Consider the following 144,179-nt stretch of genomic DNA (forward strand, 5'->3'; position numbering starts at 1 on the left):
ATGAGTTGGACTTCATGGTCTTTGTGGGTCCCTTCCAACTTAGTATAGCCTGCGATTCTGTGATTCTCAGAAGCTGATGCTCCGTCCCGCTCACCTCACGCCAGCCCCACCACAGCGCTCACGGTGTGAGCAGGGTGCGCAGGCCGTGAGGGGCCACGCGCGCCGTGCGCCAACGCTCGTGTCCCAGGGCGGGGGGGCCACGCTCGCCTCCGCCCGCCGCCCCCGCAGCCCGAGGGGCCGCTCCGGAGCGCGGGGTGGCGCCGCGAGGCGGTGCGGGGGCGGCGGCGGCGGCTTCGGCTGCCGGCACCAACCGGAAGCGCGGGGGACGGAGCGGGAGACGCGGTCGCGCCGGTTGTAGCCTACTTCGCCGGCTCCGGGATCGGCGCCGCTCGGGTCCCGCCAGCCCGGAGCCCCTCGGGAAAGGTGAGGACGCGAAGCGCCCCCGCGGAGGCAGCGCTTGGGGCGGCGGCGCGGTGGGTGCGCATTCGGCTGGTCGGAGGGAGGCGGCGGGTAGCGGGCCGGGTCGGGCCGTGGGTGTCCCCTCCGGGTTTGACGTTCCCCGTGCAGAAGCAACTTCAGAAACCCTGTGAAGGGAGGCGGCCGGCCGGGCACACGGCCTGACCTTGTGTCGTCTCGGTCCCGCCGCGCTGGCCAAACGCCCCCATGGTCAGCGGCGCCCACGCTTGGCCGCGCAGTGGGACGGGGGTCGGGAGACGAGCCGTGCCCCGCCGGGAGAGCAGGACAGGGCAGGGTAGGGCAGAGCAGAGCGGTGTCGCCGAGCGACACCCGGGCAGGACGGCCCGGCGCGCCAAAGGTGCTGCCGGCGGCGGCCGCCCGTGAGGACGGGCAGCGGGCCACGGGCAGCCGGCGACCGGCCGGGGGCTGCTGCGCTTGGCCATCCCTTGCTCCTTTGAATGTCTTTCAAACGCAGCGCACCTGATGCATTTTGCTGTTGTTTTGGGCATAAAATCCATCCGGTTCGGATTTGAGATGGGACTTTCATTCCCTGCGGTTTTTTCCTTTTTTTTAAGTAAGCTGTCGTTCTTTGGTTTTGCTGTGTTTGTTCAAGTTAGCTCGTTTCCAGCAGTATGATCTTTTATTAAGCTCGCGTTTGTGAGCTATGTATTACCTTGTATCCAGCATGCTCTGCTGGGAGTTTAAGCGACAGAGCCGTCGGGAAAGCCATGGATCATTACTTTTTCCAAGTTCCAGAAGCAGAAATAATTTGAAAGCACTGGATTAACTGGGTCACTGCCCGAAAACATCATAGCTTTCTGCAGGAGGCATGTGGTTAGATGTTTTCAGGACTTTGTCCTGGAATTGTAAATCCTCTGAAACCTACTTATTTTATCTATCTGTAATGTGCTTCGCATACCGGTAGCATTGTGTTAATGATGGTAATCCTGGAGAACCTGGCTCACTGTGAGGGGAAGAGAGAAACATGGACAAAACTGAGGCCCAGGTCCTGCAGTCTGGCCTGTGGCAGACCAAGCTGCGCTGTGGGCCTGGGGGCAGGCTCAGCTGCCTCGTCTTTCTTGCGAGCTGTTGTGTGTGTACTACTGGCAGGCATCACTTACAAGGTATAATGTAAGTGAAATGACCAGTTTAGGGGTTTTCAGAGATAAAATGTTTTTTTATTTAATGTGAAGTCTTTAAAGCCTTCAGTCTCTGCCATTGACCCAGCTTGGCTTAAAAATTATTCTTTTCTTCAGTACTCAAACTGTTTAGGTGGAGTTGAGCCCTTTTTTCTGTAGCAATGGTTATATAAATTAAAATAAAATTAGAGATGTTACTAATGGAAGTAATGCAGAATTCTTAGGTTCTGACAAAGGACAGGCTCAAATGTTGTTGAGTCTGTAACTAAGGTAGGCAGAGTCATGCCTCCAGTCTCACCATCTGCAGGACTGCTACTCAGTCTGATTAAGAAAGTTTAGGAGCTATAGGGGTTGTTGGCTTTATTTTAAGTTGTTGGGAAATTAGAAGATTATGCTATATTTAATTTGGATTTGTGCTTGGAGTTTGTTTGCATCTTATCAATCAACAGCTCATGATATGATTAAGGGTTTTTTTAAATTTTATAAAAACTTTTTTCTGCAGCATCTTTTGTAGCTCAATGTCACTAACTACTTTTCTGTTTTCTGTTTGGACAAGATAATGGTTAACCATGTTTTGGTGTTTGAGGGTGGGGTTTTTTGTTGGACATTTTTATCTGGTTTTTTTTTTTTTAATTTCTATTTTTTTAAACTCTGTATAAATATACTGCTGAAAAAATCCAGGTTGGTATGCTCAAGGACTGCAGGCCCTGTTGGATACAAAGGATGATTTGGGTCTAAAAATGGATGGTCAAAGATCCTGAAAGCAAATGGGCTGTTTTGCCAAATAAGGAAACTTGGCACATTCAGCTGTGTATTTTAAGATAGCACAAGTGTGGTGTGCTACTACTTTATTGGCAATATGTTGGCAGTGTGCCTTCTTGCAAGAAGCACTGAATCCTACTTTGTGGAAGCACACAGTAAAGTGAGGGGCAGGGAGTTGCATGGTTGTTTCCCATAATAAATTACAAAGGCTGTTCCTGCAGTAATTGAATACTTGAGCAGCATCAGGTGCACGTGCAAGATGAGAGATGCAATTTTCGGTTTTGCAGGCATGCACTAAACTAAGTATGAGTTGCAGTTACTGTGCAATTTGTAAATTATTTCCTCCCTCCTGTCTCTTAAGTTCCTCAAGTGGAAGCTGTCTGTACTCTGGGAGCAGTAGCTGAATGACAAACAGAAGTGTCTTCTGTTTTGTATGTGGAATAAAGCAGAGTGTTGAGCATGGGAGCACTTCCCCTACATTGCAGTTTGTAGGGAGGTGGGAGGTAGAAGTGAATGTGTTGAGTTCTTCCAGTGTTGGCTGTGCTAAGATGCAGGGTAGCCTGCAGCAGGGTCCTGCGTGCCTGGGGGTTCCCTCACCTTGGGGGGGTCTAGAGGAAACAGCAAATGTGGGACCTTTGCAGGGGCTGGACCCTCACGTGGGTTAATCCCCTTGAGAGCTGTAATCACAAGAAGGTATTGATGCTGGGTGTTTTCCTACACGTGCATCACTGGTGTACTGAACTGAGCTTGTGGTGACATAATGTGGTGACTTCGCTTGCTGCAAAATGACTCTGTGTAATAGTCCTGACATGTTGCATGCTATTGTTAGATAATAATTTCAGATGTTAAACACTGCCAAATGCAACTCAGATCTCTTACTTTTTGGAATGAAATAAACAGCTTCCAACAGCACGCTCAAATATAAATGACTGTGGAAATGACTGTGGAAGACAAAGAGCCAGGAGAAGATGCAGATGTTGCTGCAAGATTACAAGCTCATGCTAAATATTAGAAATAAAACAGAAAAAGGAGAAAATTATTTTACCCCCCGGAAGATCCCATAGGAATAATTGAAATAACCAGCAGATTAATTATTTCCTGAAATACCTGTCATTCACCATTTCTGAACTGTCATGTTTTCATTTAACTGAGAGCAAGCAACAAAGTCAGTCAATGCAGTGTTTCCCTGCTACACAGTGATGGTACTTCAAACCCGAAACTGAGTGGGGAAGGAGGGTGCGGGTGCCAAACGCTCCTGAGCTGTGTGCAGGGAGTTGCTGTATGGCCCCAGGCCTGGAGGCCGTGTTGCAGCAGGCTGCTCTCCTGTCTGCAGAAGTGTAAGCTGCAAAAAAGTGCCACACATTGTTGGAATGCTGTGCTTGTTTCAGATGCAAGTGGAAGATTATAAAGTTTAATGATGTATTTTTTTTTCTCCTAACCAGTTTTATAAACTCAGATTGTTAAATATCTTTAAAACAGGATGACAAGTTAATAACTGTGTGTGGATTTGTCACTTGCAATTTTTAATCTAAACAGTTGTTTTCTCAAACATAATGCAGAGATTGATCTTTCTAATTGAGGATTACCTACCCTGAATCCAAAATTGGATTGGAGTAATGTTTAAACAGGTCTGTTGTTTCATCTAGAAAAAGAAAACTAATGCAGCCTGGTTTTAATTACAGATCTCTAAATAAAGAGTGTCTCTTGTAAATCTCCTCTACTTTCTCTGGAAAAAAAAAGCATCTGGAACAACCTGATGCCAACCAATGAATCATTCTTTAAATAACATTAACTTACTGTATGCTGGTGCCTTGTGGTGTCTCTACAGCTACCTAAAAAGAGGTTGTGGTCAGGCAGGGGTGAGCCTCTTCTCCCTGACAACCAGTGACAGGACAAGAGGACACGGTCTTAAGATGTATCAAGGCAGGTTTAGGCTGGACATGAGGAGAAATTTCTTCACAGAAAGGCTGATTAAATATTGGAATGGACTGCCCAGGGAGGTGGTGGAGTCACAGTCCCTGAAGGTGTTAAAGGAAAGACTGGATGTGGCACTCAGTGCCATGGTCTAGTTGACATGGTTCTATTCAGTCATAGATTGGACTCAGTATCTCAAAGGTCTTGCCACCTGATTCACTGTGTGATCCTGTGATCTGCAGCTGGTTGACTGCTGTAGGTAAATTTCAAACTGAGAAGGTGTTTAAAGAATGAATGGTAGCTTCTGCAAGTGCTTGTGTGCCAGGCACTGCATTATGAGTGCATGGAAATTGAGATAAAGTTTAAAGCAGTAAGGAGGACCCATCAGAAAAGTACTCATTTTTATTTGTCAAGTGTCTGGTGTGCATGTTATTCTCTGCTAGAGTAATTTCCAGAAATCAAATAATTTACTAGTTTTTACGGTTGATTTGGTAGTTCTGGGTGAACAATAATGTTAAATAGTTTGACAGCTCTTCAAAGCTATTGAATTCAGATAGTGAAGCCCAGAAATTTCTTTCCTCGGATGTGTTTTTCTTTTCACTTTGTTTCCTTTTCCTTCTGCCATCCCAAATGCAATGATCTGTTTTCAGCTATTCCCACCTTCCTGTTAAATGTATGGTCTAATCGGTGCATATGCTTTTGCCTGTGAGTAACATCACTCTTCTAGCTAATTCTGTTGTTAGTAAGGAAATTGTTCACTTGAGTGTGATTACCTGTGTGCACAAAAATGTGCAGGGCTGTGGCCTTAAATTGTGAGGTTTTTGAGCTGGGAAGTCAATCTGTTTTATTTGTATGTAAAGTGTCCCATATGCTTGAGACACCATGTACAGAGCATGAACTTGGAGTAACTGCTGGAGTAAACGATGCAAATGAACTTTTGTTTCTGAAGATCTGCTAATTAAGCAGCAATAGCAAGGGGCAAAACATTAAAACATCACTTTGTTTGTAGGATTGACCAATTTCCTTCGAGCTTTCTCTACAGAAAACATGTGCAGGTTGTGCAAAAGATGATTATGGGATGGCAGGAAATTACAACAGCAACAAGGTTAAAACAAGAACAGAAGGTCAGCAGGACAGTTCAGGCGCTTGTATTAGGGAAGAGGCTTCAGAGCATTGGAAGCACTGGACTTTATTTCTGGTAACCCCTGCTCTGACTTGTAGCTCTGGGGAGAGAGCATTCATGTTCCCTCTTCGGGAGCTCTGCAGGCTGGCTGTCAGTGAAAGGCTTGAAGTCTGCTCCTTGCTAAAAAGCCTTCAGTACACATAGTAAAGTTGTCATGGTCTGGTCAGCATTTATCTTTATGGGTGGTCAAGAGGTATAAAATGAAGCAGGCAGTTTCACAGGAGGCTCTGTTATGTTGTGTGTAGAAAAGTGTTGATATCATCATCTCTCATTTGGAGAATAGCTGCAATCAAATAGTGCCAGAAATTCCTGATCAAATGATATCTCAAAATTTTAATCCGAGTAGCTACACAATCAGGAGAGACAGGGGGCAAATAATGCCTTTGTGTTTGTTACAGAAGGGATGGGCATAAAGAGATTCTGGCAGCCAGCAGTACGAAGAGTTAACACAGGTGTGTTTTGTAGCTCTGGACAACACATAACATTTTATGTCAAAAAGCCCTATGGAACAGAAGTTCCCAGAAGACATAGTATATTTTGGTACTGTAATTTACCAGTGAAATTGGATGTGTAGTTTTCACCATCAACCCAAAATCTCTGGTTTTTTCTTTGCTTGTTTCATTAAAACTAATCTCTCATTTTATGCTGATAAACTTACTGTAATTAATTGCAATTACATTAATTGTAACTTTTGCTGGTAATTAAAACTACTTTGTCTAGGCTGGTGCATCTGAACTGAACCCGCAGCAGACTTGCTGATGGTTCTGGAGTAAGCCGTGTCCTGCAGTCCCACTAAAGACCTGAGCTTTCTGATCTTATTTCTTAAAAAAAGAAACCTAAAATTAGTCATTGTTCATGCATTTAGGTGATAATGTTTCTTGAAATTCGCTACAGCCATAAGCTTTATCACCGTGAAATCTCGGGGAAGGACATTCTGTTCCCCTGTCAGCAGATTTGGGATCATCTCTTGAAACTGCCGACACCAGTCTTGGCACAGGCTGCAGAATTTCACATAATGTAACCCAGATGAATTACCCTGTACTTGCGCTTTGTTACAACGTGCAAACAGAACTGAGTCACTCAGGAAGAGAGATTTACCACGGCCAGGTTTTTCCACATCCTTGCATGAAGCGCTCCGACCTCGCCCGGAGCGCGGTGGGTGTCGCTGGGCACCGCTGCTGCCCGGCCGGGCGGGCCGGTGCCTCCGTGCGTGCCCACCGCGCCGGGGGACGGCGTGCCGGGCGTGCCTGAGCGGGCAGGCCGCCCGGAGCCGAGAGCGAGCTTCCTGTCTGTCCGCGGAGGAGGCAGCCAGTGCCTGCCTTTTGCAGGGCTGCTTCCAAGGTGTTCGGGAAACGTCGGGATTGCTCTGAGGAATACTGTTAGTTGTTTTCTGTCCCCCAGCTCCTCCTAATAGATTGTGCAAGTTATGCAAACTTTAGCACTCCCTGTTGGAATGCACATTCTGAGTCTCTTTTCCTCCTGTGGCCTGTGGATTTTACTGTAGTGTGCTTATGATTCTGATTTTGGGGTGACTGAGCATGGGTTAGAAAGTCCATAAATCCTTGGAGCATGTGCATTAATAAAAACTTTTCTCTTCACAGGTTTTGCTGTGGTATATTTTGTCATTATGAGATGTCGTCTACCAGTGCTTCATTTGTGCAAATTAAATTTGATGACTTGCAGTTTTTTGAGAACTGCGGTGGAGGGAGTTTTGGGAGTGTCTACCGAGCCCGATGGATTTCTCAGGACAAGGAGGTGGCAGTAAAGAAGCTGCTCAAAATAGAAAAAGAGGTAAAAGTTTACTTTTCATTCACTTTGTCTGCTGTGGTAACAACAGAAATTCTTTTCTAGTGTTTTCTATCCTCTAGGTGATATAGGCAAACTGCCTTGGGATTTTTGTTTGTTTAATTACAAAACTCCGTAAGCGATGATGTTACAGTAAGGACATAACGAGCAGTCCAAGCCAAGGGGGTCTGTTTCAAAGCACTGTTGTTTAACCTTTCACTGTTGTTGCCTACTTTTTTTGTTTTGCAATTCTCCTCTACCTGGCCCTGAGGAGAGCTTGCTGCACCTGTCGAGCTACTAATTTCCTGTTGATACCACCAGCATGTTACTAGATAGGAAGAGGTAGTGTCCCTGTCATTACCTGATTCCATTTTGTCCTCTTGACGTCCGCTCTGTGGTCCACATCTCTATATTCACTACAGGCTTGGAGTTGTCTCTTCCCTGCCTGATGAAGATTTTGATCTAGGGCTCCACTAGCTTCTAGTTAGTCATAGCCACATAGTCATAGCGTGGTTTTGCAATGAGGTAGTTTTAACCCTAACTGTTCTGCCAGTCACCTTCCCTTGGGGCATCTTGTGACCTGGAAAGGCGGATGGCAAAACTGGGGGAAAAGGCAGAATTAGCTAAGTGCACCTTTACCAGCTAAGGTTGGTTTGTTGTTTGGTTTTTTTTTAAAGCTTTTTAAATTTGCCTAAAAGTCCATTTGACAGCTCAGCTTTGTACATTTTCAGCAGAGATGTGGTGTACATGGTCCTCACAGTGTTCCAGTCTGCCTGCTGGTCAGCACCACCAATGCAGCAGTGAGCACAGCCCAGTGTAGTGATGGACAGCACAGTCACTGGACTGTTGTTCCATCATGACTATATGTAACTTGTATACAATCTCCTCGGGCTGTTGTAGGAAGACAGTTACAAGCTGGAGGACAGCAGAGCAGTGCAAGGCATAATAGACTTAGTAAATAATCAGACACCAAAGTTCATCCACTGCCGAGCTGCCATGATTGTGTCATGCTTAGTGATGTAATAAGCATGTTTGATCATGATTAAGCATGTTGCTGTCTAAAATAATGTAAAAAGATCTCAAGATTTTTGTAGGACAATGGAAGATTTATACATTCTGTCCAATGTCAGTTTGTGTTGTTCTCTTTCTTTCTACTATTTGTTAATATCAAAAGATATATGAAAAGTCAAATTTGTGCTATGCAGTATCAGGAATGTGCTCCTTAAAAATAACCTGTATGTGTGCTAGACCTGATGTTATGTACTTAAAACATTTTTTGAAAGTAAATTTAAAAACAATATTACTATGTCTTGTGATGGCATAAAACTTAATGAAATGGGAAAGGATGGAGGAAGGAAAATCCTGTGTATTACTTGACACAGTTGGACCATTCAACAAAAATACATTTTTTTTAAGACAGTGCAACACAAAGTTCAGCTTGGAGTAGCAAGGAATGCAGGTTGTATAGTAGGAAAAGGAAACCATATGCCAGAAAGAGCTTATTATAATGTAAGGATTTATTTAGGGATTAATGAAGACTTGCAGCTCAGTAAGAGCTCATATCATGGTGCAGTTAGGCAAGTTCAGTTAATTGTTTGGCATATGCAAATCAGGATAAAGTAATTTGTAACAACCAGGTGTGCTTTATCTTGGTATGTAGCACTGGGAAAATTGTTGTTAGGCATATTTGGGTCTGTTCTGTTTAAAAGAGTGTAAATGACCTGTAAGAGCAGCCCAAGGGAATCTGCAAAACACCAAGTGGAAAGTTAGTGAGAGTGGGGGTGTCAAGAGGGGGTGATGAATATCACCCATCAGGATGAGTTGACAGAAGGAGAGCAAGTGCCTTCCATCACAAATTTGTTTATTTTTCTTTGGACTGGTTATAATTTGCAACTTAAACTAAACAGACAGGTTATGGGAACAGCTTGGTATGGGCACTTTCTCTTGAAAGTTTTCTGGAAAGGCAGTGGAGAGGCAAGTGGTGATGCCTTAAATGAGTCTGACAAGCTTTGGCTGAACTTTCTGCCAACAACCTTAGAGAATTAAAAAGTAAGAGTTTATATACAAAAATTGCATTTTCATATGGAGAAAATGATGGGATAGTTTAATCTAGTGCATAAAGTCATTGCAAGAACTAGTGCTTGGAATCTGTAGACAGAAAAATTAGAATGGAAAGAAAAGCACAAATTATCAGGAGTGAGGATGAGTAACACTTGGTACAGACTACAAATGAAAGGAGTGAAGATAGAGGGTCCTTTTCATCTGTCTTCTCATTGAGATGTCTTTTAGACAATTGTTTTTGTCACGTTGTTGAGCTCAACACAGGAGCATTTTGCTGAAGCCTGTGCTGTACCAGAGGCCAACTTGGTGACCAAAAGGTCTTCTGACCCTAATGGCTCTCACATGTTTACATATGCAGCATCTTCATCTGTAGTGATGACAATAATGAATGTCTGTGACTGAACTGCACTGAGGTAATGATGAATTAATGACTCTTCTGATATCAGTATGAAAATAACTTGCTGTAACTCTTCTGTATCTGTGTTTAGTAGGTACTTAGATGCATTTAGTCCAGAAAACTAATTATTCTGTGCATTTGGACAGTGCTCTCAGGCACTCTTGGGGATGGTCTTGAGTGGGGCTGAGAGTTGGATTTGATGGTGTTTGTGGGTCCCTTCCAGCTTGGCATAATCTGAGATTTTACTCTTTCTAGTTTATTTGGAAGGAAGTGTCCTTTTTATCTCCATGACAGCATGTCTTGTATTTCTGTTAACTGCTGCCAATAATCCATAACAACTGATTAGAGGGAAAACATAGGAGAGTTGTGAAAAACTTGCTCAGAGGCATTTCATGCTAGCCAAGTCCGAGGAAGCAAGCCAAGTCAATAGAGCTATGGTATCATTCTGCAAATATGTTGTATCTATGTGTCATTTTATTAAACAAGCCAATCACAACCAGCAAAGATCGTGAAGGTTTTATATTAGCCAAAGGGCTAACAAGTTCTAACATGTGAAACAAACCAATTTTTGTTCCAGCACAGCATACTAGAATATGTGCTTAGAAAAACTTAAAAATACTTGGAAGAGTGTTGCTTAGACAGACTGCTTTGAACCTCTTGGAAATCTGAGAAATACCTCTGCAAGGCATTAATTGTTTTAGACAGGCAGTAAAACACAACTTTATGGGAAGAGATGTGTGTATATCTGAAAAAAATACCCCTGAACAGGTCTGCTAGGAAAAAAAATACATACATGCTACAAGGTCTTGGTTAGAATATCAGATGTGAAATTGGACAAGAATTGTGCTGATTAAGTAAATCGTAGGAATGCGGCCTGAGTGATTAAATATCAGCAAAAAAAAAAATTAAGTTGCCATTTTACTATCTAGTACAACCACTATAGTGGTTTTAGGTTTAAAGTTGCAGACAGGAGTTCCTAGTGAATTGTTTTATAGAAAATTAAGCTGTCAGCATGATGTTTATGATGCATGTGGCAGAGTAAAAATGCCTCCTCTAGCAGGATCTGTCCTTTTGCCCTGAGTGATAATTGTGTCCTCTCATTGAAGAAAATTGTCCATCTACTACTCTGGAAGTTATTTGGTATTTTTGCGAGGGATTTATATGAATTATTAGATAAACCTGCAATTTGGCTCCCACTGAAATGAATGGGAGAGACCGGGGCCAGGGGCCTTATTGTGCAAATTGTTAGCAGTCCTTTTGACTCCATTATCCCGAGCAGATAACTGCTGAAGTGTTACAAATGTTGTTTTATGCCTTGCCATGATTGCTTTTCATTGAAGAGCACTCACCTCCTTTGATTGCCCGTCTCTGAAGTTTACCTGTTATTTGTCATTGCTTTTGAGGGCTGTGCTTCTGTTGGCAATTTGTTGGCAGCTGGTGTGTGGAGTGTGGTTCTTCACCAGGAGGTTTATTACTGCTGGAATTTCACCTGAAATTTTAATTTAATTTTAATACCACAGGTCTTTGAAAGTACTCCATGGTCCATGCTGTCTCCATGCTATTGATGGGCAGCAGTATTGCTTCAGCTACTACAACCACTTTACTTGGATAAGATTACTTCATTTCATGCAGTACATATGTTCAAATGTACTCGTTCAAAATGCTGGCAGTGGTCTGTGCAAACTGCAGGAGAGTGGTGAAAAAAACCCCACTAAAATATAATCTTACTGGGAAATACTTAAAATATTTCTGGTGAACTAACAGAACTAACTTGTGGATAGAAGAAGTTAAATTGAGCAGCATTAACTATGCATGCTTTGTTCAGTCATGTCTGTAGGGCATTTGAGTTTTATGAGACTCAAAAATAAAGACATGCTTTCTCTGGTTTTGATGCTGTATTGCCTGGAGTCTGACTACCATGGAAGTTAATTTTATGTCAGTGTTTCTTGTATGTAATACGTGTGTTGTAAGCTTTAAGGGATATTTTAATGCTTCATAAAAATTTTCATATGGCATATAATGCAGCTTGTTCACTTTTTTGATTATTATGATCCACTTCTGGAAAGGACTGCCCAGAAGGCATAGACTGGGCTTGTACCTTCTGAAGGGGATGAGTTAAGTATAATCACATGCATGTCACTGGGCTTACCTCATTCACGTTTGTAGTGCTAAAAGAGAGCATGTGATGATTTTTATGTGGGTCATGAGAATAAGGACTGGCAATGATTTGCAACAAGAGAAAAACAACAGAGTAAAAACAAAACAAACTGAAATTGATACTTTAGCCCTGACAGGATTAAAAATAGTAGATGTTCTTTTTCTTCGTAGTTTGTAGCTGGTATGGGTGCTCTGGTGCCAGCCTAGAATGACTCCCTCTCACACTGGGTCCTGGCTGTAATGAAGGGCAATTTTGATACTCCATTAATATTTATTAGCTCTTTCTAGGAGCTTCTACTCCCTTACCTCTCTATGGTCTGATTCAGTGAGTATTGAGAGTGATGAACACTGAGAGAGGACTTAAGAGTGTGTGCTGTATGAAGTTATGCAGGGTGTAGGAATCGAATATATTAACTTTCCAGGGATATCTGCACCTATACTGAGAAATTACAAAGTTCACAGTAAGTGATCTCATGGGAACCCATCCACCCCATATTCATTGAAAGAAAAACAGAGTCACAGAATCAACTAGATTGGATTATTTAAATCATTGAGTCCAATCTGTGACCTAACATCACCTTGTCAACTAGACCGTGGCATTGACCGCCACACCTGGTCTTTCCTGAAATACCTCCAAGGGTGGTGACTCCACCACCTCCACGGGCAGCCCATTACAATACATAGTCACCCTTTCTGTGAAAAACTTCTTCCTGATGTCCAGTTTAAACCTTCCCTGGTGCAGTTTAAGTCTCTGTCCTCTTGTCCTGTTACTAATTGCTGGGAGAAGAGACTGACCTTCACCTGGCTACAACCTCTTTTCAGGTTTTACTCCTATGTGTTGTTAGCTGCTAAAAGGAGATAAAACTGTATTTATTATACCACAGGAGTGTCTTAAAATGTCTTAGTTTCTGTTTTACAGAGTGGTTATTTTGCAAAGTTTTCAGTTTGGGTTTTTTTATGTATTTTGGTAAAGGAATTGGCTTAGAGCGCTCCTCTTGGTGCTGACTAGGGTATTCTCAAAAGGTATCAAGAGGATACTTAGAACCCTCTATAGACTGGAAGTTGTCAAAATTGCTTCAGATGCTCCAGCTGTTGTGTATACTGTATCTTGCAGAATAAATAATTTTGGATAGGACAGACTTCTGCAATGAATCTGACTGATTCTTTGTTTGCCCTATTCTTGGCTTTCAAGTGGTAATTTTCTGGAGGTCTTTATTTCCTAAACTAATTTTATATTTCCAGGAATCAAGAAAGTCACTGCATGAGATTTTGTTAGTGGATGTTAGTGGATGCTTTGGATAAGACTGTGTTGTGTCATGGCATATGTGTTGCAACCAAAATATTGACCAAATCCCATATTTGGGAAACACCAGTATAATGAAAGATGCCAGAATACAATTATACTTGCCTAGAGCAGGCTTTAGTTTCATTTTGTCTGTTTTAAGGAACTTCATTCTTGTTTCTCTCCCTCCTAAAACAATCTTGGGAACACAGGAATAAGACATAGAAAAGAATTTGTCTATATTTTGCTACATTTGATTGTAGTGGATCTTTTACTAATGTATTTAAACATTTTTATACCAAGTTTTTCATTAAATGAGTAGCAACTTCAGAGTTGCCTCATATAAATAGTGAGTATTTGTAGTACAAGTGGTGTGGTTTACTGGTTTTTTTGACCAACTTAATTTGCGATTCTTACACTGGCTTTTATATACACGTTTTTTTAAAGCAAGCCAACTTTGGGGTTAATTTGGTATGGACATCAGCTTCAGTGAAACTGGTGTATCAGGGCCCAAACTGGCAGTATGTGGCTTTAAAAGTTATTTTGAATCAGTTGAGACATAGTAACTCTCAATGGTGTAGACCACTAGATTTTGTGCTAAAATTGTAAAGGGAAAAGTGCACATGTCCTCTTGATGTGGCCAGTGTTGAGCCATTGATACATAAACAAATTCGATTTACAGATAAATTATTAAGCTAAGATGCACCAGGTATGTCTGTTGCTTCCTTTTGCTTGTCTTTTGAACTGCCTTAAACTTCATAAGTGAGAAGTGAAATTACCTTGCATGTGCTGCTCATTAGGAATGGAGGTACAGCTTCCTTAGCTTGGTTGAGTCGCAGGAAATTACTGTGTGCCTGATCCCTGGGTTAGGAATATCTTTAGGATATCTCTTGGATCCTTTTATCTCAGTTGTCTCCAATTATTCTTCAATTTCAGTGGTTTTTTGGTTTTTTTGGTTTTTTTTTCAGAAGGTGCAACATCTGCAAGTGAACAAATTTTTGTGCTGGTTTCCTATAAATTATGAATAAATGTTGTTTAGAATAGGGAGAAAATGTCTGATTGTTTAGAAAACACTCTTTCTTACCCTCTTTGCTGTCCACAACATGCAGCCTGTTTAGATATTATTAAATATTCTTTACTTTTGTAATTAGTTTAATTCCATTGCATATTGTCTTAAAAATTATTCTGTCAATTGCAAGTTTTTGTTTGACAGTGGACTGTTCATGTTTCCAGTAGATATTTAGTTGCAATTAAGGGCATTTTTCCTAGGGTGATTTATTTTGTTTGTTTCTTTATTTTGGGCTTTTTCTGTGGGGGTTTTTTGCCTGTTTTTTTAAATTTTATTTTTAATTTTTTTCTAGATATGTGTCTTCTGTTTCAGTCTTCTTTTTGCATGCACTCAGTTGTTACTTATAATTTGGAGGAGAGGTTGTGTTGCTTCTTTTTTTATGCCAGCAACCCTTGACATCAAATGGCAGCTCTTTTGTTTCCCCTCCCACGACATTTTCTGACCCTGAGCTTCTGTTGAAGTGATTAAATGCAAAATGGCATTTTTGGATATTTAAGCTGTCCTGAAGCTTTGCTGTGGAAATCTCACGGTTACAGAAGAAATCCTCTTTTCTCAAAGTGCTGTTTTAGGCTGTTGCAGGCTCAAGCAGTTGAGTATTGCTTCAAGTTAGACTTACATAAACATTTATTTATGGTTTTCTTAAAACAGTGCTACAAGTAGAAAATCACAATGACAGGTGAGTGGTAACTTGAGAGATGATAAGCGACTGCTTGTTTGAGTCTTACGTGCTTTGAGGGACAGCTGACAATTTACATGTCTGTGACCCACAAGGAAACTTGTTGGTGTTGCAATTCCTGGAGATGCTGATTAAATAACTTGCACTGACTGCAGCATACAGAGTGACAGATTGTTTCTGATGGTGCCAGAGTAGCTCTTGAGTGGAAGTATTGTTTGAATCTGGCAGTTTCTAGGTTGTTGCACGCCTGTGTGATGGTTCAGATGAAGTCAGAGACCTGTGCTGGAGTTGATGTGATCTGAATCTGGGACCATTTATCTCCTGGAGGCCATTTTCCACAGGAGTATTCAAAGCTGAGCATGGGGGCTGCACTCTCTGGCTGGGTGCCCAAACTACCTGCCACACTCATGATGGTAATGGAATTTTGAACAACATGTTTTGTGCTTTTAAGAGGGCAAGAAAATGCTCTATAGAAGTAGATAGGCCCTACTTTACTTCCTTCTTTTTTTGTTTTTTAGTCCTTAATTTTAAACTGGATGCATGTGAGTTGTGTAAGGGTCTGGAGCACAAGATTTCACTGAAAACAGACTTGAATAAAAGAGAAAAGATATCTTAACTTGGATGCAAGCATCAAAATCAGTCTTTTTAATTGTAATGACACAAATAAGACTGTAAAAGTTATTTTATATTTACCTATTTCCAATTACTAAGGTGCTTATAGAGAAAGTCTCCTTATTAAGAGAACAATATAAACAGTCACAGGGAAACATTCAGATGTGTTTATGTTAGCTGGAGGCTGCAGAGGAGCCCAGAGAACAGCTTCAACATTAACTCTTTCTCTTATACTCAGTTAATTGTACTCACACATCAGGGAGACAAACCAAGCAGGGCAAATACAGAGCTGTGCTTCTGATCTAACTGCTTCCAAACTGCCCTGTTTCTCTTTAAAAAGTTTCATCTGTGGCAATTCAGCCACTGGGGAAGAATCCTAGTTGCAAATACATGTTTGTTTATTAGACAAATATTTAGAGAATCTGCATTCTGCATAATTTCTATTTAAGAAAGTCGGCTCCACAGGGAAACTGCGTGTCTTGCACACAGGATGGGCCCCCATGGGTGTACCTCCTTGGCAAAATAGGGCCTGGCCCTTGGGTGTCATTGAAGGGGAACAATGCCACACACCTTCCCACTTGTCTTCTGCCTCTGGTTGCTTATTTTTTTACTCCAAAACTCCTGAAAACAGAGGTTCCTTGTGGCTAAATGGTGGAGGAAAGGGAGAAAAAAATTGCATTATGATACACATGACTGATCAAATAGCTGTAGGTTTTGTGTGTTGGGCACCTGATTTACCAGTAGCCACATCAAAAATAAGCGTAGCTTGTAAAATGCCTTGAGCTTTTTGTAGGAGAAGTGAGGAAGCTCTTGGTAGACACCAGAAGATGAGAAGCAGTTGCTTGTACCAAGTTGCTCTTGGAAGGTGGGAAAACCAAAAGACAGGCATGCAGGCTGGGCGGGTGGCAGCCTTTCAGTGGAAGCTGAGGCACTCTGCAAATTATTATCTGGCAGAGGTAGAATAGGAGAGATGAGTAGGTTGCTCTGGAAACTTGTTAAAATCAAGTAGTTGTTGCACCCTTGAGCAAATGAGTGATATTTACTGAGAGGTTATCTTTTCCTCTTGGAAGAATTGTACAGCTGAGAAAGTGTCATGCATACCTGTGTGAAATTAGAGAGGGGAAAGGTGTAGAAATCACTTCTTGTCTAATCTCTTAGCAACTTTAATTGTAGTAATGTTAGATGCATTTGAGGCAAACCTTTGAAACATGAAGGCTTATAAGTAGTGATTGGTGGGTTTCCATTTTTGTGAACTGTGTACGTTTAATCTCCTAAACCAAGGAAAAGGCTTTTTGACTTTTCTGTGATATGTCTCTGTATGCTGAGGGTGCTGTGTGTGATATGGAGCAACAAATAGCTACAATTTGGAGCTGTTGAATTCCTCTTCTTTTGGATGTTGCCTTGCTAATACCCCTGTAAGAGTTTGTGAGAGCACTAAAGGCAAATGCAAGATCCAGACCCCACTCCAAAGGACCACACATTTTGGAGTTCTGCTCTGAACTTTTGGGTTCTCGGCTGTTTTTGTATTTGTACCAAAGTCTTTATTGTAAAGTCATCTCTCTAAGCCAGTGTCTCATCTGCCCTGTGCAGAAGTGCAGAAGTTGGCACTAATGTGATTTCTGGCACTGTGTTCTGAGTGGTTTACTCTGTTCCCCTTGCAGACCGATTCCCTCTAAGTGCTATAATTCTGAAAGTAGTCCTGCAATTTTTCACTGACTGGGAATAAAGTTCAGTCCTCCTAGGATCAACAGGCATTCTGTTTTCACTTAAATTTGAAACCTGCAGTAAGAAATCTCCTGCCTTTTCACTGGTATGATACTGTGCTGTACTCTGAGAAGCAGGATATTCACTGCCTGTTTCAGCTGTTAGTGAGATGAATGTGAAGTAACAGCACTAACAGGGTGCCTGACTCAAGAAATTCAGGGCGAGTGACACTTGATTCTGTAGCAACATTGGCATCAGCTGTTAGCTCTGGTGACATGGTCATTGCCTTGAAACTGTGACCCGAGCTCCCTTTTTGAGAAATGAAGAACCTGCAAACCCACTTCAAAGACCAGGGCAGCTGCTTTGTTTGTCTTCTAAAAATCTGTATTTCTGCCTTTTTGCTTGGTCAATGTTTAGAACCATTTAAAAAGGAAATGTGACATGGGGACTGAGATCCTGCAGCTAGAGCTCCTTTATAATTACATATTCAACCACAGTCGAACAAAGGAAAATGAGAGTCCCTTTTCCTTTATGTACCATATTTCAGCTTTCCCTTAGGTTTAAATTGGCATTTTGGGCTATACTCGCTTGAGCCACTGAAGAGCTTATCAGAAAAGGAAGGAAACAGGGGGAGGGAAAGAAAGATAGATTTCCAAATGACAAGCGTTTGAATAGTCAGAGTTCAATCCATAAAACAAAAAGTGGAATCTTTTTTTTTTCTAAATAATGTGCTTTACAGTCTCACCTCTCATCTTGAGAAACATAAAAGAGCAAGTAAAAGAGATGACCCAAATCACAGAGTCCTTTGAAAGGAGAAATTCAGCTGTTTTGAACACTTACAATCAAAGGAAGTGGTTTCCCTAATTACATGAACTATGTGAAAGCTCTCAGAATAGCTCTTCCACCCCAGGATTCCTTGCACTTTAGAAGTTTGCATAAAAGCTCACATGGAGAATCAGATGCAAAGTGTTTGATTCAAATTTTATTAGGCAGAAGTGAGCATACATTCCTATCTCTGGGTTTGACAGCTGCTTGGGTTTGGACCACAAGCCTGGGTTTGATGGATTTCAGTCCTATACTTAAATCTTTCACTCTTCAGGTTCTCTGGTGAGACACCCCTATCGAGAAAAGTAGAATTGAAAAAATGGAGAAAGGATAGAGGGATTTCTTTGTGAGCTTTCAGTTGAGGATTCTTCACCCTGATTAGGCTGTTCATTGTTGTGAAAACCCCTCCGTGTACACAGCTTTTATGAGGAATTTTGCTTCCTCGCATTTTAAAGTAACTGTGTATCTTAAAATATACATTTGGAAGAATTGCAATCTGAATTCTAAAACTTTAGTATTATTCTAGCACCACCATTTACTTCAATCCATCAAAATTCTGAATTCAGTAGAGACTTTGAACAAAAAAGCAGTATTTTCAAAAGACTGTTACACCTTGTGGTTTCTTTTTGTACATACACAATAATAAAGGTATGCTAGTCTAAACTAAACAGTGAGGACACATGAAAAGATGCAGGACACTTCAAAAGGCTTAAGATCTCTGGTGCTGTCCCTGAGGATACAATATGGACTAATTAATGGTTTAAATATTTAAAAATAATATTTGCAAGGTTTGCAGTAATATGCAAGACCATCACACTTGCTCTGCACAATAGTGACCTCAAAATGGTCACATTCTCCCCTCAGAGCTAACTACAGTAATTATATCCAGATTCGGTAAAGACAGAGATAATTGATAAAATTGACCTTGAGGAGAGATCTAAAAACTCTTCAAAGTGCAACAATTCAAACTCAAGAAGGAAAAAAGGCAGGAGGATTATGACAGCGTTCTGCATATATGGAATCGGCCAAACCCTCTTTATAGTAACGCTCTGTGCCAATCGTGAGACATGGCTAACTCTTCTTGAAGAGAAAGAGGAATGTTTCTCTAGGTCCTTTTTTTCCTGCCACTACTGGGTTGTTTGTTTTCTTTTTTTTTCTCCCTCTCTTCCCAGCCAGAAGGAAGGACTTTACCTGGAATAAGGGAATTGTCTCCTAGAAGTAAACATCTTCAGGAGGCCAGTGGTGTTGCAAGTAAAGTGCACAGCACAGTAGCTGCATGTGTAGAAAGGGAAGGAAAATGTTGCATAGCTGTATAGCTGTGACAGGATGGAAAAGAGTTCTTGCTATGTCTTCTAGAGAGTTGTGTCTCAGGCAGCAAAGCCTTACTAGAGGATGATTTTGCTTGGTTGATAAGAGTCAGTTTCTTAGGCAAGGGTTTGGGTATGTCTGGCACTGGAAAATGGGAAGCTGTGGTATGTGTGATGCTGTTATTCTTCCACACTAAAGGACCTGTTGCAGATTTGAATGTACTTTGTGCCACCAAAATATCATGGAGCTCCTGGGCCCTGGATCCAGCTTGTGAGCGCAGTTCCTTGTACTGAACTTTGCTAATCTAATCCTTGCCATGCTTGGAGCATAAATCCAAGCATGGATTTATGCTCCAAGTTAGTAGTTATGCAAAGACTATGGGCATTGCTGGAATAGGAAGAGATGCAAATTCTCTCTGCTGCACTCAGATTCAGATTGGAATTGTCATTAGCTGCAGCATGATGCCTTCTTTTCAGCTCTTCAGGTACAGCCCAGGAGAGAGGTTTTGTTGGACTCTGCATGTGACCCTGGTCCTGAAAGTTCCTGTGGTCCCATAGATATACAGTTCCTACTTCCTCTTTACTTCATTTACTGCGGTCTTCAGCAAGCACAGTGCAATGCGATGGAGGAAGTAGTGCTGGTCAGTGGTTTTGTAACCACAGAATAGATGATCTTCATTTTGTAACTGGCCTTTTAAATGCTATCCGTTCCCCATTAAGTATGTGTGATGTTCCTCTCATATTAGTAAGTACAGACATGGGTGGTGGTTACAGTACCTCTGGATGTTCTTCTATAATTTGGGGAAGGAACTGACTAGAGATATTGTTGTTTCAATGGAGAAGAGCAATGAGAAAAGAGACTTTTGACTTAGTTTGATATCCTGTAGTGGTACAAGACCCCTGTGAGTTCTCTGCTCTTTGTAGGTCTGCCAGACTCAAAGCAACTGCCTTTGTAGGTCAGTCTGTAGTCTCAGTCTTCTAGATAAGTTCTTCTGGATTTCCACTTTCTACAGAGTTCAGAGATACTGGTATCCAAGTTATTAACTTTTTTAAATTGTATTTTGAGGCTGCCCATTTGTATTCCTATATAACAAGGATCAGAAATGAAATAGTTGTTATTGCCATCTGTGTAAGCTGAGAGCTATAAAGACACCTAGATAAGATAGGGAGTTCTGTGTACAAGAAATTCATCACAGAAAAGTAAGGGAAAAGCTGAAGTTACATGTCAGAAGTATGTAGTAGAGCAATACTAATAAATGTTGATGTATGACACTAAAAGCATTTTAAAAATATTGCTGGGTTTTCTCCAAGTTTTTTTATCTTGACCATTGTTTTGCTTGAAATTTTTTAGTTCTAATGGCAAAAAGATTGAGCTACCATAAAGGCAGCATGAAGAATCCCAAGAAAAAATAAACACTGGGTCCATGTTTCATAAAAATGAAAGCTTAAAATTTGATGAGTTTTGTCTGGTTTTTTTTCTCTTTTTTTTTTTTTTTTTGACCATGACTACCCAATAGAAGTAGCATTTGAACCAAGTTTCTAAGTAAAATACAATTTTCAGTCCTTGACAAAGAAGAGTGACTTTTCTGAAAAGCAGCTAGAATTCACCATGATTCATGCTGGATGTTTTGGACAGTTTCACATAAAACTGTGATGTGTATCATTCAGATAATGGTGACAGCTCATTTTCCTGAAAACCTCAGATTTGTGAGGTTGTGCTTTGGGGTAGGTAAAAGTCACAGAAAAATACCTCTCATTTGTGGAGGACTCTCATTCACTTCAGCAGAGTGCCAACATCTGTAGTTGGCAACTACTTTGCTTTCTTTGTATGGCTGCTGGTCACAGCTATAATTTCTGTTTTGAAAGCTTTTGTAAGTTAGGTGGACTCCAGGTAACCTTTTCTGCAGGGGCAGCTCAGTTTTGAGTGACAGCTGGGGAGAGCATTGTGCAGAGCTCTAGCAGCCCATGTGGAAAACAACACCTTGTGGTATGCTGTTAGCATGCAACAGGTAACACACGTTGTGAAGTGTTTTTTTTTCATAAGGGTGAGCTCAAGCTGCCTGGTTGAGTTACATTTTCTGGAACTATAACATTCAGTAGGATTCCAATAAGAGGGATTCCCATCAAGTGTTGTCCCTGTCATTAGCTATAGTAGGTTTGATTTATCCATTCTAAGGCAGGCTTTAAGTGAGTGTTCATCAAGAACATGGTGTTTTTTTCCCCCTGTGGTTAAATTGCAGTTTTCATGATTAAGATAGAAAAATACTTCATTGTAAAGATCATAGCTGCTTTAGAGGAGTGGATCAGGATGCATAAGTACTGTTGCTGTCTCTGTTGCAGTCTATGCTAATTGTTCAGCAAAAGCCTGTACAATGAGATTTGATTTGTTCTAGGTTATCTTATTGAGATTCCTTACAAATACCCTGCAGAGCTCAGAAAAATCACTGCTCTAGTTATATACATATGGCCATGGCTCCTTGAGGTGGATTAGTTTTGGCCATCACTTTTATACCAAAATGCCTTTCCAACAAGGTGCTCATGAAACCTGCAGTGACTTTGATCTCAGAAATAATTTCCTTGGCTGTTTTTCCATTTGCTGGATCTGGAATGATCCCTGTGTTGCATGTTAGCCATATCTTCTCACCTGGGGAGTATGCCAGGAGTCAAAGTTTCAAGTTTTATTATTCTCTTGTATTTTGGGAATGTTGAGGATTTTGTTACTGTTCTCCATAGTCAAAGCCTGTTTGTCTTCAAAGTGATTGTGAGTAACTTGGAAAATTTTCCAACATTGAAAAGAGAAATGATGATTGCTGAAAATAAAGAGCTGAATGGGAGCTCAGGTATTTCAGTCCTGCTGTTTAGTTCACTTATCCATTGTTTCTACTCAATTGCTGGTGTTGCTTTGCTGCTGGAGGCAGCTCAGTACTCCAGATCTGCCTGAATTAAAAATTGCAAATATTGCGGACATTGCTCATTTCTAAACTCTTATACCAGTACAAATACATAGTTCATGCATGCTTTGAATGCTTTTGCTTTATGCGAATAACAGTAGTGAAATCCAAACTAAGCTTCTTCTTGACAGATCTGCCTTTATCAGATACCTTTTTATTAAATGCTCATGCAATCTCACGTTGTATGCTGCAAAATGTAACAATCTGTGGGTATATTTCTACTTGAAATCTGTCTGAAAAATGAGTTGTTTTTCCATAACCTTTGTTTGTTTTTTGTTTGTTTGGATTTTTTTGTAAATGGCGGTGTAAATGTAACATAGAATTTTTTCAAGCTTACTAACCATTCTGTAAGTATTTTCTGCAGAAAGTGCCTCTGCTTAGTTCTGTCAGTCTGTTAGCAGCCTCTTCTCTCACAGATAGCAGATTTTAAACCCTCCTCATGAGGAAAACACCATGATCCTGCAATTTCTTAGTTAGTGCTGTGTGGGCTCCACGTGGTCATTGTACTGATGGAGGTCAGAGGGAGGATTGAGCCAGTTAGCTTGATCTCATTCCCTCCTACTGCACAAGGCAGAGGGTCTGCTGCCACATCACAAGGATAAAGCCCCTGTGATTTTTAGAGGGACCAGCCTGATTTTCATGGGCTGAGCAAGCCTTTGCAGTGTTTTGACAGGCACATTCTGAATTTGCTAGCTAGTACTTTTAATCCCGTAGCCTTCAAATTATCCATAACATACCAAGTTCTGTGCAAAGGTTGCTATAAAGAACTATACTAGAGTATAAAACTCAGTTTTCTTTTCAAATGGTCAATATCCAATACATTTTACTACTAACACATCCTGTGGTATTGCATGATGCAAATTAATTATTTTAAAGTGAATTTCATAAGATGTGGTGAGTCTAGAACAGAATACAATAAATTTATGTCCATATTCCTTATCCGTGGTACATTATGATAGTTTAACACGAATGAGCTGTCTTGGTAGTGTGCATTTTCGTTCTTCAAGATTGTAACCTTAGAATCAATACAATGTATTTAAAGTGTATGTTTCTATCACAGTATCTGGTGATATACACCAGTGGATTTAAAATAATGGTAAAATGATTATACAGCAATAAGAATTTATTAGTTTCCTGTACATTTCCACTTTTAGTCTCTGGGATTTGTAACAGCGTAGGACATAATTTTGGATGCAGATTTGATGCTTTGAAAGATTTGCTCAATCAAAATGCTTCAAAGTACAAATTTTGTACGTCATTGTAGATGTACTTATGAGAATTTAATTCTGTTATTTACAGAAATGCTAGTGACATCAATCTGAGAATGTAATTTAACTCTTTTCTCTGTGGTTTAAGAAACAAGATACTGTTTCCTAATACAGCCTGAATATAGAGGCTGTGTTGTAAGGCATAAGTGCTGACAGTTTTAACATGTAAATGGCCTATAGAAACCAGCTTTTTCTGGATAAGTTATCATCTAAATGAATCCTAGAAAAGAAGCCCAAGCTCATACAGCTTTAAGTGCCATGCCAACCATAGTTTTAAAACTGTGATTGCCTATGGGAAGAGATGGTAGCACATATATGCTGGGAGTGTGCCCATTGAAGCACTTGGTAACTGCTTATTTGCAGGTAAAAAATCTCATTGAGGATTCTTTGGCTTTGCCATGTCCATGTGATTTCCCTCTCACATTGTTAGTATTAAAGACGGTTTAATAGATTTAACAAAAATTCTCTGAACTGGACAATCAGTATCCTTTGCCTGTTATTTGGGCTCCCAAAGCACAAAATTCTTGTTCATATATTTTTCTGTAGAAAACTTCATGGGAACAGACAAATCAGTAGGCAAAGTCCTAAATTTTTATTTTGTATTTGCACAGTCTTCTTTTCTGTGTTCAAAACTACAATAATTACTTAACATCACTGCTATATAATTCTTGGTAATAATTTTATATTTCTGTAATTCTCTAAGTATCCCTTTATTGCATATTGAGAAGATAATTTGTTAGCAATGACATATGCTGTGTTTTTATTTCATCTGCAAAATGATATTTTGAGCTTGTTCACCTAGAGAAACACAAGAGGTGTCATCCTTTATTAGATATCAGTAAATTCACAGGAAAGGACTCATGAGACACTGGAAATGAACATGGACTGGATATATTTCTGAGCAGGAGTCTAGAAATGAAGGTGTGGGATTTATATGTGTTGACATTCTGTATCTTTTTTGTATGTAATTTTCACTAATAGAACTGAAGCATCAGCTGGCCTCTTCCAGCTGCCCTTGTATTAGACTGTAAAACCCCCTGAGAGTAGCTAAGTTGCAACTCTCCCAAGAGCATGACAAAGGTCAAAGCCTTTAAAATGCTACAAGACTTAGGAAAAAAAAGCATTTCCAAAGGTGCCTTAAGTGTGTCTAAATATCTCCTTAATAAACATGGCAAACAGTTCTCTGGAAAACTAAATAGCCAAACTTTTGCACAATGTAATAAAATATATTACAAGGCAGTTAAGGAGGTTGTATTAATCAGATTAAATAGCTAACATGTATAGCTCTGTAATTTTGCATGGAGTGAAGGTGCCACTTGCTGTGTGGTTCCCTGATTTACTAACAGGTGACGCAATGGTCTCACAAGGGGCTGCATCCATTTCCTGTGTTAATCCTAAACCGGTGTGCTCAGACCAGGGTGGAAAGATACTTTACTCTTTCCAGTCAGCTGTTGCAAAGGTGCCTGGAAGAAGTGGTGGTTGAGTTGCTTTGGGCTCAGTTTGTCTGGACCCATGCAAAAAAAGCCTTTTGGTACTGAAAAACTCTGTGAACAGATGTCCTTTTACAGTTCCAGCTGTGCTGCTGGAGCAGACTGCCCAAACCCTTGATCACTTCTCTTGACTACAAGTGTGAGCGTAACAAATTTCTAATATATTTCCACAGAGAACCAGAGTAACTAAAATATGCTGAGTTGTTTGGTCTTTGCTAACTTTAACTGCCTTGGGATAGGGAGCTCTAACAAGAGCAGCTGCAGCTGCTATGAGTAGCTGGCAAGCAACAACACAGCTGTATGCAAAGTGCCTCCGTCCACATCCTTACTGTCTTTGCGGCTGCAATTAAAGATCTGACGATATGGCCTTGTCTGATTCCCAAGTAATGCCAGCTCAGCATCAGGTGGCCACTGCCCACATCTGCAGTCAGCACTGACCTTGAAGACCTCGTTAGAGCTGAACTGCACTTGCTGCTTTTGCTGCGCTGGTACAAGGCAGAGCAAAAATAAGTGAGGGCTTGGGTCATCCTGGTGAGCTCAGACTTGTGCTGCTCATAATGAGACCACGCTGTCCAGGCAGCTTGCTTTGTCCTCTCATCTACTGCTGGCTGTGCTTAGAGTTTGTGTTGTGATTTCTGTCCAGCTATTGCTGAACACAGACAGGAGCTGGAGGAGGACCTTGTTTTTACCTGCTGAAGCACCTGAAGATATGGTTATTCACGCATGGTTGTTTGTACTAGAAGGTTAAGAGCAGTACTAATGGGTCTACAAGCAGCTCTGGGGTGATGTTAGTCTTAGATGATGTAACTGTCATTTTCACATATGTCAGTAAGTAGAGATTAAACAGGCATAAAACCAAATTACCTGTTAAACACTGTGATCCATACCATGGTTCAGAGGACACAATTACACTGTTTGTACACTTGGGGATTACCTGAATTCCAAACTCTTACACTGTGATTGTTTTATGAATTGGCTTGATTTACAGTAAGCCAGTAAGTGAGAATTAAATGAAAAAGTTTTCAATGTAATTTGTTCTGACCTTGGATTTTGCAGTATTTGAATTATGTAAACAGTGGATTAGGTTTGTTTAGAAATCTGAATCCCTTTGCCTTCAAGAAATGGTGTGCAGTCTGTAATCCCTTCAGCAGGAGTCAAGAGAGGGGCATAATTTAATCCATACCTGTGATGTAAGTGCAGTATGAACAATTTTAGTATAGTTTGGTCAGTAACAGGCTGTTACTAAGCTTATCAAGGCACTAAGCATAATATTCAACTCTGTTGCAGTTACCTTGTCTGTCTGTATGTCTGTGTTATGTCCAGGGAGTTTGTATTTATGTGTTTAGATGTCTTTCATTCAGCTGAACTCCACTAGTTCTGCTTCAATCCAACCTTCAAAAAAAATTTCTGTCTTTGTCATAAAAATCTAATGTAATGAAGTAGTTGAATACTTGTTGCTTGTCTTCACTATTTAGGAAGTGGTGCTCATTTAGCTTGCATAAGATAGATAGCAGCTTTACTGAGGGAAGAGTGTCATGCCCAAGCCAGCAAGGGCTGACTTCTTCAACAGCTTGTAGACAGGTAGATGCATGACAGGATTTTCTTCCAAGCATTTAGGAATTTTGGATTAAAGTACAGTTTTGATGCTTAAAGGTTATTCTAAATATGCTTGTTAGTGTCTAAGAGACCTTTGAAATACCAGTCTTTAACCACTGCTTTGTAATTTGCTATCTGAAAGTAATTTTCATTGAAAAATTACAGCACCTTCTTGTCAAAGATAGTACAAAAGCTTCAAAGATATGGACTGGCTTGCATCTGGTTCTCACTGTAAGGAATAAGAGTCTTTAAATTGGCTAATACATTTCACAGCTGATCACAGCAACAGAAGAGAACAAAACATGAAAGGAATAGTCTAGAATCACTAGTGCTAACAACAGTATAGTGATTAAAAGTATTTAGAGAGGATTTCTTTGTGATATAATGGTCCTTAGGAAAAGCTGGAATTTTTTTTACTCCACAAGTCTTCATTGTCATATTTGTGGGCAATTAGAAGGTGCTTCTCTGGATTTCTTAGATGGAAGCTTGCTTTGGTATCTGTTAAATCCCAGGTTAGAGTATGAACATCAATGTGAAGGTGATGGTATTAGCTGTGGTCGACACAGTATTTTTCCATAGTTCTGTAATGTGATCTGAGTGTATATAACATAAATAAGATAATCTTTAAAATATTTTTTTGCATTTCCAAGTGATAAAAGTGCTGTGTGTCTGTGCCTGTGGCAGTGAAGTACTCATCTTCTTGGTCTGATCCTCATATTTTGATTGCAGTCCCTGTCATGGTAGCACTGGGTGATTGGTTGGTCTGGGGTTTGCTGCAGGGCAGCCTCTCTTGTTGTCTGCTGACTCTGATGGGCTTTCACTGGATCCAGCAGCATCTTGTGTGAGCTGGAGAACAACCACTGGGTTCTGCACATAGTTGTGGTGGGATAGGGAGCTATGGAACTTGGATTTGTTAATCATGGGGCATTTTTAATCATTCTCTGAAAAGATTCATCAAGTACTTGTTTTATAGCCAGGATCTAAATATATTATGCTACTGGAAAATCAAATATGAGACCCATCAATTTAATTCTAATGACCTGTAAGTACTTGTGTTTTAAACACCACAGCAGATGGCTTGCTCACAGCTTTGGTATATTTTAAATATTTCACAAGAAGATAGTTTTATTCCATTCCTCTTACCAAGGTGTTAATGAAAAAGTGGTTTAGATAGGTTTTCTAACTGTTTGTGTTATTCCTATCTCTCATCAGAATATTCAGATAGCCAGTCAAGGAGAGTGAGGTCTCCCGGTAATCTGGCAGTAATGCTGGTAGGAATTAGAGAATTGAATGCCCAATTGAATATTTCCTAAGGAACATACAAACATAATACAGAAGTTTCTGAGATGGAGATTTGACTCAGTGGTCACCTGCATCCTCCAGCCTAGGGAAGGAGGTTGGAGGTATAACTCATGGCTTGTGCTGCCGCAAGAGTTCCTTGTCTTGGGAGGATGGTGGGGCTGCAGTTGTAGGGCAGAGCTCCTTCTGCTGGCAGATCCCCTGACTGGCTGAGTCTTGAGTGTTGCTGTTTACCTGCAGGTGAATCTTCCCACATTTGCTTAGATAGCTGCCTTTTAAATTATTTTGTGGCTTTTTAGATTCACTGCAAACAGGAAGGCTATAGCAGTTTTTATGCAGAAACCCATAGTACATCAGCTACTGCTATTCTAATAAATTTAGAGCTATAGCAAACCAGTATTTGTTTGGCCTGTGTTTTATAGGTGGTACCATGATACATGTGCTTATGTGCATAATTACTGATGAAGGCATTAGATGACTCAATTTTTTGCTGTTGTTGCTTAAAGACTTTTTTGAATAACTTCAACACAGTTTTGAAGACTTTAGCTAATGCTCAGACATTTACACATATGCAATTAAATCTTAACTATAGCTTTGAGCTTAACTTAGGTTACACTAACTCTTCATGCTGCTTAGCCTGCTCAACAAGAAAAACAGTATTACCATCAAGTGAGTAATCTTTTTTTCACAATACCAGAAAATTACCTTTTAAAATGTGTGCTGTTTTCAGCAAATCATACTGCAGACTGACTTACCTACAAGTCCACAAAATAAATTAATTGGCAGTTATCTGAGAACATGTGTGAAGACTCACCTGTGGGCAAAAAGCAACACTCCCACTGCAAGTCAAAGGATCTGTGAAGGGGTCTGTCAGATACTTGTGATAAGTTCTGAGGAGTTAATTGTGATCTTGTTTTTGTTAGATGCTCTTGCCTGGTATAGAGTTAACATAATCTTAAAGTCTTAAAGCATTACTGTGAAGAAAAATATAAAGTAATACATATCTGAATTTGCATAATATGTATATTTGTATAAAAACATGTGTCTAAAATCTGTTAAATATTTGTTTTGATACACTGCAGAGGTGAAACTGTTGAGACACCTTCCTGGAAATACCTGACCTTTTTTCTCAGAAACTGCAGGGCTTATATGTGTTAATTTCTGTGGATACAGTCTCATTGTCTTGCAGTCTCTTGCTCAAACCCAGCAGCATTGTTCAAGTTGAATTTGAAGGTTTTGTATATTTATCCAGGATTGCCAAACATCTGTAGTCTGCTTTGAGTAGCAATTTCAACTGCACTGCTGGGTATTTGGCAATCTCAAGCATGCTTGCTCTGTGTGTTTAATCAGACTCCACAGCGCATGCCTGGAAATTCCACATTTCCAGTAAACATTGGATAGAGCTCTGTGTGCATGGTATGCTGTAACAGCCTGGAGTGCTGGACTCGCTGAACCCATGGTACTTTGTGCATAAACACAAACTCTGGATCGGACTGCTGCTGCTCTGCCAAAAATCCCACATCTTTCTTGGAACAAAGTTTTCCAAGATCTTCAGTTTTTCCAAAGACTTAACTTCCTACATCAGTGCCTTGGCCATGAAAGAATAGTCTCACATTTGTTTTTCCCACCCCCCCAAACATAAAAAGCATTAATCTGCCAAACTCTCTCACTAGGTTTTCAAATGCCAAGCATTTGTGAACAGTCTTTCCTAGATATGTGTGTGCTTATATATATATATACACATAATATGCTGTATATGTGTATACGCAGTGGGGTATGAAATAAGCTATCACAGTAAATGACCCATTCTGAATTGTCTAACTTGTTTGTTTATTTGTTTGTTTTCAACAGGCAGAAATACTCAGTGTGCTCAGTCACAAAAACATCATTCAGTTCTATGGAGCTGTCATTGAACCTCCAAATTATGGCATAGTTACAGGTAAGGATTTTTGTCTGACCTTTTTCTTGACTGTAAAGCTACAATGTTACAAAGTTATCTTCAATGTTACTCAATTACAGTGTTTTGCTAATTGTTCCGGTCTTCTTTAAATGTTAAGACTGCTTGGCACTACCTGCTGCAATGTAATTGGGAGTGCAGGAGGTGGGAACCTGGCTGGGAGCATAGCTGGAGGCAGCATGGAGGCAGGTGAGGCCTAGGGTGTTCTTAGTGCACAAATGCAGGACTCCTTTAAACAGGACCTTTCACTGTGTTCTCTTACCCTGTTTGGAGAATTGCTTTCTCATTCTAATTGGTGTGTCACAAAAGTAGAGGTTTTCATGATGCGAAGCTCTGGCTGGTTCTGTGAGGAAGGTGGGCTGGGTGTCTGCTCCATGGGGAGCAAAGCTGCCCCATGAGTTCTGCCTGCACTAAAATAGGAGAATTTGCATTGTGAGGTTCCCAATGGGAAGAGCTTGAAATAGAGTCAAGGGTTAATGAGGCATTGTAAGACAGCTCCCTTTATACATAGGAAACTAGGTTTTGTTTGTTTTGATATTCCTAGAATTATGTGGAAGTTGCTTTCTGTGTTATTGTTGGGGTATTTTGTTGGTGGGGTTTTATTTTTACTGTCACCGTTTTAAGCTTCCTGCTCTTATCTTGGGAGATGGTCCAGATATAGAATTTTCTCCCTTTCCTGTATGGGACAAACTACGTAAGATAGGAGTAGAAAGTAAACCCAAAGCAAAGACATTTCCCAACTGCTCAAACAAATGTTTGGAGAGATAAAACCCATGAAAGCGTGGATTAGGAGGCATGTTTTGGCATGTCTCTAACTTTCAAAGCTCAGTGTGAAGGGTAGTCTTTTGCATGTGGCACAATCTAACACCAATTTGAGTCACTGCCTGTCAGGTTTTTGTTGGTTGGTGGTCAGAACTTGTGAAAATTCAATTATTTCTACCTGCTTCTTAGACTTCTGCTTATCACAGCAGATAGCAGTGTAATCTGAAATGCAGCACATTTCAGGGCATGGGGAGCTTTGCTTACTCCAGGAGTATCAGCCTACTGGAGGTCATGGTGTGGCAGACAGCATTCCAGAGGTGCATGGGTGACCACAGTCTGCACCACTTAGAAATGAACTGATGATGGCGTATAGACAGGAATTTGAATTCCTTCTGAAAGCAATAAAATTAATAGAAAGCTAATAAGCAGTGTAATTTTACTATCCTTTTTAATATAAGTGTAAACGAGCAAGCAGAGTAGCAAAGGAGAGGTGTAATCAGTGACCTGGGATGATGTCTAGATCAGAAGACCTCAGCTTGGTCTCCCAAAAGGTCAGTGTTTGGAGGACATTATGACCTGCTTACCAGTCCCAGGACAGACAGCAACTGAAGTAATTCACTGTGCTGTTGAGAATGGGCATTCTTTAGCTGCCTGTGAGGAAGAGACTATGGTGTGTAGATCAACAGCTTTGTTCCACAGGGAACTCCGATCACACCTGGCTAAAGAAGAAAGAGGTTTGGGGATTTCTTAGCAAACTGTTGATTCTCCCTGCAACTTCTAAGGAGACTGGAGTCCTGTGGATTGGAATGGAGGCAAGGCTCCATTTCCCCACACCATTTTCAAATGAGAGAATGGCTACTGATAGAAGAAATGTTAATTACACTTCAAATGTCTTCTAGAGGGATTTTCACTTCGTGATCTTCTGGATGGCCTTCAGTGTTGCAGACAATCCTGTGTTAAGTCAGAGATTTGTTTCTTGAGAGAGAAAATCCCAAAGAAGAAGAAGTCTTGAGAAATTAGTGTTACTTCAGAATGATGGAAATGAGAGCATTCAGCCAAGTACTAGCATGTACTGAGCATTAGCTGCATGTAATGTCTCATGTAGGATTAAAAATATGTTTTCCTCCTAGGATGTATGTCAGTGTTCCAGCTCATCCTGCTGCCTTGTGAGCTGCTGTCATGGATCCCATCGTTCTAGATGTTACTGGCCATCTCTGTCAGCAGCAGTCTCAATATGTAGCTTTCAGATATGTCTTTTGGTCACAGCTCCCTCATCCCAAAAGGTTCTCAGAGCTTGTGCCTCCAATGCACAGAACCTTATGTATGCCACAGCATCACAGGGTGGGTCCAGTAAGGCAATCAGAGCTTTTCTTTCTAAAGAAAATGTTTCTTTTCCATTATTTGCAAAACATTGTCCTTGCAATATGCTTTCCAAATCCACAAGCTCCTAATAAATATCTGTGGCACAATACATATATTTAGAAATATATTTTTAGAAATATATATTTATAAATATATAAAGAAATACTAACAGTGGGGCATTGTTGATTGAAGCTTATTTGCCTCTGTTCACACAAAGTGGCAAAGGGGTGAAGGAGCTGAGTTGTCCCCTGACCCTGATGGATCGAATTATGCATTGTAAAGACATGCAAAGCATGCAGCCAACCTGTTCCTGAAGAATCCATTTATAAGACAGATAGTGACATCATGGGTAAAAAAAGCTTCTGTTTTAATTGTGGAAATGTGCAGGTCAGCAGCTTACTCCTCTCTCGGTGACATCAGAAGCAACACGTCTGTCCTTGCAGTGGGAGGTTGTGCAGCAGTGATCCAAAGCTGACTTGCACTTGAGTGTTTACTTTCAAAGGACTTGCTATTTTCTCTCTCTTTCATTTAGCACTGGAGTCTTCCCATCTGACCTGCCACATTCTAGGCTGCAGATTCAGTTTGGTCTCAGTTTCCTTCCCCACACCATGATCTCCCAGTGCTTTTTATTTCTTTGGTTAGGAACAATTGAAAATTTTGTATGCATTTACACTATCATGTAGCAATCATTGATTAATATTATTATTAACAAAATTCAGACACATTTTATATAGTCTTAAAGGCAATGATTTTGTAGCTGCTTTGAAATAATATGAAGATTTTGAGAGTCTTCTAGGTAGGTTCTAAATTCTGCCTGAGAAGCACATTGAATAGCCTTGGGAGAGAGGGACAAAAGTCTTAAGTTGCTCCTTGTATCCCCCTGGTCTTTGTGCTACTTTTGCTGCACTGGGTGGCATCTGTCTGCCCTGTCATTGCAAACAGATAAAAGAAAATGTATCAGCTGTTTCATCTTACAAACCTGTTTTTGGTGAAACATGAATGAATTCTAAATAAAATAAAACTTATTTCTATTAATATTTCATATTAATAAATACTGAGCAGAAGAGTTACAGGCTTTAAACTGCTGCAGGTGACCTGCAGCACAAGAAAATCTGTCCTGCTTATCTCAGGGTTAGACTTCTGGTTTCATCCTTCTGTTTTTTCATGAACAAATTATTTGATCTGCTGTTCTGTGTCTCCATGGGGAAATAGGAAACTTTCTACTTGCAAACTCTTTGTTTGTAACAGAACATTATATATTTTTCATAAGGCTTTACTTAAAAAAAAAAACAAAAAAAACCAAACAAACAACTAAAAATTCTGTGTTTTATATGGGGCATAATTTATACACAGTACTGCTTACCAGTGGGGAGTATCCTCTGATTTTGGAAACATTAAGATAAGATGCATCTGATACCACCAAACTCATCTGTTAATTGTTCTTCTGATCAAGAGTGGCTAATTCACTGTTTAAAAAAGTAAGAATTTTAGGTAATATGAAAGTAGTACTGTAGAGACTTGAGTGTCTCCAGTTTCACTCCTAAATATGTGTAGGGCTAACTAGCTTGTTAATCTTGCTTTAAGCCCCACAACTCTGACAGTCAGACTGGATTCCATCTGCCACAGTTCCAAACACCAGTGGGCCCCAAATGCCCTTGTTTTTACCCCAGACTCCTGCTGTGGGATTCTGTATGGGAAATTAAGAGAAGCATCTGCTTGTCCTGACCAAGGAACATGCACAACCTTTTACTCTGGAATTTGAACTGCTTTGCCTGATCTTTCTTGATGCCAGACCTTTCTAATGCCTTTTCATTGTAATGCCTGTTTTTCTATATGATTACACCTTTTTGTTCGTTTTTTCATTTTTTGTTAGTAGCAGCTTATGTCTGCATTGGGATAATCAGATAAACTCTCCTACTATACTGGTAATAATATTAAGCTGTTGAACCCAAAAGCTAGAGGACTGCTTTCTGGAACTGGCAGTGTTTCTATTATGTCTTTCATGTTAGGTGCTGTGTTTTTAACTGTCTTGTTTGTTGCCTTTTTTTTTTTTTAACAGAGTATGCTTCTGCTGGCTCACTGTTTGATTACATTAATAGTAACAAAAGTGAAGAGATGGATATGGATCATATCATGACCTGGGCCACTGACATAGCTAAAGGTAAGCAACAAGAGTGGCATATACTGCCCTACACAGCCAGCAAATGTACAGCTTCCTTAGTCAGGAAAACCTTCCTAGTCTTCCTTATTGAGATGGTAACAAAACCAATCAAACATATATAAATAAAAAAAGCGAAACCCATTCGCTGTTCTTTTTAGTATGTTCCTTGTTTATTATGAATCCAAAAATATTCTGGAGTGAAAATAGTTTCTGTGAGGCAGTTCTGGTGGATCCCTAAGTCCCATGAGGATAATTTTGTTGATGTTGTGTAATTATGAGATAAAGTGCATAATTTGATTTGATTTGGAGCATTTAAGGAAGCTAAGGACTTATTCTCAGCAAACATACTGAAACTCTTCATATAATAATGTAGAATAAGCTGTTCCATCCTTTGTGGTCTCTGTGACTGACCACACAAGAATTAGTGTAAACTAATGAAGAAAAAGTAAATTCGTATCTGGCTTAATCATGTAGAGACATCTCCTTAACTATATATTTAGCGAAAATAACTACATATGATGTTAAAAACCATTAGCATATCCAAATAGATGCTCTGAGAGATACATGAGCTTTGGTTAGTGCTTTTTACTCAGAGATGATGGGAAGCTTTGGTTCTCCTTCAGCACGTCAATATGGCACACAGGTATGGCAACTTGTAATGAGTACAACTAGTGGGAACCAGGAATCATGACTGCAGAAACGTGATGGCCCTGCTCAGCCTGTCTAACTAGATTGTTCCTTTCTTTTGTGTAGGAATGCACTACTTACACATGGAAGCTCCAGTGAAAGTTATCCACAGGGACCTGAAGTCCAGGAATGGTAAAGTAGCAAAACTCTTGAAACACTCTGCATTTACTGTTACCTGCTAATGTGGCATTTAAATCTGTGCTTAAGCTTTTTGAACAAGCAGAACTAACTAATACCTTGGTTGTCATCAAAGCTGCACTTGTTGAGGCACGGAAAAGCTGGTTCCCTCCTCCCCATCCTGAGCCTGTCTGAAGTTCATTACAGACCTGGCATCATCTAGAGCACTGTGGAGGAGGGCTCTTCCAGCTTGTGTCTTGCTGGCCACGATTGGCCATGAAAGCTGATGAAGCTTTCAGATACTGCCTGGGCACTCCTTGCTTCTTTTTTCTGTCTGGAAAGGTTGAATGCCAGGAAAGGCTGGCAGACACCAGACACAATAGACTGGATAAGGCCTATTATTTCTTATCAGAAAATCTTGTCTTTATTGTGGCTTTTTTATGAGGTTTGACAGATATTCAGGCTTTTGAGTCATACATATTCAGTGTGGAGTCCGTACTTAGCAGTTGACAGTAGTTTTTGAAATTTGCTGAACATTGCCTTTTAGATGAAACTTCTACTACTAGTGGTGGGATAGGAGAGGCACAGATTTTAATAATGCACAGATTTCAATAATGCATGATAGTCAAGAAACATCCAGGTCTCACCTCGGTTGAAGCTTTTCTTCTTTTAGTAATGACTCTTCCAGAGAGCCTCTTGTTAAACCTACCTGTTCTGGGGAAAATGAGGTTCATCTGTGTTGCTGTCTTTTAACTCAGTAATGCCTGAAAGGTTTTGCATTTGTTCAGTGGCTTGTAGATATTCAGCAGATGTTCTGTCAGCTTCTCAATGAAACCAGGACAGGTGTGCACATTCAGATGCTGGCTCACCTTAGGGTCATTTGTCTTATTGAAAAATGAAGTATTTTGCTGTAAAAATGTATTGGACTTGCTTTTTGCATTCTTGTAATCTTTTGTTTTTTCATTTTCAGTTGTTATAGCTGCTGATGGTGTGTTAAAGGTATGAACACTTTAATTATTTGTAGACAGATGCTGCTGCTTGACTGAATGTTTCCATGTCTGATGAATGAGGTCAATATTCATTATACCAGTTTAATATTTTATTTATTTTTGCCAGATCTGTGATTTTGGTGCCTCAAGATTCCACTCCCATACAACACACATGTCATTAGTGGGCACTTTCCCATGGATGGCCCCAGAAGTTATTCAGAGTCTTCCAGTGTCTGAAACATGTGACACATACTCGTACGGAGTGGTGAGTGCCTCATCTCACTATGCATTGTGGCAGTTTGTCTGTGTGACAGAATTCACATGCTGCAACTACAGCAATTCTAAATAAGAGCAACAGGAAACACCGCAGTTCCTTCTAAGACTCACGCATCATTTATAATTACATGCTTGAAAATGATAGGAAGAATATAGTATCTTGCACGTTTAGTAGAATCTGATTAGATTAGCAGCATGCCAGTGTAGAAGTGCCACAATTATTCAGAATATGTCCAAAGGCTTTCAGGAGCTACTGAAAGCATCATGAATCTCTGCTTGTGGTTTTTTTCTGTGGAACCAGAGAGAAAAAGTTTGTCTTGTAATAGTGGGGTAACATTAGCATTTCACTTTCCCCAAAATAGAGTGTCACTGATTTTTATTAAAAAGCACCTGCTCTTTTGCTCAATTGTTTAAAAGACACTGCTATCACTATCTGTGAGAATAGACCCCATCTGAAAATACAGAAGCCCAGCACTGCTTTACTGAAAGGTGGGGAATCAGGTATAGTTCATAAGAATGTCAGGTGTTCATATTCAGTAATGTGAATTACTTTACTCTGTCCACAGTTAAATACTAGTTTAGTTTTGCTCTGCGATACAAAGTAGGCTAGAAATAGTCCTACTGTTCACATCAGTTGTGTGCCTAACCCCATAGCCTTTCTCTGGCAGAGGACAGTAAAGACTATTTCCTTTGGTGGGCAAAGGAAAGGAAGTGGGGCTGTAGTTTCCATGCATATTGGTGCATTAACTGTTCTTCTGTTTGGATTCAACAGTGGGTGGCAGAATGAGAAATTCTTCACTAGCTGCCAAGTATTGTCTCTTTCTCTTTGAGGAATGGGAGGACACAGATGGGGGAGGTACTGTGGTTTTAAACTAGCACCTATGGCTGTACATAGCTAAGCTGCTGTCTCAGTGGAGGGTGACTTAAACTTTTTGCCAAACAGTTGTTTATAGTGAGAAAAATTTTTGAGACATGATGTGACATCACTTATCAGTGAAAGTTTGCAAGGAGCCTATATTGCCACATTCAAAATCCTTGCTTGCTTAACTGAACTGGGTCACAAAGAGTAAGAGAACATCAGCTAACAAATGTAAATATTAATGTAAACTGTTACTGGAAGCAATCACATATTGTCCACTGAAGGGAAACGTTCCAGTTTAAAACAGAACAACAATGTTAGAGGAAAAATTCCAAACATGGTTTTATAGTTCAAACTTCTCACATAGTCATCCTAGTTTGAATTGACTTAAGGTAATGTTTTCAAAGTGGGAGAAAGTAGGAAATTGTTTAATATCTTATCATGTCAAGTATTAACAGTGCCTTGGGAACAGTATGTTGTGAAAACTTTATTTTACCTCGTTGAAAAATTCAGGTTCTTTGACAGTTCTGTGCTTGGAGGTAAAACTGAGCTATCCTCCTTATGAAAACGGTTCAGTGTTACCAGAGTGCTTTTACATTGTTATGGGTATGTAGTGCTACTTTAGAATGTTTAGTAATGACCCATGATTTTTTATATATTGTTTTTAAATTAATGTGTTGTACTGTGGGTAGAAGCTTATGAATTCATAAGCACTTAGGAGTAATTATTCTTTTTATAACTCTAGTCTTGGAACACCATCATTTTCAGAGGAGATAGGTAGACATGAAGAATGGCAGTAGCCCAAGTTCTCTGTTTCTGAAATAACTAATATTAGGGGGTTATACCAGCATGAAATGGCCTGACTATAACACTGAAAGTTGGAATCTCCCTATAATAAGTGTTATAACTACCAGACAAGTAGCTAGGGGTCTGAAAACAAGGAATCTGAGAAAGGGTATTTTTGTCTCTTTAAGTTATCATCTATAAAAACAAAATGTAAAGAATCCCTTTTTGAAGCATAACACTTGCCAGCAGCTTTTGTGCTAGAGAGACAAATCTGCTTTACTTCAGTTAAAGTCCTCTTAACAAAGAACAGAATCCTTTCAAATGTAAACTAGTAAGATGCTAGGGATAGATATTTCATTTGCAATGTTTGTCATATTTCCCATGGTTTTCTTTAATTTCCTTTCTTCTATTTTTTTATCTGACAGTCTTTTCTTTCTACACACCCATCTGTCATTTTAGATACTCTGCTTAAGCTGCACAAGAGCTTTTTTCCATGAAGTGTTGAAGTCTTTCTGCAGCCTCTTAGGTCTGAGCTGCTTCTCAGCTGAAATGAATTTTCCTTTTTGTGAACAGTTGTATACATGTTTATGGCTAATGTTTGGATTAGCTTGTCCTGCCCTTCATGGATGGTTAAACAGGCCTATGTATTCTCTGAGATACATAGTCAATAATTTATAATACTGTCATGAAATGCTAAAGCTAAATTTTCAAGGAGAACTTATTACCACACAAAGACAGATCTTACACTTTCCTTCAGCCATGCTGTAGTTCCCCTTTCTGATTCATTTCCAAGTCTGTAATCTAAACAACTAAAACCAAGTGTAACAAGTGATCAACCCTGAAACTGACTTGTATGTCACTGTGTGTTGCTCAAAAATTATTCCTTGCCATCTCTGTCATTCCTTGCTATCTCTGCCAGATACGAAAGTGTACGTGGAATGACAGTGTCACTCTAAAAGCTGTTTGAAATCATGAAGACATATGCTCAGAATATATTATCCTGGCAGAACTGTTTGTAGTGCACCACAGTGTCTGTTTGTGTATCAGTATAAATGTATTTAATCACAGAAAGCTCATCTGATGTAGTTGAATTATTTTATCACTTACAAGAACAAGTAAGTAAAACCATTAATTGGCTATTGGTGGCCTAGAGACTGCCATTAAATGTAGCAGCTGTTCAAACACTGCTTTAGTTATGAGAACATATGTTATTTATAGAGGGAATGTTGGCCAGCTCCAGGGGTTATCCCTTACTCTTTTTGAAAAGAATGATGCGATCTCTAACTGCAGTTGGATCAATGCAGGGAAGACAGACCTAATTTTCATGCCTAAGGGCAGTACCTCTGTGAGTGCAGTGCTAATGCTTGTGCTGCACCTCTGCTAAACGTGGCTCCTGACCATCGTCTGTGAACAGTTTCCTGCCAGACAAAGCTTTTTTTTTTTTTCAGCGAAGGTGTTCAGCGTGTTTTGTTTTCCTCAGATTACTTAATCGGATGTTCCCCTATCCAAATGGCACTTTGAATCTTTGTTGGCTTTGCACCAGTGTGGAGACAGGGGATGGGGTAGAGGCAATGTGGGTTTAGTTTTTCCTTTGGGTTGTTGTCATATAATTGAGAGGATAGGAATTGAAATGCACAGCTGAGCTGACAGAAGTAAATGTGTGAGCTTTTTCTGAAGACCACATATTTCTAAATGTCAGGTTTGTGTACAGGGTGAACATTAATACATTTATCTCCCCTTTCTCTTCCTCCATATGCTAAACTGAGTCCAGCATCTTCAGAGGCTGCAGCGTACTGCACTATATTAAATGGCCTTACTTTGTTTTTCATCATTGTTTCTAGCTTGGCTGTTTTCTCTGTGAGCACCTGCTGTCCGTCATCACAGAGATGTGATGTGATTGGGAAAGCAGGTGATCCTCACCATCACAGGTGGGAGGGGAAGTGAACCATCAATTAGATTATATACCAGAATGGAAAGATAAAATAATTTCCATATGAAGTGAGCTGGGAAAGCCAGTTCTGAAAATAAACAGAGTGTACCTCACAAAGAGGCTGGGGTAAGTTAGGCTGAGGTCCTTGTCTGCTGCTGAATCACCCTGGGGATGGGAAGAGGCAAGTGAGAATGCAGATGATACTCATTTGCTGCTTTTTAAAAGACTGCTGATGCAGTCATTAACTTCAGCTGATGATTCAGGGTAGCTAGTCCATGAGAAGGGGTTGAAACTCTTGTAAAGCTGAACATAGAGACATGTCACCGTTGGAAGGAAAGGCTTTCTCTGTACATTTGGCCTGAATATGAAAATTGCATTGTTGTTAAAATATTTTCTAAACCTGTGTAAGTAAATGCAAAGGTTTCCAACATCCCACTTTTGTATCTTTTACTTTCATTTATTAGTAAAATGAAGGCATCAAGAAAAATCCTTCATATTGTGTCAAATTGCTGTTTTCCTCTTCAACTCTGTGCAGTCTTGGAAGAGTTTTTAGCTAGCACTGTTGTTTTAGGGAGGCAGTGATCTGTTTGGGCAGTGGAAATAAACACTAAAGGTGTCATGATAAAGGAATTCGGTGCAAAATGTTCTGCACAAACATATGTGCATGAATGAAACAAGACAGCTCTTAAAATTTACAGTCTTCTGAAAGAAAGATAGCACAGCAGTAGTTTTCCAGCTCAAGGCTCTTGAAGACATTTAAAATGTATTTCATTATGTTCTTTACTTGGAAGGTTATTTAGATACTGCTCTATGTGATGTGCAAACTTGAGTTTTTTCTGCTGTAGTTTCATGGTATAGTCCCAACAGATGAAGTTGTTCTGCAAGGCTGCTCAGCCACATGTTAGATTTGATCCAGGAACCTTTGTTTTAAACTGTTTTATACACTGCTTTTTTTGTCTTAAGTACATGGGAGTGTTATTTTTTTTTCCTTCCCTCACAATTACATTTCCTTCTCTACCAGTAGAGAGGAGATAGTTTGAGTTACAATTGAGGTGCCTTTTTTCCTTCTGAAAGGATTGAAGTGAGGCTAACAGGGTAATTGAATAGGTCTGTGATAGTTCTCCCCATATATTTCTTATTCTCAGAAAAACTGTTCTTATTTTTCCAAAATATCCTACCTTTACTAATCAGTCTTCTGACTCAAGCAGTATTATTCAAATAGGTCTATTGTTGGAGTACCCTGTTCGCTTGATTAAAGGCCCAACTCTGCTTCAGTGCATTTTTTTGCTTGCCCTCCATCTGTCAATATTGTTCCATTTGCTTTTTCATTATCTTCATAGCTGTCCACAATCCAGTCAGAATGATGCAGCTGAAATAAACCTGGGCACTAACCCAAACAGTGAGGATACAGAGACTTGTATAAGGGTCTTAATGCATTTTGGCAAATCCTGCATTAAAGATTCTTTGTTGTCGTTGTTGTTATACTTGATATATGAGCAGAAGAAAAAGTTTGTAGATATTTGCAACAAGATGTGTGTATGAAAGTTTTGCTTTAAAAAAAAAAAATGGGACATATACAAGTGGAGGTACAAAGTGCTATTAATTTGGTTGAATACTAATATATTGTCCCAATGGCATAAAAACAAGTTGGATTCATTGACTTGAAGCCTTTTTTGATGGTGCCAAGCTCTTTTCTACAGAGTAGCTTAGATTCTTGGATACTCTGTTACCAAAAGGCTAACAGCATGCAAAACTAGATCTTTCTCTATCTAAGGACAGTATGTCTATAAAAACTCAAGGAGAAGAGAGTAATTTTTTATATGCTGTATATTGCTTAGTTTAATACGATCACAACTTGGAGATAAACAATTACAGTTTTGATTGCAAAATTGTATTTTTATAGGCATATCAAAGGAGCTAAATACCTTTTGGATCATATTCACTATTGCAATCGCAGAGAAATATTTTTAAATGAAAAATTACTGCAAAGCAAAGATATGTCTAGTTGGAGCTGAGAAGGAGAGGAAGAGCATTGTCTTCCCAAGTCCCAGTTGCCAATTGTGAACTTCATAGTGTACAAAGATAGTAAAAAAGCAACCTAGTTTTTTCATCTTGGCTTTTCTGTAGAGGAAAAAGCAGAAACATTCAAATTAATTTTGTGAGAGGATCTTGCACACAAACACTGGTCCAAGTTCCTGCAAATGAAAACTGGTTGCCTGGTAATTGGATACAGAATAGTGCTGTATCAAGGTTTAATAATGTATTTAAAATACAAAGTACAGAAATAAAAATTCTTTTCTTTTTTTCTCTTCCAGGTTCTCTGGGAGATGCTAACAAGGGAGGTCCCCTTTAAAGGCTTGGAAGGATTACAAGTAGCTTGGCTTGTAGTGGAAAAAAACGAGGTAAGACTACGTTTCTACATTCAGGTACATAGATCAGAAAACAGTATTGGGGTTTTGCAAAAGACTTTTTCATCTTCTTCAAATTGAAAGTAAGTTCACGCGTATGGAAAGATTAGCAGTAGGAGCTAACACAAAGGGTCAAAGTGATGTTATTCCTCATGAATGGACCCTTTACATCTAATTGTTGCAGCTTCACGTCGTGATGCTGTAGATCAAAAATTGTACAAGTACTGTACTAGTTTCTCAGTCTCAATTGTAAAACCTAGGGGTTTGTTCTTAGTGATGAAAGAAGCCATTGCGTCCAAGGTAGGGGAACAGTTTAACTCCATCTCCTGCGTTTAGGACATCTTTTTACTGGCCGGGAGTTGATATATCTGTAAGAGACCTTCAGCTACTTCAACTTAACTCTCCCAGCAGGAGTCACTATAGTACAAGAAACTGCCGCTTAGATGAAAATTTCAAAAATAAAAGAAGAAAAAATAGTTTTAAAAAAAGAGAGAAATTACAGTTTTGCCACCTACGTTCAACACTACATTGAAGATGAGCTCCTCACTGGTATCGGCAAGGCTGTGGCATAGCTGCAAGCCTCCTCATGCAGAGTCTTTCCATTTCAAAAGCACTTCAGTGGTGTAAACACCGTTTGTACAGTGTCCCCAGCCTCGCTTTTCTTCTTCTCACAAATTGAGGCTTTCAGTTAGTTGGACATGTGAGCCTATATCTGAACACATAGTCCCTTGATATCAAAGACAGTAACTACATTTAAAAAACATTTAAAGTTGTGACTGTACCACACACAGACAAGCATGGAAATCCTCCACAAAGATGAAACCTCCTCTATCTAGACACAGCGGAAGCTTGGGAAACATTACAATGGCGAGGCACCGGCTGTACAATACAGATTTCTATTATTCTACATAAACTGTTTCTCAAAATGCTTCAGAGTTAAACAGAGGAGTTAGGTTTCCTCCTCTTAGTTTAATGTTTTTTGTTGGTGTTTTTTTCCCTCTCTCTTTTTTTCTTCTTTTTGAGGACTGGATTAATTCCAGTGAGTGTCACTGTGATATACCAATTAGTTGGAAATGCTACACTAACAGTGTGAAGATTGTGAATGTGGTCTTCTACTGCATTTATCAGAGCAGGGGGCACAAAGACACTCTTTCTCCTAGTCCAGGAAAAGCCTCACACATAATTTTGAAGGAGGAACCATAAAGCCTTCCATCAACAGTATTTGGCTCTTGTGCCCACCACATGCAGTTTTATGTAAGGGGTACAGAGTGGCATTGGGAGTGTTGTAAAGAGATGCAGTCACATGCTGAAACATGTCCATGAGTACAACACACATTTCTCTACAGTTTTCCAGAGCAAGGAATTGCATAAAACACGGTGTGAACAAAATGTAGACGTAACTATTTTACTAATGGCTGAAGAAACCTAAGGGGTGGCATTCTCAGAGCTAGCTCTTTGTCTGTCAGGTACCACTAGCCTGTTGCTACCATTTTCCTTAAAGGGCTGTGAGGGAGCTTAGAGGACATTGCATACTTTTAATTTTTTCTGGCCATGACATGGGTAACATGTGCAGCATAAGCCTTGCAAAAGTCAGCTTGTGCTACTTTTCTTAGTTTTCTGTGTCCCAAAACAAGTGTAAGGGTCAGGTTCTGCTCTCAGTTCAGTCTGTTGATATCCGTGGGATTGCATGGTTCTGGTCCACAACAGGATTGGATCACTGTTGAGCCACTCCTCCATTTTTTGGATTGCAAGTCTTTTGTTACAATCAGTGAGGGATTGAGGCCAAAGCATAATTGCATAAGGTGAAAAATCCCCTTTGTAAAGCTTGAGGCCAGCAAATGGAGTAGATTCTAATGTCTCTGTATGGATCTCCTTTGACACTATGCATAATTTCACAGTGTTATTTTTATTCTGGTAGAGATTTTTTAAGCCATTTTTTAAAGAAAAGCAAAGCATGAGAGTTCAGGTTATGCTAGACATGATTTCATAATAAATTGCCACTGAGAAATGTGTTCTTTATTATAATATGACATTTGGATCCTGCTACCTGTATATTACATATTATATAGGTGACATTCTTCACAAGTGAGACAAGTGGTGATGGCTACTGATTGTCCACCTCCTGGAACACTGAGGGTTACAGACAATTCTGTAGCAAGACTAGCCAGTGTATTTTTAGGCCAATGACTCAATTAGAGATCAGGCACCAGTGCAACTTATTTATGCATTGTACAAATTTCTGTGTATTTCTTCCACAGAAACCCTTGCACATTAAGTTATGACATTAATAATCAGACTTCTGCAGTGCCCTGCCTCTGTGTCTCATGTTTCCAGTTCTTAGAGGGTTCAAATGCTTTTTGGAGCAGAATTTAACTCTTACTTTTGGTTGCTGTGTCTTGTAAGGCTTTGCAGGTCACACTGCAGTAATGTAATGGTACAGAGTCCCATAACTTGCTCTGCTTTGCTTCTGATATGGCAATAGTAGGGCAGATGAAAGGGTCTTCCTGAGAGGATAGTCTGAACAGGAATGTAATACCTGGTTCTCGCCTCTTAGAGGACAAGAACCCTTTTTCCAGCTTGACCCCTCTTCTTACATTTGGACTCACTTTCTCTGAGGTTTTCTATCTAACTTTAAAAAATGTATTTATATAATATGAAACATCTAAGTCAGGTAACAGCTTTAGTGAGAGCAGAGGGATCTCCTTCAGTGTGTAATGTTGGAAGCATGTGCAGTCAGCTGGAGAGGCTTCAGTATCTGTGTATGTGTATGTGAGAAAGGATTTGCTTTTAGGCTTTCCAGTCTGCAGGCAGGCTGTTAATGTAAAAATCTTCTAATTTAAAACTCTCAGCAAATGGAACCAAACTAGCTGCAAACTAATTCTCTGTAGTCAGTGGTCCTGGCTATAACTACCAACTCCTTGTCTTCAGTCATTAGGAAATATTTATGAGTTCACTGTGCTCTGTGAGTACTTTCTGAGATCTGCATGTCCTCATTAATCCTTCTGACCACAGGCTCATGAAACGTCTCTTGTGCCATGTAGAGTTTCACTTAACTCTTTTTAACTCACTTAATGTAATCTATATTTCAGCTATTTGTGTGTCAAAAGTGATTATAGTATTGTCCAACTAGATCATTTATGTGGGAGAAAGGAATTAAGGCAGGCTGTACATTATGCCTAAATGACAAGCAACTTAAAATACTATGCAGTAACCTCCACAAATTATTGTTTTAGTATTAAAAGCTGTTTGTCTTGATTTTGCTTCTTCTCTCTGAACTTTCTTAAGGAACCCCATTTGTGCATTTGACACTTTCTTATAGTTCTATTAAAAATTATTTGTGTTTCTTGCTAGTGTTAGTAATTTTGATTTTTCTTTCTAATATGTCTCCACATTTTTTATATTGTGGTTAAAAGAGAGTGTGCTTTAGTTCTTTGAAGTCTGTTGGTCTCATAGGAAATTGTTTAGTAGCAGCTTAAAGGGAAATGCTTCCAGTAACTGGTACATTTTCTTTCCATTAGAGATTAACCATTCCAAGCAGTTGTCCCAGAAGTTTTGCAGAACTGATGCACCAATGTTGGGATGCTGATTCAAAGGTAATTAAATGTGTGTTTGATTTTTGCACCACCACCCCAGTCTTGTTTTGCAAAGTGCATTAGCATTTTTTTGGCAGACAAGTCTGAGCTGACACTGTTGACACATTTCTTGACAAAGATACCCAGGACTCTCTTTTTTTAATTTTTTAGTGTGTTTATATATTTATACCTGAAAAACGCTCTCTCTCCCTTTTAATCAAGAGTTACTCTGCTGCTAACTTTGTAACTACTAAAGACAATGACAGGGAATATGGTAAGATGGCAAAAATGTAGCCATTTTGGAGCAAGTGGAAAAATTGTGGGTTTTATATTTTCTTTCAAAGGTTAATCCTCTTGGATATATGTGAGCATCATGTTATGAAATACAAATCTCAAGGTCCAGTTCTGTGCCCTAGTGGTGTTAAAAACACAAGTATAAGTAAAGAATAAATTAATCCAAAAAACATGGGTAGGAACAGCAGCAACACATTGTAAATTAACATTAAACCTTTCCTAATCTGTTCCCTTAGGGCTTGAATGGTGAGCTTTATAACGATTGTACTGTAATAATATGATAATAGCAGTGCTGTTTAACCATGAAAACAGAATAAAAAGTTAAAAGAGCTGCACCATTGTTACTATTAATCTGCTGCTACAAGGCAAGGATTTAATAATTATTTAGACAGTAAAATCTTTTGTAGATTATGAGAGTTACCTGCCTTAAATGGACTTTGTGACCATCCTATTGTACATAAAACTGGCTGAAAAGAGCCTGTGGGCATACAAGCTTTAGTACCAAGGATTAACATCTATTTCCTTTGTCTATGAAAATATTTGAGACATTAAAGAATAGTTAAGCAAAGGAAATTGTGCTCTTTTTCTCAAGACAAGGCACCAGGAAGAACTTAATTTCTTTAATCTCAGGAAAAAGTTAGCTACTACTTCACAGAGACCAATATTAATTCCAAGACATATATGTGCTCTAAACTAGAATTTATCACCAAAGAGTAGCCATAGAAGACTAATATGAGAAAGGAAATATGCATTTTTGGTCTCTCTTTTAAAAGTAGGGGGTTGCTTTCCTACAGAATGGATCTGGAAGACTGAGATCCGTCAACATGTGATTTCCACACAAAGACATTGCCATTCTCTTAATAATTCCTTGTATCCTCCCCACAGAATAGAGGAGAGAAAAATGCTTCAAGTTTTTGAATCTACAAGTAGGCTGCTTAAGTTCTAGGTCAGTAATTACTGAAGAGGACTTTCAGTGCCGACTGCTTATCTTTACTAACTGCTCCCAAGTGTCAGCATCACTACCAAAGGCCTCAGAATAAGAATTATTGGAACTTCTTTTCTGTAATTGTCACATACTAGATCAGCTCACTCTGCCTTGTTCGAGCCTCATCCATAAGTGTCCAAAAGACTGTTGCTGTTTCTCGAGGAGAGGGAGGGATTTGCATGTTGTAAAAGAATGATGCTTAACTATCAGGCTGAGTTCTGTCTGATAGAGTAATTTATCTGGGTGTGGGCTGGTTCCTGGAGACATTATTCCCAGAAGTCATGCAACTGTGAATCTCATGTGAGATGGAGTTTTTCTGACAGTCTGCTTTTTGCTAGTTTTTCTCATGCAGCTCTTCTTCTGTTAGGCAATTACAGCTTTGTTCACATGACTGAAATGGAGTAATCTGTGGTCACAATTTGGACATGTGACTGACTTATTCAGTCACGTGCTGGGAAAGGTTTGCTACTTACAGCTCTCAGAATGCTTTGATAAAGGGCTGTGTGGCCTGCATGAGCCAAAAGATGGAGCACGCTCCTCTGAAATACGGCTCTGTGTAGCATTCCCTTTTTGCCAGGATTAGCTTTAGAAAATCAGATCGTTGATGCATGAACAAGTTACTGAAGGTCAAGCAGGGGTGAGCTTGAGTATGTCAGCTGCTCAAAAGCAGTTGCTAAGGTGCATCTTCTAGTCCACAGAAAGCATGAGGTAACTTTTGGTGGCTTACTCCTGCGAAATGAGGGATATGCATTTATGGCAGAGCTAAGGAATATACTTGGAGAGCTGCTGCAGAGCAGCTGGAGTGTCAGACACTGCTCACACCATAATTTCTTCATGGGAACAGACAGAGTTATTAATGTTGCTTTGAATTCTTAAGAATTTCTTCATACATGGAGAAAAATATCTGTAGTGCTCCACGTGATACTTGGAATGGTAGTCTTTATGCAGTTTAAACTGCTAGTTGAAGCAAACAGGTCACACCTTAAAATTTTCACCAAGCTTTTGCTTGGGTATTAGGTAATTGTAGAAACAAGACTGCTCATCACTGATGTCTTTGTTTACTGGGGTTACTTGCTTTTGAGTTGCAGGTGAATAATTCTTTCTCATTTAATCTGTTCCTTCAGTTTCTCTCCACATCAAAGATGTTTATAAATTATAAAGTATTTTAATGGAAAGCAGAAATCTGGGAACAAAGAAGAAACAAAAAATGAAAGACAAATGGATTAAATATCCTGGTTTTATGGAGACCTATTCAGTAAGAACTACTGAGTGGAAGAAAACAATGAAAACATTAGCCAGAATTCTTTCTAGAGAGGCATATATTTAAAGATTTCAGTATGAGACATCACAGATATAAAGGGAAACAGTTTTCAAAGGCGACTCACGCCTTGATATTTTAAGAATCCCTTATAAGGGGCTTTCTAGAAAGTGCTAAGCAGTTACCAACTGAAAAGAAGATTTTTTTTTCTTTTTTTTTCTTTTTTTTTTTTTTTTTTTTTTTTTTTTTTTTTTTTTTTTGAAGTTTCTCAGCTCGGGCTCCTAATTTCCCAAATCACTTCTTGCCAGTTTTAGCCAAGGTACCACTCTGCATTTAGAATGCATTTATTAAATCTGAAATTATTCTTTCCTAGGGGCAAGAAACCAACAAAACCCATGTGACAGTGTAGGCTTGTGCCTTCGTGTCAGGTTTGTCTCCATGCAAAGCTGCTGCCTGTAAATCTGGCAGCTGCAAAGCTGGCAGGGTAACTGCTGGCTGTTTATAGAATTTGCACAGCCAGAGATGTACAGTACTTTGACATTACTGTGTGACTCTGCATTTGTTCCAGCTCCAGTTGCACCAACTCTGCAGCCCCTTTGCCTGTAGCGCAGGACCCACCACGTGATTGTTGCTGCTTCTCCCAAATCAGTTGGTTGATCCTTTTGCCTGCCCTTAGTAAAAGCCCTGTTCTCTGTCATTGTTTCCACTCTGGTTACTCCAGGCAAGCCTGATAGTGGAGTGGGCTGTGCCCGCTTAGTGTCAGCCCTGCCCTATACTTCCCAGTATACACCTAAGAAAAAAGGAGCAAGCAAAACTCATAGATGTGTTTTGTGAATTATCCTGAATAGCCCATAAAATATTGTAGATAATGCAGCATGGGAATGTTTGCCCTTGGTGTCTTCGTGAAAATAGAATTTGTTTTGTAGAGGCACATTATGTACTTGCCAGTCTGTTGGACAATGCATAGCATTTGCAGCACCCTGGTGAATTTCAGGGAGCCACTATCTCCTGTCTGGCAGCTTCCTCACCATTTGGGAGGCCCTTGAATCCCTTCAACAGTTCACATCCACTGGTGTGGTTACAAGAGATGCAGCCGTAGCAACAAAAAGGCTGTGAAGGCCGGTCAAAGGTTCTCTGCCCCAAAACTGTACTGGAGTCGGTGGTGGTGGTACCACAGATGGATTTTGTGCAGTCCACTCCTGACTGGGGAAGTTTGGGCTCTTCCCAGGGTGTGTTCGTAGGATCTGCTCAGCTGTGGCAGGTCCAGCGCCCATGCACGTGGAGGGGAGGACAGCTGCCTCCCCTGGCCCCTGTAAAGGCAGGGTGACCCTGCTGGGTTCCATACAAGGTGACAGGGGTTCCTGTCACCAGTGCAGGCAGTGTGCTGCTTAACTGGGACCTGTTGCTGTGGAGCTCTGCGTGCTCAGTTTGCCGCTCTCTCGTGCTGGGCTGGGGAGCAAATTGCATGAGCACTTGTGCTGGGGCAGGTGTGTCTGTGGCAGAGAAAATCTGTGTAGCTCCCTGAACTGCCCATTGCCTGAAATCATGGAGGTGGACCAAAAAATGACAGACAAAGCCTCCAGTTACAGCCGAAGAGTGCAGCATTACAGTATAAGAGAGCTTGTCTCTTTTTTTGTTATGCATTTGACACTTTTTCATGCTGTTTGACATTTAAAATAAAGAAATTGTCTGTCTTTTATAATGTGGAAATCACTTGGATCTTCCTAAGAGAGACACCTCAGCATTGTTCCTAATTGTTTTTGTGCTCCCAAATTAAAATGCACGTTTTAATTGCGGCATCTGTAATTCTAGCAGAAATGGTATAATTAAAGGCACAGTAGAGAGAGAATGTGCATCATCCCCTTATTATGTATCTACATTTTGTTTCAACCTTTTGTCTCAACCTTGTCTGGGGTCTGTCAAACAGACTAACAGAGTCAGTGCTCTTTCAAGAAACACATTTAACTGGCTTTTTCAGTTTTCAGTTATTATCCTACTTCATAGCTTCCCCTTGGGACTAAGGGAAAAAAAATAATGGAGAAATTTTAACTGGTTTTTCTGACTTACGAGCACAGTGGGTCTTGGATGGACCAGTAAATGAGCCCAGGACAGAAGGGCACAGAGTCCACTAACATGAGCTTAGCTGCCAGACAAGACATCCTTCCCTAACCTCAATCTTCACTTCTTCCCTGGCTGCTCCTGAAGTAGCTAAGTGAGAGTTTTTCTGAAAAGTATCTCCTCTGCAAGAGGGGAACTGCAGCCAGAAACCTGTTTTTGATAGGCAGCTAAATGGCTTGTTCACACACCAAAGAGTTTATGTTAATACTTGTAAAAGGCCATCTGTATAATTACCAGTTGCTGATGGTCCAGCCTTCTCTATGTGGAAGCATTTTCTCTCTTAGCTTGAGAAAAATTATTTTTTCAAATTAAGAATTTAGATGATTGATGATTTTAATGTTTAATACTGTTTTACTAGTAGACATGGGAGGCTAAGCTAAGGTTTGAGTCCTACTAGCCTGTGCGACTCTTCTCAGACTTTAATAGAAGAATAAAAAGAAAGCATTTACAGATTTACAGTTCTCTTGTAGGATGCTGTGGTCAGAAAGAAGTGTGGCAATTCCTGCTAATTGTGGGGTTTCAGTTGAAAAATTCCTGCAGATAGTTTTAGTGGTTTTGTATGAATACAAATGCTCTGTTTGGGTTTTATTTTTTTCTTCAGAAAAGACCATCTTTCAAGCAGATTATTTCAATCCTGGAATCTATGTCAAATGACAGCAACCTTCCAGACCAGTGTAACTCATTCCTGCATAACAAGGCAGAGTGGAGGTAAGTTTTCTTCCTCCCAAGATGATATGATGTGGTGGTTTTACATTGAAATGGTATGAGTGTTTTTTTCAGAAAGACATCAGACTCCAGTGATGTACTGGTAGAAAATATGTGTGCTTGAAGTATTTTTAGAACATAGCTTACCTTGTTGTTTTTCAGGAATGCCCAGAATGTTGCGAAACTTGTATTAGGAGCCAATGCACTTAGCTGTACCCTATATTTATTATTACAGTGGTTTAGGCATCACGATATTTATGGTTTTGTGATTCACATCTTAAAACCGATTACAAGGTTTCAGTCAGTAGTGTGGGGGCAAAAAAACTCAGATAACATGTAGGTTTGATGCCATTTTCATAGAAAATGATGTTAATATTAAAAACAAAAAAAGATAAGGGGTCTAAAAAGCCCACCTTCCAAGTGAAGCCTCTATTTGTCCTCACTTTTATGTATTCTGCCATTTTTAATGTGTTCTCTCCTTTGTGCCAGCTGTGTGTTCAGACATCCAGCATATGCCCATGCCAGTCCTGTTTTTTACAGTGTTCCAGCATTGCTTGAGCGTATGATTTTAGCTATTGCTGATTGCAATTGTTATTCATAAGTGATTATAAATGGAGATGAGATTTGAGACACTTTTATTACATTACAGTTTTGCCGTAAAACTGCCAGCCTCTTTTTTGGAATATGCCAAAACTTCATAAACCTGTCCCTGAAGCTTATTTGTGGGTTAGAAAACTTGCTGGTTGCCCAGTACAGCCTTCGGTTTGAGATGGCATATTGAAAACAGATCTGCACAGGGAGATGATTTTTGCAGATGATCGTGCCTCGGTCTATATTAAGAAGCGTCGGCTCTATGCCAAATAAGCAGGGAGCGCAAATACCGAAAGATTCCCTGCATCGAAGAAACCGGGACGGAGTGGAGGATGGGGAGGAGCACATGGAAATGGAGCTCGCGTCAAGCCCGGCAATCCCGCGTTTCTTCCGCTGCCTTCCAAGGAAAGGCAAGACGTCGATTTTTAATGGGGCGAGTGGAAAAACTGAGCCGTCGATGGGACGCCCCCGGTCACACGGCGGGGTATAAATAGCCCGGGCCGGGCCCGCCCCGCCTCGGCCGCGCGGCGGGGGCTGCGCGCCATCTGCCCCGCAGTGCCCCCCGGGCCCGGCCCGTAGCGCCCCTCCGGCCCCGCAGCGCCCCCCGGGCTCGCCCCGAGGCGCGGGCTGAGCGCTGCTGGCGGCGTTTACTGTACCCCAGCTGCATGGCACCCTTGTTTGTGCGGACTCTGAGCGTCATAGTCTGCATTTGACAGCGGGAGTGTTGGGAAAAAAGTACATCCTAGTGAGAAGTTTCTTATATTCAATTTGAATATATTAAATATAAATTTCTTATATTTATTTGAAAGATGAGCAGGTACTCAATTGCCTTCAGGAAAAGCGAATAACTACTTAAATCTTGCCAATATAGGAAAATAAAAACTGTACTAGCTAACATTTGGTAACAAATGTTTTACTTAATCAGTTTATTTCTTGAAGTGTGACTCAAATTGCCCAAGTATTTCTTGCAAATTTTGTTTTGATACACCTAAATTTCTCAGGTGAAGAATGTCTGAAAAGGTGTTAATGAAAAGCCATGTAGCAACAAAAAGCTGTTTGGTACTATCAAGTAATGAAAAAACTTCTTACCATGGAGACTTGTGTTAAAAATAAATGTGACATTTTTTTCTGGAAGAATACATTACTTAGAAACAAGGAAATATGAGAGAGAAAAAAATTCATGATGGGACATGACTTGCCTGAGAGCAAAGATGATTTTTGAATTGAGCTGCAATGAAAACACAACATTCAGAAAGAGCACAAATCATGTGGGCACTTGTTTGGAAGCTGGAACGGTGCTCTCCTATCCAAATTCCGGTAACAGCTTCCTGCCCTGATGCGAAAGCCATGTCTGTATGGAAGCTTTCATGAATGTTTAGCCAAATAAACAGAAAGTATGCAAAAAATTTGCCACCTGAAATACATGAAAGATGCATAAAGTGATCCCAAAGGATAAACTAAAAGAGACTTAAGTTTGTTACTAAAAACAACTGTACATTAGTTTAATGTATTTTAACTTCTGCATTGAAAAATCTTTTACTGATTTTTTTTCTTTTTTTTCTTTTTTTTTTTTTTTATCCCATAGTGATTTGCAAAGAGATAGTGAAACGTGCAGTAGGAAAAGTATGATAAGTATTACCACAAAAAAAGGGAATTTTAATGAAGCCTAGATATCAGAGCCCTGGAGAAGGGTGGGCTTGGGAAAAGCAAAAATTATGCTTGTTCCTTTGAGGGACCTCTGAATTAATGATCCAGATTCTGCACTTTTGCAATGATACTGCACTTACCAAAACAAATCAAAGCTCAGATAAGCTAGATTGTGTTTTTCCCCACTCTTAAAAAAAGGCAAGCTGAGGTCATTTTTGTATAGACATGCCAAAATTGTAGCTGTAACAGCAAGTAACTGGAGTCTTCAGTATCACTGACTGGTTGGCATGAAAACTGAGAGTGGGCTGAGTCTACACATGACTGCTGGAGTTGATAACACAAATGATACTTTGTCTTATCTATATAATGAGATCTTATTTGCAACATTTTCTGGTATTAGTTTTCATAGTAATATCACATTTTGATCTGCTTGTTCTGTATTTCCTTAAAATAATTCAGTGTCTTTTTTCCTAATGTTCCACATGTGTTCAGCACATTTTTGTTATTAATAATATAGGGGCCTTATGCCTGGGTTGCATAGGTCTAGTTGCATAGGCCCTATGTTTAAGTTCATATTCTGTGATCTTCTTGGAGCCCTTTCTCAAGGCACTTGTATTACAGTCAGAAAAAATTACTGTAGAAGTGATGATGTTCCAATTCAGTGAGAGATCCCATTTGTCTGCATTTAGTCATATATACTCTCTTCATCTCTCCTTCCATCCTCTCCCCACAGATGTTCCAATTCAGTGAGAGATCCCATTTGTCTGCATTTAGTCATATATACTCTGCATCTCTCCTTCCATCCTCTCCCCATGAGTGGCTGCTCCAATGATTAAAATAGCTTATTAGTGATAGTTACATTAGTATATTAGTGGCGATTCAAGACAGATAAGAAAAAGCCAGTCATTGTTTTTAATCTGCGAATGTTTATCATTATAGTTTCTAGTAATGTGTTAGTATTTGTTCTTCAGTGTCACGGAATGAAACTATTGTAAATAAACCAGTAAACTCACACTGCAGAACTACAGAAGCAAACAAATCCACATATCGTACCATGTATAATGTTTCAAGCTGCTTCATTTATGGAGTAAGACTCATTAACTGGGCAATGTACAGTAGCTTTCTCTTTAATTACACAGTTTCATTTTGCAGTGGAATTATTTTTCAGAATGCAACTGTTTTTGCAGACTAACCTTTTATTTTAAGAGAAGTTTCTGTCTAATGAAGAGAGATAATTACAGTGCAAAATAGACTTTTGACATAGAGAAAACTATTGTTACCAGGACTCCCCTAGCGCATAATATTATTTAAAAAGAGAATGTAATTTACATATTTAAAAAATTATAGAGTTGTGTGTAAGTAGCAGCGATGATGAGAGACAAACTAAGAAAAGCAGTGCTTGCAACTGCCCTCAAATTGCTCTGTAGTTTCCACAGCAGATAGCGTAGTATGTGTTGCACCTGACAGAAGGGGTTTCTGAGGGATATGGGTGTCTGGGGACGAGTCACTTTCTGACCTTTGGTCCAGTGCCTTTTAGTTTGTTCCCTTGTTGTCTCTTCATTATGATGTGTGACCATTCAGTCTTAATTTATGCATGCCTAAATATGATAGAGCATTTTTCTTGAAATCTGAAGCATAATAATTACAAGGGGTATTTGTTCTGACCACTACACAGAACAGCTCATTCAGCAGGACTCAAGTGTGATAAATGCCTTTGCCCCCAGGTGGCTGATTTCTGCAGTAGAATTAAACATGGTGGTAAAGATTGCAGTGGGATTTTCTGGTTATTGGAGCTCTGAATCCTTTCACTGTACTTTATAAGCAATGCTGTCTGTCAGAGATGTCTTATCAAAATGAGAAATCCATAGAATTTGGAATATTTCTATTACTTGATTTGCTTAGACTCTTTGGGTATGCTGTTTTCCCACACTGAGAGGCTGAACTCTTTTAGTGGAGAAGAGTTTAATCATTCCATGCCAGGACAGGAGATTTACAGAAACAAGTAATTCTCCACCCCAAATAGAAATGACATCTAACTCTGTTAGTCCTTCTACTTTCTTTTTGAAAACATCAGAAGGAGCATATTTTGTTCACAGTGTGTTAAAACATGAAAAATAATGTGGAAGTTTGAGCAGAATATTTAACCTTGCAGAGTCCAAATAGCTGTCTTTGGAGCTCCTTTTAGGACATCTTGTCTTCTTAAGAGCTCACTTTTTCAAGGAGAAAAGCAGAACACTGTGATTGACTCTTCCCACTACTGTCAGAATACAGGTGGCAGGCAGTGCACAGTCTCCCAAACAGGCACAGAAATGTTAAATGCAGGTACAACCTCTGATACTAATAGGAGATTTTTCTTTTTTTAACCCCACAAGCAAAATATATGTCTGAATTTGGTGACAAAATTGTTGTTCACCTTCTGTGTATTTGTGTAGTGAAAAAACTTGTTAAACTCTTTTCCAAGAGCAGTTCAGTTCATGTGTTTAAAATATACTGTCCATCAGAAAGTATGTCAAAGGAAACTATTAAGGGAAGTACGTGCAGTGAAACCAAATAAAGATGGTATCTGCAACTTTCTTAGAGTACTGCCTTCATTTCCTGCCCTTCCTGCTTTTCATAACTTTGCAAATATGATGAGAAGTGGAAAAAAGTCAACCAAATCCTTCTCACAACTGTTCCAAACTTGAGAAGCTTGTATTTGTAACCACTTGCAGGGCTGGCTCATATCACAGTTTGTATTTTTGCTTTTGTATCTTCACCTAAAGAAATAGGAAGGTAAGTGGGGAAAAACATTTCCCCCACAAAATGCTTCTGTGTATTTTGAGTATTTTGATTCACCTAAAGAAATAGGAAGGTAAGTGGGGAAAAACATTCCCCCACAAAATGCTTCTGTGCATTTTGAGTGTAAGTCCAAGTAGTATTCATAGCCAAGTTATAAACCCAGGCAAATGGGCTTCTTGGACTGCCTGTATTGTGTTGTTAATGCTTGTCCCATTACCAGTTCTTAATGCAGTTTCTTTATGGATCAGATCATGTTTCTTGATGTTGGGGGGAAAGAAGGCATTTTCATTTTAAAAATGTTTCTGTTATATGGTATTTTACTCTTTTAAATGTTATTTTTCTTCTTCTGAAGGTATTATGGTCTGAAGTATAAACATTACCATTTGTTCCTAAAGCTGTGAAAGACTGCATTTGGTAATTAAATGAACTGCTTGAGTTAGTATTGTACTTTTCAGCCTTTCACATTTAATTAACATTCAGGTGGGAATTATGAACAATTTATATCTGTCAGGAAAAGACAGGACGTAACAAATTGTCTCCGTGCAGATGTGAAATTGAGGCAACCTTAGAGAGACTAAAGAAACTGGAGCGTGATCTGAGCTTTAAAGAGCAGGAACTAAAGGAGCGGGAGAGACGTTTGAAGATGTGGGAGCAGAAGTTAACTGAACAATCAAATACTCCTGTAAGTAGACAATAATTCAACCTTTCATCTTGTGTCAGAAGTATTTGGAGCTTTGTCTATGTAAATCTCAAGACATACTAAGGAAATAGTGCTCCTGTTTTTAGTTGCTCCTCTGGGCCAATTTTATTACATCACTCCAGATAACAATATTTTTTTTTTAAATTTTATCTAATGCATTAGATAGCACATATTACTGATAGTTCATATTGTGACATTGGACATTTTAAGTAGTGTCCCATTGATTTATTTAGAGTTTTCAGCTTTAAAAATCGTTTACATTCAATAAATTCTTTTTTCAACTAGAAAGTTGTAGACTTTATGGAGTGCAGGATTTGGTCTTAAATGTAAGAATCATTTGTATCTTCCAGAAGGCATGTTGTGAAACTTACGCAGATTTTTTTGATTCTGTTCTTTTTCTTTGCGAAGAACCAAATTCCAGTGCTGTGAAAATGGGGTCAAAATTTGAAGTATTAATTTAAGATTTTGTTCATAATTATAGTTAACATAACTTTGACTGGCCAGTTACCAGCTGGTAGAATTCCCACATTTCTATTAGTAAATTGAACAAAAAAACTTTCTTGCATTATCTTAAATTTCTTGATGAAATACTATGCTCTTCAACCACTGATTGGCAGAGGGAGGACCACAGGGTTAGTGCATGGCGAGACATTACAACAGAGTTGCTAAAAAAATGCTGTGATACCTCCTTGTTTTTAAAGCACTAGCTAAGACAAATACCAAACTGAGATTGCAGTAGTATATGATTTTTCTTATGCACAATTTTATCCTACTAATAACCTTGATTCCAGCCAGACCCATTTACATATGACTTGTTTTTAAGGCATAGCTTATTGCTGTTCTTTGAATGAAGTTGCATTTATGTTCCAGCTGTGAACATGAAGCAGTGAAATCATGGAGTATAAATGTTTTCCTATGTGCAGATTCTGTATGTTTTCAGTAGATATCTCTATGCCTGCTTTAACACTTGCCATATTCCAGTAACTGAGCTGTGGGCCATCCTCTATCCTGAGCACAGCATGAGACACAGCCTTAATGAGCAAACCTTTTCACCAGCAAGGCCCTAGGGTTTTTTTATGCTGTACTTGCTTATGACTTGTACTTTTCACTTAGAGCTGGCATTGCTGCAAGAATAAAGCATTGTGCTAAGGCCTATTGTGCTAAGCATGAACTGTCTTTCTGCATAGCATTAACCCAACTGTCCTATTGCATTTAGGTGCAATTTCTTCTAATAGACAAATACAGGTTTGTTTTTTCCATACATCTTAAGTGAACTGTTAGACAGAACGTATTTTTTAAAGAGCCTTTTTATTGGAAATAATTGGATAAACGGGCAAAAAAGGGCTTATTCAAGCAAGATTGGGGGTTTTTTCGTAGCATTGATTACACATACATCTATATTGAAAATTCATAGCTGTAAGTCATTTGCAAAATATCTTTGAGCATTCTGTTTGCAAGTTGTAATCCTTGGGAGTCAGGCATCTGTCTCCCTCCATTAGTTCAAGCAGTGTCTGCTCAGCAGCATCAAACTAGAGGGTTACAACAGGGAGCTGCAGTGCTTGACTTTAAACTACCTTGACTATAAAAGCAGGAGTAAAGATATGGCAACTAGAACTGTGACACATCTTAGAGTTCCCACTAGGCAGAAACCTGGTTATTAGCCAAAACTAGGCCTCGTTGTGTCTTAGCTGGTACTCTTGTCCCTGCTCTGTGTTCTGCAGTCACCTTTTCATTGTCTCTGCAGCAAAGACCAGAGGCCAGCAGTGGTGTGCAGGAGTAGAAACTTAAACCAAGTGACAGGGGAACAGCAAAGCTGTCTCTGCCACTTGATTCTCCAGTGTTGTAGGATTGGTATAAGTTTCATCCTGCATGGTAGGTAACTGTGAGTGGCAGGCTGCTCCGGCTCCGAATAGTAAAGTATAGCTTCACACGCTTCAGCATGAGGGAAGGATGAGGCCAATATTTAGAAATGCTTCTGTGCATTTCTCCCTGCTCTTGTTTTGACCCTATTTCTGCTGCATCTTGTACAACAGACAACTTTGAGTCTGATCTCTGCAAATTCCTTTGTGCTGATCTCCAAAAGCCTCTAGCACAAGGGAATCAGGAGCATTTGGTGGAGTAAAATATATCCATAGCTGCCATGGAATGGGAGACTTCTCCTGAAAGAAGACTTGACTTTGTGATGGTAGTATATGTAGCTCAGATGAACATCTTATTAGAGAAAGACAGTGAGCAAGACATGAAATCCATATATCACCTATGATGCCCTGTACCTGCAGGTGATTATTTTACCATGGAATTTAGAGAGACTGGTGGATCGTAGCCATTTCTAAGGGTCTCTTCTGATAGTCATCGTATGCAGTGTGTCACTAAAGGCATCTCCCATCCCAACAAACTCTTTAAATTCTCCAGATAACGAGATGGCAAAATATGGAGGAAGTAATGTGATTACTACTTGCAAAATGAGCCATTCACAGCTTACCCACTCTCAGACATTGAACAGTCAATGGTCCAGATAGGTGTTTCAGTGGAAAGCTGATTTGCAGCTGCTTTGATTTTTGTAGGGAATTCCTCCCATGTGTCGGAGATGCTCTTCTGTGGATCTAAAGTGACTATACCTGGCAATGAAGTGTGTGTGCTAAGTCTTTTTTTGAAAAATTATTTCTTTTTTATCAGGAAGAGCTTTTGCTTATCCTTGATCCAACTAGCAGGCTTTTGATGGTGTAACTGGAGGTTTTTGTACAGCCAGGTGTATAGAAACTTAGCTGCAGGTTCTTTCATCACATAGCAATAGGATGCATGAAGACTACTTAGGGCGCCCCATCATCCCACCTTCTTTGTTTTATTTTTGTTTCTTAAACCCCGATCACTAACATTACTTAACCACAATGCAAATAGTATGTCTTAGTAAGCAGGGAAAGCTCAAGTGGGACAGAAAACAGATGCTGTCTTTTTTAATGATAGAAAATAAGTCAATGTAAGTGGTTTCACCAAGAAATGGGCACTCTTTGAGCAGCCCTGGCTCTGAAGCCTCTTGTGTTATAAAAGCAGGGCATCACCGGAATCACCCCTGTAACTTGTTTTGATCAATTGCCATCAACTCTTCAGTTAGTTTTCTGATTAGGTTAAAAAATATATGAAAACACATGAATTTTGGGTAGGTAATTTTACAAGTGCTTTGGAAAGAAATGCTAGTGCAGGTGTTCACACACAGCTCCTTTGCTTTTGTTTTAGTAGTGTGTCAGTTTGACACCCCAAGACAAGTAGGTAGTTTAATTTAGGGTGAAACTCTTGAGTTTTTATTCCCTGTGAAGCACAGGCAAACCTGTCACAGAGGTTACGTGGCCACTCTGAAGAGGCATTAATCATTAACCTGAAGAGGGCGTATTTCATTTGTTACTACAAACAGACTGGGTCAGGAGAATACCATTATCTGTAGGTGAAGATTAGCGGAAATTTAATATGATGTACAAGCAACTGACAGATGTCTCTTGATACCACTAAAGAAAAAAAAAAAAAAGCTGAAGAAGCTGACAAGCTGACCAAAACCACCCTCTTCCCCTGCCTGCTTGTCCCTGGGATGGCTTCTGAAGGTGTGGTGCTGGTGCAGGCTGGAGGCCAGTTCTCCTGTCCTTTGCATTGGTGAGAGACTCATTTCTGATTGTGGCTGTTGCAGGTTGACCCTTTCTCTCTTTTTGAGCATACACTCAAAACCAGTCTGCTGCTGCTTTCATTTCTGATATTTAGGGGCTGCTGCTTCTGCATCAAACTGCAGAGCTTGTTTGGCTTCTCTGGTCTTAACCTGATTTATTCTTCAATCCTGAAAGGTTGAATTAAGCAGCTCCAATTGCCTTGGAACCAGTCCTCCTGGTTGGGAAATGTCATATTCTGTTTTGTGCTGTACAAAATGAAGGATTGAAGAGTTTGAACCTTCTTTTGTCATGAAAGCTCTGTTGCCTGTGGTTCTTGCCATGCCACTCAGTGATTTCGCACTTTGGTTTAAGAACAATGACCCCAGAAGGATGCTATCTGTTTTAATGAATTCTTACTTGACCTCCATGTTTAGATTCACTAATAGTATGCTTTCTGTTGATTGCTGACTAATCTGGTGGTGTCTTTTTCCTTGATTTTTAAATTGGTTCTAACTTTCACTTTTGCTCTGTCCTTTCCTCCTTTTAAATAGTTTTTCTTACCTCTTGCTGCAAGAATGTCTCAGGAGTCTTACTTTGAATCTAAAACAGAGGAGTCAAACAGTGCAGAGATGTCATGTCAGATCACAGCAACAAGTAACGGGGAGGTAGCTGGCATGAACCAAAGTCTGAAGGCCTTGATGATGACGGGCTTTGGGGATATCTTCTCTCTGAACAAAGCAGGATCTGTCCTGCATTCTGGAATGCAGATAAACATGCAAGCCAAAAAGAATTCTTCTAAAACCACCTCTATGAGAAAAGGGAAGAAAATCAACATGGCTTTGGGTTTCAGTGAATTCGACTGGTCAGATGACGATGATGATGATGATGATGATTTTGATGACACAGATGATAGCAGCGAATGAAATAAGTTGTAGAGTTAACCCTGAAATCGTTTTAGCAAAGTAAAACAATAAAGTTTTAGAACAAGAATCCTGTCAGTTTGGTCTGTTTAAATCCTGTAAAAGAACAAAAAACAAACAACAACAAAAAGATATTTACCAGGCTGAGCATATTTGTATGTAGAAAGATATGTTGTTTTTGTTTAGATTGTGCTGACTTATTTCTGCTTTGATGAAATTTGGAACTAAACTTTCCAAACTAATTGAGATTATTATTATTATTGTTTTATGATTATATCTATAATTCCTAGTGCCTGATTACAGAAACTATGGCTTGATAAATTTAAGATCTGGAAACACTGGGAGAAACTTCAATGCCATTAATGTACTTCAAATTTTTCTTTTGTGTTTTTTGTCATTTCCCTTACCCCTTTAATTGTCAGTCATATGCATATGCTTGTACTTCCAGATTTGCTATTTTCTACATCCATTCTTTCTTACTGTTGTAGTGAAGGGGTTTGCTGTGTTTCTTAATTTAAAGCCTTTTTCAAGGCAGCATTGTGGGAAGTCACTAATAAGTTTCTAGGAACAGAGAAGCTTGGGGAGGAAGAGAGGGGTTAGTTAAATGTATAGTTTAAAAATGAAATAGCAGCAGAACTCAGATAATCCCTATTAGTAGATGATTTCTATAAATGTTCTTTTTTTTCCCACTCACGTGTAGGTGCATGTGTGTATAATTCACTCTAGCAAAGTAAACTGCAATCAGACCTCTGCATCTATTATCAGATATTGTGATCTAGAAGCTAATTTTCAGTTACGTTGATGTGAATCCATGAAGCCTCATTAACTTTGATGGACTTATTCTTGTACCTGAGAGCAAAAATTGGTGTTTGTAAATTTTGATTCTGTTGTATCTGCTAAACAGCGTGTGCCATCCTTGGGAAAGGACAAAGAGAAGCCACTGTAACATTTCAGCTTGGGCCCTACTACTGTGGCTTGTATGAAATTCTCCGTAGTAGAATCTGGCAGTAATGTCAGGAATATTTACTAGACTTTGCATAACTGTTTTTTTGCAGCTACATTACTTCTAAAGTATTGTCAACTCCTGTTACAGCTTACCATAAAACTCAGTGTCTAGCAATCTGCTGCAATAATTGCCTGCCAGGCACTTACGTTGAGAGCAGTGAGGATGTTTCTCCTGATGACCCCTTTAGTGGTGATGCAGAAGGAGGGAGGGAAACCAGTGCGAACACAGATGCAGGTTAGAAAGGAAGATGTTGTAAAATATTTGCCAGGGAGGAAGGGCAGCATTTCAAAAGAAAGATGTTACTGTGTAGTTCAGCAGTAGTGGGAATAAGCCATCAAAATTCCATTCTCAATTACTGGAAGGGTTTCTTTTATAAAACTTCTGTTTTTGAGTGGCTTCTTTAATTATAGGCTTGCCTGTTACACATCTCTAACCTATATATTATGGTGTTTTGTGGATAGCTTAGAGAAAAATGGATACATTAGATAACAGCAGGCCTGAAATCATTACCTGTTCACTCAACAAAACAAAGTTCTTTGAAGAAGTTTTTATAGAGTGGGCACCTCTTTGGGTTGTGAGAAAGAAAGAATTGTTTTATCCTTAAGCGTCAGCACTGATCCAGTCACCTGCAAGTGCTGTGCTCAGGCTGGCCTGCTCCATTTGCTTTGCACGGGATCTTATTTCCTGCAGGATGGCATTTAACCTTCTTCCAAACACTCCCAAACCTGTTGACTTGAACTTAACCCTCTTGTATCTGGAAGCTTTTCTCATGATGAAATTATCATTTAAATGATGCAGTAAATGTTCAGAGTATCCCAAGGAGAAACTTTTTGGCTCACGTGGGGATGGCTTTTTAGGTCCATCAAAGCAACCTGATTTTAGGGAGAAAAAGAGACTTGGAAGGGCAAATAACTAAATGGAAATAAGAACAAATAGCCTTTTCCAGTGTAGATTTGCACTATTTTTGGAAGTCTACGTCTGCTAACACCCACAGCAATGATACTATTTTTGTCACTGCCATTTTGCACTCAGCAAAATTTGATGGATTTATGTAATGTAATATGTGCACTTTAGGTCTCAAGTTGTATATCATTGTGCATAAATTACCACAGAAGCAGTGTAGGGATGTATAACTGAAAACAGAATTTGGTTCAGTACATTTCTAATTCAAAAACCCAAAAAAATCTGTTCCTAGCATTGATATTTTGCACTTTTTTGGTGTTTGACAATCTTGGAGCACTTCATGCACATTTATGTTTGTGTAGGTTTTAAGTGAATTTGTAAATTAACTCCTTAATCTTTACAGAAATAAAAATAGTTTTTGAGTAGTATGACACATATTTTCATTGTTGCAACATCACAAGCTTAAGTCTGTCTTCAAGGTTTTGTGCTTACCCAGGTGTGTATATCAGCAAATATCATCAGAATGTGATAATGTGCTTGTAGTGATTTCTACCTACTTGTTTCAGTATTTTCTAATGAAGCAAGATTGATTTTTTCCCCTTCACCTTTTTCCCCCATGTTGTTTCTCAAAGCAAATGAAACTATATTAAGGAAAAGTTTAAGCTCTTCTAAAACTTCCCCATGCATTTAAAGTAGCAAAGGTGACCTCTGAATTGTAGATAAGGTGATAACGTGACAAACTCTTGTGATGCAGTTGAGATAGTATTATACTTGGATATTGGCTATGCTTACTAAAAAAGCAGTGGTATTAATTGCATTTTTACTTTCCTCTGATGAGTTTCACACCAGTTGTCTCCAGTTTACAAGCCAGTTATCATATGTGAGAATCAAGCTGTGTTGTTTCAGCCTCTGAAATGCTTCTCACTAGAATAAGGGCTTTGAGAAGTGGCTCTGGTGGGCAGGTATGGTGATTGGAGGAGGGCAGAGTATTTCGTCTTCCACACCTGATTTTGCTCTGCAGCGTATCCAAGTCCATCTTCTACCTGTCTCATCATCAGGTTATACAAATCTCCACAGCAGTCCACAGCCACATTGTGTGTCAGCTTATGAAAGCATTAACCAAACCCAGAAGGCATTTCTCTGGCTGCTCTGGGCCAAAGCCCGAACAAGCCACCAGAAGCCTTCCTGTGCCTTGTACACTTCTCAGCTCACTAGGCCCTGCCAGGCCTTTTGCGTTCCCAGTTTCCTCTGGCTTCCTTAAAGCCTGAAGGTATTTGCAGTAAAATAATATCACTGCATTTAATGGAGGGGAAAGGTAAGAACCAGGCCTGAACTTGGCATATTTGCCAGGCTGCTGTGCTGCAAACATTAACTTAGGTGGGTAAATGGCCTCAGAGGAGAATGGGGAGGATTGACTTTTGGCTTGCTTAATGGTCAGCTGGGACCAAGACAGGATGTCCAACTCCCAACTCCTTTTCTTTTCCTTAGCAGTGGTGAAACAATAGGGAAATGGGATTACTGAAGGAAAACTTTTGATCTAGTCATTTTTGTGACAATGTCATCACTAATTTCTTGGAGCAGCAAGTGCCTTAGGGTACGGTGTGGGTGTGCTGCATTGCCAGCCATTGTGTGCTCCCTGACAAGGAGCTTGTCCCCTCTGGACTGGAAGGGCTTTCTGGAGGTGAGGTCTGGCGTGGCCTCTTGTCACACAGTCATGTTCATGGCTTGTCATTTGCTTATCATTCCAGAGGTTTTCTTAGATGTTGATTCCCTTTCCTTCTGGGTTTTAAAGTGTTTATTCTGAGTTAAATATCTGATGCAGTAATGATGGGAATTGCTCTCAGCAGTAGCAGCAGATCTGTAGTGTGCATATAGCTGTTAAGTATTGAGCAGTGTTACTGTGTGTTTTTAGTGGTGTACTTCCTTTATCTGTAATCAGGCAGCTTTTACAGGTTTTTAATAAGACCTCTGACTTGACAGAGGTTTTAACTACAGTCCTAGGTAGAATGTTCAGGTAGAAAAAGTAAGTTCATTTAGTAATTTTCACAGCCCTTAAAATGCACTGGTAGGAATCTGGAGGAGAGACCTTTCCCCTTTCCCCCAGGCTTCAACTTAGTGTACACTGTAAAATCTGCACAGAGATTTCTGATGTGTGAAGATTTAATTTTAAAACTATAGAACCAATGACCTTCTTTTAACATTTTATATTGTGTGCTAAATACTCATATGCCTTTTAAAGTCAGATATAATAGTCCACTGCATTTCTTGCTTTTGCACTACTGAAGAAGTTTTGTACTGAATAGTAGGAGTCGATGCTATTTACACTTCAGGTTTGAACTGATGGAATTCGAATAGAAAATATTTTCACAGTGTTAGAAAACTTCATTCTCCCTTCTGAAAAAGCAAAGCTGAGCGCAATGCCTATGCCAAGACTCTCGTGCTGTAAACTGAATATATCATTTGTGTGGAACATGCAATGTTACACTTGTGTGTGGTAAAATCTTGCAGTGTCAGTTATTCTCTTTATTGCACTTGACATATCATGTCTTGTTTTATTCACACTGTGGATTCGATTTTCCAGTGTAAAACCAAAGCAAACAAACAAATCATACAATGTATTCAATTTCCTCAATTGGTGTCATAAACTTTCTTTTGGTGTGAACTTTTCCCTTGCTTCTCTTTTGTTCCAAAATTCTATTTTGCAATAAACATTTTGACAGTAAATTTTATGCATTTGTGTCACTGTGTAAAACGCTGGAGTTCCAAGAAGTTTCTTATTGTCTGCTGGTTTAAGTCACTTTTCTGTATTACTAACTGTGTGACATTTCTCCTTTATTCTCCCATTAAGAAAAAAAACAAGAGAGAAATAATACAGAACTATTCTGCCACTGGTTATATTTAAACCAGAAGGAGGCAGAAAAAACTGTACATCTAAAAATGCATTATTGGACTTCTGCAGTAAATTTTGCAGTTGTACAAATCATTATACCAGGCTCCTGCTGCAGCACCAGCCAGTTTAAGTACCTACAAAAGGCACAACTCACAGCCTCCTGAGTGTGTTCGTTATTGCCACTTGCCCTTCCTTGTCCTTGTCCTTTAGCATTGCCCCCAGCACTACTTTTGCCCCACAGCATTCTGCCTAGGCTGCAGGTCACTTAGTGTGCAGCTGGAGGTGCCGGGGTGAGGGCCTGCCATGGGGACATGCTTGGCTTGTGGGTGGGGTCTGGGGACCCTGGGGTGGCAGGGCTCTCTGAAGGAGGTGACAAGCCATGGGGGCTCAGGGGTAACTGAGCTGAGTGTCTCATAAATCACTGTTATCTACATCAAAAAGTTTGCAGCTACATCGTGATATTGAGCTTCTGGGAGACACTGTCGAAATACAAATCTACAACAATTAATGGTAACCCCTTAAGCTGAATAAAAATGCCAAGAAGATTACACTTTAGATACTATACACTTAAATGAGTAAAATGGCAATCACTATTACAGGGACATCTTCTCCTCTGTCAGTTTTCAAATCATCCCAGAATTTTGTTTCATGCAGCCATTCCTCCGTGGTTTCCTAGTGCTTCAAGAGCTAACACCATCTTGCATCCAACAAAGTGTAGGAGGAGGCTGGGAAGTGCTGCACTCCTCCAGCCTTACAGGAGTCGTTACAAAGCAGTGGCAGAAAGCAAGAGAGACTTGTCTGTACATGGGTGGGAAGACAGTCTGCAGTGGCCAGACTCAAAATTCTGTTTTCACTGCTGTCCAGTGAAAGTTTTCCTTCCTTTTGAAGAAAATATCCATCATTTGGGAGGGAGTCATAATCCCAGCATTATTTTCATTGCAGACCAAAGCCATAGCAAAAGCCTTCCTGTAGTGTCAGAACCAAGAGGAGAGGCAGATAGAGTCCCTTGCCATCAGATGGTTTGCTTTTGCTTCCTACGTTGGTTTTGTTGAAGATCTGCTGGTAATTTTATCTGCAGAGAGGGACGGGATCGATTTAACACTGCCAACACACTGTTGGAGCCGGCCCACAATCAGTGTGAATCCAGTGGTTTAGTACATCAATATGAGTTGCAGCTTAAGTCCTGCACTTTGCAGGGAAAAAGGAGCAGAATAGTATCAGCCACCACAGTAAAATTTGGGTGGAGGGGAGGAAAATGGTCAGATGGTTTTCTTTTCAATTCGTATCTCTCACACAGTTGCTGCCCTCCTTTGATATTTGTGCGTGGACCGAGGAAGATGTGGTGAGTATTTTGTGTTAATGTGGCTAGGCTGGTGTGGTGATGCTGGAGCTGTCTGACAAATTACAGTGGGCGTGGTGGGAGGGAAGGCCAGATCAGAACATTGAGGTGAGATTTCACTGCTGTTTGTTTGGTGAAACTTGTGTCCCAGAAAGGCTTGAAAATGACCACAAGCAAATTAAGGATTTGAATTACCTTCATAAAGCAGCCACTTTCTCCAGTATCCAGAAAATAGTGGGAGCTGGGAACTGAGAGCAGCCAGGAGGGCATTCCTGGGTCCTTGTTTAAGGAATGTGGAAGTGCCCAATGGCCTGACCCTGGATAGGATGAGCTCAAATGTTTTATAGTTTAATCCCATTGTGTGCTACCTTGATGGCAATTAACTGAAAAATAGTTTAGGGCTTTTTAGGTGGTGTGGAACCTCTCATATAAAATAATGGCATTGAATACTTTATACCTTTTTATTCAGTTAAAAGGCTAAACAAGACACATCAGTGATTTATCTCTGACATAGTGATGTGTCAAAATGATTTTAATGTCCTATCAAGCACTCCCTTTGTGTCTTATGCATCATGGGGTTGTTTGGCTGACATTTCCCAAAGGACTGTCTGGAAAGCCAGTGCAAAAACCATAAAAGCTCTGGCTCCTTCACTTCAGCCCTTTTAGCACATGACATTTCTCAGCTTCTGCTTTGGTCATTTCAGTTCTTCATGACAATAAACTGAGAAAGGTGGCTGCAAAATGGAAGGCAGTTTGGGAAAGCTAAATAGAAGTAATCACTTGCATTGGTGAATCCTGAGTCCTTTATCCCAAAGTGAGGAATGTTTTAAAAATTTTGTTTTAAAAAGGATAATTACTTGTGAACTCCAAATAACTGTAATACAAGATTTTGACAATTTGAACTTCAAGATTGATTCCTCTTTTTTGCAGTTTTTCTGGATGCAACAACTTACTAGAAAAGGTAAAAGCTACTCATATGTCCTTTCATGCTCACATTTATGAACTAATATACATTTGTTCATTTTCCCCCCTCCAATAAAGTGCCAAGTGGATTTCTGAATAACCTCTTTTATCTTAAGGCGATGCTTCTGGTGAAATGAGTGTCTATGCTAGCTTGTTTAAGGAACATCATATCACTGGGAAGCAATTGCTTCTTCTAGAAGAAGAGGATTTAAAGGAGATGGGAATTGTTTCCAGAGGACACATCATCCATTTAAAGGTATTATCAGCATATATTGAATGTTGCAGTAAGTTATAGTGTGAGTATTATGGAGTCTGTGGAGTTTCAGTAGTATTAGCAACAAAAAAGTTCAAAGCTAAATAGAGAACTTATTTGGTATCTAAAATAAACAGAATTATAGTTTCATATGCATCTAGAACTTAAAGCAACCTGAGCATTTTATGAGGCATGAATCTCTGTAGTTCTTAGGTTTCTTGTGAGCTGGATGGCAGTACTGCTGCAGCTTCACCTAGGAGGGCCATTCTCCCAGCAGAAAAACTTGGGAATCTTGAGAGAGAACTCTCTTTAGCTGAAGAAGAAACAGATACAAAACAGTTATTTGAACTGAAATCTCAGCTTCTCATTTTCCACATCTCATTTATAGTGTAAAGCATATTTAGACTAGCAAAACTCAGTTGGACAACTTTAAAGCTGATTGACAGACAGGTTTCTTTGCTCTTAGAACTTTGCTTTTAAACAGTGTTTTAAATGTCTAATGTTTGTAATGAGTTAAAAAAATCACGGTCTGGAAAATGTGATCATGACAGCAGTAATGTATTAGCACTGTAGCCACAGGAGAGAGTTTTCTGGCAGTCAGCTTTGGAAAAGGGATTCTATAAAAGCAGCATCTATAATTCTGTTGAGTCTCAATCATTTTAGTTCCCAATTTGCTAGTAAAGAGATACTTGTATTGTAATTGCTGGTCCTGCAAATTTAGCTTTGTAAGTCACACAGATTTATTCCCCTTTTGCTCATCAGCCATTTTTTCCATGCCTACACACCATTACTGATATATTTAATTTATATTTCCTACAGGGAAAATTATTGAAACTTAATAAAGTTAATAATGTCCAGAATGAAAGATCTCAGCTTCCTGGGTTGATTTGAGCATAAATAAAAACAACAAAACCAAGCCCCCTGAACATCTATTTTTCTGATTAAGCAGATCTGATTCTGAATGCAAACCAGGGCCAATCTACCACAACAGTTTCCAGAACAGGGCTATATTTTAAACTCTTCTCACATGCTCTAATGTATCCACAGTGGAAAACAGAGGGCATGTGGGGTTGTGCTGTTTTTCATGCTTGTATTTGCAGGATGAGATACTAAATAACTCCCATCTGGTTTTGTTGATTTTTTTTTTCTAGACTGCTATTGAGAAGTTAACCCATGACTACCTAAATCTATTTCATTTTCCACCATTAATTAAGGCAAGTCTCACTGTTGATATAAGATGTGCTTCTCATGCTGGTATGAATATTTCACTGTTCTCATGTCTTAACTTACCCCCATTCAGGGGAGGACAAGGTTGCAGTTCTGCAGAGGGTTTCAACAAATGTGGAGAGTCAACAGTAGCAATGGGTCACATCAGAGCAAATAGTAGGATAATAGAAATTGTTTTCAAGGAAGTTCTAAGTTTGTATCATGGAGCCGGTAGAATTAAATTAAATGACAACTGGTTGCAATGTGCTTGCTGTCATTAATCAGAAACTACTTTGAAGAGCCATTCCTCCAAACTGCTGCCACCAACTGGTCACCACTGAAGAACAGCTGGTCCAGAATAAGCCCATAATTCCCCAGTTTGCTAATGCTATAGGAGAGAAGGATGAAAGGATAATTTTGTGTCTTGCCACCCTTATGTTAACCCATTAGTTTTCTGATAATCAGTAATAAGACCCATGCAAAAGGGAGAGAGTGTCTGGGAACTTTGGTGTTGCTAGAGCAGATATTTGCCTTATTTAATTCAGTAAGCTAACCAAGGAATTCTAGACCCCAAATCCTGAAGTAGCTTTTTTAGTCATAATTTATTGCACAGCAATAGAGTGAAATCCACATAAAGCAAATTTTCATATAGCAAAACTCTGTTCCCCAGAGGGGAAAATGAAAGTCAGAGCATTGCTGCTTTGCTTTGCTTTGCTGTGCCAGCTGCGATTCCAGTGGCAGAGGCTGTCACAATGCTCGCAGGGACAGCACACTGTGCCAGAGCAGCTCTGCCAGGAGCAGAAAGTGTACAGCATCTCCCAGTTTCCATCCACTAAGTTGCCAGCCCTAAACCCATGCAGAAGCCTTTGCCCCTCTTGGAGTGTGACGTCTCCTTTCTGCTGCCTGCCAGACTTGTAACACCTGAAAGGCAAATCCTTTCTGCCACCAAAGGGTGTGCTTCTGTCTCCCAGTGGGTTGTGGTAGATGTGAAGTCTCACCTTTGCCTGTTTTTTTTTGGCAGGATTCTGCAGGTGGAGCTGAAGAAAGCATAGAGAAAGTAGTGAATCTTGAACTTGTTTTTGGTTATCACTTGAAGCCGGGAAACGGTCCAAAGGTAAGCTGGGAGTGCTAGATCAATTGGTTTGGTTAAGAGTCCCTACCCAGAGGGTCCAGTATGTTCTGGACACAAAAGATAAATTTGCATGAGAATTCTCTTGTTTTGGAAAGTGCTGACTAAACGTCAAGGTGGCAAATGGGGCTGCATCAGTGATGAGGAACTATCCCCCAGAACAGGCAAGGAAGAAAAGAGTGGCACACAAAGTTTTGGCTGAAAGCTTTTGTTTCCTTATTTTTCAAACTGTAATTTTTGTAATTTGGGATTTCATTTTGTTCCTTTTATCCCAATGGGTGTGAAATGGTAATTAATTTATGTTAAAAAATCCACTGATAGTTGAGCCGTGGCATATGCCTGATGTTGGTGGGCAGTCTTCCTTTTGTGTCAGCAGAAAGGAGATAACTGTTTTATGCAACCAAGAAGAGTTTGGAGAATACATGGTGTGCATGCCTGCGGGCTGGGCAGGACTGGTCCTGGTGGAGACTGTGTGCCCTTATGGTACTGTGGAAGGGAGGGAGGGAGGGGTGGTTGGAGCACGTTGCACAAAACTGCTGTGCTCCAGCAATTGCCAGCATGCCACATCCTAATCAAACCTCAGCTCCAAGCCGCGCTGGTTCAAGCATCTCTCGTTACACCCTGTGTAACAGGAGGGTTGATGATTCCAGATGTTCCAGCAAAGGATTTCTACCACATTGTTTTTTATCAAGAGTGAGGTTTGTCCCATGCTTTTTGTCTGCTTTGTCCAGCTTGCCATGGACTCTGAATTCAAGGGTTTTAGAATTAATCATCTGTGTGAAAATCATCAAGCAGACCTCTGGTGTGCAAAGCATTTCTGAGCTAGAGTCAGGGGTTGTGACAGCAGGATTTGTTTCCTTTTGTATTTGATAAATCTGCATTGTGTGTCCACCCTAAACTTGTGGGAGACTGACTTTCATCTTGTGTTATCTGGCTGCTTTGCTTTCAGGCCATATTGTTTGCAGAAGTCTCTTGATTTCTGTACTTGGTGGTGCTTGCAGAGAAAGCATTTAGGTTTGAACTTAGTAGGAACTTGTACTCATACCAAAATAATTTTGTCAATTTGAAAAAGCTTTTTGTCTGGAGATTTCCTTTATTAGTTTGTTTCTTTTATCCTGAGTACTTCTTTTTCCTATAAAAATCTTCTTTATCACTGTGTGAATTACTTAGACTGTCTCAGTGTTCTTGAATGCATGTTGCTTATGCAGCTGTACAGCTGGTTTTTTTGTAGGTGTGCATTTTTCTCTCCCATGTACGACTAACTCTTGAAGGAACTAAAAGTCCATGAAAAAACTCATATCTCCCTTCCATTTCCAATATGGACTGTGAGCCATAGTGCAGGGAGTTGGGCAACCACCCACAGGAAAGAGCAAGAGAAGAAGCAAGCAGACCTCTGTTTGCAGACTGGAGAGAAATCCATGTTGTACTAATGCCTCCTTAATTTGAAGATGAGTAGATGTTTTAGCCATGACAGCAAAATGTGCAAATGAGACTGTATGCAAAGTCTATGGGACAGAAGCTGAATTGTTATCAGAGGGCAGAGTTAGTTCAGTGGGCCTGTGAACCTCTGCAGGCTTCTGACAACCTTTTTTTATTTGGTCCTGCCTTCCCTGTGAGCTCCTAATTGGTCGTGTGTGCTCTGTGTGCTGTTGGGCCCTTTTCTAAGAAAGCCATTCCCTCTGAAGCTGTGGTTGCATGTCAGGCATGCCTTCCCTGTCAGCTGCCCTGCTGCAGCACCCTGTGTGCTTAGTGATGCCATTCCAGGGAATGCACAGTTTGTCACCTGAATATGTCTGGGCTGGAAACATCTGTCTGAGATCTACACATGAATTTGTACCTTTAAAGATGTTGCAGCAGAGCCAGTTTGAAAAAGTGAACTGGAAGGAGCAGATTGTTTGAGATTTTGGGCAGGGTGCTAGGGCCAACATGGGCAAGTAATTTGCATTAAACTTAACATTAACAAAGACTGGTGTGGTACAAACTGTATAGGAAATTTGGTTAGCTTACTTCTTTCAAAACCCCTGCATAATCTTCTGGCTCCCCTAGAGGCTGCTTTGAGCTGCCATCTAGATTTGTTCCAAAATGAACTGGGAAAAGGGTGAAAACCAGGATTGAAGGGTTTAAACTTCTTTTATTGTCTCATTTTTGTAAAAGACTGGTGCCTGTTCCTGTAAAACTGGGTCAGCAGAAGCACTTGGGATCATACCTTCCACCATCTTTGTAGCTAAAAAGCTGGCCTACATCAGTTTAAAAATAAATTTCTCAAAGGAACTTTACCCTAATCAGTCCCTATAACCAGCTGCCTAACTAAGAAGCATTTCTCCTGTTTTAATCATGAGGAAAAAGAGGCAATAAGCTCAAATCTGGGTTACACATGGAGGGTGTGTGTTCCCTGGGTGGTGTGTTGGCTGCTAGACTTGTGTACAGCGAGAGAGGTTATTAGGCTCAGCTGGGAGGTGGTGCAGTGCAGCAGGAAGGGCTCTGTAAGGAGAGCAGGTCATGCTGGGAGGTTTTACACCAGGCTGGCTCTGTGCTGGTCTCTGAGTCGACTTCCCTTTAGTTATTGTAGTGCAGTTCCACCTGGAATCAAGCCATCCATGTCACTGTAGGTGGCTCTGCCCAAGCATAGGACAGGATGGACACACAGGACAAAAGCCTCCTGGTCCAAACTAAAGCTGTGGAGTGGGTGCAGCCATGGAGTGCATCATGACATGCAGCAATACCACCAGATATAAAAGTGCTGGATAAGCTGGTCCAGGATCCAGAAACTATTTCAGGGGTGCCAGTTAATTTGGATGTGTTTGGCTGGTAAGAGCACAGCACCATCTGCGGTGTGAAGATAGCTCCTCAGGGCACAGGTGTCCTCTCCTGGGCACTGCACCATGCCCCATCAGCACAGCCAGCACACCTTTCTTCATCAGCAGGCAGAAACTTAAGGGCCTTAGGAATGGCAGTGCCTTTTAGCAAGGATCCTGCTGGATGTGCTTCAGGACAGCATTTGAATGTTCAGCCTTTTCTGTATGCTGAATGAAACATTGACTTCCCAGTAAACAGCTTTACCAGCCCCATATTTTTTATCTAATTTAAACTGCATCTTGTAGTGGGATTATGTTGGTTTCCACCAGCTGACAGATGCAGTCATTTCATTACAGTTTCCTTCCTTTTTTAGCTGCATCTTTGGAGGCGATAAAAGCTCAGTTGACCTTTGTGCTCTCTGAATGCATCAGGAGTGAGCGTTGCAAAGCTAACCTGGTTTTTAGAGGTTGCTTTTCCAACTCTTGTAGTTCAAGTTATGTGGTTACTTCCATTCACTGCCTTTTCATGACCTTTCTGTACACAGTTCCCAATGAGCTGAAAGGTGATAGATTTAGACCTTTCCCCCCGCCACCACAAATAAAAAAAAAAAAAAAGCAGGGGACCACCAATTAAGTCCAAGATAGCGAGTAAAACAACAAACCCTGGCAGTTGTGGCTTGAGCTGATTTGCAGGACTGCAGAGGGAATTTTCAATGGCTTTCTCATCCTAGATGGCTCATTAAAATTTCCCAATCAGAGAAAGGTGCCTGAGCTATGTCGGCTCCACACTGATGAATCACCAAACCCCTTGAGAAGGATGCCTTACAGTCTTTTTGCCTTCTATTGATGCATTCTTTAGTTTTGGTCCTCAAAAGGGCAGATTTCACTATGCCATTGAATGTTTTCATTTTTTACCGAGAGTGGCACAATTTGACCTATATCCAAACACAAAGCCTTGAAGTTGGCTCACCATTTCGCCTGATTTTTCCCCACTTACCTCTCTCTCCATTTGACAAGGTAAGGAGCAGAGCCTCTTCAAAGCCATCTGCTAACTGTGTGAACTATTTTCTAGCCTTGAATATCCAAACTGAGATATTTTAATGCTGTTATTTAAATGTGTAGTGGCAAAGGTAATATACTATTAAGGCTACTTTAAAGCGACATTGTGACCAGCTTTTCATGTGGAGAAGCCCAGGCCGGCAAAATGCAGGCACTACAAGAAAAAACAGTACTGAAATAGTTGTAACTGGAATGCAGTTTCAAAAGTGCTTGAGACCATTTCTGCTGCTTGTTCCTCCCCACCCACCCACTATATCAACGCTCATAAATTCTTTCTTTACTTTCTTAAAAATAAAGCAAGAGCCAAGGTATAACATTTGAAATTTCAGTTCTACAATTTTTCAGTCATTTATATTCTCCATGCTCTGTAGGTATTTAACCCACTTCAGTAAGTAAAAATGGAGGAGGAATTGGTTTTATTTAACCCTTCCTTTGCAAAATAACCACAGGTACCTTGACTTTCTAACATGGGGTTATTTGTCCTTATCTCAAAACCTCATCTTCTAAATCCTCCCTCTTTAATTCCATGTCAAAGCACAATGCTTTCAGTACTAAATACTAATAGTTAATGCAAGAATCAGAGTAGCTGTGTTCATGTGCTATTTTCATAGATTTGTTCCTATTCTATCAAGTAGTCCCTGAGGGAACACAAAAAATTACCTAATCTGTAAAATAAAACCACAGCCACATTAAAATATTGCCACCACCATTACGAACAGAATATTGTAGTCTGCTAAGAAGGTGGATCAGTGCAAGTGATCTGAGCTCCTGGTATTTTCTTCCAAAGACTTTCCAGGACCATGTATTGTTTTTGCATGAGGTGGAGCTGGTGTAACTCCATCATCTCCACTGGGACTGCTCCAGCTGTAGCATCCATGTGTAACTGAAATCAAACTCAAGCCAAGACCTTTAAAAATCCTTGTGTAGGCAGTGCTAGACCAGGGATTCCTATTAGAAATTATTCCGTAGCCCTGAAGAGACATAGACTTTTCACGTAGGTATTTTGTTCATTTGACTTTCTAGACTTTTTAATCTAAAGATTTTTTATATATATATATCTTGACCACTGAATTAGCTTGCTGCCTTTCCACACGTTATCTCTCACATACTGCAGATTGATCTGCAGAAGCCCAGACAGGTTCCCAGTGATCTGTAGGCTTGGCATGTGCTGTCCAGCAAAAGCCTGGAAGAGAAGCCTTTGTTCCCAGCAGAACAGTGACCCTGCCGTGCCTTTCTCGAGCTCTTGAGCACCCTTGTTTCCTCAGCTGATGTCCGGCAGAGCTGCAAGTCTCAGAGTGTGAGCAGTCACTCCACGTGCTGCAGTGGGGACATGGCGTCTGCACGGCTCCAGCACACTGTCCCCACAGGAAATGCCACTGGAGGACAGTGAAGGAGGGCACCCATGCAGCCCTCAGAGAAGGGACTCCTTTTTCATGCTTCCACCTTTACCATGCCACTGTTGCAAGCAGGCTGTTCATGTGGATGATGCCTGCGACCACAACACCCCCGTTTGCTTCTGATCACATGGCAGGGGCAGCTTTTGGTAAATGCTGGGGTATCACCGAGCTCTCGCCTTGCCTGCTGCAAGCCCCTGTTCTTGGGGCACACACAGCAGTGCCTGGTATTTACCATTATGTGCCACTCCGTTGTGCACAGAGCTCCAGAGCCCTGGATGTTGAAGAAGGGAGCTGCCAGGGGACAGATATTTTTGGTAGTGCTGGCTGCTCCGCGTTACTGGTAAGGGGCCTCACGCTTCTCCAGGCGAAGCTGCAGCCAGTCAGCGCCTGTTGCCTTGCAGGGGAGTAAGGGCTCCAGCTCAGAGGAGGCACCCAGGCAACTGATAACATAAATATATCTTCCTCTTGCTTTGTTTCTGTACATTTTAAGACCATCTCTCTCGCAAGGCCTCCCCTCCGCCCCTCTTTTTTTCTGCCTGCACAGCTGAAACAAAACCAGCGGTGGAGCCACCTTCTCTTGCTGGAGCCTGGCTGGCAGCAGCCTGCCCTGACCTGAGACACCAGCCATTGTTAAGGGTATAACACATTTACATATTTTGCAATAAAACATCAGTTATTTGCATTACTGTGTCAAGTTTTATTTGATTCTTTCACCTAAAAATGACTCATTTTCCTTTCTTGTATTTTAAAAACCAACTACTCTAAGCTTGTTTGAGAATAATCAAAAATTGCCCATTTAGCTAGAAGTCATTTTCTTTTCAAAAGGCAAATGTTATTTAATCTTTCAGCTGTTCATTGTGCCATCATAAATACTTTCTTTTCAGCACAGTTGTGGGGACTGAAATGAGCCCACTAATTGCCTCCCATTTCGACTGACATGTGGTGGTTTAGTGGAAAGAGAACACAGCGGGGAGAAGGAAATAGGAGGCTGAGAAAATGAGAGCTAATTATTTTCACTGCCTCATGTCAGGCTCTGTGTCAGCCTTGTTTTTACAAACTGGAAGGTTTAGCACTAAATAAAACAAACTGGCGTCATGTTTTTATATACTGGCAGTGTCATGGAAGCAGCTGCACATCTCAAAGACAATATAATGCCTGCATTCGCATGGACACCATCTGACAGCCACTGTGAGCCACTGCTAATGAGGATATCACAGTGGTGCCAAGTGAAAGGTGCTGAATTATGTATGATTCTTCATCAGTGCAGCAATAGTCCTGTACATCATTATGAGACATTGTTTTGCTGAAGAGATTAAAACATTCTTAGTTCCAGACCCTGCAACCTATACATGCTACAAGAGGTTATTAATGGAATTTTTAGGGAGAGTTTCTTGTGGATTTCTTTTTGGTTAAAAATATCTCATGGGACAAAGCTGTGGTGGGTCATGACACTATACATATAAAGAAGAGAAGCAAATTAACCATAATTGTGTTATCTTCCTTTAAATCCAGTATAATAAAATATAGTGTAGCAGGGTGATACATAATGATAAATAACCCAAGTGCTGTCACTAGATGTTCAACTCTAATGCCTTTAAAACAGCAGGTTTCAGCAGCTGAGATAGATAATAGCTAAGAATGTAAAGGAGCTTCTGGGGACCTAAATCATCAACATGCTACTACTTTTAGCATCAGCATGGCCAACATTTTTTTTCTTGTTTGTTTCATCCTGCGCTACATCTTACTTTCTTCTCATATCCAGTTATCTGCTACAATGCCATTTCAATCTTTAAAAAACAAAAAAAGTTTATTGCAACCACTGATTTTAAAACAAATCCTTGATTTGGGCCCCCTTGAAAAATGAAGTGCCTCCCTAGCAAAGGTTTTATGGTGTTGTTGCAGGATATGTGTTTGCTGTTTAGATCCTGTGCCTGATCTTTTTCATTTCCCTTTCAGGTTTTTTTTGCAGACATAAACGCATATGGGGTTAAAGGAGTATTGTCACCACAGTAAGCTGGAGACTTAATTTTTAAAGTGTTCTTACTTTCTGTTTCAAAGCTGAGAAGAAGCAGCTCAAATACATGTCTGATTTTCTTTTCTTTTGTACAGTAATTTTCAGAGTCTGTTGATTTATTTGCTTTGTCAAAGTGTTATTTGGAAATGTTTTTGCACAAAGTTTTGCAGGTTGTGCCTTTCAGTTCTGAAACTAGATAATTTTTTAAAACAAAAAGCTGAAAATTTTTTATTTAGATCAAAATCAAGCAGGTAGATATTGGGAGGTATTTTAATGCTTGAATGACAAGATATCCAGGGAAGTCCCTTTGAAGGACTTGTGTAAGCATATCTATCAATGAGACACTTTGAACAAGCCATTTCCAAATTATTTTCCCACATATGCCTGGCACTAAATGTAGTTTTGATCTAAGAAGTCATATGGCTACAGTTCATCAAAGAACTGAAATTCATATGCCTGGTTTTTCTAGCCAAATTTTTGCTTCAATGGATGAGCATCTCCTATTATAAGAATCTGAAACTCCATTAGAAAACAGGGAAATATGTCCCTTTCTTTCTACAGCACACAAATCTTGCATTATTTACTGTGTGGTTGAACAGAATGGTTACTAGGTCTGTAAGACAAGTAACCACCTACTGATATTAGATATTTCCTAAGTGATTCTAAAGTCACCTGCCTGCTGCCCTTCCTTCCTTCCTTCCCTCCCTCCTTCCTTCCCTCCCTCCCTCCTTCCTTCCTCCCCTCCCAACATCCTCTTTCCTCTCACTCTCCTTATCTGCTCCTTCTCTCATTCTCCCTTTACAGTAATGATTTTCTAATAAGACAAAATGAAAACCTTTCCAAATAAAATGAGACAAGTACTTTTGAGGGTATCCTAGTATGGTATCTTGGTATCTGCACAGAGTGGCTGGAGAGGGCTCCAAAGAGGACCAAAGGTTTGGGGACTGGATTTGAGGGACAGGAGAGTGTGTGTGTTTCTGAAGATGCAATTGAGAGCTGGGGAAGGCAGTGTTTGTGCAGGCCCCAGGCATCCAGCCCTGCATGGGGCAATTTGATCCATGACCGCATGGAGAGGGATCCTGCCTGTGCAGCAGATCTGGCAAGGGGACAGACAGTGGCAGTGCCCACCCCCTGCCAGACCCTGGATGTACATAGCTTTTCTCTAGTGGTGGTTGGTTGGTTTATTTTGTTTATTAAAATGAGATTATATTTGTCAGATCTAGTCTGCCGGAAAATGTGAGTGCACAGCACAAAATCCTGAGTCAGGAGGGCATGGGAGCCCTGGCACAAGGTGCAGCTCTAGCTCTCAAGTGCTTGGCACTGCTATTACTCAGAGATGGCAGGAGATGAGCTGAACTAACTGGAGGATAGTACTTTATGTTGATTTTTTTTTTCTTTTCTTGGCTCAGGTGTTTTTGTAGAACTTAGAAATGTCATCAGGCATCTTGTCTCTAACCTCAGGTTTGATTTGCACTAGCATGAATATCCTGAAAAAAAGTCTGACAACAAGAACATTGGGGCAGGGAGAGGAGCACAGTTCGAGAGATGAGGAGGAGTCAGAGACAGTTTGCTGTGCTGTTGCTGTTCTGTTTCAAAGCACATGCCCTCCTTGTGTCAGAGCTGGTGCACAGTGCTGAACCTGCCTGGGACAGGACAGACATTGCCCTGGGTCAGCTCACAAATGTGAAAAACAGGACAGAAAAGAGACGTGCAAGGAGATACAGTCTGTGATTAGGAAATGGAGGCACAGGGTGACTTCAGCACCTGAGCAGGTTGCACAGGAAGCCAGTAGCAGAACTGGAAACCGACTTTGGTGCCTCTGAGTCTTGGTTGGTGCCCTGACCACTGAACCGCAGTCCCCATCACTCAAACTCGCACCAAGGCAGTGCGAAAACCAACTCACGTGGCCTCTCTGCTTGTAACATGTGGAAGCTTTCAAAGCGGACAGATGGACACACAGGGCCAAATGCTGTCATAAACATAATTTCTTGTTGCAAGAAATTATTATATTTTAGTTTTCTTTGAATTTGGAATTGCCAATTCAATGTGTGATGGAAAGCTTTGAGCCTTCTGAGGGCTGAGCTCCTGCGTTACACTTATGAGAGACGCACGCACAAACACCACAGATAATCACCTGTGCAAACAGATACTTTTTAGGCTGCTGAATGTTTGTCTGTGCAAATAAGTACTTACACAAGCCCGTGGCCCTAAGTGTCCATCTGTGTCCCCACTGAAAGTTTTGGCATTTTCTGAGCAAAACCAAGGTGAAGACTGCCTTCTGCAAGAGCTGAAGCCCACACCTGCCTTACAGGTGGCATGTGGCTGACACAGACCCCTGAACCCCTGGCACGTCTGGAGGAGCTTCTGTCTTTGTGAAGGGCAGATTCCATCCTTCCTGTATGGAGGTGGAGACACTCTGCTTCAGTGGCAGAGTGGTCCTTCAGGGGACTCAGTTTTGGAGGAGCTATGTGCACTGCACTCATCCCCAGTATCTCAGTGCACGTATTTCATCCCCAAAGCACCTTCCAGGCAGACCAGCAAATGTTGGCTGGTTTGCACCATGGACAGGCAGTCTCTGGTCCCCAGCGGAGGCCTCCCTGGCCACAGACACAAACCCCAGCTCCAGCACTCAGTCCATGTGGGATGTCCTGCAGGATGCTGCCAGTTGTCACTGCTCAGCTCAGGGGACAGGTATCCTTGTTTAAGGATACCTTGTTTAAGGATACCTTTTATTGCTGTGGTTTATTAGACTCACTGTGATTATTTTCTTAGCTGAGCTTTATAATTAATAATGCAGTTGGAGGCAAGCAGAAGTTGAGGATGCTCAGTACCTCGCTGGGCTCTCAGTGTCTGAAATAACTGAGCTGTGATAACAAGCTCATCCTTTTGCCCAATATTTGAGTGATTGTCTTGAAGGTGTTGCACAGACTTTGGTCATTTATTCCTGTGTTCACTGGGCCAATGTCCTTGTGCCTGGCTGCCAGCTCTGACTGTGGCCTCAGGTGATGGCTCCCATCACTGCCCCATCCCTCCACTGCCCTGGGCTGTGCAGAGCTCCCAGGCCACATGCTCCAGCAGGCTGTGTGTCCGGGTGAGGCCGTTCAGGGACACCACACCTCGGAAGACACCCAGACCTGTCAAGGTGGCAGCTGCCTCACAGGGTGGGCTGAGAGAAGAGGGAACAAGACAACTGAGAGTTTTCCATTATCAACACTGTACTGCAAACATGTATAAAATATCTATATGTCCCTTAACTTTCTCACTGGGTTATTTCTTCCCTTCATATATTGAGGATTAGATTTTGGTTGTTTCGGCTTTGTTTCATTTTGGGTTTTGTTGTTGGGTTTTCTTTTCCTATTTGTATTCTAACAATCCAGCACTCTTTTTTTTATTATTCATAGGATTGTAAATGGAAAATGTACATGGAGATGGACGGGGATGAAATTGCAATAACCTACATAAAAGATGTGACATTCAACACTAACCTACCTGATGTAGAGATTTTAAAGATGACAAAGGTATTTACAGCCTTAAAGCTTCCACGAATTCACAGATCTCAAACAAAGACATTAAAATACCACAGCAGTCGACTTTTGTGCTTGCAGAAGCTCAATCTCTTGACAGCTTTTAAATAAAATGCACATTTTAAATAGAATTGTATCATAATAGGAGTTAGGTATTTTGGTTCTCCTTTAAGCTGACAAGAATGTTTACAATAGACAAATAAGAGAAGGAACTAATTTGTATTTTCTTGTTTTAATTCCATGTTATATCCTCTGAATTTATTACCCCTTTTAATGAAAAGATTGCTTTATTTTTCAAGAGAAGAAACCAATTTAAATGTTCCAGAAACCTCATGCGATTTGTCTGGGGGGTTTTGTCAGGTTTTTTCCTCTTTTTTTTTTTTTTTTTTTTTTTTTTTTTTTTTTTTTGGTGGTTTTAGAACTTTTATCTGGTTCTAAAACTCTCTCTTTCATGCACCACTGGATTGCAAAGACTGAAACCCATCACAGACAGTGCAACACTGAATATCTGCAATTCACTGTCACTGAGCATTTTACCCTGTGTCAGAACCTGCCTGTAAATATTTACCAGTAAGCATTTAGACTGCTTTTCCCTAAGGAACAGAAGTTTTGTTTATGCAGAGGGCATTTTGTTAGCTATTATTTTAATTGTTTGTTTTTATTAATATGCTCCACTTGATAATAGCTAACAAAATAAATTTCTAACTGAAAAAATATACAGCTTGATTGCCAATTAGAATGCTGCTCTAATGTGTAGTGGTAAAAACACCCAAACTCTTGAGTGCTTTTATCTGTGAATTTTTGTGGCAAAATTGGGGGGGGAAACTTTTAGCCATTTTTTTTCTAAAGGAAAAAATGAAAAGCAGATTGTCAACAGTCAGAATTTTAAGGAAAATGTGATATAGGTGTATTTGCCAAAAAAGATTCTAATATTTAATTAATGCTAACACTATTTTCATGGTTAGTGATTTCTGGAACAACACTTGTAATTTTTTTGTTATTATTATTATTACTAGGGTTTTTTACTGTCATTAGTTTTCTATCTAATTTTAATCTTAGACATTTCAATTTTTCCTTTAAAAAAGGCATGAAGGTAAATAAACTAACAACTAGATACAGTGACATTAACTTTTCACATACTTCAATATTTTTGTATTTGTCAAGAAATATCTTTGAGAATCTCTAGATATTTGTTCTTGCTTCCCTCTGTACATCTAGCAGAAGCAAAAGTGTACATGCACAAAATTGAAAAAGATTCATGCCCCCTGAAAATATTCCATGTTGTCTCATCTGCTGTGTGTTATATATGGAAATCTCTTCTCAGTTTCCTTTTGTAAACCAGAAAGTAAATATTTCAAAAATATATTGTCTCACAGAATTTTAAGGAAAGTGTTGATATTAACAATATAGGAATGAATGAAAAGAGGCAAATGATGTAAATCCCTTTTGGGTGATTTAGAAACAAGTTGGGAGATGAAGAGCACCTTATAAAACTCCCACCATGTTTTTTCCAGCCACCGTTTGTAATGGAGAAATGGATTGTGGGCATAGAAGAGCACCAGTCCGTAGAATGTGTTGTTACGTATGAGGTAAGCTCTAAGAAACAAATAAAATAGTTGATCCAAGACAAAACCTACACAGGAGGTGTGGAAATAACATCCTCTGGTTTTGTTATATCCTATAATCAAGTTCTCAGCAGCCTGTAATTAGTTGTAAAATATAAAGTTCAGAGCAAAAGCTGAATGAAGTTTACAGAGACAGTGGCCTCAGACTGCTGCCTGGGATGGCTCTTCTTCCCAAGGGTGAAAGCTCTTTTTGCTTGAAGTGTAATGGTCAGTGTTGTTTGCATTATTTAAAGAGGCTGTTTTTTCTCTTTTCAGTGATGTGCTAATTAGGAGAGCAGAGAAGCAACAGAAGAAAAAAAAAAAGAGAAATCAAGAATAAGATAAAATAAAACCCAGAGTACAATTTGGTGTGATAGAAATTAGCTTTGTAAAAAAAGTTTGCAGTTACTTACAGTACTGATTTTATAAAGACAAACTCTGTATGTCAGAAGAAGGTTAATAAATGAGATTGCAGCTCTGTCCTGAACAAGCATTCAGGCAGTGATGGAGCAATGGGGAAACTCTGGGCCTTGCTTGCTTTTCTCAGAAGTGAAGTAGTTGTTTTCTTTCAGGCTGAAGTTTCTCACAGGAGTCATAGATCCTTAACAGCAAACTGAAGGATACTCCAGGAAAATTTTGTTGGGGGTCCCCCTGCAAAAATACCTTCGTCCTACCTCTTTTAGCAGAAAGCAGTGCAGATCCTCATTAATAGAACTAGTAAAATGTATTTTTGTGTTTTAGAGGAAGGCCTTCAGATCTTTCCTCTGCAGGGTACAAGAATTGAAGCAGCTATTCACTACTACATTTTTAGCATAATCACAAGTAGCAGCCAAAATTATCTACACTCTAAAAATATTTGAGAACTAGCTAAGTGGTTTTGCAAAACAGGCTTTGTATTGAAACAACTGCTGCCTCCCAGGCCCTAGTGGAAGTTCCCTCATAGGGGAGCTTAGTGTGTTGTTTGTTGTTACATCCTCACACTTGTTGTGTCCTTCCTGAGCAGAGTGATGTTAGAGCTCCCAAAAGCACGAGGCACATCCAAGCTATCTGCTGGAGCAAGTTGAAAGCACAGGATGAGGTTGAGGCAGTGCAGCTCTTGATACAGACCTCACTCCCCAATTCGGAGGGGAATTCACGGAGCAGATCTGACTCGGGTAAGTCGACACATGTGAACTTTATTGCTGACATGGGCATATATGGCATATATGGGGAGAACAGCAAAATGTCAATGCATGTCAACCACCCCACTCAGCTTGGTGTCACCTGCAGGTGTGCTGAGGGTGCACTCAATCTCTCCATAAGTCAGTGATGAAGATAATAAACAGCACTGGTCCAGTATGGACCCCTCAGGGACACCACTTGCCACTGATGTACACCAGGACTCCAAGCTGTTGGCCTCTGGATGCAACCATTCCACCAATTCCTTATCCTAACAGTCCACCCATCAAATCTATCTCTGCCCAATTTAGAGAGAAGGGCATTGCGGGGGATCATGTCAAAGGCTTTTCAGAAGTCCAGATAAATAACATGTGTAGCTCTTCCCTTGTCCACTGATGTTAAGATCAGGAGGCATTTTGCTCCCCCAGTCCTCATCCTGCTGTCCATTGACTTGATAGGTGTGGGAAGAGAGGCTGATATTGAAGATTGAGATGAAGTCTTCTCCCCATCTGTTGTTACCAGTTTTCCAGTGCTGTTTATCAGGGGGGTACACCTTCTTTGAACTTCTTCTTTTGTTAACATAGCTGAAACCCTTCTTGTTATTCTTTGCATCCCTTGCCAGGTTCAGTTCCAGCTCTGTTTTGCCGTTTCTCATTACATCCCTACACAATCAAACTTCATGTCTATACTCTTCCCAAGCTACCTGTCCTTGTTTCCACCTCCCGTGCATTTTCTTCTTTCCCCTTACTTTTACCAGCATTTCCCTACTCAGACACACCAGTCTCTCACCTTCTTTGCCCAATTTCTTGCTCCTGGAGAGTTCTTGCACTCTATGGAAGATTACCTTAAAAATCTGTCAGCTCTATTCCACTCCCTTGTCACCAGGGGATCCTTTTAAGTATGTCCTTGAGCTGGAAGTCTGTTTTCCTAAAATTCATGAGCCTAACTACCAGACCCATGTCCCTCAGGTCTGCGAGCACTACCAATGCATGATCATTGCAGCACAGGCTGCCTCCAGTCTTGATGTCTCTGATTAACTTGCTTACATTGGTGGCCATCAGATCCATTTTTCCCCCTGGCAGAGCTGCCTGTTACCTGTCTCTGAAGGGTAAGGGGGATGCCCTGTATGCTCCTATAGGAAGCAGGCTGGAAGTGTCCATGGTGATAAGCTCACACTTAGCTGGAGTGCTTTGGCCAGCTCTTCCTTCCCACCCTTAGCCACCCAGCACACAGCTTTGCACAGATGTTGTGCTTGGATAAAGGGCACCTCCTGTGAGAGGTGTGTGGGAGCTCTTGCTCTGGCCAATGCTCTTGCAGAGGGACACACATACTGAGGCTCAGAAACAAAAAGTCCCCCGTGGATGATACACTATTTTGACAAGTACAATACTGCCAGCCTGGCAGACACAAGCGCTCCTGACATCCTGCTCTTCTCTGAGGAATTGTGGAAATCTTCCCACAGCATTCTTCTTCCACAGCTCAGCTTGCCCATTTGAACCAGCCCTGGCTCATCATTGTCTGACTTCTGGAATGGTGTTTGTTATGGCTTCTGGGGCTTAATTTGTTCATTGAGATAAATTTAATAATGCAGTGGGCTCTACAATGCAGTTTTCATTTCCTAATAAATTTATGCTGCTGACAGATTCACACTCACCTCAGTTGACTCTAGCACAGTTCTGCCTTTAAGACCTGCTGTTGTTTTTGTAAAGATGTTTGTTAGCCAGGCTGTTTTTCTCTTTGAGTTCACGGTAGGGCTGCAAAATGTTTGGGTTGGGACACCCGAGGGGCAGTACAGGAGCTGGAACAAGACACCAGTGAGCAGAGGAGGAATTTCTCAACGTTGTAGAAGAATGGCCCTGTGAATTGAGAGGTGCTGGGTTTGGACTACAAACACATCTAACACGGGTGTGCTTATTCCTATGTAACTGTGATCTGTTTGCAACACAATTACATTTTATAATGCAAATGAAAACTAGAACACGTCCTAATAGATACATCTTTACTCCAGATTAGCTTTGCAGATAGAGGTTACCCTGGTTTGGGGTGAGGAGCCCTGCAGCCATACCAAGTGTGGTGTGTATCTTCACAGGTTGGCTCAGCCGCTGTAAACCGAAATGGTTGCTTTTTTTTCAGTGAGTGGTGGGAGAGCTTGTCTGTCCCTTTGGCACACTGGAGGAGTTACATGGAAGCACTAATGTTTTGTCAGCAGCCAATTGAATAGGCACTGTTCAAAGGAGGTGGGTTACCAGCCAGCATGAAAGCTGTGCCTCAGCTCTAGCAAACCTTCTGGCCTGTCTTCTTTACCAGACCACCTATCCCAGGTTTAAAAGACCACCAAATCCAAGCTCAAAGGTAAGGGTAATACCTGTCTAATAGGCTAAAATAACTACCTCTGTGGGCTACCACACAGAGCACGTAACTCAGTGTACAGAGTTGGTGGCTCAGAGACCACGTGAAGGAGAAGCCCATGAGAGGCATGAGAAGCCCCTTCTCCCAACCCCACAGGACACACTGGGAGATCCTTGCTGGGCAGCTGGATCCTGGACTGGCAACTGCTGTTGGCTGTAAGGAGCAAGGACTGAACAGCCTAAAGGGAGCCCCTTGTTCAGGGAGATCAGCACTAGTCCCATAGCACATGTGATGCCCACCTGAGTGTTGATAACAAATGAAGATCCAAAGTTGAGTCCTGAGCCTGCTATTTCCAGGTTTATGAGGTCTGTGATTTACATCCACAGCCTTGGTCAGAGGGCATGGGGGAATGGCAGAGGCAATAGTGTCTAGAAGTACATTTTGGCATGCATGTTTCTTTTGAAACCATGACTTTCAAGGAGGTTAAGAAGCAGAGGAGGCAATTCCCATCTGTCTTTCTGTGAAAGAAGGTTCACCTCTAAGTGCAGGTGGAGCTATCTGCTGTGTCAGTGTCATACACACTACGACAGGGAAGACAGTTTCCTTTTGACATACTTGACAATAAGTTGAAGTGATTTAAATCTCTTTGGATTCAAACAAAGTCTGGGGAAAAGAGGAGTGGAAGAGATCATCCATTACATTTTAACAGGAGAAATCCTAATGAGGACAGAGCTGCTATCCAGCTCCCACAAAACTCCCCATGGTCAATGAAGTGTTCCAGTGAGAGGCAGAGAGGGTTATGCTTTCTTGTTGGAATGATATTAGCAATCTTTAAGGACAAATAATTCAAATCTCTCTAGAACAAAATTATTTTAGCTGCTCCCCATGGGTCTTTGGCCAGAGCTGTGGCCTCAGATAAGAGGAATTCCTGTTCTCTGCTCTACCCACAAAGTAGCAAACCAGGCAGCCTTTGCAGTTCAAATGGAAAATTTACAGCTATTGTATTTGCTAAAGGCTTTCATGGAAACCACAGGACTGACTTTCAAAACCACTTCAGTGTGATCTCTGAAAGCTACAACTTTTGTTACAACCCCAGGGCTGTGACAGTAGGTGTAGAGGGAACTGTAATACCCTGAGTTGCTCACAGTTAAGCACTGTCTGAGCCAGCCTGGCTGAAGCCTAATGCCTCACTGGCTTTTCCACGTACAGAGTCAGTTTTCTGCATGAAGCTGGATGCAAAGTAGATTGAATTCTGAATTTGTCGTAGCAACAACAACTAAAGTAGCTCTGGTTTTTATGGTGTGTAGCAGTTTGAAAAGAAATCGGAGCCAGAGGAGGTGAATGTGGCTGCCGCAGCTGGGATTTGCACTGGCTCTGCACTGCTTCCTCTCTGTGCTGGGCTGTGAACAGCACGACTGTGCCAGATGGGAGAGGTGCAGCTGCAAGGCCATGTTGCAGCAGTGCTGGTACCTTGGGGTGACCTCTGTGTCAGCTCCAGAGGTCTCCAGGCTCTTTTCTAATGAAAGCTGTGGAGAAATCTGCTGAGGTTGCCAAGAGCATCACAGGGCTTTAAAACCAGGTTGGGTTCAAATGACCAGAAGGCACTTGGGGGTGGGAACCCACCTGAACAGCCAAGTGGATGGCTCAGTAACTGTCTTCTAGTCTAAGCTCTGTAATCTGCAGTGGCATCAGAAATATTTGTATCACTTGCTATTTTAAAAGCCCAACATTATGTTCAACCATAACATTGAACATACTCAAATCTAGAACTATTTGCTGCAAGGCTGGGAGGGAAGGGTGGTTTCCGAGAGAAACGCTGGTACCTAACCTCACACCTTCGGTAAACCTGAGAGCGGTTTTCCGTCGTTCACAGAAAGCTGACTCTGTTTCCATTCCCTTGCCAGGCACCGACAGTCAGTGGATGCAGACACTGCGCATGCAGCAGCTAGCAAAAGCCATTTCTCTCCAGCACGGCCACCCGCACAGCCCCAGCGCGGTCACGCACTACCTGCCCTACCTGCGCAGCCAGGACTCCTACGCCGCTGCCGTCAGGAGGACGCGCGCTCCCGTCGCTCAGCAGCTCACATCCATCAGCCACTCGAGGAATTCCTCTCCCCTGTCACACAGTTTGATGAGAAACCTTTCCAATCTGCACTTGAACTCAAAAGGCAGCAGCGCCTCCAGCACAGCCTCGGACACCCCTTCGGAGAGGGACAGGCCTGCCGGCCCGGGCGGAGCCGCCTCGCACAGCGCTGCCTCCCGCAGCTCCTCGGACGGGCGGCGCAGCGGGACCAGCTCCCCGGGGCCCCCGCGGCACTCGGCAAGGCCCAGCAGGACTTCTTTGCCAGCGGCCCCCCCGGCTTCCCAGCACCGCAGGTACCCCCGCGCCCCTCCGCAGCCCTCGGCCATCCCTGGCATGCCCCCACAGGGTGACAGCGAGCCCAGGAGGGGCGAAGGGGAGAGCAGAGCCAGCGAGGGCGGGTGGATAAAGGTGCAGCACGCAAGGAAACCCCACAGGCAGGCCGCCGGCAAGCCGGGAAAGGAGAGAGCCAGGGGGAGCTGGCGGGGCCGGAGGATGTTCTGAGTGGAATTTGGCCCTTGATTTAACTGAACGTTCAACATAGAGAAGATATGTCTGCTCCTATTTAATTTGCTGCACTGAAGCCGGTACCCACCTGGCTGGGGCCTGCCAGCGGACAGGGAGAGCTGCCACCTCTCCTCCTGTCGCTGTCAGCACCAAGGGATTTAATTTGGTTTTCTCCCCTCTGTTTGGCTGCTCATGTTCTCAGCTGACTGGATATCCACTCATTTGTTTAATATTTCAAAAATAAAATCCATAAGGCACAGCCAGGTGCCACAATGAAAGGCTCTCAGTTTCATCCTTGGGAGAGTTGTGCTGTTACCTCTCTCCTCACCTCAATTTGCTTCTAGATGCTGAGTCCAGCTCTAAGCAGGGTCCTCTCACCCCTTGTCTAGTCTGCTTCTGCCAGGGCTATAGGAATAGGTACGTATTTCAGCATAGTCTGAAAAAAAGGGACACAAGAACATTTTTCTTCAGGTCCACTTTAGTAGCTTCACTTCTCCACTTTCAGCTTGCCATCCTTTCTCAGGAATTTCTTACTTTGTTCCTTATTAAAAGCCCCAGCATTAGTTACCCAACACCACTGAGCACACTCTGTCACGTACACAGTTGTCTTAATCAGAAGAAGAATCAAAAACTAGGCTTTATTCTTTTGGGGAAAAAAATTAAAATAGAGTGAGAAGAAGGCATTGCCTTTATCATAGTTACAACTAATCCCACTGAGGTCTGTAATAATATTTATCCCTGTGCAGCTGGTATTTTTTAATTGAATTTTTAAATGTGGCCAGACTGTGTCGCTTTTGTCTTTCAGTATTCAGGTAGTAAAGACAAGGTCAGCAAAGTTCTTATTAATGTGGTCTTTAGCTCTGCCGAGAACAAAGACTCAGCTTAGACTCAGTTGGCATCAGAAAGTTTCTTCGTGGCCTTTTCACTCCAAGTTGATTTCACACAATTAAAAAGGAGAAAAAAAAAGTTTGGGTTTCACAAGATGCAAGAGAGAAAAAAAGGAAGAAACAGATAAAGGAAGCTGAACCCAAAGCAATGCATGGTACCCTCTGAAAGCCAAGGAACTGTAAATTAGAGATGCCTTTGAACAGGGGGCTGCACACCACCCATCCCTTGCTGGCACACCATGGTGAGCGATGCCGGCAGAGCTGCTGGCATGTCACCTGCTCAGGATGAGGGGGTGTCACCATAGCCCTGTCACTGGATGTCCTAAAGGACATGTAAATTCCCTGCTCCACACAAAGGCCACTCCTGTGGGTACATGCAGCTCTTCTTCCTCTGATTGCCACCAGCCCCAGTGAGGGCTGAGCCCTGGGGTGAGTTTCCAATACCTACCAGAGTGAACTGGGACTCACATTTCATTAAGTCAGGACAGATCCACCAAAACCAATAGAGCAAGACACAAATGACACCAGGTATCAGGATTTGGATTTCTGTCACTCAAGTGCCTTTTCCTCTGACAACAGTTAAGAGCAGAAAAAATAGAAGCTTTACCTTGAAGTGAATTCAGCTGCATGTGATGTCCTTTGGTAACAAAGTTTGCCATTTTCTTGTGGCTTCAAACTGGCTGAAAGCTAGTTAGTAACCCAGCTTCTGACCCTGGTTTACTGAGCCTGACAACTAATTTGAGGGACATGGACAATCTAGCACTGGGTGTTCCTCTGCCACAGGGGACTGGGATTTTGTCTAGGTTAGGGACCCTTCCCTGACATTTCTTGCCATGACCAAAATGGGCTGGAAGATACCAACTAATAGTAACAGAGAGTAGCTGCTAGGAATGTGCTTGTGTTACTTTGGATATGCATCTCAGGAATCACAGTTGGGCCTGCACAAATCCTAAGAAAGTAATTGCAAGAGTTTGGAAAGGCACCTTTCTCTTCTAGGGTGATCAGGATGGTGGTGTAGTTGTACAAGCCTGAGATACTGTGGGCTGGTGGTGGCAGTTCAAGATTTATCAGCTGCCTGTGGTTGTTCATCAAGATGTCCAGCAGGATTCCTCTGCTGTTTGTGAGCTATTTAATGCCGTGCCTAATTTTAATCTGCAATGTACTGTTTGTCCACATCTGTTGTATTAAAGTGTTCATTAGCATTTAAAGAAGGAGCGGATGGTATTGATCATGCCCATTAAAATTAAACAATCATGCATTAGTGACTGATTAGAAATCCTTTTGCTGTACCAGCATTGCTAGTTAAAGCAACAGTGAGTGAACTTGTGAAAAAAAAATTTAGCAAGATTTAGTTTTCTGTCTTGTTTTTTATCACTTTTAATGCAGCTACTCCCTATCTTGATGATAATTCATTATAAATAAAAATGTGCTTACATTTTCACACATACCCCCAGTACTTTACAAAGCCGAGCCTTCTTTTTTTCGTGTTTTACTAACATGCAGCTAGAAGACCGTGCACAGCAATGTGTAAAATCAGACTGTCGTGGGCAACTACACCTCAGAAAATGTTCTTTGGGTTATGTTCACTTAGGGTTTTCTTACAAGTCTGTTAAAGGCAATCGTATTGAAGAACTAGTATGTCTAGATTTGCATGCCAGGAGCTGGACACACTATCCTCCATCCACACACATATCCTTGGCAGTGCTGCAGTTCCCTCCATGGCTGCCTCTGCAAGTGGCACAAAATACCACTGCTATAGAGCTGCCCCTTGGTTTCTTGGCTTTTCTTTCTCTTGGGCTTCATATCTCCATGCTTGGATGTTGATGTTTCCTTAATCCCCAAAAGGCACTGCATTTTCCTCTTCCAGGGTTTAAAATGCTCTGAATTGTAAGAAGCGAGCTCTGAGATGCCTGCTGGAATGGACGATGAAAAATAGCAAAGAGCTCATGAAGGCAGATTCCGAACTGGACGTCCAAAGTGAGTGAGTATTTACATAAAATTGAGAGAATATTTACAAAATCAGATTTTTAATTTTTTTTAATGTGAGACTTGCTGTCAGAGCTTACACAGAGTCTTTCTGTTCATTCAGCAGCATTTTACTTTGGATCTTGTGGGAATCACAAGAGCTGCTGCGCTCTCTCTGGATGCCAGACATCAGCAGGAAAGTTTCAGGGTGAACAGCAGCATCTCTCCCCAGCAATTGGTTCTTGACCCTGCGGGTGGGTTGAGAGGTAGGAAGCAGTGCTCAGTTCACACAGGAAGAGCAGGTTAACCTCAGCATCATGGTCCTTGGTTTTCTGAAATTTTACAGGCTTTACCTCCACAGCTGATGTCTTCATAGCACGAGCAAAAAGACTTCTTTCTTTTTCTGCCAGCAAGATATGGTTTTTGGTTTTTTGTTTTTGTTTTTGTTTTTGTCTTTCCCATATACCTAAGGATGTCTTTAAAAAAATAGGGAAGAACAACAGGAGGATGGAGAGCAGTCACTTACCACTGAGGGTAGCAATCATTCTTCTTCAGCTCAGTGGCCCAGAGCTGGGTCTGACCCTGTTTTTTATCAGCTTCTTAAGAACACAGGTTTCCCTGGCAGCACTGGGGTACCTGCCACTGCCATCAGGAGAAGAGTGTCCTGGGGAGCTGCTCCCTAGAGGGAGGGACAGCCAGACCAGCAGCTTTGGGTGGCGCTGCACTCTCCAGGCGCCTGTTGCCTGTGTCTTGCAGGTCAGAGCTATGCTGCTGTGCTGTGAACCAGCTGGCAGTTCCAGCTCCTATGAAACCCCATTCCTAAGCAGGGCAGCTCGTGAATATGAGACTCACCAGAGGAAAAACACTGCCCAGGCCTGCAAACACAGGCTGCTTTTGTGTACATACAGCCAGGGCAAGTCCCCGTTCAGCTGGGAGGGGAGAGTGCCCATTTGTGCCTCCCCCCAGCTCTGCCTTGACTGAGCTAATGATTGGCCATGAGAACCTGCTTCCTTGCTGTGAAATGGGGACGCGTGATTTTGGACATGGTTTCCTTGTTAAAGAAAAAACTGGCTACTGCAGTATTACTCTATCTTATCTGCTCCCACAGATTATTTTCTAGCAGTTGGCCATGTGTGACAGCATGCTGACCAGAATCTGGCAACTTGCTGAGCTGATGTATGGAGTAGAGGTTGCCTCACTGAGAACACCAGCCCCCAGACATGGCACCCCTCACCTCTGTCTTGCTCTTTAGCTCAGCTGATGCTGCTCAGGATCAAACCCCATATATTTTAAGACTTTCTATAACTTGCAGACTTGCTGCCAAGAACATTGGACTGTACATCAAATATATACAATTGAGTTTTTTGATTGTGCTAGAGAATGCACTTTGACATAGTAATAATAATTATTATTATTATTATTATTATTACTTTAGGCTGGGAAAGATGGGCAGTGACTTATATAACTGTGGAAAAACCCCAAACTGAGAGACCTCCTGGCATCTCATATCACTAAATGGAATCAAATAGCTGTGCTACCTCTGAAAATTACATCTGACAGAATTATTTTCTGTATATGTGTCCACCATAGAAGGGTTTTTACATAATATTCTTATCTAATGAATTGCCATGCTTAGGAGTTCAAGCCAGTTTGTCACAAAAATTTAGAGGTTAGAGAGGAGAAGTCTATTAAGGCAATAACACTAATAAGGGTCTGCCAAGATCACGTTTGAGTGAATGTAAATACAGGGCATTTGAGATTAACAACTCAGAGGACAGAGGAACGGCGCCGGCAGGCAATGTCCCCCTGGGGGAAAGGCGAGCTGGGGCTACAGCGAGCAGCCCTTCCCTGCGGCTCCGCCTGCAGCACCTCCCACGCTCCCCACAGCCCCTGCCCGGGGCCAGAGCCTCCTCCCGGAGCCCTCCCGGACAGCTCCGGGACACCTCCCGGTCCGCTCCCGGTCCCCTCCCGGACATCTCCGGGACACCTCCCGGTCCGCTCCCGGACAGCTCCGGGACACCTCCCGGAGCCCTCCCGGACAGCTCCGGGACACCTCCCGGTTCCCTCCCGGACAGCTCCGGGACACCTCCCGGTCCCCTCCCGGACAGCTCCGGGACACCTCCCGGTCCGCTCCCGGTCCCCTCCCGGACATCTCCGGGACACCTCCCGGTCCCCTCCCGGACAGCTCCGGCGCTCTCGGGCAGGGGCTGGCGGCTGGAGACACGGACATTGCGCTGTGTAGAATGCAGTGGTTTAGTGTACCTGGGGCTCAACACATCCTTTTCCTGCCTTAGAAAGCAAGGTGAGGGCTCCCTGCAGCAAAGAGGGCATTTCCCTCATGCTATGGAAAAATCCCACGGGCTTGAAAACTTGAGATGTGCCCTGGGGACCTCTGGCAGGCACTAGCGAGCCCTGAGGGAGGTTTTCTACTTGTGCCCCTCACTCCCTCCCTCCTGAGAGAGCCGCATGGGGAGAGGGATCCCTGGGGAGGAGGTTATGCCACCACCTCTCCTCTCACTCTCATCCTCTCCCAGCAACCACATCTTGATGAAGGCTGCTGGAGGCAATGCAAATCAACACTTGCAAAAAGGCAGTGGCAAAGCTTCTATAAAAGGGCAAAAAAACAGACTACAGTAAGCATTTTGGTTACTTCCTGATAGCCTTCTGTTTCCCACAGCTATACATTTGCAGAATATTTTGTACGTGATTTCTTTATGATGTGACTTAATGTAATTTGTGTTTTCAAAGGAAAATAAAAATCAAAGCCCAACAACGAAAGGGCTGGGATCTTGCACTTTCGAAAGTGGCTACTGCATATCAAAAGCAGCTACTTTCGATCAACATTTTTTGCTATGCATTTTGTGGAATGGCTACAGGATAATCAAATGAGCATTGTAATTACATTCCCATAATGTGCATCATAATGTTCTGGGCTCCAAATGATCTGCTATGACTTACCTTTGGAATAACCATTAAGGTTTCTATCAAAAATGACCACATTTCAGCCATTCTCTTAGTGCACCAATAAATGTAGTATCAACTGCACTTTTTCTGACACTGACTTGTATTATTCCTTTGGTTTTCCTTTTCTTATTCTTTCAATTTTTGTGGTCTTGCCAGTTTGTTTCAAAGAAACACAGTATCAGATAGGATTGGACATGACCACCTTAAATTCAGCGTGCAGGATGCATTGGCACCCAGCCTTTACTACCAAGAAATCACAGCAAAGCACAAGGAGATACAAACCTGCTAAATTAAAAGGAGAAAATCTATTTCTCCTTGGAGAGAGAAAAAAGGAAAAAGATAGTAATTGCATTGTGGAGGTATTTTATGGAGCTGGTACAGTTGGTGTTAATAGAAACTGATTGTACATGTTATATATTTAAACTTCTATTTATTTTACAAAATCTGATTCTGCCTATCAGAGCATAGTGTTGAAGTATTTGCATTAAAAAGGTATTCCATAAAAAATCACATCCAGCAAATATGTAGAGATCTAGCTGTAATTAAATCTCCAAAAGTGGCTATCGTCCTGCTTCTGTGTAACAACAAGTGTGTCCTTTCTGGATTGCAATCAATAGCAGGTTACCTGATTATACACCTTATTATGTCTTGCATAGTAGTGTGAGGCACTGGAGGGTGACATGTGAACAAATAGGTATGCTTGATCAGATCTTTTCAAGAAACACACCTAACAGGAGAGAGAAAAACAATTAGTGTGTGTTATAGGTTACTGATTTACAATTTACATCATAAATCAATGTCTGATTATTTTAATGCAAAATGTTTTTTAGCTTCATTTTATTGCACTAATGGTTTCAATAACACACTATAATTTTCTCAGATGAAGAGGTGATTGGACAGCTCTTACAGAAATTTTTAATTACTGTCATTACTGGCTGCAATATTTTTTTCTATGGACCTAAGATACGTGTTACTGCGTTGTACTGTGGGTACTCTGCGGCCATGAGAACCCAAACACTCCCTTTCCTCTTAAATGCTTGCATCTATAAACATGTGTCACTGCACAAATCTCATCACAATAAACACTAGCATCACACAAACATTAACTAGTGTATTCACATGCTATTTTAGGCAGGTGTGGTGGTGCATCCCCAGCCTTGGGCCATACTGTGATTTCAGAAATACTCATTAAGCCTTGGCCTTGACAAACACCACCTGGGCTAAGCTCTTCTTGAGCTTATCAGAAACTGCTGCTCACGGGAGCTTATGCTTTCTAGTGAGGCTGGTTTTTTAATGAACAGCCTTGAAAACTGATTATTCTTGACTGAATAAAAACCCAAGTGGAACAAGATTTTTGTCACCACACTTTTAAAGAAAATTACCAACCCAAATTGTGGCCAGGATGGAAAATTACTATGACTAAAGCCAACTCTTTTGTGAGCCTATAAAGAGCAGTCCTAAGTGAGACCCTTTGAGCCCTCCTGGACTGCAGCTGTGACCAGCACCTCTCCCTGAGTGGGGCCTCTCAGAGCCAGCCAGCTCTCATGTTTGCCATACTTGGGGGACCACTGCCCATCACCAGCAATGGGCCCTGGGCTACCCCCACTCCTCAAGACTCAACCCTTTGCCCATTGAGAAGATGCAGAGAGAAAGATGAGGAAGGCATCTGATGTGAGTACTTTGATGAATTCAAAGGGATTTTTTCAAATGTATATACCTTGTATATATCCTTTGGATCTGTGTGTGAGTATGCTATAGCAGACGTACTATAAATGTTGCTCTCCTAGATTCTTAAGTACTTTAGATTTGTAAGTAAGTTATGCCTATTACTGAGTTACTGTTGTGCTACAGTAAATTCTATAAGAATCTTTTCTTAAATTGCTTACATTAAGCTGTCAATTAAGTGCTGTGTAAGTTTAAGTGCCATTAAAACTTTTAGGCCTAAGCCATTTTTCAAGTGTGGGGCCAAGTTTGGCAAGGAAGTCCATTCTGAACCTTGTGACTCAATGGGAGGGTCTCCCTTACTCTTTTTTATCCTTACTCTTTCTCAGCTTTACCCTTTTTCCATGTAGATATTTTTTGGTTGATTTTAGTTTTAGATTGATTTTAGACTTCAGTATAATTTTTCTCCGTGTGCTTTAACCACCTAATAAGTAGTAGAGTGAACCTTGCCAATGAACTTTGTCATGCTTTCACATTGATATTAAACATACTTTTGCAGATACCTTTGCCAGGGATTCTTTGAGTGTCCTAGAACACTCATTCACAACAGCAGGTAAAAATGTATTGCTTCAATTAAAAAAAAAAGGGGGGGAAAGGAGCATAAAGAGTGTTGAGTGTAGTTAAGATAGGAAGTGTGTAGGAGAGCCAGAGACAGGGCAGCAGGAGTCCTGCCTCCAGAGAGAAAAGCTGTGTTGCAATGCCAACACCAAAATCTGCGGGGTGACACGGAGGACAGCACTTGTCCTTCGTCCCAGCAGACCAAAGGTCACATCTATTGTTTCTGACAATGGAGCTATTGTTGGAGGTCCATGTTCTTGCTGCTGCTTGAAGCTCCTAACATGTAAACAACTTTGCTTCCCCCCAGATAAATGCAGAAATTGTTGCAAGCTCAATCTTCTGCATGTCCCTCCATGATTCCAGCCTACTCCCCTAGCAGGTCTTCCAAGGGCTGCTACCACGTAGTGACAGCTCATTTCAACGACAGAGAGACCTTAACAGATTATTTTCTTGAAAATACGTGATAAAATACTCCAGATGATCTTTGCTGACATGTGAGCTCTGAGGGAAGAGCTTGCTGGTAGCACTGGACAGGCTATGCAGGACCCTGACTGGGGGACTGAACAGGCAGGGATGTTTTCCTCCACTCACATTAGCCTAATTTAAGTGTGGCTGAAAATGCAATGTTCACCTTTGACCTGAGCTTTGCAAGTCTTCAGCTACTGTTAATAGCTAGATGTAGGACAGTGGTGCTGCCTATGTCTTGACAAACACAGAAAAACTTTTTCCATCAAGGTAAAGCCAGTTGGTAAGTTTGTTGTGTCCATCCGCCCAGGGCACCTGGGCCTTGCAGGGCAGTGCAGGAGCATGCAGGCTGTGAAGGTGAGAACAGAGAGATCACAGTGTCACATGTCACAACAACCATCTTCTGTGTTACAGACTTTCATTTTCTGGTACCCTTGCTGTGTGCTGTAGGAAGGGAAACCTCTGCCCTTCACATACATCCCATTTCTCTTTTCCCTGTCCTAAGCTCTTCTCCCTAGTCATCTGTAAAATATGTGAGCTAATATACACAATTTTCAATAAAATAATTATTTTTCACATATTGAAAAAACCCTGACAATACAGTTCATGAAATATCCTGTCTGGATTCCCCACAAAGTCTCTGCTCTGGCCTATTAATTTGAAAGCCGTTTGAGTACATGTGTAGTTTGAAGACTTGAAGAATGCTGTTTGCATTAAGCATTAAATGGACAAGTAACTGCAGTCTGAAGTTCTGCTTTAGTTAGTGCCATCAGCACTCCATAACATTTCATATGATGCTCTTGAAAGCTGTGAAGGTTGGCTACTTCTCTAGTAAAATTCTGATAATTGTGATGTTAAGGGCTTTTACTGTTCATGAACTGAATCTCTTCTTCCATGTAAGTAAACTGGTATTTGTAGGTTTCTTTAGAAAGAAGTAAAAGTACATCAAAATTCAAAAAACATTTCACCTCTTCCCAACTGAGCTGTCTTGTCTGGAAGCCAGGTGGGTGGCAATCCTCCACTAATGTGGATTTAGAGGAATGGAGTGTGGTCTGGTCTCTGGAGAACTGGTTTAGTTCATCTGCTTTTGTGTGTGCTGAGAAGCCAGCAGTGCAGGTAAGTGTGTAATTATGGGCTTATTTAAAATGAAGATTCTTTTACACGACAGATTGCAGCACGTGCAGGAAGAATAATGCCCACAGAAAACAGAACACCTCTGTGAGGGCTCTTGTACCCTATTGTGCTGTAGGCTATTTACAGACTTTGGCTCAGAGATGATTCCTGGTTTGCCTTACGCGGGCACAGGTCTGCACCTGCACGCGGCCTCCTGCCTCCCGCTGATGGCAGCGGGGACTCGCCTGCTGCCAGGGAGGCACCTGGAAACGCTGAGCAGCAGCACTTGCACTGCTATCCAGCCCGGCTCAAACCACAGCATAAACAGAGGATTATAGCAAACACCAGGGCCACAAATCCCATACAGCTTCTTCAGGGCTTCTCCCGTTACTACTGCTGCCAAATACCACATAGCAGTTATTCTGCTGTGTTTAACGGCTGTACTTGATTTAATGTGCCATTATACATGTTACCAAAAATGGTTTAAAATGACTGATCTATTTTCTTCTGGCCCGTCTTCAAATAGTATTGTGATTGCAGAGGGCAAGGCAGCCAACTTCTTTGTGAAATTCTGTTGTACTGCTATTTCACTCTTTGTGAAATTCTGTTGTTACCCGAGGAGCAGGGGCGGTGGATCTTGAGTCACCCAGAGTCTCTCCTAACGCTGATCTGAAGGGCCCTGGTGAGTGACCCCCCATTCCCCATGGGACTGTGGGCAGCCTGCACGCTGCGGGCGGCTGTTCTGACACGGTGCACTCGTACCACGCTGCTTGGCAGGCGGTGCCGGGTGCGGGCACTGCGGGGGGCAGCCAGCACACGGATCCTTGGCTTTATTTCGTGGAGAAGCCTCACCGCCCTTGAAAACTGGCAGATTTAGGGAGTTTATTTCAGAGTGAAGCCAACCTAAGTTTAGCATATAAAATTATTTAAAACAAAAAAAGGAGAGCTAGAGAGAGCTAGAAACCTTAGAGTCTTCCCAGCTGGCCCCGGCGAGGCACGGGCGCGGCGCCCGGCGCCCGCCCCCCTTCTGCAGCCGAGTCCCGCCACGTTCCGCCCGGGAGCTTTTCGCGCCACAGGGCCAGGCCCTTGCAGCTCCACAAAGCCTACACCTCGGATAGAAAAAAAGAAGGGGACCTCCGCACTGGTCCCTTCGGGGACATCCCGGGAGACCTGATGAGCTGCTTTAGCAGAGGCGGGCGGGCGGGCGCAGGGGAGCCCGCCGGGTGCCTGACACCGCGGGGGTGTGCGCTGCATCTGCCAGGACGCGGGCGGCAACGCGGGAAAGGCGCCGCCGGCCCCGCCCCCCGCGGTCCAGCCGCTTTGGCGCGAACCTTCAGTTCCAGCGCTCGCCCGCCGCCGCCAGCATGGCCCCGCCGCGCCCGCAGGTGAGCGCTGCCCGCGGCCGCCGCTGGGCTCGCCGTAAGGCCATGGGTCGCTGCTGCTACGGAGAGCGGGGGGAAGGCTGTGGCGCTTGCCGCCGCTCTCGTGGCGCTCCGGGGTCTTGAGAACCTATGCAAGCCGGACTAAGCCGTGCTGCGGAAGGCTGGTGGGGCCGGGTGGGGGGTCTTTAGTTTGGGCGTCCCAGGGAGGGGGACGTCGGGGGACCCCCACCACTCGGACCGGCAGCTCCGGGTCTTCTGCCCCGCCGCGGTGCTCGGGCTCCCCGTGCGTGGCGGTGCCCTTGCCCGCCTAACTGGGGTAGGAAACTCGGCTTGAGAGCCGCGCTCGGCGGGGAGCTGGCGGCCCGGAGCCATGTGCCCACCGCCCCCGCCTCGCCGAGGGCGCGGGGCCGGTCATGTGGCGCTCTTGTGGGGAGCGGCCCCGCGCGGCAGGGACGGGACGGGCGGGAAGGAGCACAGGGGTCGGCCCGGCCGCGTGTGTGCGGGACGGCACCATTTTAGCGGGAGGCGAGGAGAGGCGCTGGCCGGGACGGGCGTGTTTGCGAGCCCCTGGCTAGCCCGGGTCACCTGGGCCGGGCTGCTCCACGCCTGAGGCCCTCCCGGTGCGGCCGGCCCGCGCACGGCCCCGCGGCGCGCCCCCTCACCGCGGCGGGCGGCAGCACGCACCGCCCCTTTGTGTCTGGGGCCGGCCGGGCCGCGCTTGGGTGCTCGGCGGAACTGTGAAACGAAGAGCCGCAAGCAGAGCGGGTCTGAGGAGGGGACGGAGGGCTCCAGGTTGGCCCGGGTCGCTGCTGCTTAAGCCCGGCGTGTGTCCGGCGTTTGGCCCGCGCGGTGGGCCCGTGAAGCGCCAGCGCTCATAACCGGGCCAGCACCTCAGTGTGGGTGCTGCTCCCCGGCCTGGATGCCAGCCAGGCTCGGGGCATACAATGGGTCACTGCCAGCAGGAACATTTACTGGGAAAGGAAAACCTGAAGCCCGTAAAAAAAAGTCTTCTAAATCGGTGGCAAAATGAACAAAACAGCAAGCTGCTTTGTCTGGAACGGATTTGTTTCAAATTTGTTGGTAGGATTCTTTGGCCCTTCCTTAAGAGCTGCGCAGTATTTAGTGTGTGCCTCAAAATGAAAATAATAAGTGAATCAAAGTAAATTTCTAGGTACTTTTCGTGTACTTGCACTTTTTTCCATCACTGACTATGATGACTGGGGAATGGCATGATTCATGTGCTTATTTCCACTTGCCTGTTTGTATAAAGAGTATTCTTAAATACTGAACGAAACTCATCTGTAACAATGATCAGAACTGTATCAGAGTAAAAACCATTCTCATTCCTAACTTTGAGATTTATTTCAAAGCTGATGTTTGTTTTCTGACTTGCATTCAAGGTTGCTAAACATCCTAAAATGTTCAAACTTCCTAAGCCTCAGTACAAAGATACTCTTAAAAGCTACTGTGCTGCAGTAGGTCTCTTGTTAATGGTGTTGCTGTTGTCCTTTCGTAGCGCCGAGGTCGTTCAGGAAGGAGAAACTTCACAACCTTTCGAAATACGAAACTGATTCCCATGGAAACATCCTCATCCTCTGATGACAGTTGTGACAGTTTTGGTTCTGATAATTTTGCAAATACAGTAAGTACAGTACAAGAACAAGTAAGATCATATGTGCTGGACTAGTAAAGATTGCAAAAATGTAAAGCTAATAATGTAAAACTACTTGCTCTGCTTATGTTTTTGTAGAGCAGTTATAAATCTGTGCTATATGCTGTAATTTCATTTCACTCTTCACTTGTGCTTCTAGGTGGTAATTGTTGGAAATAGATTAGCTATAAATTCTGGCCTTTGATATGTCACCTAACCTAATGTACATGGTAATTTACAGCTGTGGTTCTAAAACTCCTTGTGAAATGCCTTAACTTTTTTTTTTTTCTTTATTAAAAAGCTTTTTGCTTGTACTGCATTTATAAATTAATAATTTTCTGTACTACATAAAGGCTATTTTATTTTTTGTAGAAATGCAAATTTAGGTCGGATATTAAAGAAGAACTGGCAAAAATTTTTCATGAAGCCTCTGATGATGAATCTTTCTGTGGCTTTTCAGAAGATGAGGTCCAAGATGCATTGGTAAGACAGTTGATTTTTGTTTGCTATGATATATTTAAATTCTTACACATTCTTAATTGGAATTGGAAAATAATGCCAGCTTCAGCTTGAAGTTCAGTGTTTCAGAAGGAAGCATCATTTCATTTAGTAAACAGTCCAAGTAGCCAAAGTTTAGTTTTCTTTTTCTCTCTATGAAAAGCACTCAAGATATGGAGCTTTAAAAATCTGCCATGTGTATTTTGAAATAAACCTCTTAAAACTGTCCCTGCTGGATGTTACTCTGTTGGAGCGTAGCATTTCTGGTTTCCTCAATATGAAATGTTAGGCTAGCCCATGGACTGCAGCAAGCCTCAGAAAAATTCCTGTGTGTCTTGACATGCAGTCAGACCTCCACTCTGGCAGCGTAACAGGGAATGCTGTGCATTTTTCAACATAGAGAAATAGTCATAGGTGGTGAAATCTGCCTTCCTGCTTTTCCTTACATCAGTTTTATTGCTTAAAAAGATCAATAGTTGATATTCAGAAGAGAAACTGAAGTAGTACCACATTTGGCAAAACCAGGTTCATCATAACTTCAGCACATGCTAAGAAATGACTAGAAAAGAAAAATGGCTAATTGGAAGAAATCACATCTGAGTTAAAACACAACTGTAAAGAGAGTAAGGAGGAGATGAAGCTGGAATAGATAAGTAGAAAAAAAGTCAGTTACTACACATAATGTACAACCAGAATCACATACCTGCTTAATAAAAACCCTGTGTAAATAGAAATGGCCATTTGATGTCCATTCTTACTGCTGATCAAAGTAAGACTGTCTTGTTGTGTCTAAAAAATCAAAGCCTATTGCATAATGAGCTTTTAACTAAATGATTTATGTCCTCACTGAACCATTGGGTTCTTGGGAAATTTGTAAGCAAGACATCAGAATTTGAATATCAGAAAATACTGGGATTTTATTAATAATTATTTCACTGGTTGGCTCTAGAAGGAAATGTCCTTTTATATCATTGATACGGTGAGATGACTGTACTTGATAGCTTACAAAATTGGGTTTGACCTTGTGCAGACAACTGCATAGTGGCTTTTTTTACAGTCAAATGCTATATGTAGCAAAATTGAGCCCTTTAAAGGCAGTTCTCTTTCTCATACCATACACACAAAGTGTTTTTGCTATTAGACCTACAAGTGAGAGCTAAGACTGCTGTAACTGCTGCAAATACTACACTCCCTTTTCTGGTGTGTTTGGCACAACCATATAGGTCTCCCTGAGAGGTTTTTATCCCTGTGTCCCCTCTCCTTTCTTCCCGCTCCTAAATACACTAGAACACTAGGACTGCATGTCTGGATTTCAGCAAGGTAGCCTCTTAAACTACTCCTAGACAAAATGTTGTCCACTGTATTTAACTGCAGAGCAACTCTCCTGGATTTACATGCTACCATTTTGGTTTGTTAACAGAAATTGGAATCAGAGTCAGATGAGAATGATGCAAGTGCTGAAAGTGAGATCGATCAGAGAGGGCAGAAATGCTCTGTTCCTCTGAAAGTAGCCATGAAGTTTCCACCTCGGAGATCAGAGAGGAGGAAGGGTGGCATGGAACCTGTTCCTGAAACACCGATGCCCGCTCTAGATTCAGACTCTGACACTGAAGAAAATGGTGCTATGTTTTTAGAAAAAAGAGCTTTAAACATAAAGGAAAACAAAGCAATGGCAAGTACTCTGGCCCTTTTTCCCCCCTCCCTTTCAACTCTTGGGGGACCTCTGTTTAAATTTACTGTAATGGGAATTGTGTGAATGCATTAAGGTGAATTTGCATTCCTAAAATACAAATCTGATACTTTACTGGCATATGAAAATCCATAGGCTGCAAGCCTAACGACATAATAAGTTTTGAGCATTTCCAAATTACTTACAGTCACTGAAACATAAATAAGACATAAATGTAAAGAGTTGAAGAATGACTGCATTTCCTATGAGTAACTGTACTTTTAGCCAATTGCCCTAGTAGTCTGTAATAGCACATAAATACCCTTTTAAAGCTCTGCTTCATTTTTCTTTCTCTTGTTAGCTTGCAAAACTAATGGCTGAGTTGCAAAATGTTTCTGGTATCTTTGGTGGGAGAAAATCGTTGCCAGCTGTCAGTCATGTGAGTATGAACTTACTGGATTTGCATTCAGATTTCTAAGAGTCAAATTCTGACATTACAAAGCAGGATTCTCAATGTAAAAATTTAATAAACTGTGCAAATCAAAGCCCAGTTTGAATTTTACTGCTTCCTAAAACGGGTATCCTCATTGTGTAATTCTCTTTTGATTTGCCATGGTACAAAGCAGAACAGATTAATTTATAAAGGTTAAGTGTCTCCATAGGCCAATAAAAAACCAAACGAGGTGCTGTGTAAATATATGTTTATACAAAGGCTGGAGATGAGGGAGGGCAGCTCAGACCTGAATATTCTATGAGTTTGGAGCCTTGAAAACACCTGGCATTAAGCCTATCTTTTAAGTAGGCTGGGTTGTGAATCAGCAGTGTAATGAATTTCACTGCTGATGTATTTGTAATTTGGGTGAAGATTAGAACAACACTGAAAATCACAGCTCCTCACAGGTTCTGCTGCTTTTGACTATTTCTCAGTGACTAGCAGAATGCCTAACATGAACTTGGTTAGGATATTCTTACCTTTGGTTTTCAGACTGGGACAGGGATAGACATGTCTTTGGAAAAGACAAGAGGAAGGCATCTTTAGGGGAGGAATTCAGTGTAGGGTCAGGAGCTATCTGTGTTTTCACCTGTTTCATTAGGGGCTTTTAAACATTAGCAGGGACCAAAGCGACTTCCAAGGCGTTCGTTGCCCAAAAGTGCCTTGAGGAGGAACCCAGACCGGAGTTCTCGGCCTCACACAAGGTCCAGGTCCTTGATTGAAGGTCCTCCTACTCTTGTACCAGAAGAGGAAGAAGATGACCCGTACATCTTGGTGAGAAGAAGAAAGATGTCCGATGAATACCTGGAGGTATGATGAAGATCTAGTTCTGCTGTTGTGGGTTGTGAGGGTGGTTTTGTATGAAGGTTTCCCTTCAAGAAAATAGTGATTCATAGAGAGTTTATGGGGTCTTTCAGTATGCCATGGCCTTAGAAGAATTAAAAAAAAAACAACAAAACAAACCAAAAAGGGCATTTTGTATGTGTTCTCCATTGCCCCTTCCTTGTCCTTGAAAAACCACTTCCTCTTGCACTCCAGCAGGAGTGAAGCAAGATCAGTAGCATCACTGCACCCTGAGGGGGACAGAGCAAGCAAAGGTGCTAAAGCTGCATCCACATCATACGTCTGTACAAAGTTCTGTTATATCTTGCTTGGATATATGATGGGTTTTTGAGACTTCAGCATTGCTGTGAAGATCCTTGCTTTTGTAGTTTTTGCTGAAACTAATACTGCAAGTATTGTGTCTTTGCTATTCAGCATGAAGCCCGTACTCCCAGGAGGGGTCACCGTGGTGCCATGGCTTTTCCACATGTTGTGCGCCCAGTTGAGGACATAACAGCAGAAGAGCTGGATAATATTTGTGGATCTGCAAGAGAAAAAGTATATAACAGGGCCATGGTAAGAATAGTCCAGCTTTGTGAAATGTGTACTTTGTGAAGTCATTTTTTTGTTATTCTGTGTTTGTGTTTTAGCATGAAATAGGGTACACTCCCTCTCACTGAGAGAGAGGATGTGATTTTTGGGAGAAATATGTCTGAGATCTATGAAATGTCCCTTCTTATTTTTTCCTGAATTTGTAGAATGACCTTTTCCAAGTCAATTAGCATGCTTTCACTCTGGAACAACTGTAATACCTAAGTGATAACCACCCAGGGAGAGTGATTACCAGACACTGAAAATGAAGTGTTAAAACAGTCTTGGTTCAAACTTGCAAGGAGGCTTTCTGTTTTGGGATAAGCACTGCTTGCTGCCAAAGAGATTTTTTTCAATGCTTTTTTTCTCCTATCTAAAATGCCATCTTAATAAATGTCTTGTTTGTTTTTCCTGTGTTCTAGGGATCCACCTGCCATCAGTGTCGCCAAAAAACCATAGACACCAAGACAAATTGTCGTAACCCTGACTGCGTAGGAGTGCGGGGCCAGTTCTGTGGGCCGTGCCTCCGCAACAGATACGGGGAGGACGTCAGAACAGCACTGCTGGACCCGGTAGGACAGTGCTCAGTGGTGGTGTTTTGGTCTTGGCTTCCACAGCCAGGGGTATTGGTTGCTGGCAGCAGCGGTTTTAACAACTGCTTACAGTGCTGTAGTACATGGTGCACTCCTGGCTTGCTTTACCCTGAATCACAGAACTGTGTTGTGTAGAACTTGTTGTATTTACTACTTAAATACAACAGTTTTAATTGCAGGAGTAAAGTATGAGAACAGAGTAGCAGCTAAAATATTCTTGTGTTTGTGCATCAAAATAGTGTTCTCTTTATTATTATCTCTGCATTAGTGCTTAATACCCTAGGGAAAGGAACTGTATTGTGGACAAAGTGCTGCTGCTGTGGGCTGTGATGTAGGAGTTAAAACAGAGTGGAATGCTTCCTGTGGTTATGTGCAAGGCAGGCAATGGAGAGCTTAATCCCCTACAGACTGAAGAATTTGCACTCTTGTACTGGTTTAGATGACTTTATGCAGTGCTGGTGTTCATTGCAGAACTCAGTGTGTAGCAGGGCACTCTCCTAAGTTCTGAGTTACATCTGACATAGCATCTCAGCTAAAAGGGCTTCTTGTCGTCTCTCTTCTGTGTAGACATGGAGGTGCCCCCCATGTCGTGGAATCTGCAACTGTAGCTTCTGCAGACAGCGAGATGGCCGATGTGCCACAGGTGTCCTGGTCTATCTGGCCAAGTACCATGGCTTTGACAATGTCCATGCCTACTTAAAAAGGTGAGTGTGCCATTTTGTCAGTGATGTTGTTGCATTAGGTGGGGTAAGCATCTCAAAAGTGGGAGGGAAAAGATGTCCACATCCTATTTTGTCAGGTAAATCTCAAGATTACTCTGTGCTGCCTCCAGAATCTGAGATTTTGCCCTATGATTTTTCTGATACACTGGATCTTACCTGAAACTCTGCCTTTTAGCTCTCAACCTCATTGTGTATTGTCAGGGCTTCTACTAATTGGTCCAAAGAGTTTTCAGTGTTTGCTACAAGCTGACTCATGTTTTTACTTGCCTTTCAGTCTGAAACAAGAACTTGGAATGGAAGACTGAAGCTGTGACTGCCTTTAAATTACATGTTCTTTCACCAACGTAATATTATTGCCTGCAGTGAATTGTTTAATCAAATGAGATTACAAAGTGCCTTCTCTGCTTCCCCTTCCTTTTGGGTAAAAAAGGATAAAAACCTTTCATTTACTGCAGTATAAATCATACTTGGGAAAGCTGTTTAATGCAGGTCTTCACCCACAGGCTGTTGTTTTCTCTTTAGACAACTTGTCAAATCAGATAGCATCAGTCCTTTTTTTCATGATAGTAACTTCTTTTTTCTTCCTGAAAGGAGATGGGGCTTTAAGCCATCAGTTTCACTCATGCAGCAATCTATGCTGCAGGTTTACTTAGGCTCCAAAACAGGTTCCAAAAAGATAGAGATGTTCTGAAAACTTGGGTGGTTTTCTCCACAGAGCAAAGCAGCCAACTTCTGCAATACAGGCACTTCATGATAAAATGGAATTGTAGAATTCTCTGAAACAACAGCATGTTCTTAAGTTCAAAAAGGAAGCCCTATAAGTTGCAGCTGAGCAGTTTCCAAGCACTAATACTTGGTTTTATAGAGTACTAAAAGTTCACAGTGGCCATTTCAAGGGAGATTGTCTGAATTCAGAAATGCAGTAGATGCTGTTTGACGAGGCTCTTTGTGTTTTTGCCCAGATGAGAGAAGGCCACTGCTGAAAGCTTCCACAGCACTAGCATTGCCTACTGGTGATAGTGATGGAAATGTGCTGGTATACATTGTGTAGTGACCACTGTCTAAAACAGAACGTTCCATGTGTTAAATTACTGTTTTGCTGGACTCCCTTTTCCCTGCCCCTGCTGCAGCTGCAGAACTGCTTTGCAGAGTCAGCAGTGGTCCTGGGGAAGAGGGATACCTCCAGACCAGGGCTTGGTCAAGCAGAGGGGTGGCAGTTCATGTGGCTGTTGGCCATCTTTGAGTAGATGAAAGGTGGTAACTTGTTTAGTTTGGTTATCAGGAAAACAGGCAATGAATGTTTCTGTATCTGGCCTTTTGTGATTTTGGAAGGGTCTTTCCCATGACATTTGTGAAATGTAAGTACAGCAGAAACGGAGCTGAACAATTCTGATACGCTGAGCACATAGGGGTCTCCTGAACTCTGTTGTAAAAAAAGAAGGTGCCATGAAAGTTGCATCCAGAGAACCATAAAGCATGTAAATGTGCTTAGTTTTTATGGAAACTACTGTGTAAGATTTGTATAAGGTTTAGAATGAAATGCTATAAATAATGTACAGTTGAATAGTCAAAGAATCACCGTGGGTTTACGCTTCTGTGCCTGTGCAGTATTTGCACTGTGTGTATACAAAATGATCCACAGTTCATACCTTTGTGGGAATTGCATCAGTGTGTGTGGGAGAGGAGGAGAGAGGAATTTAGAAACAACAGATATTTATGTCTCAGACTTGCAGTTCTGTTTCATAAATCATCTCTCCTATTGAAAATCTCCTGTCCTCTCTTAGTCTGTTTTTATAGTGTGAATAGCTGTGCAATCTGAGGTGTGGAGAGTGCTCTTCCCTCTAGGTACATTTTGTGAAGAAGGAACTCATTTTAGAAATACATGTTCTGACAGATAAAAGTGGTTGGGTTTTTTTTTTCTCCCTCCTAATTGCTTGGCGTGCCTTCTGATTGCTAGAGTGTGAAAGTACTGTGCTAAAAGCAGACCCTTGTGTTATATTACAGAGACTGCTGTATTTAGATTTACTCAGATCTACACTGTTCTGTACAAAATTCTTTATTTTGAAAATAAAAATTTTCAATTTTAGAATATTCTTGTCTCTGAACTGGTTTTGAAAAGCCTGTTAGAGCTGTACTTCTATTTTACCACTTTCACATGAACTTACACTGCAAAGTAAAGGACTTGGTTGTTCCCATCATATCTGGGGAATCAGTGGGACTTTGACATCTTATCATCTCTGGCCCTGTGTTCCTGAATCAGGCTTGCTCTGATATTCCTGCTGCTTGGAGTGAATTGTTCAGTACCTGGTCATTAAGTGGTGATGGTCAAAATACAGAGTGCTTAGTTAAGGCTTAATAGAGGCTCTAGGCAAATGTGCTTTTTGCTTTACCCTTCTGCTTTTTCTCTACTTTTTTTTAAATCCAGATGCCTACATCCTGAGTTGACAAGGATGAGGATCAAATTTTGGACATGAATTGAAGTAATGTGTCTGCCATTTAAATTTATATATTTATTTATTCTTTTACAAACAAGCTCTTAAGTACCCTCTCAGGAGCTCTTTCCTGGAGCAGAGAATTACCGGAGGGGCCTTGATTGCATGCTGATAGTGAAGACGCTTGTGCTGCTTTTTTGCCCTGGGTCAGGAGTTGCATGATGCTGTGGCAGAAGGTTACACAAAAAGCTGTAACCCTCTGTAGTGAGAGGAAGTGGGAAGGAAGTGATCCAGCAGGTGACTGAGCTGTCCCAGATACTCTTTACTGGTAAAACCCTCACCTTGTTACTCTCACCTAAAAGCTGTCTTCAGATGTGCCTGTCATCACGCTGCTTGTGATGTGAGAATAAATTCATATTTGTGGATTGTGTAGGATGTTAGTTTGTTTAATGTGATGATTTTGAGGTGTCTAAATACATCACTTTCCCCAAGCCCCTCTATCACAGTTACTTAAGTGCTGTTGATGTGGACCTGAAAAATAGTTTTTAACAAGCTCACGATTTATAAGTGCAGTGAATGAGCAGCAGTTTAGGAAACTTGAGAGGAAAAGATCCTGTCAGCTTTAAAAACCAAAGATGCGTGGAAATAGAGTATCACTGTGTAAGGAAGAACAAAAGAATGAAGCTCATGTGTGAGGTAGAATGACTGTTGATTTATAATGGAAAAAGGCTGCATGAGTTGACATTTCCTCACTACTCAGTTTTAGAGCCAGGTGATCTTGTGCATAGGTTTGAAAAAACTTTTTTAATGTGAAATAATAATTTATAATGAATATATATTACATACTGATTAAATTGGTCATAACTTCCTTATTAGAAGATTTTCTTAGGCTGGTATATGCTAATATATATGTTGTTTGCTTTTTCCCCATTCCACTTGCTTTTTAATTAAGCTAAACACTGAAGCATTAGGTCTCTTCAAATCTTGAGAAAAAAATTTTTGTCTTCCTTAACAATTAAACTTTTTTTCATTATATGTAAATTAAAAAATCAGCATGGCAGTGTTGCTTCACAGGCTGAAGAATACAGTAAATATTGCAGAGCAGGACACTTGGTTGCTTAACCAGTAATATTAGTGCAGGGATTTGAATTTTAACTTTGGAAACTACCCCTCTTCCTTCCTAGCCTCATGTGCTGCTATACCTTTATTTTGTCTTCCAGCAACCTAAAAATGTATTTTGAAGAGAAAAGCACACAGATGGCAACAGACCAAAGTATCACCATCATTTGCTTAGGTAGGCAAATGAAATGAAAACGGGCAAAATGGTGGCATCTGGTTAAAGAATGACTTGAAGTGTTTCAGGGTGAGGGAACTCAGCTGACTTTGAAACCATCTGTAATACACTACTTTTGGCAAGAGTCACCCACTGACCTCTGCTGCCATCATCCAGTTTGTTCTCTTCTGCCTTTCTTGAGAGCAGCTTTTGCGTGGCTAATGGTGTGAGCTAGTGGGGAAATTTTATAGACGCTGCCTACTGTTCTTTCATGTTCTTTGCCTCCAAGTGAGTAAAAAGATAAAACTGTCAAATAGAGGCTGGCCAGTCTGTGGGATCCTAAACACCAGCACCCAGATGATGCTGGGCTTCATTGGAGATACACGTGAGTGCACGGGCTGCAAATGCCAAAGAGAGGACAGCACTACACTTGCATGCCTGGGTCTCACTGTTCTTCCAAAGAATAAGCCTGGGTCTCCTAAAGATCCCACAAGCCCTTTGGACCTGGAAAATGGTAGGGGAATTGTATGTTTGAACTCAAAAATGTAATGATCAGTGCTAGAGGTAGGAGTCCTGAAAAGAGAAGATGAGAGGGGAGCTGGCACAAAAAGTTGGGGATATTGAATTTGTATGAAAATATGTCTAGAGCATAGAGACACAGTCATATTAAAACAGCTCTTGTTGCTGTTTGGTACAAGCTTTCTTCCAGTTAGAATTGATCAAGCTCTTGTTGTAAGGATGGCAGAAAATTTGTTATGTGAAAAAAAAAAACCAAACAGAAGTCATGGTATGGTCAGGATGGGGTAAAAAGGCATTGTATCTGTCTCTGTTAGTAGTATTTTAGTAGATTTTGTATTGATCACTTGGGCTAGAAAAAAAACCAGTTGAAGTGTAGCTCCTGCTGTGTTGAAACCTACTGGTACAGTCTTTCCCTTGGAATATGTCTACAGGCAAAACTTATATCTGCTCCTGAAAACAGATGTAAAATGTTACTGAAATTATAGATTTGTGTTTGGACTCAAACTAGCATTATATCCTTTCTTGTCTCTTAATGTAACTGCAGGCACAGAGAATGAAATTATGTGCTAGGTTGTGTCAAGAGGTGTAAGTAACAGAAGCCTATGGCAACCATCCTCATTCTCTTTTAGTCACATACAATAACAAAGCAACCCTACCAGCACTCCTTTTGGCCTTCCCTTACCTCTTTTTAGCTTGAATATCCATGTAAAAATGGTATGTTTGTGAATTGCTATATAAGCTTCACAACTGACTGACACTAGGACTGAGGGTGAGAGGTTTCCCACAAATAAAAATTGTTATTGTTCATGTTTTGAGAGAATTAGAAGTTATGTCTCCTCTGGATATCGGAACAAACTCCTGTTTGAAAGTAAAGAAAGAGTGGAAAGACTGTAATGACTATTTAAACATTTTAGACTTGAGAGAAATTTAGATGGTTTCTACTTTATTATATGGCTGAAGTAAAATAAGTTCAATCGGTGTCCACCATTTTGTTTAACACCTTGGAAGTTCACCATTTTTAGATGTGCCCTAAAGTTCCAGATATAGAGGCTTAGCAATGTTCCTACTCAAATGTGAATGAACACAGGCACTCTTATCTTACATGATCCTCTTCTTATATAGCTTATTAGCAGAATTTAGCAGTAGGAAAGACTCTATTTCTTAGTGCTTTTGTGCTGTGTATTTTTTTGTTGTTGGTGGGTGTGTTGGGAGGTTGGTTTTGGTTTTGGGTATTTCTTTTTGAGGCTAGTTGTAATGTGAATACAAGTGATAACAGTGAATCATCAGGAAAAAAAAAAACCTTTGGAAATAAGCCAGAGTCAAATTCTTTTCTCGTGCTCTGTTCAATCTGCTTCCTCTTTAAAAGAAAACTTTCACATTAGCAGAAAAATAAATGCTTAGCCAGAGTTCTTTTTGTGTCCCTTTCAGCAGGGAGAAGGGAATGAGTGTGCTGAGCTCAATGCCCATGCTGGCTTCCTCCTGCCGTGGAGAGTTAACACTCGAAAGCTTTTTCTTCCCCCTTTATTTCTCTTTCCATTTAATTCTTATAAAAAAGTTGTGATGTTACAATTTTAGTATTGGAAACCAAGCACAGAGTTTTGTTGTGAGGAACTGAAATGCTTTGATGTAATCCTAGTTTTTTTCCCGGGAGAAGTAGCTTCTAGTTTTTAAATGGTTGGTGTGGCTAGAAAACAGCATTGGTATTACAAAGCTCTGAAAAGCACCTCCAGTAAATAAAAATATACCTGTGTACAGGACATCTGTGTGCCCATTACAGAATACAGATACAGTGTTCTGTCAAAACCTCCTGGTATATCAAACAAGTCACTTTTCCTGTAGTTGCAAGACCAAAACCCCAATCACTAACATAGCTAAAGCCTGCTTTGGAAAAAAATTAACACTTGAATGTTCTTAATGTGAGTAGAATTAATTTTCATCAAGACCTGCAGACTTACCTACAGCAAGGAATTTTGCTTTTTTTTTTTTTTCTATGTACCTACTAAGCACAGGCTGAAGACACACACCCTTTCTCCTTGCTAACAGTGTTAGTTTATTTCTTTGACATACTCACTAGTAAGTAATATTACTAAGTATAATGTAGTACTAGGTACTAATGTATACTTAAGTATATGTAGTAAGTATATTACTATTTCTTTGACTTACTCACTAGTAAGTATATTTTACATTATAGCTGATGCATGAGAGTTGAGAGTATTGTAGTCTCTTACGTACCATTGGCTTTATTCCCATCTGTTTTTCTAGTTTCTAAAATCTCATGTCTAGCTTTTGATTTCTGTTTTTTCTTTCCAGTTCTGAAGAAAAGTTATGAATGAGATGAACAGTTTGGCTGATGTTACGCTTAACTAACTTGCTAATTAAGCCTGACTGCTGAAATGTAGCTTCTGTTTTCCCCTGTACAGGCACCACATCATATTTTTTTACATATTGAGATCCACAAGGAAATGTTTTTCCTGCCATAACTTAGAGTTCCCTGATACCTAGTACAACAGCTGGCCTTGCTGGAGCTCCCTTGCACCTCCCAGTAAGTCACAGCTTGCTGTATAATGCACAAGATGTGGATTTTGTAAATGGCAAACCACTTACAAACCTAAACCATGATGACCTTCAGAAAAGAGTGCTGCAGTCAGAAGAGGTACTGGAGATGTCAGACAGGGTACTGTTGCTCGTGCTTTTACCTGTAGTTGTACTGAGCTCTGCAGTGCTGCAGTTAGTGTGGTTTTGGGACATGGAGCACCAAAAATAAAAAGTGGGGAGAGAATCTGTCTTGTAGATGCTCTTCATTGCAAAGATCACGCAGCAGCTGCTGCCAGCTCCCACCACTGGTGAGATGAGGGAGGTTATGCTTTGTTTGACAGCCTGTCTGGAAGCACAGGTATTTTTCAACCATTGTTGGTGAGAACGAGGTTCCTTCACATGAGAGCAAATGCCAAGTGTCCTGAAGTAGAAATGTTGTTAAGTGAAGCAGCGGCTAAGGTGGATCTAAGTTCCGAGGCCCTGTGAAGAGTTACTTGCCTGTGGTTTACTTGGAGGTAATGTCTGTGCTGGTGAGAGCCAGAGAGGCTGTTCTGGTGACACACACTCACAGCTTGGTAACTGCACTGTGCTCAGCCCAGGGAAATCTGGTGGGGACCGTGGCCCAGTGTGGAGACCGAGTGTGGAGACTGAGCTAACAATCTCAAGACTTCCCAGGTTTCCTTAGACTACACAATCAAGGGAGAAGATGCAATTCAAAAGTGTCCATTAAATAGGACAAAATCCTTTCAGGTACGTTAATTGCCCCTAGCTGATGCTAGGTTTACCCACACCCCTTTTACTTTTGCCCTAAATGAAATCTCGTTTAAGTAGAAAATCTGATAGCACAGACCAGCAGTACTATTTATTGATGTAGATAAATTTACTTCAAAATTATTTAAGTAGTGCTTTAGCTAGGGAATTAGATCTATCTAATATGGTACAGTATCGCTGGATGTGCAGAAAACATTCTTACATGACAAAAATGCAAAGGGTTTCCTCCTGGTCCTGAGCTCCTCTGATGCATGCCTTTTGTTACAGTTCACTGCTTTGTTACAGTTTCATGTGCTAAAGTCTGCAATTGCTGAAAAAAAGGAGTAAATGATGCTGGAAAGTAAATGTAATTTGCAGCCTCGGTTTGAACTATAGCTTCATATTCTGCATGTATATTTATTTATTTTTCTTAAACCTGTTAGAAGAATGTTCCATCTGAGCAGTTGCTCTAAAAGCAAATGAAACATAAGGCATCAATGTTCTCTGAGATAAAATGCTTTGTTGTATCCTGCTAATAAATCCTAAATTTTTTTTGATATCACAGACTTAAACATCAGAGACTCCAGACTAGAGCAGGCTGCTTTCTTGAGGGCTAGGACAAACATTCACATTGGAGCACTCCTCCTTAACCTCCAGACAAACCCTTTATCTTCACTAACGTGCATTCTTTTACTTTTTGCAACAGATACCCCAAATTCTGTTTTGCCATCTGCTCTGCAGCAATTGAGGCTTCAGAGGATTGGCTATTTATTACTTAATGGCCATGGACAGAAATACAGTAAATTCTTTACAAAATAAAAATCAATACTCACTGACATACTGCATATTGAGGAAAATAATTGTTTATGGCACACAGCTTAAGCTGTTCTGGTAATCACGTTGAAAAATACAATATTTATTCATTAGATCAAATTTAATGAGGCCTCCTGGCAGTAATTATAAAAATTACTGTAGCAGTAAATTACTAATGAGTTGTGATGTGCTTCCTACCTGTGAGGAAGGACTGGGGGTTGAAAGAATTGATATCCAGACAACACTAGGGAGGGTGAGATCTTGAGGCTAGGAGTCAAGCTCACAGCAGCGCAGAAGTTGTTCAGTGCACCGGAATGGTTAAACTAAAAAAAAAGAGGGGGGGAAAAATAGCTGAGAGACTAATAATCATGAGTTTCACTTTAAATTGTAGCTCTACATTTGTTTCCAAACTGACACCTATAGGCAAGGGAACAATGTTATCAATGGGAGGAACAGACTTCTGTACATTGTCTTGCTACAAACGCAGCTGAAGTGACCTAATTTACTGTAGTAGATCTTAGGCTGGGAGCAGCTTCTTGCTTTCCAGTTGTTATAAAGTTCCATGCAAAACACAGCAAAGAGGACAATGTTTTCTTAGTGCCCTTAAATCCTCAGAAGAGTCACCTAAGATGAGGAGCTAAGAGCTAAGACAAAGGTTTAAATCCCCCACCAGCTTGCTTTCAGGCAGGGAGTTTGACCCGGATTTCTTTCTTCTGAGACAAAGCTTTAAGGAATGCAGAGGCTTTTGGTAGCAAATGGTACACAGTATGAATAACACCAGGGCATAAAGGTGTAAAAAATGGTGCCACTTCTATCAAAGTCCAGGTTGCTGCTGAGCACAGGGTGTTGCTGCAGTAGCAGAGACTGGCTAGAGAAAGGGGGTCTGCTGCATGCCAAAATGAATGCAAAAATGAACTGGCATGTAATTATATTTCTATCTGTAGCTTTTAAAGGTACTGTAGATGTGACAGGTGGGCTTTGGTATTGTAAAACCCAATTAAATTGGCTAGCTTTTAGCAATTTCTTTTGCAAAAATATTTTTAAAAAGATTTTTTAAAATCTTTTGTTGCAAAAGCTTGATTTTGGATTGAAACATCTACCCAAAATCAAATGGAAAAAGGCTGAATGTTTTTCTCTCTCATGGCACAGAACTGCTCTTAAATACACAGTTGAGGCTTTAAAAGGAGTGGGAAAACCTAGCATGACTTATTTACTCCTTATGTTGGTATGTTGTACTAAAAGGAGCCACTAGGCATGGATACTTCCACACACTCTTACACATTGTGAAGTCAAAAGGGGAGAGAAGTGTGTCCACTCACCCTGTAGTCATCTTCCAAAACCCTTGAAAGAAGCAGAAATGCAGGTCCCTTGCACAAAGATATGCAGAGATGCTGGCTTTTGTGGAGCTAGGGGTTTCTTAAGCTGAAAGAGCCCCTAAGAGTCAAGCATTACAGTACTGAGCCCAAGACCTTTTGATCCCAAGGCCCCTCACACCTAAAAGATTGTATACACTGAAAATACATACAAAGCTTTGGGCAAGCTAGGAAATGAACAGCAACCTGTCAGCATACAGCAGGATTATTTTTGCAGTTTCCATACTTTCAAGACAGGGGTACATCCTTTCCCCCCCTCTAAAAAGCAGTGATTTGCAGTGGTTGGGCTAATTCACATTACCTGGCTTCTTGTTATTGAAATAAGGCAAGAAGAGCTTTTGCCATGATGCAATTACAAAAAGACAACATCTCTCAGCCACACAGAAATTAACCTTATTTAACTTCATTGCCACTAAATCCACAGACCTGCTCTGTGCTGTTATGTCACACTGCAGAGAAAAACCATCTGGTTTTGGCTGTGAAGATGGTATCTCTGCTGCTCGAGTGCTGAGTTCTTTTCCTAGCATTGCCACACATTTCCTCAGTGACCTTAGGAAATTCTGTCTTCCCCTGTTTCTCTTTTTAAAGCACAGAAATCCTCTCCAGGCTTTCCCTTGCAGTCTGATCCTGTCTGGAAAAGAAAATAAAGTGTGGTTTTTTATTATTAGCTAAACTGAATTTGGCAATGGACAGATGTTCACTTTGCATACAGCTGTGCTGGCTGAAGATATATTTTTTCTGTCTTTCTGGAGGCTAAATTAACACTGATAGAAAATTCTGTGGTCTTCAGATAGAAAACACTTTAGAAATAGGAATTATTGTGGGTTGGATTTTCAGATTTGCTGTCAGCCACAGCTGAAATCAGTGGAAGCTGTGGGCTGAAAAAAACCTGGAGCCCTGAACTACAATAGTTTACATGAATGTAGAAATAGTTAATGGCTGGCACCGGATTTTGGATCAAACTCCAGTAAAAGCTCTCAGGTAAATACAAAAGGTAGATGTGGTGGAATGCTCCTATTCGTTTTCTGGTTTTTTTTGGTTTTTTTTTTGCCTGTGTTGTTTTTTGATGTTTGTTTCATTTTTTTTTTAAACTGCAGAATGCAGATCTGAGGACTTATTGCCCAGAAGGCTATGAGCTTTCACCATAGGCTGCCTGACTATTGTCTAATGATGCAAAATAGGTTCTCAGTTAGTATTGTGAATTCTTAGGGCAAAATGAGAGCAATTTACCTAATGTTTCTTCTTCTACACCTATGAAATTAATTTACTGTATGTGGAGGAAGGGGGGGACACTGTGGAACTACATCAAAAAACTAAATAATAATGACGAAGCTTTTAGGAGAGAATGTCTCACAATCTGACATAAGTAGTAAGATTGTTGCTGTGCACTATTACTATAATTAAATTACATTATGCTATTGCATTAAACTAATCCGTCAGTAATACTGTACTTAGCAGCAAGATTTTGTCACATAAACATTATGTGCCTTTAAACTTCTGCATTTTGTCTTGCAAAATGCAGGGAAAATACAGAAATTGAAGGAGCAGAATATAACATGAAAAGCTATAGCGCTGGGAAAAGGCCAGCTGGTTCAACATGCCAGTCCTTTTAAAGCAGGTAAGTAGAGTGTTAGAATACATTTATCAAAAGGGTGGAACATGAGATGCATGCATGAGGTGCCTGCTATTACTTCGAAAATGTTAGGTACCGATCTGGAAATTATCTTTCCAGCCTTTTCCCAAACAACAGAACACATAAGGCTAAATCAGAAGCTGCTGAGAGTAAACTGTTAAGAAAAACATGCAAATAATAACTGAAATGAAGCTGCAATCTTTTATCTGAACAGAGGCAGAAAAAGAAGGGGGCTACGGATCACTTAGACAATGATCAGTGAAACGGCAGCTGATCAGAGAGGTGCAGTCTTTAGAGCAATGTTAGCTTTTGCAGACCTAGGAAGCATAATAATATTTTTCAAACTGAAGACTTCATTCCTGTCGTAACAGATCAAACCATCTTTCAGAGCAGCAGATCCTGTCCTCTCTCTGCCTGGTAAGCTGTTGTACATTTATTCTGGTGCTAGTTCTTTTCCAAATGAGTTACTGGTGCTTTCATCCACATCCTGTTGACAGCTATCCCTTTCTCACCTTTGCAAAATACAGATTATGTTAATTGTTCCTTTTTGTTATCATGCACAATTACTTAGATTTTAATAAAAATTATCAAGGAAAATGACAAGCAGATTTCTGTCCCTTTGCTTACCTCTCCCATAGATAGCATACAGATACATACTATAAACTTACTGTATGCCTAACTGCTGTAACTAGGACTACAGCATTTGCTGTCCTTCCTGTATTTGCCTCTGCCTTAAAGTGTTCACTGAACCATCCCAGTCTGCACTCCCTGTGATCTAATTGGGCCGGCAATATGCCGGGATGGACATGCTGTTCATTAAGGATTCAGACGAATACAGGGGTTCTCTTCCAGCTCCTGGGGGCAGGAACAGGATGAAAACATTGTGGGACTTTATTAAGTCTTATAAGACTGCCACCCCTTGCCTCTGGCAGCTTCAGGGGTGGGAATTAGCCTTGACAGGGAGGTTATCATCTGTAATACATATTTATGCTGTGTCCATCCTGTATAAGAATGCTCTCAGTAAAACTTAGGCTAGGCTGTAATAATACTTTGCACTTCTTTGTTGCGTTTCATCTGAGCATTTCATTGTGCCTTTAAAAGCTTTCATTAGCTAAAATTCACAACCCTGTTGTGCAGTAACTGTGGATTAACACCTCCACCACATGCAAAATACAGTTCAGAGAAGCAAGGACTGGAGTAAGTGGTTTAAAAAGCTGGAAAGAATGGGGGGTGTGGGGGGAAATGGAATTGATTATTTCCATATCTATGTGCTAGCTCTGTGTTTTCTATCTAAATATCTTAAGACTTGGATTGATGTTCTGGCTTCGTTCTGCTGCATTTTTAAATGCTGACGTGTGGCAAATTTAGCATTGTTTCAAAATTCTGAAGATATTCATTTGCAGGTTCATTTATTATCTGCTGGAAATCTATCCTTTGATAACTGGATGCAGATGTAGCCACGAGAGTGATATAATTGCCTGTGGAGCTAGGTATGCATTTTAAGTATTGCTAAGCTACAGGGTCTAGTTTCCCTGGGATATGTATGACTCTTGTGAATGCCAGTTACACACATTCCAGAGAAGAGAATATGCCCCTAAAGCTACAATGTCCTTCATGCATAGCCTCCAATCCTCTACAAAGCTTACATTTCACAGGATTCAACATTATTGGTTCTTTTGGGATCAATGAGAAACTCACCACCCATCTCCAGTATCTCTGAATTACAGAGCAGAACCAGATCAAACACAGAAGAGTTCCCTCATTTATCCTGCCTCTGTAATACATCAGAGTGTGTGCTGCATTCATTTTGTGTAGGCGGGCTGGTGTCTAATGTACTCTGTGAACATATTTATAAAGGATTAACCTGTGCCTGGTGTTCCTAAAAACTGATTTATTTAAAATACATATTTTATTCTACTTGTCTCAACCATACAAATCATTCCTGTTTAGCTTTGATGTTAGTCATTTTTGCAGCAGTGTAATACACTGCACATTATCAGTAGTCCTGCTATGTATGACAGGCTTTTTTCCCCCAGCCAATACTTCTCAGTGCATTGTATCATCTGCGTCTGAAAATTTTAACCTGCAGTGAAAGTGTTCACTAATAGAATGTACTGCTTAGCAAACGCTGGAACACTGAGGCTTTGAATAGGGTGCTGTTGCTTTCAAAGTGTTTAGAAGCAAACTGGGTGTAGAAGGTCAGGAATCACAGGTGCTGGGAAAGACCTGGATGCACTCTGTACCTGGAATGTTCTCAGTGTGTGCACACACGCTCTGACCTGGCACCTTCACGCTAAGAAGGATCCAGTAAAGTAAAGCTCCTGGACTGCAAACAGTTGCAGCCCTACCTCCCACCAGCCCCAAGTTAAGTATGTATATTTAAAATTATTTACTTTGACACAGGCAATATTTGGAAATTTGTTTTGTATAGGAAAAGGATTAAAAGGAAATACTAACGAATAGCTTGGGAACAGGGAATTCTTACCTTCATCTTCAATACGTGAAGATAACTCCAAAATGTGAACGGCAGTTTGAGAAGTTGCTGACTAGGAACTTGGGATGAAACTGAAGAAGGGCAGGCATCTGATGAAGGATTAAGGGTAATTTATTGAAGTTATCCACCATAGGGAAAATGACCAAAGCAAACACTGGAAAACCTGTTTCTTCAGATGTTTGACAGCCAGACTTAAGGTTTCTTCTCACCTCGATCTTCAACCAAGAATTAAGGGCTTGGTTTGGTTTTGGTGTTTTGGTTTTTATTTTGTATCAGCCTATACTGGGATAGCAACTGTGTGAAAAAGCTTATAGAGTTTTCAGTATCTTCTGAAAGGTATAGTGGCATTTGATTATACTTTTGTTGCTCATTTGGTTGCCATTGAATTCAAGGAGTGCAGGCTGCTGTAAATTCTGTTCTTGATTCCACAGTTTTTGTATAACTCCTGTGTCAGGTATTATTTGTTGTACCATCGGTCCATCTTATCTGCACATAAGAAAACACAAAAATCAGTGTGTGTAGCAGAGGGAGAAAGATTCTTCTCAGCAGCCCATCAGGCAGTTTTTCTAGTTCATTTTCTTCCCCATTGTTCAGATGCTAACTCAGAAGCTTGCAAATGTTTCTGTTTCTTGCCAAGACAGTGGTTCTTTTGCCCTGGCACACATAAATGTTTTTTTTCCCTTTTCTTGTGTTTTGAGTGCAGCTGAACAACAAATTTCTCTCTGTTTAACAAGCAACTTCCTCATATTAAAAGTTTTTTCCAAACCGAACTATTTTTTTTTTTAATTTCAGCACAGTTCTGCATTTGTATTTGTTAATTAAATACTGACAAGTGAAAAACAGCAAGTGCAGCAATATTGTGTGTTTGTGGGCTTTCAGAACAGCCCCTCTGGAACCTGAGCCTGTCTGTCTCATGGAGCCAAGGCAACAGCCATTCTTCGAGAGGTAAGCCAGTAAGACAGCAAGTTGGTATTCACGAAACAAGAGTGGCTCCTTCGAAAGAAATCTAACCTCTTTTCTGCCATTCCATGTGCATTAGACTTAGCAGCACTCTCAGAAATTTTCATGCAAGCTACATCCATTTTGCACCCCTCCCTGAAATGGAGATAGTTTTGTTTTACAGCAGCAAAATAATTTGCTGCCTATTTTCTCACCAATGTAAGAGACTTTCTTTAAGTGGAAGTGGGCTCATCGGAGGCCAAAGGAGGACATGGATAGACGGATGGATGTGTGTGTACGTGCATCTGGAGTTCTTTTGTTCTCTCCCTGCTAGCTTTGACTGTTAAAACAGCCATTTCAGTAATTTCTTGGCTGGCTTTGCAGGGAATAAAATCTTGGTCTTTGCTGCTCCTGGAAGAGAGGTTGTCATAATGTTGCTCCCCCACTTGACTGACAGACACCTTTGCGAACACACAGCATGTTTCATCTCAAAGCACTCGATGAATATCCTTAACCCCCCCTCTGGACCAGCCCACCTCTCCTTGCAATGCTCCTTGTCTTTTCTCGCAGGATCGCAATCCTTGCCTTTTGTTCCTCCTTCTCAGGAGTTAATACCTCCCCACCTTACAAGTCAGCAGCAGATTCTGTCAGTTTAAAACCCTAAATAACAAACCCTCCTACCCTGAAGGCCTTTTCCTTTCAAGCCTGTATTTTTCTAGCCTGTGAGGGAGTCAGTGCCACAACCCTGAGTTTTCATGGAATAGTTTCTAAGCCTGTATCTGTGTATCATGAATATCTTCCAAAGAAGGAATGAACATCCCCTCTTCTGGCAGCTCCTGTATTTTGTGCCTTTGTGCCCTCCCTCCCCACCATCCTCTGCTCCTTATATGCCCCTTCACATCATCCCCTCTATGATGTTTCCCTTCAAATCCTCCTTCACTGCTGCTCTCACCTCAGCCTGCTCCAGCCGTTGCCTGACAATGCAGTCACAGCCCAGAACCCAAATATTTTTTGCCTCTGTTAAGGTGTCCCACTGTTGGTCTTTTGCAGATTTCCAGAAAGCTGGAAGACCCGTGACACAAGTTTCCAATCCTTCTCTTTCCTCCACACTCTATTTCCCTATCTGTTGAATTCCTGTGGCCTGAAAAAGAAAGCAGAAGCCCAATTCTTTTCTTTTTACCCCATTTAAGATCTCTGGCATCACATCCCCCTTTCTAGCTGAGGGGTTTTTCGGCAGTCTGTGGTATTGCTTCTTGTTTTCTAAAATGCTGCTGTTAAGAAATACTAGACACATCTGCCCTGGGGATAGTTGAGTGTTTCTAAGCCAGAGACAGGAGACTGCTGGCTTAGAGGCAAGAGGTGACTCCTCCACAGAAACATGAAATAGGTGACATATAGGACCATCTTACAAAGGGAAGCATTAACAGAATTTGTGTTCATTTCAAAGACACAGAAAATGATCCTGAAGATGAACTGAAGATCTGAGATTTGTTAGGTGATCTGACGATCTCTGTTGCTTTATCTCTTGTGTTTGCTGTTTCTGACACGTTTGCTGAGCTTAAACATGCTTAAACTGTGCACGTATTCTGATTTTTCCCTTTACCTCCTCCCTCTGTCCCACCTTACTTTAAAATGTCAGCTGCTTAGAAATCAAAGGAGTTTTTTCAAATGTCTCAGATGGTGGCATGTCAGGTAGGTATATAAGAGACAGAGGGGTTTGAAACAGGAGGATAAAACTATAATGATGTCTGAGGCCTCCTCATGCTTTACAGCATGCACGACAAGGAGAATGTCCTTCCCTGGAGGAAGCTTATAGTCCTGCTACTGACAATTACTATGGGGTTTTAGACATGACAGTGATTCAAATTTTGTTTTCAGTCACTCTTGGTTTTTTTCACCTCCCCAAACCCAGGGGACTGACAGCCAGGCTAAGCTGACCACTCCACCAGTCCTGTCTATGTGTAACCTCTCTGGTGACTCCCTTTCACCTGCTCTGCAGTCCCTCCCCGTACATGCTGGGCTCCAGCAGGGAGGCTGTCTTGGAGCCCAGCTGCATAACACTGCTTCACAGCAATGATTTTGCTCCCTGGTGACTCACTGCATTTTGCACCTGATGGTAAAAGATTATCTGTCACCTTAAATCCTACTAGTTCTGCAAGATAGCTTTTATATAATCAGTGGGTACTTTTACCCTCTTTTGTCCAAACGTGAATATAAGGTCCAGCTTGAATCCCCCATATATTTTTTTAAAGAAAGCAGCTGTGTTGTCCTTCAGGAAAACAGCTTGTAATTTAGCATTACTGTGTTATATCCCCTAGGCAACGCTTTCTGTCTTCAGGACATATATTTATCACAGACATCACAGTATCTCTATGGTGGTTTAGTTTTCCATCAAGCAAAGCTAAAAGAGCATTTAATTCCGTAAAGCTCTGATTGATCTTCACCACAATGTACCTCTGGTGCTTTTCTCAATGTCTCCTCTGCTGAACAAGATTTCTTCTTCCACTTTTGATCTCTCAGAAGTCTGAACTGATCTCAGAAGTCTGGGCTTGCTTTGCCTTCTAGCATTACCTGTCTTTGTGCTTGGCAGAGCTTTCCTGTCCTTTGGTCAGCTCTGGAGTCCTGGTTAGCTCCATCAGCCAGCGGCTCTTTGCCTCACTCAGGAGGCTACCTGTGGAGAATTGAATGTATGTAAGCAAGGAAATAATCTGCCAGCCTTGGATGGCTTTCACTTTTTGTTTTCAGTATCATTTTTGGTATTATAAAAGAGTCATGGAGAGTAGATGGACACATCTTAAGGTGTTCAATTAAGATGAACAGAAGCATCATGGCCCTGCTACTAGCTCTGAAACTTTTCTCTGTTCTTAATAGAAGCTGCTTTGCTAATTGCTCCTTCTTCTGGTGATCATTTCACCCTTGAGCTCAGAGCAGTGCCCTTTTATTGTTACAAATTCTGATCCCAAAAACCACTAGAAACCAAGCTTGGTCTTCTGCGTAGCAGAAACTGAGTGCTACAGCATTTGTCAAATGTTTTTGATCAGTGCACACAACCTGAGAAAAAAAGCAAGCAAGCAAGGAAGAAGTGGGAATGCAAATTTTAGAGACATCTTTCAAAGTCTGCAGTAATTGGCAAGGTAAATGCAAGACTCTTTCTGCTTTTCATAACACTGGTACTATCAGTTTATGATAAAAACCTATTCTGAGTTACACATGAAGGTAAGACATTTGCCAAAAAAATTCTTTCGTTTCAATTCTATTTTTTTATAATGGACATGAAGTGCCATCCATACTGAGTGACTGTTGGCATTCGACTTACCACTGAGTAACTGTATGTTGATGGATAAGCCAGTCTCATCCAAGTGTCAGGAAGATTATCAAAAAAAAAAAAAGAGCTGTCTGTAGTTGCTCCATCTCTGAGGAGATTGCCAACTCACTCTAACAAAAGAAAACATTAGTGTGCTATTTGCGTCCCACAAAGAGACTGTGATAAGATGACATGATAAATGATAGAGGGCTTTTTTTTTTTTTTTCCCCAGGAAAAACACATAAGGTAGCTAAATTGTCAAGTGTAAAGAATATTTTGGGTCTTGCCACTGGGGTGAGTAATTTATTTTTTAAAAAGGGGAAACAGTCAGAAAAACAAGAGTGTAGGTTCTGGGTTTTCACTCTAATTGCATTAAGTAATTACATGATATAGTAATTCATATACATACACGTGGAAGCACCCACCTACGCATATGCACAGAGAGAAAATGATAAAGGGCCAAATTACTAACTTGCTTTCTGATATCCCACAGAAAATTGTACGTGCAATCAAGCTACCATTCTGCTGGCTTGCTTGCACTAATGGCTATTTGAGTGCCCATGTTTTGTTACTCTGAATTAAAGATCGAAAGGAAGGTAATTTTAGGTGGCAAAAAGGAGGTCTCTTAAAAAAAAAACTAGCTCTATGAATTAGATTTTCAGTACCTACTTTTGGAGTAGTATGCATTAACTACAGCTCTGCATGAATTTACCACAATTGTCTGTGTAAATTGCTAGCAGTGCCTAAGAAGCTATTGGTTGCCCAGTTATGTGATTGAACAGATATTACATGTTAGTGCAGCAGGTACATTGCTGTTTGAGATTGCTAGATATTATGAAAATTTGGCCTTCTATGATTAAGAACATTACATGTTGCTATTCAGCACTTTGTTGGTGCTGAGAGACATATCATTACCAAAAATGGCCAAAGATGTGTGATGAGTTACCCACGTCCTTTTCCCCTAACTTCACTGCACCCACCCGATGCAGAGTGAGACCAGGACTTGGGTGCTGCTGATGCTGCACCTTCACCTGCAGTTAATGGCCATCTCCTAGTGATGGTCAAATGCCACACCCTGATGGCTTTGAAGATGTTGATCATTTAACACAATCTGAACCATGTGCCTTTTCCAGCAGGGGTCTATACAAAGTAGTGTTCATTTTTGGCATCAGAAGGTCTCTTGAGGCATCCAACAGCTGCCTCCCTATCTATGGATAGCCTAAAACACAAGTGAACGTATATCATAACTAGCAAACAGATATCTTTGCAGTTATAACAGAAGAAGCAAATTTCTGCAATGGCAGAAGAGAAGAATGTACCAACCTTTCTTTCATGTCTGCACTGAAACAGGAATCAGACCATAATGAGATCTTGCATTTTGCTTCCTTTTATGCAGAGAGAGGATTTCAGTGTCCTGAGTTGTTTAATGCTATTTTTTTCCATAAAAATTAAAAGAATTTGGTATATGGAGATGAGTTACATGTTTGGAGTAGGCAGCTTACGAAAGCTTTTAAAATAAATGAAATGGCAGTGTCACTTACAACTGCCTGTTACTGGCATTTACACTGATGCTACTTAAAGCCATGCATCCCCTAAGATTAGTAAAGCAAAGTACACATGTCTTCAGAACCTAAGTTCTTGAAGAGAATGCCTTACCTCATCTATGAGTGGATCCAGTCTTTCATATTCTGGAAAACAAATCAGTTTGAGTATCATTCTGCTGGCATTTGAGTAAAATATCTGATCTTCCTTTCTTCTGAAAGATTTTTTCTTTATATCATCTAGTTCTGCCTTCATCCTCAAGAGATACCATGTTGCATGAGGCAACTGTGTCTTGTACCCACAACTGCATAATATAAAGGAAATTACAAAACCTGCATAAATGTAAAGGAAATTATAAAAGTTAAGATACACAAATTATAAACTTTGTGTATCTTCATGTGGTGAAAGCATTTCTGTGCCTTCATGTCATAGTATGGAAGGGTACGGAGGATTTAACCTGTGAAATGGAGGAAGAGAGGAAAACCTGTGCACATCCATGCTGTTAGGAAGAAAAGCAAATTCTGCTTTATAGTTTGGAAATAATGGCATTTTGCAACCTGACAAAGGATCCTAAATGGCACAATGCTATTAATATATTGTAACATTCCAGCAAGGTCTTTTTTTCTCTGTGGTGCAAAATAATGCATATATTTATGTGTCATGTATACTAGAGATCCCTCACTGCAAATTTCTGATTGAATCCCTGCAAAAAATCAGGTATGAAAATATCTACTTCTATTGAAATCGGTGTCTGTAGGAGGAAAAAAAAAAACCCCGAATATACCCACAGACACAGGCAAAAACTGTCCTGTGACAAATTTGAAACCTGCTCTATGTTTTGACTGACCTTGTCTTCCACAGCTTAGGAGACTCCTTCCCCAGTCACTCCTTAGTGACTGAGTATTTGAATTGCAGCTCTAATAGCATATGGAGCGTGTTGTCTGCAGGTATTACAAAAGCAATCTCCACACTGGGGTGCAGGCCATCACACATGGCACTTTGGGGAGGTAGTATTTTATCCATATTTTTATGGTAGCCTTTATAATCCAGGTTTGAAGAGACTGCAAACCCTGAAGCAAGCACTGACTTCCTATCAAACTGTCAAAAAAATAATAAAAACCTTGTCACTAAGACACTGCTGGCAATCCTCACTAGACAGAATAAGGAACCTGCTTAGGCATAAATGAAATAGTTCTATTATGGAGCCATTGTTGAGAACAAGACTTTTATATCACTATTATATCTGTGGAAATTAATCTAATTTGTTCCCCATTTTAATTAGCCCCTTTATGTCACACCCAAGTTCCGATGCTTGCAAGAAAAAAAGAGGAATTTTTTAATAATCAGATTATCCTTTTGAAAGAAAACAGCAGAAAGATAATTTTAATTTAAAAATAAAGAGACAGGAATATTTTTAAAAGAAAAATGTTATTTCTTCCAAATTATGAAGAGCTGCTCTCTGGTGTAACATTATTATTCTGTGTAGCAACTTATTAAATGAAGCAATTTATGGCAGCATCTCTGAAAAATGCCATCCTCTATTGAGATGAAAGTAATAGCATAAGGACTGTAAAATAAAAAGGCAGAATATCTTCTTTTAGACCATTACAAAAATACATGTATTGTCTATTTGAAAATCAATACAGTTTCATAAAATAAAATGGAGATGTGGTATCATCATCATAATTTCTATTTCAAATGGTTTGCTGAGAGCCAAATTGTATCTTTTATGGAAAAAGAATGACAAATGGTTTAATTCAATATCCCATGCATGTGTATGTATGAGCTGAAATTCTGCTACAACTCAAAGCTGTTAGGCAAATATTTTAGTATCACCACAAGTTTAAAAACAACAGACATGTGGGAGTGCATCCATTTATTTACACTAATACTGACTTAAAATTCAAAATGCTATTTGAAGCTTTTAAAGTACTGCTGTGGGATGTTAAATTACTGCTGAATTCTTACTGTTCTGAGATACCTTTCAACCTGCCAAGATGCATGATGATGATAATAATAATAATAACAGCAGTAGTGTGGGGATCTTTAAAATAATGTGGGGCTTATTTCTGTAAGATAAATACCATTTTCACTAACCCCTGTTTTATGATTCAGCATTTCTAACACAATAAAGTGAAATAATGAAAGTAAAACAACAACAGGTTTGTGTGGGCTGGGAAAGGGAAAACGAGCACGTGCATTGTCAGAATTTCTGCAGAAATTGTAGGGGGAAAGAAAACCTCATGTAAGTGGCGCTTCCCTCTCTCTTCCCCACGGGGAAAATTCCTCCTCTTGTTTTTAGTGTTCGCTACATTTCCTTCTTTTATTCCTTTTTCTGATCTCGTCCTTTTGTTCCCCTCGTCTCCTCGGATGCCTCTCCTTCCTCCCGCAGCGCAGCGGGAGCTCCCGGCAGCGGGGCCGGAGCGCGGCGGCCGCGGGGCGCTGCAGGTGAGCGGGGCGGCGGGGGAGGCGGGAGCCCTGCGCTGGGGCCGGGCTGTGCGGGGCCCGCCGCACTCCTGCCTGCCTGCCTGCTCGCCCTGCCTCCTTCCCGGGGACAGCGGGGGTAGGAAGCCCTCCCTGCGGTGCTCGCAGCTTTCTACACCTGCCTTGCTCAGGCCTGCGGGGGAGGAGGAGGTGAGATGGCAAATGTGTTCTCAGGTGAGGATGGGGGCTCTGAACCACCCGTCTCCGCCGCGCTTGGCTCGCGTGGGTTGGGAAGGAGCTTTTTGCTGTCTGCTCCCATCACCATCTGACAAATGCCGGGTTCAGTGAGGAGCCCTGCGCCCGCCAGGCATGGCCACTGCCACAGGCAGAGAATCACCAAATGCCCCTCAGATGTGGGAGAGGACTTTTCCGCCTCTCCTGCTGAAGTAGTTTGTAGCACCTGGACCATCGATCATTATCGCTGCTCGGCCGCAGCAGCGCGGGCACGGCACTACAAGAGATGTTTGCATTGCTACGGGATCAGAGGTCACCGCTGCGGGGGACCAGGGCTGGTTTATTAAACAGCCAAGTCTGTTTAAGGTGTAATTCCTCAGGAAGAGCAGTGTGCTTGTGGCCATTTAAACGAGTTAACGGAGCGTGCCCGTTCAAGCCCGTGTGTGCTTTTCCCCAGGCACAAACCCCAGCTCAGGCGGGCGCCCGGGGTTGCTGTCGGCCGAGTCGCCTCAGCCCCGCAGGTCTGTGACCTCTGGCTCCTGCCCATGTCACATCCCTGTCCTCCGGGTGGAAACTGCGGAAGAAAGTGCAGGATGCGCCTTGGTTTCGCTGACACCGCTCCAGCCGCGCTGGCTCCCGCACTGGTAATGACCGGGCTCGCACAGGTGCCCGGGCGGGAGGCTCCGGGGCGGGGGCGGGTTACAGACTCTCCCCGCCGGTTCCTGGGTGTTGGCAGCGGGTGCTGGGAGCGCGGCCCTGAGTGGGGACTCCCGTATGCCCCCACTCTAGTGCCCAGACGAGCGTCTGCGAGGGGGAAACATTCTCTGGAGGCCGGGGCAGCCGTCCCAGCCCCGCAGCGCTGCCCGGGGTCAAACCGGCCCGGCCCAGGCCGCCCCGCCGCCACGGGCAGGCCTGGGGCAGGGCCGGGGGCACGGGCGGCTGCCCCGGGCGCCCGGCAGGTACCGCAGGGCCGGGCTGCCGCAGGGCAGTGACGTCCCAGCCCCGCAGCGCTGCCCGGGGTCAAAGGCGCTCCCCGCGGGCTTCCCCCGGTCCGGGCCCGGCCGAGCCCCCCGAGCCCGCCCGTGCCTCGGCGCGGCCCGCGGGGCAGCCGCCGGCAGGGGGCGCTCTGCCAGGCCGCCCCGCCGCCACGGGCAGGCCTGGGGCAGGGCCGGGGGCACGGGCGGCTGCCCCGGGCGCCCGGCAGGTACCGCAGGGCCGGGCTGCCGCAGGGCAGTGAGCAGCTGACGACCTCACCGGCAGAGCCGCCGGCCTGGGGAGACTGCCCGAGAGGTGCGGCCCGGCCCGGCCCGGCACCCCGAGCGCACCTGGGCGGGCGCGGGGAAGGCGGCGCCGCGCGGGTGAGGGGCCGGGCCCGGCCGGGGGCCGCAGCGGGCCCGGCGCCGCCGCAGCCGCCGGCAGAAGTTGGTGACAAACGGGTTGTGGCCGTGGCTGCAGCCGCGAGTTTCTTTGTGCGTCTGTCATCACTTTGGGTGACATTCCCTTCGCCGCGCGGGTGGCTGGCGATTTTCCCCTTTTTTATTGCTGGAGGAGGTTATTCTATACAACAAAAAAAGAAGAAAAGCCTTTGTAATTTTCACAGAGGTTTTTTTTATAATGTAGTGCCGAAAAAGCAATTTGTTTGGTTTTTTGTTTGGTTTTTGTTTTGTAATTGCTGAGTTTTTTAGCATTCAGGTGGATGCTTTCTTTAGTACAGATTTGTGTTCTAAAGAGATACTTGATTTCTTTGACTGTATCTGTGATCATAGCTTACAACTACTACCTATACACACCTGTGTTTGTAAGTATCTTTTAAGAGTCAGTAGAAAAAAATTGTTTTCATTAAAAGCCTTCCAAAACAAAAATTAAAAAGGACAGAGGAAAATATGATAACTAGCAGCTGAGCTATGTTTTCCTCTAACGTATGATCCAAATGTTTTTGACCAAACCCATAGGAATATAAATTGGTGTAGTGAATCTCAGTGCCCTGCATGCTCAGAATATGTAAAAGATATTCCAGAGACACGAAACCACATGGTTGTGCATCTCAAGATAAACCAAACTAAGCTAGATGAAACCAAAATAAATTCCTGTTCTGTACTACAGTAATTACCTGTAGTGACTGCAAATTCTTCATTTCCCATGCAGACGGACAGGTACTTAGCTAGAAACTGTATGTGATGCTTTAAAATTGAAAGAAGTAGTTTCTTGTCTGATTTTTTCTTTTTTGGTGATAGATGTGCAGTCACTCTATGATATGTGAACAAATCTTTAAGAAATGAAATTAATGCTGCTTTGCTATTGCATATCCTGTAAAGGTTTTTAGTGACTTCAGTGTTTCAAGTGGCTTTAAAATGGGAAGTTCAATAAATTTTTAAAGTTTTATTTCTGCGGTGGTTTCTTGCCTGGTCAAATTTACCCAGTGCAGCATGGTGATCAGGCAGTACTACAGGTAGGGGCTTATCAGTTATTTTAATGGGAGGTTTCCTAAATCCACTCTGGAGTGAGATGTGCTGTAGGGAAAGGAGCAGCTTCCCCCACACACAAAACCAATCGCCCCTTCCCTGGTATTCTTCAGTGATTTCTCTAATGTGTCCAGCCACTTTACTACAAAATAAATATTCAGAGCTAAGGAGGGAGAGGGGGAGAAGGGAGGAAAAAATAGGCCTCCCAGTGAGCTATTGATTTGAAATTTCAAACATTTTATTGATACAAGAAAAACCCAGACATAAGGAAGCAGTTTGATATTGCACAATATTTGAAAAAAATGTGTGCATCTGTTTAGCACAATACACTGCATAATGACAGCAATCTTCCCTGTTTGTATCCATTCATCTGATTATACAGCATAACAATTCTTTTTGCCACACATTTATTTACTAAAGGATTTTTTTTAATGGATAATAAATTAGTAAATCAGATATCATGTGCTTGGGAAAATATGTTAGTTGACTCCCTACATGCAAGATAGTTGCAATTCATATTTTATGTGCTATTCAGCGATACTCACATACAGAGATGAAGTTATGTGCTTCCCTTGTGGCAAAGACAAAGGAAGTTTTAAATCACTATTTAGTACTCTTTCATCTAGGCACATGTTATTTTGAAACGCTTCAGTTTTTAACACCGCAGTGCAGCACTGATGTAATGAAGAGCTTTGACTTACTTGAAGTATAACCCAGTGGCCTTCTTTTGATGCCTTTTCCATAGCTATTTCTGCTGCAGCTTCCTGTCCTTGACCCAGCGATACATTGTGAAGTTCTCCTGAGTCAATGGTAAATTCAAACTTGTTCCCTAAACAGAACAATATACTGTACTACTTTGAGCCAAATAATGAAGTGTTCAAACAAGCATGTGTTCTACACATAGTGTTAAAATGGCATCACATCACATGAGTCACCAAAGGAAAAAAACAGCCCTCAAAAATACAGTTTCAATCAATCAGCTGAGCAAGGATATTGTGCTGCTTTCTAGCTAGGTATTCTGTATTAGCAAAATGCTCCTGTGTCTGAAAAGCATCCCAGAGTGATACAATTGATTCCTGCTCATGGTTTACCTACATATTGCCTATATGAATATTTCAATGCACACTGAAGTGGATACGTTAGAAATTTATCTAAAGAAAAAAATATAAATTAAGTTAATGTCTCACTGAAGGTGACAGCACACACAGGCAATGAAAGGGGCTTTACAGAAGCCCTTATGCTGGCATTAGGAAGTAGTTGGGTCAGAGGAGAGTTAGCAGATTTTTAGTAGGGTCAAATCTCTTGCTCAGGTATACTTGTGCAAGGTTGATGACTTGTGCAAATACAGAAGAGCAGGTAGCTACCTCTGATTCCAGCAAGCAGTGAGTGTTCCCCCCCCTGCCCAGGCAGCTGCCTGAGCCAAGCACTGAAACTTTCCTCAGACATGGAGTGCTTGAGGAGTAATGCCATCGGTGTGTTAACATGTGACAGCGCTCAGCAGTCATGGAAAGGCATGGTTTATTTCTCTGGTTGTGGTAGAGTTTCTAGAAATTTCTAGTATTGTTAACTAAGTTGGAGAAAGTTCTTTTATTTCATGGTGTTATGTTTTCTCATGATTTTTAGTAATAGTATCTAGACCAGACTGATCTAATAGTTCAGAATTGCTGAGGGGACCAGTCCAGGAGATAAACGCTACTGGGGAACAGCAAAAAAAACTTCTTTGGAAGTTTTTGTGAACACTGGACACATTTAGTTCCAAATTACATTTGGGCTAAGTTCCCATAAATGAAGAATTACAGTTGACAGAACCTTGTGAAAAACAGCAAGGTGTAAGACCTGTCTGTGGGGCATAATGTTTTGTCATGACTTCTATTTGGTAGAGATCCAAATGCAACACACGTTAAGGTCACTCACAGTACAAAATCTGCCCTTCAGAGGGCTGAGACTGGTGATGCAAACTGACAGCACAAGTCATCCTGGACATTCTGCTGCCTCACATAAATAGTAGGTTGAGGAGAGAACTTCTCACTTTTCATGCCTTTAGAAATGTCTCCTTTCTGGACATTTCAAATACATTTCTTTTGCTTGTTCTATCCAGGAACCTTCAGTATCTCTCTTCAAGTAACGTAATTTATTAACGTTGTCCTCAATTGAAAAAATAATATGTAGAGCCAGTACATTTGAGCAAAAGCATGTGGGTTTTTAAAAGCAATGTAACTGAAGTTTTTTCTTTTAAAAAATAAATATAAATTTAAAAATATGAAAATGTAGGGTTGTTAATGTAGACACACTGTATCCTGATTTCTCTTCATGGAGAGTTAAAGAGAAAGTCAAGTAAATGTTGAAACAGTGATCTAAATGCAGAATGTTCACAAAGTAGGAGTTTGTTTTTCAGTAGCTAAAAGCTTTAGAACAGAACAGCTGTGAAATTAATAGAACTTATTTATCAGTGTTTATTTTCTCAAAAGCTTTGGGGTTTATTTGTGGCCAGTTTCCTCATTTAAAACATTTAAGAATCTTCTAAAACTATGTGATACAGCTTCTGGATATCGTAAGCTTAAATGGTACACATATAGAAGCATTCCTTAGAGTATATTAATATGTTCACAGATGATGATTAAGAATGTCAATTTATAAGACCAGCTAAGCCTTCACCAAAGTATGGACAAAATTCTAAACATAAAGAAATTTTTTTCTGAAATTTCTGCCTTAACAAATTAATGTGGATTTTTGTGTGTAAGCCTTTTAGTATGTCAGCAAGGCTAGAAATGCTGAATTGTGCTGAGAAAGAGTATTAATACAATGTTCCAAGGTCAGTTGAACTCAGATTTCTCTAGAAGAGGAACAGTTTTTATTAAGAAATTGCCAGATCAAAATTATGTGGTGAAATGCTTACAATTTTACAAGTCTGTAAGAACCTAAATTTTCCACTGTTGTAAGAAACAACAAGAGAGCTCCACACCATTATTTATTGTGTTGTACAGGGATGTGCTGGGTTCTGTTACTTGGTATTTAATCCAGACATGCATTCAGCTATGTATTAATAGTGAGCACGGAGTCATTAGAGCAGCAAAAGACAGGACAGAAATAAACTGTTAGCTGCAGTTGGCCCTTTGAAAAATAACAGGAATTTTGAGAGGGGAGAGAAGGAGATTCCTTGGCCTCGGTGGAGTTTATTATTCTCTGGAAACAGGTAAAGCAACCCTGGCTCAGGAAGATACTTTAGAATAGGAAATGTTTTGCCTTTGAAATGTACCAGATTACATGTCATTTCAAATAGTGTTCATGGCAAAGATACCCCTGGGACCATCTTACAAGAGCTTTATTTCTTGCCTGCAAATTAGTCAATTCAAAACACTTCTCCTCTCATCTCTGCCTTCAGCTCTTAATACCACACACGCCATTCGTAAAATAGCGGAGAAGAATGAAAAGACCCTGGACACAATGGTACAATTAAAAAAATAAAACAAAAGACTGTAAAAGCAAGAACAAGATGGGCTTCAGCAGACAAGGGAAAAAATGAAATTTTGGTGCATTTTTGGAGGCATTTCAATAAACCCCTTTTCTTCTGTTTCAGCAGGGGCTCATTGAAACAGCTATGTTTTCCAAGTGCAGGCAGACAGCCAATAGCATCTAAATTATTTTTAAGAAAGCACTTATAGCACTAAGCACTCACTACTACTAAATCCATCTTAGAGGAGAAGGGTGGAGTAAGAAGAAAGGTCAACAAATGTATCAAGTTCTTTGTGTAATGCCTCACTGACATTTTCCAACTCCCTCAGCTGGCTTTTATTTTTTTATTTTTTATTTTTCAGAATCCTGGTAAAATGCAGTAAAGGATTTAAGGTTATCGTCTGTCTCTCTCTAACTTCTGACATCTCTTTATAACAAGAAAGAGTCACAGCCAACTGTAACAGGAGGGCAACACAATGAATCCTGGTAAGACAGGGAAGGGGGGAGGTTCAACTTTGCTGCCCCTTTGCCCCTATTTCTTCCTCACAGAACAGAAGTGCCATCTGTTACTAGTCCTAACATGCATACATTTGATTTCCATTCAGTAATAACTATCACAGGAAAAAGATTATCAAGTGATCTAAAGCACTATCAGCATTAGCAGATCTTCCCATCCAGTGTTTTGTTTGTACCTCCAAAGATCTAGCAGATGCAATAGATATGGGCAAGTGTCTTAATTGCCTAGAATTATTTTGTTTTCTTGTAGAGGACCATATGGTCAAGGTGTGGATTATGGCCAGACTGAGGATATTTAGGTGCTTAGGTCAGAAAGAGATTTAGGAAAATCAAACAAGAGGACTGATGTTTATATTCTCCAGTCTGAACTCACTACAGTCTTTATTACATGATGTTGTAGTACATCATCATAATAATGGAAAATAAAATCATAGCATGTTGTGTGAGTGTAGACAGTATTAAAGTATAAGACTGTTTTAAAGCAATCTGTAAAAATGTTTCTTAGGCTTCAGTCAAACTTGTCACATTCACAAATAAAAATCCCAACACCCCCAAACACCTTCCAGCCCAGCAAATTCAGTTTAAGATTAGGCTAGTTTTGACTGGAGTTGATTTTCTGGGTTAATTTTCTTCATAGCAGCTGGTGTGGGGCTGTGTTGTGGATTTGTGCTGGAAACAGTGTTGATAATTCAGAGATGTTTAAATTATTGCTCACACAGAGTCAAGGCCTTTTCCGTTCCTCACACCCTTCCACCAGCAATGAGGCTGAAGGTGCACAAAATGTTGAGAGGACAACAGCTGGGGCAGTTGACCCCAAGTGACCAAAGGGATATTCCCTGCCATATGGCATCATGCTCTCTGTATAACATAGAGATGGAAGTTGGCTGGGGACTGCAGCTCGAGGACTGACTGGGCATTGTTTTGGTGGTGGTGAGCAATTGTTTTTCACTGGCATCACTTTTTCTTGGGTATCATTTCTCTCTTTTTTGGTATTACTATGGATCCATCAGCTATGCCCAGCTCTCCCTGTTACCTTATTGTTGAAAGAAATGGGGTGCAGCAGCAGATCTCTGCAAAGGAAGGGTGCTTACAGTGTGCTGTTTGCAAAGCAGGGTAATGATTAAACAATTGGTGCAGTGGGATTTCTGTGTCACAGCCCTTCAGGTATTTCGCTGCTCTTTCCTCTTGCTGTCTATATCCGATTTTTTTAGCAGTCTCTCATTTCTTCAACTTCACATCTTTTTCCCCTTTGCTCTTGCTGCCTGTGCACCTTGTTACTTAAAACACTTCTTTGACCAGAAATTGGCTGCCCTGTCAGATGCCAGCTTTCTTCCCAAAGGCTGGGGAATGACCTCAAATGTGGGAGATGCATGGCTAATGCTGTTGTAATGTAGATAAACATGTAAAATGGTTCAAGAGGAAAAAGCCAAGAAAATTACTAGCAAGTAGCTTATGCTTTAGACTAGCTTAATTTGCTCAAGTCAAATCTGAAGCTGATCTGTCTGGCAAACCTACTGATGCCTACATTGTCAAAATACATGAGACAACATTTCATTTCTCCAAATTTCCATTAATTTCATTGCCTTATTTTCTTTCATTTCCTCCTACACAGGGATGACATTTTTGAAGTGTACTTTTAAGAGCATAATTTGATCAAATGATCCAAGGGAACTCCCTATAGATATCCATGATTTAATGCTAGATGTGCTCTAAAGGTTAGCATGCCTAACAATGGCAATTGGTTTAACCCCAGTTAATTTTTAAATAATTGAGTGTGTTTTTTCTGAGCAGAACTGTTATCTTGCTTACACAACTCAGTGAGAAAGGCAGGGCCCTGCCATGTGTGGTGGTGAGCATTCTGAGCATCCCAACCTCGACCAGAGCAGGTCTTTCTTTGTCACCTTGCTGAAGTCAGTCATTGCACATGTCCTCATGCGAGATGCTTGTGGGTGACTTCCAGATAGCCTTGAGGATACTGGGCAAGAATTCACTGGCTGGCTGATTTATGTTTCAGTACAGTAGATATTCTGTGCTCGGAAAACAAGTCAAGTCAGCATCTGAATCTGAATTTCTTTGTCTTCCCTTTTGCTTCTCCATTTGGAATTTTATTTTCCAGCTCAGAACACATGCACTAGAAGCCAAAGAAATCTTTTATCAGGTTAATATTTTCATCCTAGTCCTGGTTCATATGCATGTAGGCTTTGGGCTCCTCTGCTCTGTACCCGTTTGTCACTCTTTTCAAAGGGAAGAAGGAAACTCTTGCTATGGGTGCAGAACTTAGAAGAGATCTGTGCCGAATAAGAGCGAGAACGCAGCTGCACAAGACTCAGCATACTTCTCACAGACAAAATGCAGTGAAGGAAAAGATGATACTTTAAGCTAAATGAGAGATCATTATACAACACACTTTCCATTCAGCTCGTTCTAGGGGGAATATATACATGTGGCAGCAGCACTCAGGACATGAAGAGCTACTTTGAAAGCTGATGCGTTTCCCAGTGTTTGAGACGAAGATGGAAAGTAGAGAGTGAGAAAATTGGCTGTCCCTGCAGAGGTGCCCCCCAGCCACAATACTTGTGAAACCATCATACTTTTCTACCCTGAACAAGAAAGCAGCCTGGACTGGCTCAGAGCAAACGCAGTTTGTAGGAAGCATTTCAGACTGATGTTCTTCCCTGGTGAGGGAGTTTTCCAGGGGCCTGGCAGAGCCAGCTGGCAGCATGAACAGCTCAAGCTACAGCAAGAGGACCCAAGCAGAGCTGCACAAACTTGTCCATAATTCCCTTGTGCTGTGCTGAATTGGGAAGGCATGCAAGGGAGACCTGAAAACCTTAAGGCAAAGGACTGCTCTGTGGGCTGCTTGGCCACACAAACAGGGCGTACATACACAGAGTGGTAAATGGCAGCTCGTGCAGGGCTCGTGCTGTACTGGGAGAGCTAACTGGGCTGTGAAAGTAAGCTTTACCCTTTCAAACAGACCAAGGTAAATGACAGAGAGAGCATTACACAGGCAGTTGGGTTCTTTACACTCAGCCTCATGTTCTCAGAGTGTTTTGCTCACTGCACTGCCTTGTGAAATCAGCAGTAAAAGCCTGTGACCAGAGGGAAAGTGGTAAGCCAGTGGTAGCACTAGTGGTAGCACTGATTAAAACAGCAGCACGCAAACACACTGACTTCTTCCTGAGTGGTAACCTTCAGTGAGAGCTAATTCACTGGATTGATTTTATTCAGCTTGTCCATGAGAAAATAGAGCACAGCAGCATTGACTGCAACTGGCCAAAAGTGCTTGTGAGCTTCAGGGTTCAGCTTCCAGGTTCTTAAAGATGTTGGTCATGTTATGATGTGCTATTACACTCTATGTCTTCTGTTTGGCAAAAATGTACTGGCAGAAGAATACAAATTAATCTAAAAATTTGTTAGTCCAGTTAATGTTTTAAACAGTCTAATAGTCAAAATTACTTAATGAGTATAGGAAGACCTCATTAAAAATAGAGTTAGACTTGCTACACTAAAAATTCCCTCTTCTCTGGTGTTGCATTTACTCCCCCAGTTCTCCTTTGGGTCTTAATATTGGTATTCCTCAAAAGAAATGGGGGAGTGTTATGATGAATTATTACCAGGATTCATGTGATACTCAAGGGAGAAGAATGTCTTTCTTCTGAGCCTGGTATCTGCTCGGATTTAGTTGTATATGTTTTCTTAACGCTATAATCTATGATTAAATGGCTGATTTGTGTCAAATATATCTGCACTCTTCCCCACAGCTGACTCTAGAATTGTAGGCAGTTCAGTTCACAATGAATAACTATTTGTTATTATCCTAAACTAGAGTTAAACTAAAACAAATCTAGTCAAGAGTGCCTCTTGACAGCTGGACAATTGCTATCACAGCTAAACCAAGTTAAAATCTATCGAGGCCCAGAAAAAGCCAGGGCATTGCTGAGTCCCTACACTGTCACCTCGATACAAACCCTGTTGCTTTTTACCAATAATGGCAAAATCACATTTATTGGGCTATAAAGTCACTTTGAATAGTCTGTGAAATGCAGAGCAAGGATTTGCAAGCCTTGCTATGACTGCAGAGTCATGACTGAACAGCAAATCTTGGAAACATTCACACTTTCCTAACTTCTCTTGAATTAGAGTAATTCAAACTCTGATTGACTTGTAATTCTTCATTGCCAACAGGAGGCCAGCTAACAAAAAGTATTTGATTTTCATTGCCAATATAATTTTCCCAATCAGCAGGAATGCTGTGATTATTAAACTGAGAGCTATAGTTTGTAGTGCTAAGTTAAAAATTCTTTTAGCTGCAGGAGACCATAGTGTAACCTGATAAAGGTATAGGCTAATTAAGAAACATGCTTGAACCTAAGATACATCAGACATACAGACACACAGGCAGGCACTAGCAGCCAGGTTTTACCTGAGGTAGTTCACAACAATTTCTGAAGTTGGGTCTCTACACAAACACAACTAGATCTCATATCTATGATTTGAGATTGATTAGAAACAGAATTAGAGATGTCATAGTCACACCTATTTACCTTTTGAGCTAAGTAATCATCTGAAGACTGGAAACTAATATCTTCACATCTCTAGTAAATATTTCAATGTTATTTGTCAGCATTCTTCTGAAAAGACTAAATATTCCATTTTCTTTGGCATACTGTGCTTTCAGATGCGCACCTTTAATAACTGAAGCACTTGTTACACATTTCCAAAATTATCTGATCAGCTTCCTACAAACAAGAACTTTTCCATCAATTTGATACATGACTGTGTATTTTACATATATGCAGTTTTTACCATGTACAAAATTTAAGACGCTTTAAAGTACCTCCCATACAATTGTACATAAATGGTACATTTATTTTGAAAATGTGATTTTTCAGTGATAAGAAAAAATAACCTGTGGGTCCATCTTTTCTTTTATGTTTTAAAAGAACACAGAGTTTCAGCTGTACTTGTAAATATATATAATTTTAATGTTACAAGAGTAGATATTAATATCTAGGTGATCTATTAAATGTGATTACTCTCCAGAAGAGGACATACAGACCTTGTCATCTGGAGGTGAGGGAGTCACAGCCTTCCAGGGATCCTCTGCCAATGTTTCACCACCCTCATGGTAAATGATTTTGCATTTACCATGGTAAATGATAAATGGTAAATTAAACCATTTATCCCTGGTCAGAATTTCTCTTGATCTGACTTCTGCAGTTTGCCTCTTTTCTGTCTGTGTGCACATCTAAGAAAAACCTGTCTCTGTCTTCTTTGTAGCCTCTTGTGAAATATTTCCAGACAGCAGTAGATTCCCCCTGCCCTCTTGGCCTTTTCAAGGCTGAAGAACCACAGTGCCCTCAGCCTCTCCTTCACAAGCTTCCTGCTCTAGCCTCCACTGGAGTAGGTTAATGTACTGTAGGAGATGCAGTAACTAAATTTGAATTTTTCATTTATAACATCTGGTTTTTGTTCATACACTTACTGGTAGTGTAACACTCCTAACACCTTCTGTAAGCTGTACCTTCTTTTTGAGTTTTGTCCTGTTTAGTGTAATTGGATCCCTCAAGAGCAGCAGTGTCTGTGTCATCATTTCGTGCCTTATCACAACAGATGTGCTTCTATTTCACCTGTCAGTTTTGTTCTCTGAAGTCCAAATTTCTCCGTGCACTGCCAGTTCTTCAGTTACATCCCTTGCCACTAACTAGACAACCCATGTTTCAGCATGTTATAGGCTGTCCAAGTGAAAGCACACCCCCCCGTCCATCTCCCCCATCACTTTATTTCTTTTTTTCTTCTCTATTTGCAGAATTTTATTCTGCTTCCTAGATACCTCTGCAAGAAGCTGGAACCCAAGGGTATGGTTCCTTCTAACACACTGCCCACTGACCAACAAAGTTCAGGACAGAGAATACTTAGGGGAGAGGATCCAGGATTTTAAAATGGTAAGAGTAGGAAAGTTCCTCTGAGTTTGACTCCGTAAAATTTCTGACAGCACTTGGCTCTGCTGTGCTGCTTTATGGAGTGCTTCTGAGTTTCACCTGCAAGTCACAGAGAACAGAGCATACTCAGGACTTAGCAGAAATTATTCTCCCTTTTGAAGGATCAAGCTCTTGAAGAACCCCCACTGTTAGAAATATGACCTCTTCAAGTACTTAAAATTACTTAATTAGCATTATAAACATTAGAAAGAACAAGATCATTCTAGCAAAGGTAATAGAGCTGTAATTGCAGGTGTTACAGAATTAAAAAAAAAAAAGATGGGTGTTCCTAATATTTGTTTTAAAGTGTTTTAAAAGACTATATAAAGAAGGAAGCAAGCAAGCTATCAGGTAGTGGGTTTTTTCCCCTCCATGTTTTTGTGAACTAAGATTAGAGGGAACACAAGACAAGCATCTTGCTATTAAATTTGCCCATGACAAATAGTGCAGCTGCATGTAGTGTGCAGGAACATCTGTAGAATCATGACACATGCAGAATTCCCCCACACTGAGAGCGTGACACTATACTGAAAACAATTCAGTTGTAGAAGCAATATAAATATATTTTATATAATCCTTCTCCACCTTCTCCTCCCCCTTGTCTTTTGAATCATGTTAACTATAGCATTCTGTCACTTCTTCCCAGCATCAGTAAAAAAAAGAATAAAAGTGACTAAGCATTTCAGAATTATGCTCTTCTTTCATTAGCAGTTAGGATGCAGACATTTCTTATCTGAAGAAACAAAAAGAGAAAGAATAACCAGTGGCAGAAATGCACTAGAAAGACACCATAGCTTACTCCAAATGGAACTTGACATGGTTTGAAGATGCAATTTAACTCTTGAGAAATCAAAGGGTGATTTTCTGTGTCAGCATCTCATGTGGTTGTTCAGTTCAAAGTGAGCAGTCAGATTGCTGCCAGTCTTCACCCATGTAAGTGAAGTGGTGGCACAAAGTACTGTGACACATGATATCACAAAGTGCTGTGGAAAAATATGTCTAAAATCTACAGATTCCAAAGTAAGGGGAATCTCCTTGCCTGGGATTTTGTGAGGTCCCAACAGTTTATCGTCCAAATGTAGCGATGGTAGAACTTGGTCGATGACCCTTTAAGCTCCACATGGTCAAAAAGAAGGACTGTGCCTTTTTCAAAACCCTTGAAGGCTTTTCCCAAAAAATAATTTTAACAAAATATTTACTTCCTTCTTCTAAATATTCTATTGTCTACGCTCTGAAATAGTTGTTCTACGATCTTTAGATTTTAGAAGTAAGAAATTTTATAATTGCAATGCAAACACTGATTTTTGTAATGTCTGAGGTCGCCTAAATTTAGACTATACGATGATAATCCCATGAGAAGGCAAACGCATGCTATGAGCACCTGGATCATCATCAACTTGTTTCTTGGAAACATCTTACTTGCGGTCATTAGGACACCTCACAACTGATAACTATGTGAAGCTCCAAGATAATTTCCAAATTTTTTATGCAGACTGCAAAGCAAGCATAAAGCTACAAGAGCCAGCTGTCTTGGTCATAGTTTTCAACTCCTTGCCCATTAAATTCCTGCAATCCAACTGTCGCCACATTTCTCTTCACAGAGAAAAGCAAGGCACGATTCTTCCCAAGAATATTTCTGAGATTCACATTCTCTGAACCTCAAGGAAGGGAAGGACAATTCTTATCTCGTTTGCTGTGCCTGTGTTTGTGCAAAAGTAGAATGCAACATGGAGACTGTTTACCCAAAGTGATGGTGTTTTGTTTCCTTGGCCTATCAAGGCCAAGTGTGTGTGTGTGTGTG

At 41.2% G+C, this 144,179-nt stretch overlaps 2 protein-coding genes across 4 annotated transcripts; both read left to right on the forward strand.

The window, feature by feature from the left end:
- The first annotated feature begins 258 nt into the window (after nt 1-258).
- Nucleotides 259-89,837, forward strand: MAP3K20 (mitogen-activated protein kinase kinase kinase 20). 3 transcript variants are annotated; one of them, XM_041473503.1, is made up of 20 exons: nt 259-423; nt 7,056-7,245; nt 29,785-29,872; nt 34,074-34,175; nt 34,929-34,994; nt 35,950-35,978; nt 36,096-36,233; nt 42,135-42,221; nt 45,746-45,820; nt 51,056-51,162; nt 56,722-56,857; nt 67,524-67,568; nt 68,496-68,526; nt 68,645-68,784; nt 69,933-69,995; nt 71,009-71,101; nt 81,783-81,899; nt 83,420-83,494; nt 84,513-84,663; nt 88,921-89,836. In XM_041473503.1, the coding sequence occupies exons 2-20, from the start codon at nt 7,087-7,089 to the stop codon at nt 89,598-89,600; spliced, it is 2,382 nt and encodes a 793-aa protein (XP_041329437.1). In that variant the 5' UTR covers nt 259-423; nt 7,056-7,086; the 3' UTR covers nt 89,601-89,836. The 3 variants fall into 3 exon arrangements, with proteins under 3 accessions (XP_041329437.1, XP_041329439.1, XP_041329438.1); XM_041473504.1 differs by lacking the exon at nt 259-423 and adding an exon at nt 6,554-6,832 and having other exon boundaries at nt 88,921-89,837; XM_041473505.1 differs by lacking the exons at nt 67,524-67,568; nt 68,496-68,526; nt 68,645-68,784; ... (4 more) ...; nt 84,513-84,663; nt 88,921-89,836 and adding an exon at nt 61,059-66,060 and having other exon boundaries at nt 268-423.
- A 10,048-nt stretch (nt 89,838-99,885) lies between these two features.
- Nucleotides 99,886-109,728, forward strand: CDCA7 (cell division cycle associated 7). The gene is made up of 10 exons (XM_041473133.1): nt 99,886-99,959; nt 102,176-102,301; nt 102,683-102,793; nt 104,229-104,480; nt 104,839-104,916; nt 105,589-105,780; nt 106,228-106,368; nt 106,806-106,955; nt 107,544-107,680; nt 107,973-109,728. The coding sequence occupies exons 2-10, from the start codon at nt 102,236-102,238 to the stop codon at nt 108,001-108,003; spliced, it is 1,158 nt and encodes a 385-aa protein (XP_041329067.1). The 5' UTR covers nt 99,886-99,959; nt 102,176-102,235; the 3' UTR covers nt 108,004-109,728.
- The last annotated feature ends 34,451 nt before the right edge of the window (nt 109,729-144,179 follow it).

This window comes from Pyrgilauda ruficollis, unplaced genomic scaffold, assembly GCF_017590135.1.
Source record: "Pyrgilauda ruficollis isolate IOZ18807 unplaced genomic scaffold, ASM1759013v1 scaffold3, whole genome shotgun sequence".
In the NCBI taxonomy this organism is placed as follows: domain Eukaryota; kingdom Metazoa; phylum Chordata; class Aves; order Passeriformes; family Passeridae; genus Pyrgilauda; species Pyrgilauda ruficollis.

Coding starts and splice junctions, on each gene's coding strand:
- CDCA7 (XM_041473133.1), top strand. CDS start 102,236: ATGGAAACATCCTCATCCTCTGATGACAGTTGTGACAGTTTTGGTTCT. Junction 104,481..104,838: donor TAAAGGAAAACAAAGCAATG/GCAAGTACTCTG, acceptor TTCTCTTGTTAG/CTTGCAAAACTAATGGCTGA. Junction 104,917..105,588: donor CGTTGCCAGCTGTCAGTCAT/GTGAGTATGAAC, acceptor TTTAAACATTAG/CAGGGACCAAAGCGACTTCC.
- MAP3K20 (XM_041473503.1), top strand. CDS start 7,087: ATGTCGTCTACCAGTGCTTCATTTGTGCAAATTAAATTTGATGACTTG. Junction 51,163..56,721: donor CATAACAAGGCAGAGTGGAG/GTAAGTTTTCTT, acceptor GTCTCCGTGCAG/ATGTGAAATTGAGGCAACCT. Junction 69,996..71,008: donor ATTTTCCACCATTAATTAAG/GCAAGTCTCACT, acceptor TTTTTTTGGCAG/GATTCTGCAGGTGGAGCTGA.